Below are 130,456 nucleotides of genomic sequence, written 5' to 3' on the forward strand. Positions count from 1 at the left end.
GCAGATCTAACTAAATTAAAGGAGTGTTACGACACCATCTTTAGTTTTTTTTTTTTTTGCTGCAAGCGAAATTTGAATTCCCACCTATAGTCCAAAGAGCGACTTAAGTCCCTTCCTGGGTGGCGAATGAGCTTTCAATAAATGTATACTCTCTCGTAGTCATACATGTGTCTCTGCAATTTTTGCTCCCAACTCTCAATTCCTCAATCCCTTGAATCTATCCGAATTGTACAAATGCCTTATCATCAGGCCGTGATCCCATTTTCTCACACAATTAATGGCATCATTTTCTCCTTTGCATGCAATAGGAATCTAAAGGCTTCACCTAACTGAATAAAGGTTGACAGGTAATGGCGGAATGCAAACACAGTTTCTCTGTCTCTCTGTACTGTAACACTCATTTCCTTGTGACACATGCACTGTCATGAATACAATCTTTCTCGTGTGGATGAATGGTCATGGTAAAAAGGGGCATTGCTCTTTCCAAGCACATGGCTTGTAATGTTACTAGTAATTTTTTTGAGTCAAAGAGGGCCCCGCACCAACTCCCTCGATAGTACCTTTCAGTTTCAGCAGCTTTTTGCTTTGCATGCCATAGCTTTGGCCTTCTCCACAAAAAATATTCGGTGGTCAGTTGGTCGCCATTATAGCTTACAATTTTGGCAGAAGCTTAACATAATCAGTAGAGCAATCACATAATATTTTATTGCAATTCCACATTGTTGATGTTAATTAATTAGGAACAATCATGGTCCGGAATATTGGAGAAATAATATAGTACTCCAGCATCTATTATGAAGTGGAATAATGATTAAGGAGGAGGAATTTCGACTCCATTCTCTTAATTTTTTTTAAATATTAATTGCCTATTGTCAAATGGCAGTTTTCTCCACTCTGCCGTAAAAAAAAACAGAAAAAGTCTTTCCGCTTCAAAGGTTCTAGGTTCAAATTCTCTTCTTCTCTCCCGATTTCTTAAGTTTCGTTGTTTTTCTTTTCTGGAACGGTATATCCGTCAAATAGAAAATTCAGTGATAATGCTGACGGAAGATCTTGTTAAGAAATTCTTTGCCAAGTTTACCTGCCACCACTTAATTTTCATTGATGTAATCATCGAGTACAACACTATTTTAAGTACAGGGGCTGTGCATTTTTTTTTTTATCTACTCGGGGGTATTCGGATTTCGGATATGCCGGACCCGACTAATCCTCCTGATACCCGAGAGGAGAGACCCCATCCCCTTCGAATCGGTAACTACTGGGACTCGATCCCTAATAGAGGAGAATGGACAACGATTCCTAAGGAGGCTCCCGTGATTAAGCGAGCTGCCCAGGAGGGCCCTGTGCATTCATTCGTTCCTTTCTCCGGTTGAAAGTTCAAAGACGTCATGTGCAGTGGACCAATATACGTACTCTAAATTTTGACATTTGGTGCCAACTTGAAGTTTATAAATTACAAGAGAGCTTAACTTAAGAAAGAAAAAAGAAAAAGGGTAATACCTCTTTTTTGTGTTATTTAATGATTCTTTGTGCATGGTGTGAGAACAATTTTCGAAGGAAAAAAATAGCAGCGAAAATCTGTGTGTGTGTGTGTGAAATAAACAGCATGACCTTGAAGTTTGGATTGCATTTTCTGTCATTTTTCATAGAAAAATTACTGTAGCGATTTGATGTATGTGACGAAAAAAGATAATAGGAAAATGTGATCACAGAAAACGACGTAATTTTTCAGTGGAAAACCGCAGTCCAAACAAGGCCGCTTTTGTGGAATTTTTGATTTGAGAAATTGATGCTTCGAAAGGCAACCCCAGTGCTATCATGTTTTCCTTTTCTTTAAACGACACAATACAAAAGCGTTTCATCTGTAATCAATAAATAAATATCAGAGTTTAAATTATCAAATAGTAAGCGAAGTCTTGCTATTATATTATGAAATAAAAGGGAAACCACAGCAAAGTGATAATTTGACTCAATTAAGGTGCAAGTGAATAAATTAGGATTCTCCGATCCATATAAAGTAAATATGACTACAAGGGCATCAAACGATTAGGAAAAGTTTATGCTACAAGTCATAGCCAGAAGTGCAAGCTATATGTAACTCACCAAGATTGGATCGCATACATTTTTGATCTAGAAGAATATACTACTAAAATTTACAGGCTCACACTTTTGGTCAAGAGGAAAATCACATTATAAGACTAGACTATCCACCTATATACTACGTGCCATTTCACCCAATTATTGCAACCCTTCATTGCCAATTAATCAATCAGTAACCATAATTATGTGCAATAATGAGAGGAAAAGATAAAAGCACGAATGACAAAATAACCAATTTCGTTTGGGTATAACTATCAACTGGTGACAAAAATGACATGCACTGGAGTCGAGCCTCTCCTATCTTTCGTGAATTTGTTTAACCATTTGTTGGATCTGGTTGTTAGATTGCAAATGGCTCTGACAAAAATGTTAAGCCTGTAGAAAACTATGGTGCCTGCTGATGCCTCATGCTCATCAACCGGACACTGAAAAAAAAAAAAAAAAAAAAAACGACCCAACACCTTCCCTCCACCTTTTCATTCCTCCAAATACTAAATAATCCTACAATTTTGATTCACAGCTCTCTGTTTTTTCTGTCTCTCTCCTTATGCTACATTACCGCAAAAGGAGCAGAAGAAACAGAGAGTTTATGAACAGGAGATGGTGAAATACTAGAATACAAAAATCCTGGAAAACCATCACTATCATTTCTCCAACATTCTTGAAAATGACCCTGAATCTGAAATTTCTCTCTATTTCCAAGGTCAAGATTGGATTTTTATAGCAATTAAAAAAACCCCCAGGTAAGAGTTCTTCAATAGTAAGCATTTGTTTACATTACATTCTCAATCACAGCTAATAATGCATTTTACTAACCCAACGGAATAAGACATTCAAGAGAATCATCAAGCTTCGTTTTGACAGTCTGTAAACGGGGACCATTTGGCAAATATATAAATCATAGGAAAGAAAGAACATATAGAACCATGTTCAATGCATAAGACAAGACACTGGCATTAACATATGATTGGATTTCCATTGACTTATCATTAGTTTTTCTTGGTTTCCAGATATCTATCTATCTATCAATCATCATTATATGGTCGATTGCTGCCTTTTTTTGCCGGCCCTTTTGCTTGTTATGAAGAAAGAAATAGAGGCTGTAGAGATCAATCCATACACTTCTTGACAGGCAAATGTGTCGGTTCAAAGCATAGCCTTTTTTTGGTTCCATTTTTTTTTTCTGGGGTAGGTTGTTGTTTGCCGTGAGGATGGGCATAATGGAGGGAGGTGAGGAGGTGACGAGAGGTGGTCATGAGGAGTGTATATTTGTGTCAGTCAGACTGAGGCCTTTGAATGAGAAGGAGATTTTGAAGAATGACGTTTCAGATTGGGAATGCATCAATGACACTACAATTATCTACAAGAATGCTAATCTTTCTGCCTCTGAGCGGTCAATGTACCCTACAGCTTATACATTTGGTAAGGAGATGAATGTAAGACTTCAATTTCAGTCAGTTATTTTGATTGTTATGGTCTTTTATGTTTCTGATAATTCTTTAGATTTCAATTTTGTTGCATCTTGATGAAAAGGGAGGAAAATTTGAGTTGGAACTATCTTAAGGGGAAATTAAAGGTCACAGGCCTTTGTTAGAAACTTTTCCTTTTGGTATTTGTCGCTTGACTATGATCTTTTCCATCCTTTTTTTTTTCCAGTTTGGTCCTGAGGTGGCAAATGAGACTATTGAACATTTCTATGTGATCAATCTGCTTTAGCATTCTTATTTTTATCCTAATATAGAGTTAGTATGATTAATTTTCTACGTGAATTTTTTTTGTTTCTGTTATTCATGCTTAATTTGTCTATGCTGTTTCAGAACTGCTGCTCTGTTATGCTAGCAAGTGGTGCTGCTATAGCAGTATCGATTATGCCAGTGTTCATGACTTGGACACTCTTTCTGATTTTCCTTTGTTTCTGTTGTTTTGCTTCTAGACAGAGCTTTTAGGAGTGATTGCACCACAAGGCAGGTATATGAAGAAGGAGCTAAGGAAGTTGCTCTTTCAGTAGTTGGCGGAATCAATGGTAAGCACATATCTGAACTTCTTCTCTTTTTTGCCTCATTAGACTGAACTTTACAAGTTTCTTGGTGTTCTCAAGCTCAATGTATTAGTACTTACCAAAGATGATGTTCTTGTTAGCAACTCTTTTTGCGTACGGACAAACAAGCAGTGGAAAAACGTTTACCATGACTGGAATTACCGAATACACCATAGGAGATATATATGATTACATACAGAAGGTAATCTAAATCCCACTTATCATGAACTTCTCAGTATTTTGAGTTCTTTCTTTCCTGGGGTTATAATCTGTCTTCCACATCATGGCTTTGGTTTTCAGCATAGGGAAAGAGAATTCATTCTAAAGTTCTCGGCATTGGAGATCTACAATGAATGTGTTAGAGACCTCCTTAGCACAGATACCACTCCCCTTCGACTTCTAGATGATCCGGAGGTAAATGTCTTCCTATGGTGTGTGTTAGTATTCGTTTGGCAATTACCTTATTCTTGTCTACTTTAACAGCGAGGGACCATTGTTGAGAAACTCACAGAGGAAGTTGTAAGGGACTGGGACCATGTGATTGAACTCCTTTCTGTCTGCGAAGGTAAGAATAACCTGAGAAGTTCTTAGGGTCAGTCAGAAGCTCAATAGTTATAATGTTGTTTTTTTTTACTGTTTCAGCTCAAAGACAGATAGGAGAGACCGTGCTCAATGAGACAAGCTCCAGATCTCACCAAATCATCAGATTGGTACGCCTATTGGTTAAAAGTCCTTTGTTGTTTCCATTCATGAGCCCAAAACTTCAGAACTCAAACCACGCTTTCCTTTTGTTGACAGATGGTTGAAAGCTCTGCCCGTGAATTTTTAGGCAGGGAAAATTACAGCACTCTTGCAGCTACTGTGGTATGAACTTTCTGTTAGGTTGATTCTCTAAATTGGAAATGAGATATTGTTAACTGTTGATGAAGGCTGTGGTAATTTTTTTTGTGCTGTTTTAATTTAGAATTTTGTAGATCTGGCTGGAAGTGAGCGTGCATCTCAATCATTATCGGCAGGAACAAGATTAAAAGAAGGCTGCCACATTAATCGCAGTTTGCTAACCCTGGGAACTGTGATTCGCAAGCTAAGGTAAGTCTTTTATGCAGTTGCCAATGTGGCAAAAGAATTAATCTCAAGTCCCTGCTGCGTAATATATAACTAATGTCACCTGAACAGATCCAGAAATTTTGCTTGTTAGCTTGACACTGTTATGGCACTTTACCACTGATGTGCTGCATCTGACATTGACTAAATTGACTCTCCCTGCATAATGCCAATGACTCAACAAAGTTAGTGTTTTTTTTTTTTCTCTAAATTGTTCTAATTTTTAGCTTTCTATAATCCAGAGCACCTTTTGGACAGTCAAATTACTAATTTGGCTTCATGGCATCATTTCATTTTAATGCATCACAGAAGTATTACTCAAATTGTTCTGTGTTTGTAACTTCCTAGATAAAGAGGTAAATGTTTTCAGTGAGATAAAACAGTGAGAAGCTAATTCCAGGATGGTTGGAAAGAGTTTCTTTAGTTATTTAAGTTCCATATTTCAATTTTCTGTCCATTTTACAGGAAAATTAAAGATTAACTACTTTCAGGCATGTCGAAATTCTTCTAGCAACACCTTGACTGATGTACTGTTTCATTTATCCCGATTTATTTTTGCCTTCTCATAAATGATGCAGCAAGGGAAAAAATGGACACGTTCCCTTCAGAGACTCTAAGCTAACCCGCATACTGCAGTCATCCTTAGGAGGTAATGCCAGAACAGCCATCATTTGCACTATGAGCCCTGCACGAAGTCACATTGAGCAATCAAGAAATACACTTCTTTTTGCCAGTTGTGCCAAAGAAGTAACCACCAATGCACAAGTTAATGTTGTCATGTCCGAAAAGGCATTGGTAAAGCATTTGCAGAGGGAATTGGCCAGACTAGAGAGTGAATTGAGAAGTCCTGGAACTACTGTTGTAACATCAGATTATGCAGCACTACTTCGAGGCAAAGATCATCAAATTGAAGAGGTAATGATTCTAACAATCTGCTACACATCTTCGGAAACATATTGTGCTAGAAATATGGATGGTTTGCTGTAGATTTGGTACATTAGTGCCCAACTTATTATCTCTTTTATTTCACCAGCTGTCAGCTTAATTTGTCATAGCAATTTATTGGAGAATACCACTGCTCTTCTTTGTAGAGAACTTATAATTAGAAGAAAAGTATGTTAGTGGAAATCAATAGGACGTCACAAATTATTCTTGGGGACAAACTAGCTCACGATCAATCTTTGACAATTCTGTAGCTTGAGAAGGAGGTAAAAAATTTGATTCTACAGCGTGATATTGCTCAATCTCAACTCAAAGACTTGCTACAGCTTCTTGGACAAGATAGAAATTCTCTTAGGGGGGTAAGTTGTATAAAAAGCCATTAAATATGTTTTACTTGACACGCATTTTCCATATTTATTAGTTACCATCTGTCAACAGATTGGTTTGAGGAATTACCCTCACCTGCGGATCCATGAGTCACCAGATTCTGAACACCCAGTACCTGATACATCCAGTCTGTTAGATTCTCCAACGTTTTCTTGTGGAAACAGCAGGAGTAGTTCTGAGGATAACTTTATCCGGGTACCAGACTTTGTAAACAACTTTCAGGATAACAATACTTCTCCAAGGATGTTAGTACTCTCTTCTAATTTTAGCGAAAGTGAATCATGTCAAGGATGGGAGGAAATGGACAAAAGAAGCAGTGGAACATCAGAAGACTTATGCAAGGAAGTTCGTTGCATTGAAGTGGAAGACTTTAGTTATCCATGTCCTTTAGAACACCAATCCAATGCTTTATCAATAACTGGTGGAGACAAGGAAATTCCTGAACTACAATCATCTCCATTGGAGGATGAGAGAAGATCACCATCACCTTCACTCAAGGAAGAAAAACAACTGGCACCAATTGCAGTAAAGGAAGATAAAGAACTTGTATCACTGCCATTAATGGAAGATGAGCAATTGGTGTTGCCACAATCGAAGGATGAGAAAGAGTTACATTGTATTGATTCTTCTTATGTTCCTACTGCAAATTCATCTCCTCTTCAGGATCTTCTAGCGGACTCAGTTGGTTCAAATGGCTTGTCATTGACTAAAAGCAGAAGCTGCAATGCAAGCATTACTATGACAAACAATACTCCACCGGATGGGTCAGAGAGAGAATTTATTGCCAGAAAAGAGGGTATTAAGAGGAAACTGCTGAAATTTGATTTTGATGTGGAAAGGTTATCAAGGGAAGGTTCTCACCCTTCTGCAGAGAATGTGGTTGATAATAAGTTTGAAGCGTCAAATGAGATATCTTCTAACACTGATAATGTTATCAGGGTTGATACATGCCCAAGGACAACGGAGCTTCATCCTGAAACTGAAGTTCCTGACAATCCTGTAAGTTTTGCATTTTGACTCTCTCTCTCTATCTGGGCAAAAATAACGTTTCTGCTTTCAACCTTGTGTCACCTACTACATATACAAATTGGCTTTTAAAATTATCCTCTTCAATAAGATTATTTCTAGCTTCAAAGGTTTTTATTGAATATGAACATGAAAGGAAGAGAATAATGTGAAAGTTGCATTACAAGTGCAATTCACATTGACAGAGAAGCATGCCCAAGTTAAAAGTGTCTCCAATGTTGTGATGCATGTAAGACGTTCATGCATAATAGTTGTGTTTAATTGATTCCTAAGTCTTTTTCTTATAAACCATGTTTTATGATAGTGACTACTCTAAGTGTTTTTGCTGGTAATCCTGTTCCTTTACCACATGATGTCTATCCTCATTGCTTTTTCTGAGCGAACTGAGGTTTATTCTCTTAGCAAAACTAGAAACTGTTGTCAACTCGTAATTCTGGTTTGTTCAATGAATCCTAGCCGAGGATAAGTAAGGAGTTAAAACAGATTTTCTTGTAAATTTTGATCGTGCAAGAAACCAAATAGATTTGAGCTCTATTTAAAGGCCTGTAGTCAAGACTTCCATATATTTAGTGGTATAATGTAGAGTACATGAAGTTTTGCGGCTTTGAATTATCTATCAATTGGTTGTGGTACTTACAGATAAAAGAATCAGAAGAAAAATCCAGCCAAGCTATGAAGATTGTTAAAGATGTTGGCTTAGATCCAATAGAAGACGAGCACGTCGGTCTTAGGAATTGGCCAACTGAATTCAAGAGGCTTCAAAAAGAAATTATTGAACTCTGGGCAGCTTGTAGTGTTTCACTAGCGCATAGAACCTATTTCTACCTTCTATTCCAAGGTGATCCTACAGATGCCATATATATGGAGGTAGAGACGAGGAGGATGATCTTTCTCAAGGATACATTTTCTCGAGGAGAGAAAACTATGTTAAATGGTCAGACAGTATCTCTCGCTTCAAGGTAAAGTGCTTATTCTAAGCTGAAAGTTCACTAGAAAAGAAAACTAAATTTTTTATTAGCTAGATGTATGTAAATGTGCCTCTCACAATAAACGAGCCTCTTCTTTTCTTTATTCATCTCTCGCACTTGTAGCAGCATTAAAAGTGCTTCATGATAAACCATTTAAGTGAATGCATATGCAGCTTCTACTAAAAATTCAGTTATAGAGAAACTCGTTCCATGTGTTGATAGATTGCATGTAGAGTCGGATAACCAAGCCAAAGGAGAAGCTATCTCTGCTTGTGTTGAATTTTTTTTTTTTTTTTTTTTTGGAATTTCAAAATGCAGTATGAAGGCTCTTCGTCGTGAAAGGCGGACGCTAAGCAAGCAAATGCTGAAGAAGTTCTCAGAAGAAGAAAGGCAAAGCCTCTTCCTTAAGTGGGGTATTGGGCTTGACACAAAACTCAGGAGGTTACAGTTGGCTCAGCGCTTGTGGACCAACACAGAAGACATGAACCACATTGCTGACAGTGCCTATATTGTTGCCAAGGTGGTCGGGCTTATTGAACCAGGGCAACATGCTCCAAAAGAGATGTTTGGACTCAACTTTACACCTCGAAGCTCATCAAAAACCTATAGTTTCAAACGGAGTTTGATATCTCTTTTGTAAATGATGAATATGAATGGAGTTCGTGAGAGGAAGATTTCACACAATTGTTCAGAACCTTTGCAGGCTCAAATTTTTTAATTGGGTGGGTTTCGCCTTTGGTTTGTCCATATTCTTAAATTTGCTTGCTGATTGCAGATTGATTGTAGGGAGCATCGTATATTCCCCAATGATGTTACAATTTGTACTCTCTTACTCCTCCTGTTATATACTTGCATTGAGTAGGATTGGCCAAAACTTATGCTCAGCCTAATTAAAGCACATAATAAAGATTTGTTTGATGCATGAGCAATTTGGTTGCGGATTTATTCTAATAGCTGCTGAATGGCCAAAACTTATGGTTTTGGTTCAAGTCTCATTATATTTGCATTTTTTGTTTGTGTTAGTGTTCATCTCACCAATTGTGAATTAATTTGTACTATCCAAATTCTTGACCGCCCAGAAAGGAAAACGGAAAAAAGAATTGGATAACCATTATTTTTTCAATTATTATTTTGTTTGCATCATAATTACAATTTTTAATCTACTTTTTTGTCTTACATACATCATACCACATGCTGAAGAGCGAAAATAAGGTTTGGGTGTAATTACACTGAAAGAGTTGAAAGGAATGCCAGTAGAGAGAGGCAAGTTTCCCGGTTTTTGTATTGTGCCGGTTAGGGGTGCTGTCGAGTTGAGTCGAGCTCGAGTAGTGCACTACTCGAGGGAAAATAACTGAGCTCGAGCTTGTCAAGCTTTTAAAATTCGAGCTCGAGCTCGAGCTCGAGTTTAATTAAATGTAATTAATTCAAATCAAGTTCAATTTAGCTTATTCGAGCTCAATCAAGCCTAATCAAGCTCAAGTAATAAAAATTAATATTTTATATATAATTTTAAATAAAGGATATTATTGACATTTTATAATAATAAAAATTAAAATATATATTATAAAAAGCTCGATAGAGCTCATCGAGCTCTCGAGTATCATATCATATTTCCAAGATCGAGCTCGACTCGATAGCTCTAACGAGCAGCTCGAGCTCGAGCTCGAGCTGCTGACCAAGTAGCTCGCGAGTTCGAGCCAAGCTACTTGGTTCAGCTCCAGCCCTAGTGCCAGTATCCTGCTGTTGGTCTTACGGCTTTAGGGCTTCAGGCTCGCAAGTCATCGTCTACTGCTAAAGAGAAGGATAAGCTTGAAAAAAGGAAGAATAAGCAAAGCTGGCTTTTGCAGTGAATCTTTGTCAAGTAATCATGCACTGTGATAGGAACTCCCAATTCTCTAGCAAATATAGAGTTCACAGTAATTATTTCAAATAATTTTTTTGCCAAACACACACTATTTCTAAACATGTTCGACTTCAAAAATTTGATTCAAAGTTTGTTTTTCTCGATTTTCTTATGATTCTTGAAAGAAAAAAGTTAAGGACGCGGATGACGCAATTTGATAACTGAATCAAAACATAAATCCTCCCCTCCTCTCTCTCTCTCTCTCTATATATACATTAATCCCCAAATTTTCACACAACCATAACATTGAATCCTTTCGTCCTCTCGTTACATAATATTGCCTTGTGAAACATCCCAATAAGCGTGTTAAACAGGCAATTGATTTTTTGGCCAGTTATAATACCGGTCACTAAGTGTCAATACGGAGACTGCAGAAAAGATGGATCAGAAGCGAAAGATGGAGACTAGAGAAAAGGTGGATGATAATCAAAAGATGGAGAGTAGATTAACGGTGGATTATCACTCACCATTCTATCATCCGCTTAAAGTTATATGGAGATGCTTAGTAGCTGTATTGGCCTGCTTATTTACGTACTGGTTAATGAAGTTCATGATAAGGCGGTTTGATCACTCTGGACAGCGTCCCAAGTTAGTCATATCGAGCTGCATCGTTTATACACTTATTGTCGTACCCATTGGTGGTTGCCTAATCTGGTCTATCCTGCTTGAATGTCGTGATTCCTATGTAGCACTTAGGAATTGCTGGATGATCCAGGAAACTCATCCAATGATGATGACGACAAGTTCAGTTGCACAAAAGGGGCCGCCAGTAGCAGACATGGTTTAAACTGCATAGATATGAATTCTTGTTCTTGGCTCTTGGGACAAGTAAAAGGTTTTTTGAAAAAAAAACCACGAAGTTACACCTTTTAATTAGCAAATATCAACTAAACGAATCAGTAAAAGTCTCGAGCTTGTTTTTGAGATGAAAATCCAAGTTCTTTAACGAGGAAGATTCGTAGGATTGGTGAATGTGAAACAAAAAAGAGTGCATGCTTTTGTTTAAAGCAATTACTAGCAAGAATGCACGCAATCGTGAGTCTATTTGGATGGACAATCTAAAAGAAAAAGGTCTTGCCCACATATAACTTTCTTTTGTGGTTTTTAAGCTCTTCTAATGGAAGTCTTCAGTACTTTTTTTTTGGGGGGTTTATTTTGCTAATGCACTGCTATATGGGATCGAAAATTTCAAGAAAGATGAACATATCTTGATGAATTTTAAGTTCTTTTAATGGAGTCTTTCAATGCTTCTTCAGTTATTTATTTAATTTGCTACTATAAATTAGGCATGGCATGAGAAATTTTCGGAAAGACGACAATAGAAGAAATGGGGATATTTGTTTATGTAATTTTCGTCTTGACGGACACAAAGATAAAAATGTTTATGAACTGAGGTCTATGATCAATGTCATTGTGTTTGACATAGATTTGTTAATCGCGTGCACTCCATATCATTTGCCGGCAAAGAAAGTGTAGTATCTTCTTCCATGAACTGACTTCTTTTCCTTTTTCTTATAAATTTTCTATTTTCTCGATCAACCTAGTACTTTTAACCTTTCCTAAGAGTAAACTATCACGATTGAATGGATGACACGTGAGTAAATTTTGGATTTTAAATTCAAATTTTACGCATATGTCATATATCTAATGGTGATAGTATATACACTAATAGTGTATATAAGATTCATCATTTTCATAATCGCTTAGGCTGGCTTCCTTTTACATCATTTAACAGCCATATTTTGGCTGTCAAAAACAAAAAGGATCCAACAATTTCCATCCAGTAGCATTGTCAATAAAATTGAGCAGTGTGGGCTTCCTTTTTTTTCTCTTTTTTCGGAAAAAAAAGGAAGCAATATTGCATGAGAAAAGAGCACGACAAACTGACAAAACAAAATAGAAAAGCAAGATTATGAGATTCAATTGGCAATGCTTTCCAACTTTTAGTAGTGCTTTAGTTAAACAGAGGACGTAGTTCAATTCAGTATTCTGTTTCGCCCAACAAATTATTGATTTTTTGTTGGGACCTCTGGTGTCACCTGATATGCTCTTTTTCTTATTGCTTTACATCCACATTTTCACACCCAATTTTTTCCTTTTTCGTCTTCTCCCGAAAATTGGTAGATATGATGTCATCAAAAACAGACTTAATCACTCTTTCTTCTTGCCATTCTTCAATTCAAATAAGAATTTTTTTTTTTTTGGTCAAGATTATAAGAATACAATTTCACTTGTTACAATGCAGACTTATGATTCTTGATGATTTTGTTACACCTTTTCCAGTTTTGTCTGTAGAAGAATGGGCCGATTGAGTTGGGTCAGCAAACAAGTAGGTCATATGAGGTACAGCGTACTCAGCGAAGCTAAAGTGCAGCCCAATGGAGCTAACCTTTTTCTCGGGCTTTCTGTCTTTTCTTTTTTGGTCTTGCTTATTCCATGTCTCTTGCCATTTACTGCTATCTATGTTCTCGTTTCGTGCCTTAGGGGTAAAAAAAAAAAAGTCTCGGTTCCTTAATCTAGAAATCAACAGTCGAATTATTGGATGCGCATATAATGTCAACAAATCATATCTCCCTTGCAATGAAAAAATTATTCCTCATATAATTTTCCTAATAACTTCACCTCTTTCATAGGTGTTAGCACAAGTTTTGATCAAATTCAACTATTCAACTTTAATGAGTATTTCTCCAATTGTTGCGTCTATTATTCTTGGGTTTTTATATTGACTTAAGTGACACGGAGTATGGAGGATATATGGAATCATTAACCTTTAAAGAAAACTAATCTCTCGCCCCCTCTCCATTTCTTAAATCTCATCTTTTTCCTGCTAAACAAAATTACAAAAAAAAAAAAAAAAAAAACCTTTAAAGAAAAGACCACTTGGAGCAATTAGTTGTTGACACATTAATATAGAGAAATTTCTAAAAGTACTGCTTGGGTTCGTCTATGGCGTGGAGACTACAAGACCACTCAAAAGCTACTGGGCTTGGCTGTGGGCTTCATGCTCCAAAATCTGTCTGTTTACATTATAAATATAGCTTTTCTTTGGGCCTCCTACAAAATTCCTTGTTTAGATTATGATTTTTCGCAGAAAACGTAAATATATTCTTTAATCATTTTTTTACTTTATAAATATCAAATATTATACTACTCTTTTTTTTTTTTACAAAATCTTCTAAAAATAAAAATCCAAACAATCAATAACTCTCATTGGGGCGTGGGGTGGGGGGTTTTGGGGGGAAGATTGTGGGCAGGAAAAGAGAAGTCAACTACTACAACTAATTAGTCTGTCATTACTGCTCCAAATCCAGTAGTATTTTTTTAGTACCACATCTGACAATGGAAGCTGAGAACCAATTAGTTATTACGCATGATACGGGGCATCCATATTGGGTCCATTATGCACTAATTAATTCAGACTACAACAATTCTAAACCAAACACTAATCGGTTTGACCGGCGTTCATTAGTGTTATTGCTGTACCCGAGGAGGAAAAAATTAATCCCAGTCTACTTTGTTTGAATTTGGAATAATACATCATTCTCCGAGAATCACCTCTCCCCCATAAAATCCATTTGGTAGTTTTTTTTTTCTTTTAATATGGTTTACTACGCCCAAAAAATAAAAAGGAAAAAATAGAATGGAAAAAGAGGAGAAATGGTAATCAATAATGGCATGCAGTGCATGCTATATTTTTGGTCTGGTAATCGGAGCAAGCCTTGTAGTATCATATGAACAAACTTTTTGTTTGATGGGACATAGTGACAAAAGGGGGAGAAAAAAAATTATGATCATAGCCATGACTCTATTTTTTTTTCCCTTTAAATTTGTTTCTTTTTCCAGTAATGCAATTATTTCTGCTGTTTTGTGTAGTTATAGTGGGCTTCACCATATTTAAGAGTCTAAAAGCTAAGCATCATCTCTTCTGAGTTATGACATAGCTTAATTTGTTGGCAATTTTAGGTTTGAGTCTTCAATGGATCTTCTCTTTTGTTGGTAAACTTTTCACTGTGTTAACGTCGACAGAACACCATCACTTTATGATATGAGGTATAGGTGGTTGGTTTTAGATTAATTGCCAAAAAACTGGGTTTTTTATGAACTGGGTTTTTGGAGCGAATGACGGGTTGAATCACTCCTATCTGGCTGCTCAATATGGGATTCCTATTCATATCAAGTATCAACGTGTCTTGGATCGGTCACTATTTTTTTAAAAAATTTATTTACTAGCATCATGAATGTTTTCAATCATTTTTTTAATCTCACAAGTATCACATCATCAAAAGTATTATCGTGATTATTTTAAAAAAATTTAATCCGAACAAGTATTTGGCAACTTTAAGTGTTTGAGAGGAAAATGATAAAGATGAGAAAATCGACAGCTAATGTCCTAGCATACACATAAATACACAGCCAATTGGGGTCATTATGTTGTAATTTTGTTACCTTATTTAATTTGGAAGTTTTTAGATTTAAAGATCCAGAATTCAAATTCTCCTTTTTCTTTCGCAGAAAAAAATTTAAAGAATGAGACTCGGAAATTTGACGTATGTGACCGAAACCCAAAACTTATATGCTAATATTACAAGAAGAGAAGAAAAAATAGAATGGGCTAAAATGATCCAATTTGAAAAGAAATTGGGAGGAAGCACAAACAAAGCAGTCCCGCCAAAAGAAAACGAAAAAAATTCCCCAGCATCCACAGTTTCTCCAGTTGTTTTTAAAGTATAGAATGGTTACTGCCGTCATCCATCTGGCACGAGGCTTGTGAGCTCTAGATTTTTGATGCCCCACATGTTTGAATTTCTACTATATATACTATCAATAATAATAATAGTTCTACCATAGGTCCCATGCGACTGGCATCGTGAAACATCTTCATATGTCAAAATATTACACGTTTTTGGACTTTCACTCAAGAATTCAAGCAAAATAGGCACAGTATAGCTGTTCTTATGCTTTTTGTTTGAGTCGAAACTACAAAATTTTTCTTTTGTTTTTATTTTATCATCGTCACTTTATTTATAATTATATATTATCTTATTTTAATCTAATCTAAGAAAAAGTTTAACTGAACCTAAAAGGAATCGACGGAAATTGAATCATCATCAAATCAAACAAATATACTATACACTTGTATGAATTCACATCCGTAACATTGGATGAAAAACAAAATTTAAATTATTAACCTTACACCCCGTCAAATCTTAAAGTCATGGAGTGACGAACATCTAGAGGCTGTTGGTTGAAACTACAAAAAAAATGTGTTAAACTGGAAAAAAAAAAACCTCTGAGGAGGTGTGGTGTAAGTGGGAACAGCATTCATTCATTGGCCTGCTGCTGTGCTTTGGATGGAATGGAATTGGAACCACATCTGATTTGACCACAACAACAACAGCAGCAAATAAAAAGGTAAGAGCCCCTGCACAAAGCAGGCTCCAACTCAGCAAATTAAGGGAAAAAGCTCAAAAAGGGCAAGTCAATATCCCCAAAGAGAGAAAGAAAAAATGGAGGGATCTAAATCCCGGCAAAAAGAGGACGTGATTTGAGACGTCCTTTCCTCCCTGGCATCACATCACTTAATCAAATCAACCAAACTTTATGAATTAGTACCACTGGACTGTTTAATCAGCCCCAGATATATGCTGCAGTATTAAATTATTATTCTTAATTCTGGGTTATAATTACAAATGGATCTCTTAACCCCCAGTTTATCATCATCATAAAACGTCCCTGTGATTTCTCTGCCCCATTTCCAAAAGCCAGCTTCAATTAGTCAATCAACTCCTTCTTCTAAACATTTTTAATTTCGTCTTCCTTTAATTACACCACATCCATGCTTCATTCATTACATATTTTGTAGGAGTGTTTGGTTTAACTGCTCGCTTAATGTTGGTTACCAAAGAAAGAAAGGGTAATTAGAGAGTCGGTAAATTAGGTCTATTGTAAAGCAGACCAATTTCATAAGCGAGTTAAAAGGTCTTTGAGTTCGTAGTACTTACAAGCGAAAGATTTGCAGAAAAATTATTGAAAAAAGAGAGAGATTTGAAGACAAGAATTAAGAAGAGCGATAGGACGGTAAGAAAGATTGGGGGTTCAATGATTCAACCCATTAGAGGTTAAAAGTAGCCAACCCACTCCCATCTGATATGACTTTCCCCGGTCACCTTTGAAAAGTGTTCCTTCACCTGGTTTTGTTTTTGTAAACACACACACACACACACACTGCCACTGCAACCCTCACAGTTCACTTGCAATTGTCAGACTTAATAATAAGACGCCAGAGAGAGAGAGAGAGAGTAAAAGCAGGCAGTGCAGAGTGTACAGTGAAGTGAAGTTAATTTTGTGTAATAAAACTAAAAGTAGTAGTGTGTGTGTGTGTTTGTGTTGTAAGCTGTAGCCTGCGCCATAGTGGCGCAACCATATGGCCGCCACCGCCACCACCACCAATCTGTCTTCCTCCTCTTATCCCTGTTCTCTGCTGCTAAAATACGCTCCCGCTGCGCACTTTCATCAACTCCTGCTGCACCCGTATTCTTCCCCACAACAGCACATCTGAAACGCAGAAAGACGCGTACAAGTGAAGAACCAACCATGGCCACAATCACCATCCTTGTCTCACTCTTATTTATCTGCACCCCTTTGTTATCCTTGGCTGCTTCTGCCGATACTGAAGCCGAGATTCGGGCGCTCACGGTTTTCAAAGCCAGCCTTCATGACCCGCTGGGGGCGCTCAGCGGCTGGGACCCGTCGACCCCCTCGGCGCCTTGCGACTGGCGGGGTGTGTTTTGCTACAACGGACGAGTTAACGAGCTGCGCCTCCCGCGCCTCCGGCTCACCGGTGCACTCGCCCCACAAATCTCTGACTTGCGCATGCTGCGCAAGTTAAGTCTCCGCTCCAATTTTTTCAACGGTTCCATCCCGTCATCTCTTGCCAAATGTGTCCTCTTGCATTCTGTTTTCCTACAGTACAACTCATTTTCCGGCGCCCTGCCGCCTGAAATTTCGAACCTCACCAACCTCCAAATACTCAACCTCGCCGGGAACCAACTATCTGGGGAAATCCCCGGCGACCTCCCCACAAACCTCCGGTACTTCGACGTCTCTTCAAACTCATTCTCCGGCGGAATACCCGGAAGCATCTCGAATGTTTCACAGATCCAGCTCATCAACTTATCCTACAATCACTTCTCCGGTGAGATTCCGGCGAGCATCGGGCAGCTTCAGGGGTTAGAGTACCTCTGGCTGGACTACAACAACTTGCAAGGTACATTGCCTTCTGCAATCGCTAACTGCTCGTCTCTCTTGCATTTGAGCTCCGAAGGCAACGCCATTGGCGGCGTAATGCCGGCGGCGATTGGAGCTCTTCCGAAGCTTGCTGTCATTTCTCTGTCGCATAACAATCTCTCGGGTGTATTACCCGTTTCGATGTTTTGCAACGTTTCGATTTATCCGCCTTCTATTCGGAACGTTCAGCTGGGGTTTAATGAGTTCACAGGCATTGATTCGGCTGAGTCAGCAGGGCCCTGTTTCAGCGTTTTGGAGGTTCTAGAGCTCCAGCACAATCGAGTACGCGGTAGTTTTCCTTGGTTTTTACTGAATGTTACTACATTGACAGCCCTGGATGTTTCTGAGAATGATTTTTCGGGTTCAATACCTGTGGAGATTGGGAACTTGCGGAGATTGGGCGAGTTGAGGATGGCGAACAATTCATTTAGGGGTGACATTCCTGTTGGGATCACGAATTGTGGGAATTTGAAAGCTTTGGATCTTGAGGGAAATCTGTTGGCCGGGAAAACTTCCTGATTTTTTGGCTGAGCTCAAGGCATTGAAGGTTTTATCGCTGGGTGGAAATCGGTTTTCGGGTTCGATTCCCTCTGGCTTCGGTAACCTTACTCAGCTGGAGTCACTTAACTTGAGAGATAATAGTTTGAATGGAAGCCTGCCTGAGGAATTGCTCAGCCTGGGCAATTTGAACATGTTGAATTTGGCTGGAAACAAATTCTTTGGGAGTTTGCCCACGAATTTTAGGAATTTAAGGCAACTGTCTGTACTGAATTTGAGTGGCAGTGGTTTTTCTGGTGCTGTTCCTGCTAGCATTGGAAATCTGTATAAGCTGACTGCTATTGATTTAAGCAAACAGAATTTCTCGGGGGAGTTGCCGGCTGATCTCGCGGGTTTGCCTGACTTGCAAGTGATTGCATTGCAGGAGAATGGTTTATCTGGGGATGTTCCTGAAGGTTTCAGCAGCTTAATGGGATTGCGGTACTTAAATCTTTCTTCCAATTTATTTTCTGGTAATATTCCCTCTACATTTGGATTCCTGAAATCCTTAGTAGTTCTGTCGTTGTCTAAGAATCACATTTCTGGTTTGGTTCCTTCTGAGCTGGGGAACTGTTCAGCTCTTGAAAATTTGGATTTGCACTCGAATTCTTTGAGCGGCCGAATTCCAGCTGATCTCTCACGTTTGTCACGCTTGAAAGCGCTTGATTTGCGTAGGAACAATCTCACAGGTGAAATACCGGAAGAGATTTCTAATTGCTCATCGCTAAATTCTCTTAAATTAGGAGAAAATGATCTTTCTGGTAATATACCAGATTCATTATCAAAGTTGTCGAACTTAACCACCCTCGATATCTCCTCAAACAATTTGACCGGCGATATTCCGGCAAATCTCGCACTCATCTCAAGCTTGGCCAACCTCAATGTTTCAAATAATAAATTGGAAGGTGAGATTCCTGTTGCTGTGGGTTCCAGGTTCAACAACTCTTCAGTTTTCATGGGTAATCAGGCCTTGTGTGGGAAGCCACTGGACAAAAAATGCGAGGAAGCTGATAACGGTGATAAGAGGAATAGGCTAATCTTGTTTATTGCTGTGGCTGCAAGTGGGACTTTGTTGACATTATCCTGCTGTTGCTTCTACGTTTACAGTCTTTTGAAGTGGCGCCAGAGGCTCAAACAAGGGGCTACTGGGGAAAAGAAGCCTAGTCCAGCAAGAGCAAGTACTAGAACAAGTGGCGGTCGTGGCAGTGGGGACAATGGAGGTCCCAAACTTGTCATGTTCAACAACAAGATCACATTGGCTGAAACCATAGAAGCAACAAGGCAGTTTGACGAGGAGAATGTGTTGAGCAGAACGCGATATGGGGTATTGTTCAAGGCATGTTACAATGATGGAATGGTGCTCTCTATTCGCAGGCTCCCTGATGGGTCACTGGACGAGAACATGTTCAGAAAAGAAGCTGAATCACTAGGCAAAGTGAAGCACCGGAACCTAACGGTTCTTCGTGGATATTATGCCGGCCCTCCTGATGTCAGGCTTCTAGTCTATGATTACATGCCCAACGGAAATCTAGCCACATTGCTTCAAGAAGCGTCGCACCAGGATGGCCATGTCCTGAATTGGCCAATGCGGCACCTAATTGCACTGGGCATCGCGCGGGGGCTTGCCTTTCTCCACACCGCTGCAATGGTCCATGGAGATATCAAGCCACAAGACGTTCTCTTTGATGCAGATTTTGAAGCTCATCTTTCTGATTTTGGCCTAAACAAGCTGACCGTAGCAACCCCAGCAGAGCCCTCAACATCAACATCAGTGGGAACGCTAGGCTACATATCGCCAGAGGCAGCAGTAACGGGCGAAACTACGAAGGAATCAGATGTTTACAGCTTCGGCATCGTGTTGTTAGAGCTACTAACGGGGAAGCGGCCAGTGATGTTCACTCAAGACGAAGACATAGTGAAATGGGTGAAGAGGCAACTGCAGAGAGGGCAAATATCAGAACTGTTGGAACCAGGACTGCTGGAGCTAGACCCCGAATCATCAGAATGGGAAGAATTCCTGTTAGGCATAAAAGTGGCCTTACTTTGCACTGCACCAGACCCTCTAGACCGACCCACCATGGCCGATATCGTATACATGCTCGAAGGCTGCCGGGTTGGCCCCGATATGCCATCTTCCGCCGACCCCACCTCCCAAGCCTCACCTGCATGAAAGGTCACACAATGCAACAGCAAGCGGCCCAAAAATCCAATTCCTTCCACAAATTTTTTTCTTTTTTTCTTTTTTTTGCCCTTTTAGTGGGGTATCTGTTAGTGGAGTAAATTTTTGGGGGGGAACATTAAAAAAAAAAATGTAACGATAGTTAGATTTGAATTTCAGGATCTTATTTCATTTGTCAACAATCTTGATTCTGCAAGATTTTTGCCAGCATTTAATTGTTTTTGTTTTAGAGCATGAAGACCCGTGACGGCCGGGATTTTGTGAGTAGCAGTGGTTGGTTGTTTTCTGGACCACCAGGGAAGAAGGGTGATGACTGATGAATCAATAAAAGATTATCCATTTTTTTTTCAAAAAAAAAAAAAAAAAAAGACGGGGCTGGTGGTGATAGTGGCGGTGGGGGGGGTGGGGTGTTGCTGTTTTGGGTCAATGATTTGGACTGGTCCGGAGTTGAGGCGGAGGAATCAGAAAAGACTAAAGAGTGAGATGGGATGGGTCCCTCCCCGCCAAAGGGCTTTCCCGCCAAGTACGAGCGGAAAGTACCTGAATTTGCTGCAGTTGCCGTCACGTGTCACGTGGATTGTATCTGCCAACATCTGACAAATAATGGTCCTCTCGGGCCGCTGAAAATGTAGCCGTTAACGTTTAGGAAGAGTCTCCATGGACCATGCTCCCTCTCTCTCTCTCTCTATGGTATGCCAGGGTTACTAGTGAAGAAGATGCGACGCAGCAGGCAAAATCAATTTTTACTGGGAATTGTTGTTAATTGTTTCCCTTCTCCAAAGGTGCATTAGGGTGTGTGAAAAAGTCAAAATAGTCTACGAGACCCGTGCCATGTTCAAAGCTAGATCAAGAGAGGGCTTTCTAGCTACTATAGCCGGAGCCAGAAGCCATCTACAATCCCTTGTGTTTAATGAATAATCATGCATCAGATTCAAAGACGGCTAAGCTAAGCTGTTCAATTGTTAATGCGTAGTTAAGAATTACTACTGTTTCAAAATATTTATTTTAACTCCCGGTGTATAATTTGTCTAGCAAGTTCGAAGCTCTTATCCGACAATTATTTACTAGCAATATAAATTGTGGAGGCTCTTGTCCGTTTTAAGTTTGGCCCTGTCTTTTATCTCTGTTTAAAGGCAAAATGCCATGGAGAGGGACCAGAGAGTCCGGGGATGAGGAGAGCTGACAAGAAGAGTTTTTTTTTAACTTTTATAGGAGGTGGAGGTGGAAGGTGGAAGGTGGGGAGAGCCCAGGAGATCATAGATAGGGACTGATGAGAGACGACAGCGAAGATGATTCATCTTGGGGCCTTCAGGTGAACTCATTTCGAACTTTTGTGTTTCCCTTCCCCCGAGTTTTTTTGAATTTTTTTTTTCCTCTTTCTCTCGAGTTAGGACTTAGGGTACGGTTACAAAGCAAAAATAAACGGGTCAGTTTGGGGGGGGGTTGAAGATTTGTTTTGAAAATAATACTACTATTATAGCATTTTTTTATATGTAATAAACTTGAGATTAAAAAAAAAAAAAAGAGGTTAAAAAAGTAAAAATATGATTGAAAAACTTGTTTATAATGCAACACTACTTTTTATGATTATATTTATATGTCATTGAACTCAAAATTTAATTATAAATAAAAAAAACTTTAATGTCTCATGTAACGGTCCACATCACTAAAATAGTGTAGTACGATGTGTAATTGATAGCTGGGGCAAGAGTTTATGGATGGAGGCAGCCTAGCGGAAGGCTGGAAGCAGACGAGGCCAAGCAGTAATGTTTTGGATAGACTCTTGTCTCTGATACATGCGCAAGATAGATTTTAAACCATAAGGTGGCCGTTGTATTGCAGACAGTTTAGTCGAATTATTGGCAAAGAGTGAATAATTTGTTCATTTGGTACACGTGATCAAGCTGCTGCCACCAATATGTAGCTCATCGCTCCAGTGTAAAGCCGATTCGATGCTTCTTAAACACAAATCGCGACGGATTAAAAGTGCAATTCGGAAGAAGATCAGTGGTTCATAAGTCCAGCGGCCTTCAGGAGAGCCTGGAGTGATGCAATGATGCGCAAACGGTCAAACATATCATATTCACGAGCTTTGTTTTGATAGATTTTTTTTTTAGAATATCCTTGAAATGTACATTTCTACCATCATTTTTATTTCGTGTACATAAAATTCCCAAAAAAGTGCTACTACTATATTTGTTTTTTTTTCTAAAATCACTTAACAAAATTATGACACATGAAGCACATGAATAAGAAATTTAGCAATTTCATCCTTTCACAAGTGTCCACTCTGAGAACACAAAATACAAAAACTGTATAAATCCTCGACAAAGTTTCAGCAAACTCCAAAGACCAAACACATCGCAGCAGTCTGTCCATCTAATTCCAGGTCAAGAAGAATCAGACATCGGAGAGACGCACTGGTCAACTTTACATTACGACAAATTTATTTTAAACTAAGTACAGTATCAGTTTGACATACGCAAATTTAACTTAAACAGAAAATTATATGTTAGATTCTGCAAAACCCAATGTAGCATAGAACCAACCATTCCTCTAATGACAACATCCATTCTAGAGTACCACACACCATTAGGAGTTAAGGTTGACACTGCATTTGAGTATTATAATTCTGGATTAACAACAATAAGAAGAATCCTACTACAGTGGCACTAGTTCCACAATATAGTTTCCTTTAGCTCCCTGTAAAGTACAGCACAGCAATAATGGGACAATCCCTTACAAATCTTTATTCTAGGGAGGGAGGTGCTCTCCAGATTTACAAGCAGCATAAAACTACTAAATGAGATGATGAATAAGAAACACAAGTAAATATAAGAGAAAAAGAATCCACTCCATGACTAGCATATCTCCCCACACGTGGACAAGCAAAAATATTCCAGCTTATAAGTTAAACCGGAATACAAATTCTTAATCAGCTCTGGATTGGCCTGCTCGGGAAGAAAGGATAATCCCAACAATCAGTCCATACAGTGCCAATGCCTCAGCAAAAATGAGGATAAGAATCATCCCAACAAAAAGCTTTGGCTGTTGTGCATTTGCTCTGCAGTAGTAACATAAAAATTCTGAAGCACACTTGATAGTGGACATAAAATAAGTAACATTAGATGCAGAAAATCACTGGTGCTGCATAACAGGATGATAACTGCTGAGCCCAGGAGATTCATCATAAATCATAAATGAACAGAAATCATACTCAAAGCTTTTCTGTTCTAAGTTTAAAGGCTATGCTAAGAGTGGGAAACCATTTTACTAATTACAACACAAAGGTGACTGACAGGTTGTAATAAGTAGAGCAAGAAGTTTATCAGTTGAAATAAGCAATAGAAGGACACGATCACTAAAGAGTAGTCCTTCAAAGTAACCTCACAACACTTCCTTTCTTTTTTGCATGTTTACCTGCCATAAGTATTTTAAGATAAGGAATATATTAAGTTATGTAAAGCATCAGAGATTCAAGTCTCTCTTTCTTCTTCTTCTTCTTTTTTATTTTTCAACTCAACTGCATTGAAAAGTAGGTTGATGAAACAAATACTAAAATACAAACAGACTGGAAAGTATTAGGTACCTTAATAAAAGGAACAGTTGTAAGATTCAATTTTTTTTCTTTTCTTTTTTTTTTTTAATAACTCAGCTACATTCAAAAGAAGGTTCATAAAACATAATACAATAATAACATTGATTAAAAAGACTACATGGTTACCAAGTAATTCAGATTGCAAGGTATCAGACACTTTTGCGGCTGGTAAGAAGTCAATTATGACTATGAAAATTAATTAAAAGGACTTGAACAAAATACTCATCGCAACACACTAACCTTATTAATCAGCATTTTTGAAATTTCAAGAAGCCAAAATATAATCATAGAAGGAAACACCTCCTATGAGACATGGTTATCAAGTAATTCAGATAGAAAAGGTAATTAGGTGCAAGATACTTTTGGTGCCAGCGGTAAGTCAACTATGACTATCAACATTGGTTAATAAAACTAGGAGACAATACTCATCTCAACATGCTAATCTTCTTAATTAGCATTGCTAAAACTTCCAGAAGCCTAACTATAACCATAAAAGGTTGTCATGTATTTCACTATCTGAAAGTTTTCCAAAGAGGTATTACAGAAAGTACATAAATCATAGCGAAATTCCTCATTTAACTCCATTTTCATTCTTCTTACTCCACTGTCCTGGTATTGCATCTAACAGTCAACAACATATCAATCCAACTTTTCAGTTCATTGACATTGAGTTTGCCAATTGGGTAGCAGAATCTGAGCATTGAGGATGTCAGGCCTACCCAAGACCCCTGGATCCTCTAACTGAATGCATGCCCTTTACAATGGCATTTGAGACAGTTTCTCGTAATTATAGTTTCATAATTTTACCTACTACATTCATCTTTGCAACAAAATCAAGTTTCTTCACATCAGCTTACGATCTCTACATGTTTGTCTACTAATGATACAGAGTTACTATGTTTAGAAAGTCAACACAACCGCTAGTTTGTCATCTACTGAAGTTCATCAATAATCATCTATCTAATGCAGATTGAAATGCAAAAAGGCAACTATCATACTTCACTTTATGATCTTTAGGTTTCTAGTGAAATTCAAGAGGCAACAATAAATAGCAGGCTGACTTATTACAAAACCAGAAATTCGACATGATAAGGAACATGAATAGTAATACAATATGGAAATGTGCATTAACCCTGAAGTAAGGTTACAATCAAGCACGGAGACCAGAAATGCACAACACATTCATAACGTTTTCTAAGAAGACGAGCCTCTAATTAGAGTCGAACAATCTCAAATGCAGTAGGCTTATCCCATACCAACATGTACCTTATAACATCTGTTAAAAATAGCATGTGTTCTCATAAGCTCTGCTAATCTACAAGGGATATTATCCGGAAATCCCAGCAAAATGAGCAGAAACAAGCTCCAAACAATGAGACCGCTATATAGTTCAAACAAAAAAGGCCTAAACTAAATGTCAGTAAGTTAGTTAGACACAGATATCCAACCCGTAGAAGCACAATTTACTAACATCAGCAAAAGAATAGCTGCAAGAACCAACACAAATAAACAATACATCTCAGTAATCAGGACAAAAACAAGTTAAACTACCTGACACCAGCATCACCGACAATTCCAATGGCCATTCCGGCGGAAAGGCCAGCGAGACCGCAAGCCAAGCCAGAAGAAAGATGTGCATAGCCATCAAAGAGGTAATAAGCTTTGGTCTTAGGATTAATTCCAGTACTGATGATGACAGCAATAATCAAACCGTAGATACCCAGCACACCAGCCATAACGACCGGGACGATCGACTTCATCACAAGCTCCGGCCGCATCACCCCCATTGATGCCACTCCCACCCCACTCTTGGCTGTCCCATAAGCAGCTCCCATGCCTAAATCCCCATAATAAACAGGAAAAATGAAAAACATAAATCGAAATGAAATTTCACAAAAAAATGTAAAAAGTAGTCATCTATGTTAGGGTTAGGGATCGTACAGGAGAAGACGAGGGCGGCAGCCGCGCCGAGGAAGCCGAAAAAAGGAGCAGTTTCATCGCCGCTGAAAGTTGATGACATTTTTCTTCAGATTAAGATCGCTTTTAGGTTAGAAACTAGAAATTTGATCGGAAATTCGATCGAAGGAGCTTTCCGGAATTGGGGGTTGTCTCTCTCTCTCTCTCTCTCTTTCTCTCTGTCTCTCTCTATTGCAGCGATCCGATTGGTAATTTTGGGTGTTATGACGCTGCTGCGCTGTTTCGCTCCAGATCACACGTTTTCTTCCCTCCGTCAGCTAAATCGATTTATGCTCGTGAATTTTCGTAGTGCAGTTTATGGGCGGGCTCCTTTGGACGGAAAGGATCCATATGGTAACAGATGAGGTTTTCTGACATGGGTCACGACTAACTGGGCTTGCAGTGAGTCCTTTAGACTGATAAGGATCAAAATATGGAAGTCCAGCATGGAGAGACATGATAACCCCCCACAAGAGACATATATATGCAACGTCCAAATTTTCAGTTGAAACACTGTTGAGCCAAAATTCATGCTTGCTAAATTTGGCAAACAGCCTCTCTTTTATTAAAATTTTCAACACCGTCCTCAAATGATTCTCATGCTCCTCATTGATTTTAGAATAAATCAAAATATTATCAATGAAAACAATCACAAACTGATTCAAATAAGACTGTATCAAATCCATAAAAGCTGTAGGTGTACTTGTCAGTCCGAAAGGCATGATTAAAAACTTATAATGATCATATCTCGTTCTAAATGCAGTCTTTGCTTTGATCATATTTTTCAACTTTTTTATTTTGCGAGTCTATAAGTTTTATCCTCAATAATTCCTTCCTTGTAAAAGCCACTTAATCACAATTTATATGAACATGTTAATCTTTATGGGAGCGTAAATGCATTCTACTTATTGTATATCCTTTCTAAAAAACTTTTAATCTTCGTAATTTTTGGTGTAAATAAAATAAACAATGATAAGCTCTCTATGGTAGAAATTTTTTTTTTTTTAAAATTTTGTAGCAACATTAGTGTAAATATATTGTCTCGAAGGAAGTAAGAAGAGAAAGCATCCACTCTGCCTACCTCTTTGGCTCGGTTCAACTTGGGTCATTGATCTGGCTCTAGGCAATTACTATGCGGGGCGGGGGAGGAAATCTAGGATGATGACTTCAATATTCAATGATTGTAAAATGTACTCCCTCCGTCCTATTTTGATAGTCCTGTTTTCATTTTTCGTTTGTCCTAAATTGTAGTCCACTTTCCAATTGAAGAATGTAGTTGTATTTTAATTTTTCTAAAATACCCTTATTCAATATAAGTTGTTGTTACTATAAACCTACCCCATTTAATGAGAGTTGATTCTTTTTTTACCATCAATTCAAGTTCCCATAAAGTTGTACTCTAATTAATGTGAGGGTATTTTAGGAAAATAACTAACTAAATTGATTGTTCCAACAAAGTTAACTAATTTTTATTAAATTGTGTGAAAAAAGAACCAGAACTATCAAAGTGGGACGGAGGAAGTAATAGTTTGGAATTACTTTTTCCCCACTTTTGAACTAAACTTTGTCTTATACTGCACAGGCCAGCCTAGCCCCTACTTAAAAAAGTAGTCAAAGACATGGAAAAATGAAATACTTCCAGTCCTAAGCTGTCAAGCAAGGGTTCGCAAAAACACCAATAATGCTCGAGGAATTAACTCCCAGGAAGTGCATGGCATCTCTCTCTCTCTGGTTGTTTTCAGTAATCCGTGTGGCTGGTGAGCTAAAGTAGATGAACCCCATGAGACGAGACCACTTCTTGTCATCCTTGCATTTAGGCAAGTTTCGTTCAGGACCAACATTCTTTAGGAGATTCTGAGGAGGTGATTTAATTATCCTTCTCCATATATGTTGTTTTCGCACTTACTTAAAACGAATTGCCCCCACAGAGATGAGAGAACACCAGGGTGGTCTACCATCCTTGCATTTTTGTTCAGTTGTTCTCACTCTCAGTAGTGTAACTGTGTCGGCTTATTTACTGTCTTCTCAATTTGTAACATTTGTTTTAGTCAAGTAGTTGGTGGACTGCACCGGGCAATGAGATTCCTGATTTAGAATCCAAATGAGACTGTATTATCATCTTATTTGAAGGATAGATGAGATTATACATACAATTCATACTGTATACTGGTTCGAAACCAGAAGAATGTAAGGTAACCATACAGTTTAGTGGGTTTAGTTTTTGTTTTTCTTATGAGCAAATAGAAATACTTAGCTGTTGATATGTTATCCTCATCTCATAGTTCGCAGTATGTAAGGTTAAGTTGCAACTGTTTATAACTTTGGCTTTTAAGTTTGTATGGCCAAGTTTTCTTGAAAAAGTTTATCCCAAGAAGCCATCACTAGGATGAGGGTGAGTTTTATGAAGCCAACTTCTTATAATATCAGGTTCATTTAGACAAATGCTGGGATGGTACCATAAAGTCATTGAGAGTTTAAGAGGCAGAAGGAACAATCAACTCCAATACTGTATCCAATTAATTTCAGGGGGAAGATCAAGAACCCTTGCCTTGCTGATATGCTTTCTAGTCATTTTTTTACATTTCCGGTTCCTATTTTCCATGCGATTTTCCCTCAATTGCCAACTGACTCGAGAGTTAATATTATTGTGCCTCAAATACAAAAGAATTCCCTGATCAGGGGATGCTAAACTGGGCAAATAAAACTTTGCTTAAACATCAAATCATTCTAATCAATATTATGTGAAGCTGATGAAATATCGCCACCCCCTAATCGCCTAAAGATTCCTAAATGGACCCGTAACCTAGTCTAGTCATTCCTTAATGTTGGGAAAATTAGGATCAGAAATCGCGTGCAACACTTTCCGACGGGCCACCAGAATGTTCTATATGCAATTTTCAGTATCATTTCAGTAGTCCACTTGTCTCTCTCTCTCTCTTTTTTTAGGCTGACGATCAAGAAAAAAAAAAAGAGTCTTTTTTAGCTCATGTAACCATTGAGATTTGCTAACGATCGTTTTTTCTTTGAAATTACAATGGGAATCATGATCACACGGTTTTGAAATTTTCCCCTTAGTTCCTAAACGGGGCAATCATCTTTCAATTTTCCTAAACTTTTCGAGGCGAGAGCTGAATGAGAACTTAGCAGATAAGCATGTAAATTATTGCTCATAATAGAGAGATGTCTAATCAGCTCGTGTACGTGACAAGTTTAATCGAAATCTTCCACATAAACTCAGCAACCAGCAAAATTGAAATGATAGAGAAGGTAGATCAGAAAAAATATGCTTTTTAACAGAGAATCATATTAACTTTTGACAAACTCGTCCAGCAAGAACAAAGATTGCTCATCAAGGCAAACAAAAGAGAAAAAATGTGTCTAGAACCAAATCACAGGCATGTATGTCTGTGCAACAGAATACGCAGCAGAAAGATCAAATTAGTCAATTCCCAACGCGTTATAATTGATGATGTGAATTTGATCGGACCCCCCACTGAAACCTTAGAAAGCTCGTCCATTTACACGGGGCAGTGTCCAGTTTAAGCCAATTGTGAATACTCCATTGATCACCATGCCAAAGGGAAGAAAAAAAAAAAAGGCCCTTCCTAGCAGCTCAGCTGTGACCATCATTCTAGCTATCTCAATCGAATGGACCAGCTTGAAACCACTAAAATTTTGCTTGGCTAGAGAGTTCCTCTCTAGATTAAAATATCAAATGACTTCTTTGAATCCAGCAATATCGAGGGATTTTCCCAACAAGAAGAATACTGCAGGAAAAGAATAAGGAGCGCTGCAACTATTTAACAAGAAATTGGTACGAATTTGCTTAATTGGTAAAAGCAGAATGTGCCACTCGAGTTTGTTTTATTTGAAAGTGACTAGAACAACAAACATTTTCCTTCTTCTTGTTTGTTCTTGACACACGTTTGCTTCATTCCCTACAAGTTTTTTCTAGGTTGTAAAAAGTTCGATCCATTAAACCAAAAAAAAAAAGAGATATATACTACTATATCGCTGATCATCTGTCTGTCTGTCTGCCACATTTCTTCGTTTCTTTACTCATTTCATATCTTTCTCCTGCGCATTTAGATGTGCTTGACTTGTACTCCTCATGTAACCAAGTCCCTACACACACACACACACACACACACAAAACCATGAATTTTGCTTTTGCCGTAATGATTTTAGTATTACAAGTCACGGCCCTCTCTCGCAGCTTAGCTCTACTACATATATACCCATATGGAGAAATGGCTTGTACCCTTTTCAATCAGTCAATTAGCTTTTCTTTTATATTCGATGGTCCATTAATTAGCCACAGGATATCCCACTCTAATTCACATGATGGTCAATCATCATCTCTCACAATGACAAGCTACTTTGAAAAGAATTACTACTCATCTTTAACAAAAATCGGGAATATTTGGCGTCAAACAAATTGCTGGCTAATTATTATTTAAGCCTAAAAGCGCTGAATTCAATCATGGGTTTATGGTTGAGAGGTTGGAGTCTTGAAAGTAAAACAGGCAGCAATAAATTCTTTTAGTAGCAAGAGGAGATGTTTGAATTACTACCTGTAAGAGGTGCAATGATAGTGTGTATGGCCCTTGATACTTGGACAGGAGAAGCTTGTTTTTCACACCTCCAATATTATGCTAAAGAGAGAAATTGATCAAAGCAACTGTTGCGGTCTCAACTCCAGAAGAATTAACCTATCCACTCCGGCTCACATAATATACAGTTTTCTGAACTAAAACCTGTTTTGAGATTTTTATTTTCATTTACGTACGTGTGCTATATCTAATTCTTGGAAAGGAATTAACAATAATAAACCTTCGAAAAGCGCTCATGCTTTTATAGAATAAACTGTTAAGAAAATTTTGGAGACTATTTGATAACCAAAAAAAAAAAATTTTTTTTTTTTGAAAGGAATAAAGCAAACTAGCACATCCAAAAGTGAAGGGGGGGTAGAAAACTAGAGGAATGGATGTAAGACATCGTTATTGTGATTTCTCATTATCAACCACCAGCAACCATAAATCAATGTCATTAACCAACACTACATTTTAAAGATGATTTAAGGTGTAATGTTATAGAAGAATGATAAAAGAATTGAGGAGGGCTGGCCGGGGTTTTCACTTTTCATTTTCATTTCTTGTGGTTTGGAGGAATGTCAATTGTGGCCGAGGTCAAGATCTAAAACGGACCCCCCAAAGGGATCTTCTTTTGCTGGTTACGCTAACGGGTATCACTCTTGCTGGTTACTTTTTGTTTACTTTTTTTTTTTTTTTTGGGGAGGTACTCTGTAGAAGAGTACACATGGACAACTACTTATTATTACCTTTTTTTTTTCCGGTAGAAGCTACTTATCCTTTTTTTTTTTTGTCTAACAGTAACAATTTACACTACTCGATACGAAACAAGCGTGTTACTGCGTTTTCTGAATTTTTTTGAACAAAGGAAGCACAATGGGTCTAATTTGGTTACCATAATTTATAAATAAAATTTATAAATATTATTTAACCTGTATCATAAATATAATTTTTTATTATATTTTTGCCTCGTATACTTCCTATCACAAAAAAAAAAAACTTACAATAAAATATTCTTTCAAATACAACCATTTCTTCCTTGTAATGCACGGGAGAACTCTAAGATGCTATCCCTGACATTGGATCAAAACTCAATGGTTAGGTACTTATCATTGTTGTTGGGTTCACAGGACCTAGAAGTCAGCAAGTAGCAACCTGCCAGGACAGCATTCACGACATCACGCGCAATGCTATTGGTTGGGAACAATGATTAAATACGCAGGGCGCCAATAATAATACTATATTATACGCACATGGGTATGAGACATTAGTAGTTCTGCCGTCTTTTTTATTTTTACTATTTGTTTTCCTCCTCCGAGAAAAAGGAAAATTTTCTGGGTTTAAATTAAAGAAACAGTGAAGGGAACCGACCCAGCTAGGAATAGGAGGGGAGGTTATGGTGGGGGACCATAAAAGTGGGGGTCCCAATTGAGTTCAATGATGCGGTCCGCCGCATGATTGGGGAGCACGGCCGACCGCACCGTCCTACGTGGACAGCCGCGTCCACATCACACTTCGCACTACGCTTGCCGCCCCGCCCAACCAGCTTCAGCTTCTCTCCATTTTTGCTAGTTTACTAGCTTCCTACAAATTTTCTTCTTTTTCTTTTTTTATTAGGTCTGTCTCAAAATTCCAAAACGTTCTTTTGTTAATTGTTCATTTACATACACACTACCCTATGCAATCACAGATCACAGTGGTAATTGCAGGGAACAATTCATGATGATAACATTGGATGGTGGAATTGAATTTGTGAGCACAACATTCATAATTGGAGATTGTAGAGATCTAGAGAGAATGAAGTATAAAACAACTAAGAAGCAAGAACCTCAATGGAGCTGATCCGGAATCTGATACATGCATTCGTAACAATTTATATCAAGCGTTAAAAGAAAAAAATGTACAGATAAAATGAATTTAAAACAATCTAAATTCAGGAGTCTAGAAAAAGAAACATTCTTCACGGTGGTAAATATATCAGACGGATGACCGATCAAAGATGAAGAAGTGGATTCAGGGAATATTTTCTTTCCTCTTACTTTCTTTTTTTTTTGACAAGGAACCTACAGCTACTATCCAAGAATACGCACTGAGTAAATTCGCTTCATGCAATAGCCCGCCAACAATACGAAGGGATAAAACGCACTAGATAAGCCCTGTACGAAAGAACAGATATCTCAAGAGAAGTTTGAACCCGAGTTGGTAGGAATGCATAACACCAACTCTACCATCCTGACCAACCCGACCCGCGTTTCTTCTTTTCTGTATGATAGGTCTCTTCTTGCTTCTTAATTCCGTTTCTGGTACAAAAATGAAACTGTTGCAAAGCTGGTCGAAATAATTAGGTTCAAGGACCTGGACACCTTTCTTCTCCATCACCTTGTCAGCATGCTTTCGTTTTAAATGTGCAATTCATTTGCATATGATACTGCAGTTGTCAGCCTCATCCGAAGAAGAAAAGCAATAACTTTTGGTTCGTAAAAATAAACAATCACGTTTCGATCGAAGACGGTTAATGGGCTTGCAGTTGTCTTCTCCAGCAAGATGCATGAAGAAAAGATTATTAATTATCATCATACAATACAAAAATGGCTGTGACACTACTACTACTTCAGCTATATATATATATCTTGCAAAGGGATTGAGGACGGCCATGGATTTCAGTGTCACAATTATGTGGTACTAGTAGTCTATTGTAAGTGGTGGCGGATATGGTTTTCAAGACACATATTTAATTCTTCAAAAGGGCACTTACATCTCTGATGATTTGTTGAGTGCATCTACTAGATTAGTACTGCATCCCCTGCAAATTAATTTCTTCATGAGCAGGCATACCTTAGTGTATAAGCTAGTAATCCCTTCCAAAAATGTTAGGGGATGCTTCAAGATAACTAAAAAAAAAGAGAGAGAGAGAGAGAGAGAGAAAAGAATAATGTTAACTTTTGCACCACTTTAAACTATCTTACTATCTATGCCTTGCTCTGGAATTAATCACATAGCACTAATAATATGTTTTTGTGGTTCCAAAATGATGTCCTTTCAGTAATAATGAAAAGAGAAAAGCCTAACCCAAAAACTATCCATGCCATCTCCATCCTCAACCCTTCTCTTCTAAACTATACCAATCATTCGGCCAACCCTCTTCATTGATGCGATCAATTCTTTCCTGTTGCTATCTTCCCTCCACACGCAGACTCCACCAAACAGAACTGACAATGAAGTGTAATCTCTTGCTTCATGTACGAAGGCATGATAAATTACGGCAAAAAGAAACCAAAAAAAAAAAAAAATGGCGAAATCATTTTTACCAAGCTTATTCAGAATCATTTTTGCATGTAATGTTCCCCAATTATGTTATCGTAGTTGGAATCAAATTCCAAAGTTTAAACAGAATTTGGAGCTTTGTTTGGAATGGTGTCTGCGACCCACAATTTCTCGTTGTAATTCAGGTCATGTTTATGCATTGAAGTTTTGGGTTGTTACTTGAAGGAATCTGTCCCGGGGAACTTATCCCTTTAATTATGTGATTGATTCTTTCTTCTTCTTCTTTTTTTATCTGAACAGTTTTCAATCTCAATTCTCGACAACAATGTGAAGAGTTTCTCATTTGCTAATCAGAAAAGGAAATGTTCAGAATACATCCCAACAACACATTATTAAAGAAAGAGACAATTATGTTGATGGCTGTGGGAGAGATAACTAATCAAACCTTTCAGAACAAAACATGAGGGAATCCTTTAAAGCAGAAAGGTTGGGTTGGAGATGGCGATCGAGAATTTTCTGGCTGCTTTTAGTTGGTCAATCTTTATCAAGTGAGAGGACGTTGTTTTACAAATCACGATTAATTTCATTGAGAGTGATAAATGTAGATCAAGAGTAACAATGAATTTGTTTGGTTTGCACCTTATTTACATTAGAAATCATTTTTTCACCACTTTTTTATCTCATATACATCATATCAAAAATATTATAGTATTTTTTATAAAAAAATATATTTCAAACAATCTCCTATCCAAACACACTAAAGGTCTTAGCAAAAAAATAAATAAATAAATAAATATGAACTTGGGTTGAAGAATTATGAATTTAAGCCCTCCCAAGCAAAAATACAACAAACAGCAAAAGAAACAAATGGAAGCTACATTATATATATATATAATTTTTTTTTCCATTTAGGATATTTCAACTTTTCGATCGAACTAATTCCTTAAAAATGCGTAGAGACTTGCTCCGAAGTAGCACACGGAGGTCAAAACTACATTATATAAGTATACAAATTGTAACATGTCAATTTTGTTTCTTGGGTTGCTGGGAAATTTCTGTAGTAGGCTCCTGATGAGTCCCTGACAATCGAAACCAAACTAAGAAGCCCTGGAGATATTTTGGGATGTTTTTCAAATTGGGTCCATAATTGTCTAAGTGGGGTCCTTTTTTTCTTCCCACCCTACCAGTTTTTCCTTCTAAGTGAAGCGGTGTACAATCACTTCCAACCAACGACTGCCTGCCACGATGACTCTGCTGCCCGTACAGTACTGTTTCTCCAATCCCTACGTTTTCTATGCTTCCTTGTCTCTAATACTTGTCGACCGAAATCATTCCAGTTTTCCAGTTAAAAAACTACCAAGAATACCAATTTTTAATTACAACGCGAACACTAGAGGGTATTAATTCTTCACTATAATTTATATTATTGACAAATAATATTATTAGCACTCCATAAAGAGTCTAAGGTTGTTTTTTATGTCAACTAAACTGACAAATATGCGCCTCAACACTTACAAATCTACTCTTTCAAAACTACTCTTTAAACCTTCTTTATACCAAAAGCCTTATTCTAATTGCATGCTCTTTAAATTTTTACATTTTTCGTCTTAATCCCATATTTCATTCTAAATTTTGCTGGCAATAAGTCACAGCTAACCCAACCTCCGCGCCTCATCCAAATCACTAATTCACATCTTTCAAGTAAAGTAGGGGTGCAAACGAATTGAGCAGCTCGATTCAAAATCGACTCGAGCTCGAGCTGGTCGAGTTATAGTTGAGTTCGAACTCGAGTTCAAAATATTAAGTTCGTTAACTCGTGAGTCGGCTAGCGATCTCGAGTATATAGATTTATTTTTTTATTTTAATAGTAAAATTACATAAATATCCTTAATTATTTAATATTATTTTATTTTATTTTTTACAAAATAAAATAATTATTTTTATTTTTTCGAGCTCGAGCTCGAGTTTCAAAATTGTCAGCTCGTTAAGTTTGAGTTCGAGTTCGAGTTTAATAAAATTAAGTCAAAACTCGACTCAATCAGGCCAAAACTCCACTCTACTCGACTCGTTTGCAACCCTAAAGTAAGGGAGAACCGTGGTTTGGAGTTTTGGGTTGTCGGGTTATTTAAAATTTTAGTATTGATTTGCATTTGATTAAGGGCAGTGCACGGTGGTTAGTGGCTACAGAAGCAATAAGAAACTAGAGATAGAGATTGTAAGGGGGAGTCTTATAATATTAATAACGATTTAGGAGCAATAATCATTAATTCAATCAATATAAAAAACAAACTAACTTCCTCTAGATAAGTTTTTTCCTCTTTCGAGAAACGAAATTTGACTAATTAAACCTAATCCCAGAAGTCAACCCAAAAGCCGGCAACTCTTGGATTGCTCCCAGGGACTTGACTAATAACGATTTAAGTTTTTTCCTCTAGATAAGTTGGCCACCACATAAATTGTGAAGTGGGAGGTCAAACCACCAATGTGCTACTATATATGTGATTTCTTCTAAATTCATACGGATACGTGGTGTATCCGTATGATTTAATGGTGGTTCATTTTTCGTCAATTATTTCGGCTCAGTTGGACCAACCACTCTAGAGTATGTTAGATTAGGTTAGATGTGCCGTTACGTAAAAAAAAAAAAAAAAGTTCAAACAAGTGGAGTGTTTGAAGCTTTTCTTCTTTTTTTTTTTTTTGAGTATCAATATAAAGCCCTAGTCCTATTGCCCCGTTCAGGGAGTACCAATATCATTAACTTTTACAAATAGTATACGGTACAGGGTAACAGGAAAAAGAGGAAAAGAAAGCCGAGCCATCAAAGAGGGGAGCCATTAAAAACGTGAGCCGCCAATCCAATCTGGCGTCCCCCACGAGAGGAATGGGGGACTAGTGTTAGGCGTCTGGCGAATGACACGTGGATTTCAGGGTTGATTTGGTCGTAGACTTTCCGTCACAGGTTACAAGTCACCTCATGGGCGAACGTAGGAAATTACATCCGATTTTGGAGCTGAAATTTGAGTGCATCTTATCATTATTTTGACCGAGCTCCCAAAACTTAAAACATAGAGGATTACCACTGGACCTCTAATTTCTTGACGGAATTTCCGAGGGCACATTCAGCATTGTGAGGGGAATAAAAATGATTGTCGATATAACTGTTCGTGAATGGTGTAATAATCTATAAACATATTATAAATGATAAATTTGACGGAATTATTTTTCACGTTGTTGTGTCAAAATTACGTAACATTCTCCCAACTTTAAGATTGGAATTTTGGCCAATTTGAAGCCATACATCATTTGGGAAAGTTGTTTTCCCAGCCCCTTACCCTTCAGTATTCATTAAAGTCAGAGCTCAAGTGTACTATACCCTGCTGAAAAGCACCTATATTCTAGTAGTATTTTTCCTGAGAAAATATTGAATGAAATGTATATGATTTGTTGAAAATAGACAACAAGATTTTCCAGTGGAAAAAACCCTAGTAAAATGAGATCAAAAATTAGCATAGAAAAAAAAAAATTTATCATTCGGTAAATGGTTATGTTCTCCCAAGTTTAGAAATTTCAAGTCATAGACTGCACGCTCACATGAGCTCCAAGGTTCTAACCACTATATATTTTATTGTGTTCTGTTTTCATTATTTTCAGTCAATAAACAAATTTAGTTTAAGAAGAGTCAGTTACTAATTTGCAAAACACCGACTCAAGTAATACTTGCAAGTTCTAGCATTTCTAAAAATGAGAAAATGGAATCTATTTAGGATCACTCTTTTTTTTTTTTCCTTTTTTAATGATTGGGATTTGTGAAATTTACAAATAATCATCATGCTAAACAAACATAGATCATGGATAAATGTACAGTCAATTTAACGACCTTATTTTTAAGTTTAGTAATCGATATGGTACCGTTTTCATCTAAGAATTTCAAATTATCATTTCAAAGCAAGAAAAAATGTCATTATCTTAAAATGCTTGCCACTAGTATATAGGCCACAGTAATATCACATGAGATTCTCGGTATCGCCTTTCCAGTGACAACTCAGTGTCACTTTTATATTTATACAAAGTGATCTGATTATTTAACTTGTTATATGATATTTATTTAAGTTTTTTTTTTTACCTTTAAGTGATAAGTGAGAATGATATTAAATTTGACACCGGATAGCGACATAGAGGATCCCACCTGCAATAACACGACAACTAATGAAAATAAATGCAAATGCATTTGGCGGTTGATCTTAAAGAAAGACATTCACGTATTAAAGAGCGATCCTCAAACAATAGTACCTAAGTCAATTTCTTTCCCATATGCTATTATGTGATATGTGAATTGAAGTTTTAAACTTCTAAATCACATAAAGTGTTTCTTTTTCAAATTTCCTTTTGCAAATACTAGTACCATTTCTTTCTGCTTATCAGTGCTTTTTGTTTCTTCCTTTATACTTTTTGCCAAATGTTTTGAAACTGGAAATATTGTTGAAAAAATAATTTCACAAAAAAACAAGGAAACACTCTCCACTAAGAACAAATAGCATACACTACAGTAAAAGAAGAATTGAATTCCTCTCACGGTTCCAACAAAAATCAAATGTCAATTACTACTAGTACTGGTTGACATGCAAAACTAGGCCCTGCATTTTGTTTTTTGCTTATTCTGTTTCTTTATAGAGGATTAACCGTAATTCTCCACCGACCCTTGACGATTTGAACCCGTAAGTTCCCAAAATTAACTAATCTATGTTTGATGACTTGCTGCATTTTATCCACTAATCTACATTTCGTTGTTTAGGTCTTGTAATTTCAAAACCAGTACGTGTGCACAACACAAATGCTAAAAAGTTTCTACACACTCAGATAATATAATGGAACAAAGAGCAATAGATTTTAAAAAAATAAAACAGAAAGAAAAGAAAAAATGGAGGGTGGAAGGTGTTCTGTAGGAACCAGGCAAATGACGCCAGCAATGGGGACAACCATCAAGCCATGCGCAATTGAGCGGTCCAAACTAGTCCTTTCCTTTCCCCCTTCTCTTCTCTTCCTTTGCCCTCTCCTTTTTATATTCACTACTTCTCACACTCCCTTCGGACTGAGTTCTCTTTCACTCTCTCTCAAACTTTGCTTTTTTGCAGTATCAGCAGTGTCTTCTACCTTTGTCTTCTTCTCCTTTAAATTCATTGTCCTTGAGCAAATAACTAGAGTAACGGAGCCGATACTGCACTACCAGCACCTGTCTGGCTATCTCCTCCAGGTAAGCTTTTGCATTAATTTCCCATGCAAATGCACGCAAACTGAATACAATTTTCATTGTATCTGCAGATTTCATGCATCACTCCCATAATTTTTTTTTCAGTTTCCATTTTGGTTGATGGCTGATGAGATCGGTCTTCTCAGCCATGTTGTTTCATCCAATTTCTTCAGTTCACCACATATTTACTGCTCTTTTTTTTTTAAAAAAAAAAAGGTTTAATTAATCAGATTCTCATTTTCTCTTCATCCCATTTTAGTGGTTTGGTTCCTAAATTATGCACTATCTTCCTTCGACATTCTTTGCTGAAGGCAACTGTGGAATGGTTTCCTGTTCTTGCAAAAAAGATACCCTTTACAAGATTATGAATACAGACATAGGTGATGATACCGTACGAAATGAGATTTAGCTTTCGACTTCCAAATCCCCCAGAGGCTCTAGCCCTATAACCTCTAAGCCTGGCCTGAGTACAAAGATTTCAGATAGACCAAACACCTACAGTACAATCAGTCTTTCTCCAAGATTTGCCAAGGTTGGCAGTTGCAGCATCTCTATCTCTCCTCTCCTGTGGTTGAGCAGTTGCCCAGTTTGTGATACTGGTTGGAGTATCCTCTGAAGTCCAATCATTACCACAGCACTGTGTCTTCTAACCTCTCATACACTGAGAATAGAGATGAAATGGTCTCTCTTCCACAACTTCTTAACAAGTTGGACTAAGGACCAGTGAGTCAGGGAGTCAGACTCAGGTGTTGCCAAGTTTATTGCAGACAAGAAGACAAAGGTCTCAGACTCCATCACTGAAATAATACATCGATTCTCGAAACACCCATGACAGAATTCTCTCTTTTCCTTTTCGTGCATTCCCTTTCTGGCAGGCTTGATCCAAACTAGCCGAACCGCGCACTGCCTTTTAACTCCCCTTACCTTTTCGCATTCCCTTGCAAATAGCGCGTGCCAAATAAATACAAGTAGTTGATAACGTCATCCCCTCTGAACTTTTGCCACTCAAACTTCTATTACTAATCTTTTATTGATCGATCTCAATGGACTACTAATTTATCTTGGTTCTTGACTTTTTTTAATTTGTGAGAACAATGTGTTTGAATTTGATTGATAATAATTTTATAATATCGTGATCAAGTCCCTGTTCTTTATTCATCATTTCACCATTCTCCACCACAAGACAACATCATTGGTACAAACCTTTAGTTGTCCGTTTCTACAGAGCCACACAATTAATATAGATGCCACCCTCCCCCCACCGCCGTCCCCAAAAAAGAAAAACCAAAAAAAAAAGGAATTAAGCTGTAAAAACTGAAGTCCTTATGTTTTGATGAAGGGTTAGCAAAGACCCATTATTGTTTTTTGTTTTCTTGAAAGTTTTGTCCCCTTATCTCAACCTCTATAAAAATGTCAATTTTCAAAGAAAAAGAAAAAGTTTTGCCAATGACAAGTGCTTCCAACCTTCCAGAGCTAAAGTTTGAACATTGTTTACCACCAAATGTGTGGCTTGATGATTATTTCCTATCCCTTGTGTAACACTTGTCATGGATTAGTCTGAAAGCTTCATAGTCTTCCCTGTCCCTCTTCACTTTTGTGCTTCTTATGGCATGTTTGGCTATGTACACACACATTACACTACAACAAGAGTTATGATCTAAGCATCATCTTCATTGATGCTGATTTTGATGTAGAACAGCCATCATGATGGACACAGCCGAATCATGTGTTCCTCCAGGATTTCGGTTTCATCCAACCGATGAAGAGCTCGTTGGTTACTACCTCAGGAAGAAGGTTGCATCACAGAAGATAGATCTTGATGTTATAAGAGATATTGATCTATATAGGATTGAACCATGGGATCTACAAGGTACATACACGTTTCTTTCCATCTTGTCTACTTACATTTGTCATACGTCGTAGCAAGTATTTAGGGTTTCAATTAAAACTACCTGAAAAGTATGTTACTTGACAGATAAATGCCGGATCGGATATGAAGAACAGAATGAGTGGTATTTTTTCAGTCACAAAGATAAGAAATATCCGACGGGGACAAGGACTAACAGGGCCACCATTGCCGGGTTCTGGAAAGCAACAGGGAGGGATAAATCCGTTTATGATAAATCAAAACTCATTGGCATGAGGAAAACCCTTGTCTTCTACAAAGGGAGGGCACCAAATGGGCAAAAATCCGATTGGATCATGCATGAATATCGGCTGGAATCTGAAGAGAATGGTCCTCCTCAGGCAAGTACTCAATCCCCCCCCCCCCCTTTCCCTTCTTCAAATCGTACAGGAAGCATAATTAGCTTTTTCAGTCTTCTTCCTTCACTCTGAAAAGAATACTTAAAAGCTAAACTATTCCCGAAATGGTTTTGAGCTTCTTCCCACCTTCGTGCATGGTTTTTGTTCCTACACTTTCAATACTATTGTCTTTCTCAAACAAGATGGAGAGGGCCAAAAATTCTTGGGAATTCGCATAAAATAATTGTTTCAGATTTCATATACTTCAAAAGGGCCCATATTTCCAACTTGTGAGGTACGGAATCATCGATCAAAGCCTTCCGTGCATGTTTCATTAATTGTTGATCCAAACCCCACATGCATATATCTCAGCTAAAGATGCATATCCCCCCTGCAAGTCGTTTCAGTAATTGTTGATCCAAAACCCCACATGCATATATCTCAGCTAAAGATGAATGTCCCCCTTGAAAGTCAAAAAGTTTATTAGTCACTACCAAATTAACACGGTTTCTCCAACTTGATGTGCCCTTTTTAGTGTAAACCATCCCGAATTCAACTTCTCTAAAGAAAAGTTGAATCTTTTCTAGTTGTACCTCTACAGTTGCACCATTGACTATCTTCTCTACTTCTATGCAAGTAAGGGACCGACAAGGGCAAATGATTTCAGCAACCTTTTTTATTTTAATTTTTTTTTCTTTTCCATCCAAAGAATAGTCGTGGACTAAATGTAGGGATATTTTATTACAGGAAGAAGGATGGGTGGTATGCCGAGCATTCAAGAAGAGAACCACCAGTGGGCAGACAAAAAGCATTGAAGCGTGGGACTCAAGTTATTTCTACGATGAACCAAGTGGAGTTAGCTCCGTTGTGGATCCTCTTGATTATATTACAAGGCAGCCAGCAAATAATTATCTTTCCCAAAATTTCATCTGCAAGCAAGAGATAGAAGCAGAAAACTTGAATAATTTCTTGAACACCACTGACCCCTTTGTACAGCTTCCTCAGCTGGAGAGCCCATCCATGCCACAACTAAAAAAGCCAAGCTCAATATCGTTAGTATCAGAGAACACTGAAGATGACGAACAACCTTTAAGGGGTTGCAGCAGCAGCAAGAAAGTGACGGATTGGAGAGCCCTGGACAAGTTTGTAGCCTCTCAGCTGAGCCATGATCAGGAGAGGTACGAGGGGGATATAGTGTCCGCAGGATTTGAAGGCCATGAGAGTTCAGATTTGGGATTGCTGCTACTGCAGAGTGGTAGGGAAGAAGGGTCTTCTAAGTTAAATGGATTTTTTAGCTCCAGCTCAGATTGTGATATTGGAATCTGCGTTTTCGATAAATGAAGAATTTATCTAATTAATTAGTGGTCTTTTTTTTTTTTTTTGTTAGTATTACGTCATGATTTCCAAATATTCTAAAATATTATCCTGTAAACATAATGGTTTTGATTTTTTTTTTAATATGAGTGACTGAAACTCAGAGCTAGTCCTCCTTCTAGATCTCTTTATCCAATAAAGATGACTGCATGTAGGAATTTTAACTTGGGATTTGAGGGTGACCAAAGACTTTGATAAGTAGGGTGGTGCAAAAATGAGGACTGATGAAGTTGTAATTCTCATACTCAATTTACAGCTCAAAATCATGGCACCTTATATATATATATATATATATATACTTCTATTTATTACTGTGTTCGTTGAATGCACATTAGTTACTTATCAATGTAAAGATTGTACTTATCCATGTATATATATATATATATACACACACGCAAAATTTAAAAGATTAATTAAAAAAATGCTTGTATAAAGATTTTACACACAACAGCCCATGGTGGTGGTATGTAAAAAAAATGCTTGTAAAAGATTTTACCTTTCTCATTTACTTCATACAAGGCTTACAAATTGATTTGTTTTCCCGGTAATTACCCCAGACAAGCTTATAACCTACAAATTACTTCGATGTATAAGCAGTCAAGCATGGTTGTACGTTGATTCACATTTCCACAAAAGCGAAGAACAAGAAACGTTGAAAAGGATTCACTTTGATGGGATCGTCCAAAACGTCTCCTATTCTTGTCTTGCATTCTTCTTCTTTATTGCCATTTTAGTCTCCCTCACGGAACCACCCCTTTCTATGCATCAATGGCAGGAATGAGATGTCGCATTAGCGAAGAGAGAGGGTATTGAATATAGTGATAGTTGGAGTTATCGTGATGAATTTATGGCTGTACTACGCTGCGTTATTGGTCGGCCGGCCTGCTAGCTGCTTTCCGTCATTGCATGCCATTTTGACCAAAGGGGAAAATTACATGATTCTTCTACATCACTACAATATGCTTACAACATGAGTCCAAAAAGAACACTTCTTTTTATTAGTAAAAGGTACTTCCTTTGTCTCACTTTAATATTAAAATATTAAGCAGTGTGGTTTTTTTATTTTTTTTTACTCGGGATTTAAGAAAAATTAATTAACTTTATTAGAAGAGTAAATTTAACGTACTGTTTTTCTTTCTAAAATATCCTTGTACAATAACAATACTATAAAAAATTGTACCATTGAAGTTATGAATTCAAGCAATTAATGAATAAGAGAGTACGTACACATGTCAAGTCAATTATTATACCCTTTATTGGAAAGCGGACTATAATTTATGACGGATAAAAAAGAAAAACAAAACTATGTACGAATTTGGAGGGAGTAGTGTATATATATATATATAGCTTCCATATATGAATTTGGAGTCGCGACCTCTAATAATGATAGTTCAGTCACGATCCAAAAACTAATCGATCAATCAAAATGTAACTGAAGAATGCTACGTGTCACAGAAGATAAACATATAATTTCTCCGGGATCTCCCACCTTCAGGCTCCGTTCACTACTTAAAAGAATTGTACACCGAAAGCTAAAGATTTTATAGCTTATAAACAAGAGAAGACAGAATGAATACGAAAGAGATTGATAGATTTCAGGCGTGCTGCTTGTTTTAATTTGGTTGACTGAAAATTAATACAGACCTCGTTTTCCAGCACTATGTGTGTATGTGCGGGTGTTTATTAGATTCAGAAAAGGTGCTGCTTTATATAAACAGACTGAATGGAAATGATTGCTGGAGAATTAGGAAGCGTCCTACTACGAACTAGTAGTAAATTCTAATGCTAGGCTAAAAGCCTGAAACAGATGCATGGTTCTGTAACAAGATTTTAATTCGCTTATACTCCAGAGTTTGAAGGAGGATTTCTTTCTACAAGAAACATGGACTGGAGCAAAATGTAACTACACTCAACAAAATTGGAAGTATCCATCATCCGCCAAATTAAGAACCTTCAAAAAAAAAAAGAGAGAGAGAGAGAAAAATAGTACTGCAAGTAAATTAATATGGGCGAGAAAGCGCTAGCTGCTTGTTTCGCATTCTTACATATCCAATTCTTTCCTGAATCATTTGAATAATAGTAGGCACATCTGGTCTGTTCATGGATAAACCATGGGAGTAGGAATACCTTACCGATGTTGTTAGGGTCTTATTCTGGGGACTGTGGGGCCATGACTTGTCTAGCATGCGCTGTGCAAGAAGGCTACCACTTTCCATGCTTGTCTCTCAAACTCTCTCAAGCCCAAAGGCCATTTGTCCTCCTCCTGCCTCGCAACATTGGAAACTAAGGTGATCACTATTAAGTATTAACCACCCTACTTCTTTTGGAAATTGAATATACACGAGAAAGAAAGAAAGAAAAACTTTGATATGTCCAGCCCCGGCAGCCAAATTGAGCTCTTGGTGCTTAGTGCATAATACTCCTAAAATTTGTTCCCAGAGCAGCTTTTGGAACTATCAGCATTTCCTGACCAAGTAATTAAGTAACCCCGTCTGCTGCAGAATGCACGGTTCGTCCCACCGTGTGGATTCTATGGGACCTTTGTGCAAACTCCTTTGAAAATCATGGCAACTCTCGTAAAGGAAAGCAAATTGGTCCAAAAAGAACGACATGAACTCTACCTAAATCTCTTCTCTTGCATTTCAGGGATTAAATTTGGTCTAATCACCCATGGCTTTTAGAAACTAGAAGCTCTGCACCCTGTGTATGCTCTTTTTTTTTTATTCGTTTCAAGAACGTGCTCAACGATATCTAGAAGAATTTGTTTAGAGCTGTCCGTCCATCCAAGTACTGCAAAACTACAAATGGGACCGACCTTTTTCTTGCATTTTATCTTATTTTATTTATTTTGGTTAGAACTTAGAAGCCAAACATTAGCTTGCCTACCAATTGTCCTGATTAAGAGAACAAAAAGTTCAAGCCCGCCCCCGGTTATCATCCTCTCCCCCACCCCAAGTATATAAAATTACGAAAGAGTGCAATTAGCCGGTACCACCACGTAGCCCACTCCGAAGTGTTTCGAATCTTTTAATTGCTTGCGTCAACCATATTATCACCTCTAACGTTTGGTTAAAAAAAAAAAAAGAAAGAAAGAAGGTTATGTTGACTTCGTTAAAACTTAAACAAAGATTGGAAATCCTTAATGTACGTTAAACTATTTGTAAGTTGCATCAAATTCAACTAGGTAGAAAGTGATAACTTATGCTGCAGCTCCTTGCAGCAAGCAAATCGTTACTTACCCTCATCTCCTCCTTTCTATAAACATGTATAGTACGTTTCAAGCAATTGCTAGTTAGTTTCATTGGAATGCAAGGGTGTTCTCGTCTGATTTTGACTTGTGATTTAAAGCAGACCCCAAAAAAAAATCAGTTTTTTTTTTTAATCTTATCCTTTGCTTTGGCTCCTGAATTTTATGTTTTTCAATTGATAAAAATGCTGAATTAGCTTTGATAATAGCCCCAAGTAGTCAACTTATAATATTGCCTCGTAAAATTAACTAGTTAATTCATTAGCCATGTATCAGGAAGAAAAGACAAATTAAATCAAACATTCATCACTAAAGAAAAATTAACAAAAACCAAATAATCATCATGTTTACAAAAGACATACTTTGACTAAGACAGTGCCAAAATGGACTTTGGCCTGCTCTTCTTCAGTTTAAGCACACCACAAAGTAAAACCAAGAATGAAAAATGAAACAGTATCTTTTTGATGGGCATGCTTCTAAAGGCAGGGGCAGGTTAATTAAACATACAGGCCAACCAGTCTCCAACCTCATGCTTTCTTTTCTTTTTTTTTTTTTTAAATAACCCAATATCTTCGCGTCTCCAATCACATGCTTCTTTTATCCCAAGCGTGAAATACATCACAAGAGAATGGTAAATATGGATGTAATAAGTAAGGAAGTTGACCAAAATAAGCTTCTTTTAAGCGAACAATGATTCCTATAATGGCACGCAACTCCATCAACCTGACTTTGATGACCTTTTCATGCAAGAATAAGATTAGGACACGGCGAAAAGGTCGAAACCATGTGGCCTCGCTCCCAGGCCATTAACCCTACCCTATCCCTCCGGAATTTAGCATCAAATCAACTACAAAAGATAAGGATTCACTTACTGTGGATTCTCAGAACACGTCTGTTGAGAAAAGAAAATTAGCTTAAAGTACTTTCTGATTGGTGGAACCTTAAAAGATGAGGACACGTTACCTCAAGAAGAACTTCACGCACCAAATGAATAAACGATACATCTAGAAAGCTGAGATTCAACACCATTACCCCAGGGAACACATTGTGAGGGAAAACCGAAAAAGCAGCCCACATCCTTGCCCAACAAATCTTGTGTATTACCTTGTGTTGTTTCTCAAGTTTCAGAGCCCATGGACCAGAGAGAAGTCGTCCAACAGAAGACAATGATGATGCATTTTAACCACAAGAGCATTCACCATAGACAAAAGCATTGATAAATCCCCTTTTCTGTGCACTTGTCAAAAAGTCCAAGTCGCAGCAAGATTATCCTTTCACTCCTAATTCCAAAAAGTGAAGGATATCCAGCAAAAGTTCTAGACTCTTTCAATCAACTTGATCGATCAATGAGCATGTGACAGCAGCCCCCATTTCGAGCAACCAACAGTCTGAACAATTGGAGGAAAAAGGAGAATCTGAATAATTGAAATTACTTGATGTTCAACAATGAGACTTGATTTACAATCAACCCAATCCATGAATTGAAATGTGCCCTGCATCTGCCTCATCCCAATGCTATACAACATGAATCATCAACCCCCCCCCCCCCCTCCTTCCCTCCCTAAACAAAATAGGAGAGCAGGGAAGAAAGAGATTATGGAGGAGATATATAAAGTCATGCTGATAGAATGAACAGAGTATAAACAGGGATGATTAATAAGACATTATTGTGGAAGTGAAAATATACACTGTTCAAATGACACTAACCAAAGAAAAGGTCATCGCCATCTAAAATGCCTTGACAGTACGTTATGGCTAGATTAGTGTTATACCATCAATTCTGGTTTGACATCCTTGAATAGGCTTGACGAGTAAGAAGGAAGACAAAATATAACAGTTCAGGAAAGAGACTATGAGATGACAACATCAGAGGGCTGACCGATGAAATTAAACTAATACAAACAACAAGAAGTTTGGACTTAGCAGAATCATCTTAAGTCAGCAGGATCGTGTAGTAAAAGAGTGAAAGAAAAAAGAATTTAAGGCTGTGGAACACAAAATGGAAAACCAGGAGGCTTCCGTCCAATAAAGGCCTGAAAAGTATCAAGAAAATTATTTATTTAAGAATCATGACACAATCAAATGTTTCTTCTCGTATCAGGCATAGAGGATGGGGCTACAAGTACATAGCCCAACGGCCAACATGCAGCTAAAACCTAAAACTTAAACTAAAAAAGTCAATAAATCAAATATGAAAAAAAAAAAAGAAGCAAATCACGTTGAACAGATCACACGTATCTTTAACAGTTATTAACCAACCAAATTGAAAATTAAAGTGTTACATGAACCAATTCTTACAAGACACTGAAATTGACATATGGAGTGCAAGAACCACCACCTAACCAAACAAGTAATAATGAACATTCATGCCCTTTCACCACGAATACGCCTCGCAAGTTGGATGTCCTTGGGCATGATAGTTACCCTCTTAGCATGGATTGCACAAAGATTTGTGTCTTCAAACAGACCAACAAGATAGGCCTCAGCAGCTTCTTGAAGAGCAAGGACAGCATGACTTTGGAACCTCAAATCCGTCTGAAGATGAAAACAAATTTATGGCACAATTAGATGCAACAAAATGTAATACTCAAACAAGGTAATGAGAATATTAAGTAACTATATGAACAAAACCAATTGAGATATCAAAGACATCTAAATCATTACACCTTGAAGTCTTGAGCAATTTCACGAACAAGCCTTTGGAAGGGTAGTTTGCGGATCAAAAGCTCAGTACTCTTCTGATATTTCCTAATTTCACTGTGGACATGGCATGAAGCAGCAAAATCTTAAACAACAGTCTAACCTAAAAATATACAAGCAAAAGAGTTCATCAAATAGTTCAACAACTATGGATTTTAAATAATGAATACAGACCGCAGTGCAACAGTTCCAGGTCGGTAGCGGTGAGGCTTCTTCACACCTCCAGTCGTGGGTGCCGACTTCCTGGCAGCCTACAACTCAAAAAATTGAAGAAAATTGGTTGTTATCAAGCATTACGAGATTGATCACATTCGCAAACCAAATAGTGGTGCCTGCAGTACTTTTTGATGATCAAAGGCAAAAAAAAGGTATACAAAGATACAACATGATTCTGGCCATCAGATATACATAAGTAACAGTAGTAGTTGTTCAGAGTAACAAGCGCAGCACAACTATAGTTCATTAAGTTATAAGGCATCGGGAACAATTGACCATCTCATTTCAGGAATGACGATAAAAAAGAGTGTCCAATTAATCCATTTCAGTGCTATCTTAATTTCTCTTTCCAACTACAACCTACTCTGTTGATATCCTCTCAGAGGTGAATCCTGTTAACAATTCTAGCATTACCTAGAAATGAATATGTTAGTAGCTAAACTGCACATCAGCACACCAATCATGCTGCAGGTCACTGTTGAAAAATTTATGAGCAAAATCCGTTGTGTTTATCTAAGAATAAAAGATCATAGCTATGTGTGTGTGTGTGTGTATATATTTATGGTATATATATAAAGACCAAATTCAGTCAGTACTGCACACGTAACTCCAAGAAGGACCAAATAATCCAGAGAAACCAGTCCTCCATTATTTCGTACACATAATTATTACAATTTGCATAAAAAATTCTAACAAATAGTGAAAATAAATCTCAACATACAGGGAGGAGCTCTGTAAGTTTACAAACGACTATAAACAAGAATACGAGCTAAATCTTCAAAAAAGTGACATCAAAATTCACAAATTAGTGTACTCAAATAAATATCAATTCATTCCGAGGAAGAAAGCATATATACCTTGGTGGCAAGCTGTTTCCTTGGAGCCTTTCCTCCGGTGGACTTGCGAGCTGTTTGCTTCGTACGAGCCATTTTGATTTTGAAGAACTGCAAAAAGTCTCAAAAATTAAATAAGAGAGGGCCAAATAAGATGAAATTAAACTGCTAAGTTCAAAAAATCAGAAAATAAGGAAGTAATCGGAATGCCCTAGGGTTTCGATGTTTTTCAAACCTGAATGAACTCTGACCGACTATTTGATTTCTTCGGTTTGCTCTTAATCTGGCCGCTAAAGAAGCTCTTGTAGATGGTTGAATTAGAATTTGAACGGGTTAATTGGACATAGACCCCTGAGGTTGGCGCATATAGCCAATAAATCCCTATACTTGAAATTTTATATCAAACCCCCTCTACTCTATTTAGAGGTGGCAAAATGGGTGGGATGTTTGTTTCGCTTCGAAATAGAACCGAATTATATGGGTTTGGATCTAACCTTACCCATATGTGCGTTGGAACTAATTTGGGCGGGATCACTTTGGGATGAGTTTAGATTGATCATGTCCAATACCCAAATCTATTTTCTATATTTTTTTTCCTTTAATTCTTTTTATTTTTTATATAACTTTAATATTTTTATTTATTAAGTTTCTTTTGATCTTATTGTGAATTTATATTTTTCTGAATTCATTTACACTCTAGAACGATCAACAGTTACTTTAAAAAGACATAACATTTTGATAAGAATGCACATATCTTCTTCCTGGATTAAACCAAAAATTGGATTAACAAATAAAGGAAAAAATAGATATACAACCATATTCCAACAGATATCAAAATAGCCAGGGTACTGAGGTTGTTGAACATTTATCCTCATCACTATCCAAGGATATGAGTAAGGTTAGTCATTGTCTCTACCTAAATATGACATAATGTTGTCTGACACAAGGACTGGAAATAAGATTTTTTAACACCAAATTCATTCTTACTGACATTCTTAAAATTTTCAAAAATTAATACAAAAGAAATTTACATTAAATGCTGAATAAGACTAGCACAGAAACGAAGAAACTAATTAAAAATTGATAACAGGATTGTATATAGAAATCTATGTAGATAGTTCAACAATTAGCATAAAATCAACATAAAGGGGTGCCAAGTCAAATTGAGATATCATCCACTATATTGGTCAAAAATGACACTACTTTGTCCAAGTCCCTACTCTTTCTTTGGAATAAAAAAAGGAGGGGACCATTTTTTTTTAAGAAAAGAAAATTTGAATTTAAAACCCATAATTCTATGAGTTTCAACTTTAACTATTAAACGGGAGTTTCATTAATTGTCCAAATTCTGACTCTTCTAATCTAAGCATGCTTGAATTCTTGATAAAAAACATGAATACTAGAAAAATGTGTCCACTTATACTAAGTTGATTGATAAAACAAGGTGAAACTTCATTCAAAATGATAGGGCTTGTGAGTTTAAATAGAAATGCAAACTTACTAAATAAAAGATAGAAGTAGGTGAATTCCACCATAACAAAAAAGATGAGGAGGTTAAATTGCAATTATTCTTCTATATTTTAGTTTTGCAAGTTCTTGTAACGTCTGTGCTTATCATACCTTATAGCCTTGTAATTACGAGGCTATGAACCGACCTAATTAATTCTTTTTGATGTCAACATTTGCAATTGAAATTTATCACTTAAACTCATCAATGTGGCTGAAGGTTTTTTTTTTTTTTTTGTTAGGGTCAATCGGCAACATAACTTTCATTAATATGAAGAAATTAGAATTATAGAGTTAGAGCAACTGCTCCTTAAACATATGCTTGAGCAAACTCAAGCATCCAAACTAAGAAGCTAACCTTTCATTGAGTGACATTTTTCAAATTTAAAGCAAACTTTACTAATTTGTGATTAACAATGTTGTTTACTCTCCTAGTCAACAAGAGATAACAATCATTAAAACTTAACTTTAAATACCCGTTTGGATTAATATTTTTTTAAAATTTTTGTTAAAAGAATATACTATAATGATTTAATACATGTGAAATAAACAGATATTTGAAAAATGTGTTCACGAGAAACGTAAGATTATTTTGGAGGAAAATGACTTTCCAAATACCTTTAATACAGTACTAAATAAGACATCCTCAGTTGCATCATTGATCTTATCTGTAAGGGTTCACAATTTGATTCAGTCTCTATCTTCAACCAGCCTTGCTCTTTAGCTCTGATTGTGGCAGCTCAAACTGCAAAGGCTTCTTTTGATCTTGCTTCTAGTCTTGCCATAGCAGATCAATGTGGTTGAATTTAAGTTAAAAAAAAAAGTCATGTATACTGTCATTCACACTTAAAAGTTTCAACTCAAAGTCTTCAACGTTTCTTAATTTGTTTGTCCTGATGCACAAGCAACATAATCAACAGAACTAAACTAGGGGGAGCGCCCGCACATCGCGCGGGTGTTTGGTACTTGTGGGGAAGGAGATTTTTTTGTTGAACAAACAATAGTACATTGTGAGAAAAAATAAAACGTAGTATGAAAAGCTAAACGATATAATCAATCAATTCACACAGCGTTACAATAAAACTGTGTCAAATTGAACGTTGTTGATAATGCAGAAAGGCAGAGCAACACAGAAAGCTAAACTTATTCCAGAATCCCCACCGAGAGCTTTTACTTGCTGTTGCTCCAGACCTATAAGATTATAACCAACCCAAACTAATTGGGGCTAGACAACCCGATAAGAGTCTCTAATTGTAGGTACTACGAACACACCGACAAATTTGGGAGGGGGTGAAATCTAACCTCACGCTGAATCACTAGGAGTAGTTGGGACTGAAAAGTATTCTGAGCTGATTAGTGTGAAATCAGGTAGAATTATCCCAATTCTAGAATGCAAACAGGGAGAAACTAATAATCAACCGTTTAGACATTAACGTACCAACGGTTTGGCAATTGAATTGGGTATAATTAGTGACGAAATAATAGGTAATTTCAGAGTTGAGTTCGGATGGAAGAGAAAACGATGAGGCAAATCATTGTAGACAAAGACAAAAAGAGAAAACTTAACTCCTGAAGTTGAAAGGAGATAAATTGACCAACGTTTGTGACTCATAAATACAGATTATAAATGATAGAGAATTGGGTTCCTACCATTGATAGAGAAATCGTTGGCTCATTTCCTAAATCCGATTGCCATTCAAACGTTTCAGACAAAGTAACATCTCAAATGGTTATCTGCGGCTGAAAAGGAAAATTATTGGTAGCTAAGAGATATTCCGGTAATTACACCAACACACAGGCATATATGGATTATACAAAAATGCAAAAACTGTTGCACACTAATCACACATTCCATCAATACCCAGATGACTCATCAATGACAACTTTAAATGTATTAAAATGGGGTCATTTCAGTAAATATATCCAAATACATGCTTCCTTAATTTGTACCTAAAATTTTTAAACTAATACACAATATTTCACATTTTCAAAAAACTCTCACCTATGCAGTTGAAATTCATCCTATTTTTTGACCAAAACTCAATCTTAGTAAAAGAACTAGGAGGAGAATGCCCGCACATCGCGCGAGTGTTTGGTGCCTGTGATTAAAGAAAATTTTACGGTAGTTCAAGCGAATATCAAAAAACTCACGCACATTGAGTAACAATATGAAGTAACAAAATATCTAATGTATACTGGGAGATGAAGAAGGAAATTATGCATGCTATCTTGCTTGGTTCATATATTTTGAAACAAACACTTGTATATGAGTTTTTCATTAACAAGACTAAATGAACTTTAAACAGATACTCAAACGATTCAGATAATGGCATAACAAAGTGATTATCCACTTAAAGATGCATCTACACAACATTCTTGTTGATGAGTAGCCAACTTTTTTAGCAACGACAAAGCCTAGTCTCGAAAGGTTTGGTTCCATTAGAGGACTCAACAATAGATCATCAACCCCCGTAGATTTTGGGTGAACATAATGCCAAATGCCCTTAGCATAGGTCTTCGCCTGTAATTTCGTTAACTCAATACTGATTAGATCTTTCTCCCAAAAATAAGGACAATTGAGAAAAATCACATCAAGATCGAAGTAGTCTAATATCTCCAGCCAAATCCTTGATGCCATGTTATGTGCTAAATTGCCATCAACACTATCCCCACCAAAAACACGCAATCAAAGCCAGCATAATCCCTAAACCATACCTCAGGACCGTCGCCATTTGAATGAAGGGCAACCCATTTGACTGCAATCTAAGAATCTTCATAAGCAATAGGCAAAGGATACTCAGGGGTGAGCCGATAGTTAATTGAAACTGCTACAACACCAGCTTCTGCAACTACTACATTAAGGTGTGTGTGATATATAGGAGAGAAAGCAGATTTGATAAAAAAGCCTCCACCATGTAAGTAGACCAGAGAGGAAGTTTTGTATCTCCAAATCTATTCCAACAAAACCACATCATTTAAATTGTATAGAACAACCAACTTTGTGGGGAAACAATAATATCAATATTAAATTGCACTAACAGAGTATCCAATTTTGGAATGAAAGCATTTAGCTAACAATAGAAATTACGATTTTACAAAGCAAATCATACCATTAAAAAAAAGAATGAAACCTCACCTCAAGTTGAACCACCAAGAATAGCTTCACCAGAGAACCATATTGAAATCCAGAGTACAATGACAATACAAATAAGTATTTACCGGAAGACGAAAGGAACATAACGGAAGAATGTGAAGGGGCAGACATTTGAAGAATTGAAGTTGAAACTAATGCTCAATCATAAATTCCTTAATAAACCATATTGCCCTTGCTTTAATTGAGATGAAAATGACGTTTTGAAGTTCTTCAAGTTATAATAGCAAAGTAACAGTAATAATTGATACAAACCAAAATAAATGTCTCTGCAAGGACATTTAAGTAATTACACCAATAAAGAAGCTATTATGGATTGTATCTATTGTAGAAAAGATGATCAAATAATCTCACATTTCCAAATTACCCAAACCTTTGAACAAATCATCACTGCATCTTTTAGAATACAAGGACATTTCAGTAAACACAATAATACCCATGCTATCTAAAGTAGTACCCAATATTATAACTACATTCAAAATAACCTCACAATTCCCAAATACCCCTACTCTTGCCGTTGAAGTTTAAAGCCATTATTTGACCCAAACTCATTCTTATATAGTATAAGGAAATCGAATCTGTCATTCGAATTGTACATTCTGTTAATATGCTCAAAACAGCACACCAACCTCACAGCCGGGGAAGGATTCATTGTCCATTTTAGAGAATAGCTAAAAATCCAATATGTCGAAGAAATTGTTGCTAAATATTACGATGGGTTATGGTAATTTGAAACTCAAAAAGTTTTCTTCCAAATTCCACGACAATTACTTTCGCTTTTCCCGGTTTGTGAAGAAACAGGGAAAAGTTTTTCAAATAAATCAAAATCCTTCTCTGGCGGAGAAGTAATTCCCTAATTCTCGTTTTTGGGGAAGAGTTTTTCAAATAATCAAACATTGTAGCTCTTGTTTGAGAAGTTATGCATGTAACTATTATATATCTATTATTGTTTTAATGGACAAATGTGATAATTCATTAGCTTTAAATGGACCACTCACCATTATCACTTTCCTTCCATGAAAAACCTTTGGATCAATCCAAATTAGACACTTTCCCTTTTCGTCTCCCCCTCCCATATTCCAATACACCAGCTGTTTGCTTTACCAGGCGAGTCGAGGCCACAATGAATGTTTTCCAGGTGGAGACATTCCTCCAATACAATACCATGTTCATTTGCTATTTGCAGCCTATATCTAGAATCATCGACAAAAATCGACGAGACTAATCCCGAGACCAACTACCAAAAAATATCTCCCGTCTGCTGTGTAATGAATGGCCGACAAACAATTCCATCCAAAAAAAAAAAAAAAAGGACCACACAAATCACAGCTGCAATCCAAAGAATATTTGCAAGTTGAGCCCCAAAGTTTGATGATTCTATTCCATTAAACCCCAAAATTCTAACCACATAAAAACATCTCAAGCATTATACACCAAAACAACCACGGATACCGCCATGATCATCATCTACCGAACCGCATCATTTCCCATATTCACAATCCACTACTCTTTCCCTAACAAACAGAAAACATCATTTATTTATTTTCCCTACTCCGAAGTCCGTACTACCTCTATACCTATACAGATACTTGGAAACTACTGTAAGACTCCTCGCTTTAAGCAGCAGCAGCTTTCCTAGCCCTCTTAGCAGCAGGAGACTTAATTGACTTTGGCTGCTTTGCCTTCGCTGGAGCCGCCGCCTTCTTCGTTTTCTTAGCCTGAGTCACTTTCTTCTCTGGCTTTGCCTTCACAGCTTCCGTCTTCTTCTTCGCCGCAGCAGTTGCTCTAGTGGTTTTCGCATTCGATTGAGCAGCCGGCTTACCAGCCCTCTTCGTCTCCGCATTGGCTTTGGCTGGCTTTTTCACGGCGGGGACTTTTTTGCCTGCCTCGGATAACTTGTACGAGGCCTTGATTTTGATCAGCTTTCCCCTCGCCGCAGAGTTCTTCAACTGAAGCCCTAGGATCTTCCTAAAATTCGCAGGCAGTTCCGACTTGTGCTTCTCTTCCACGAACTTTGCGATTGCGTACGGACTTGATCCGCTCTTTTCGTTCAGTGCAACGAGGGCCTCCTTAATCATCTGCAAGATAAACCAAACAAAAAAAAAATCACCAAAAAAATTCACCATCGATAACAAAAATCATTTCCCAAGAAAAGAAGATTGAAATTGAGAGATATAAAGAGCATAACAGTAATACTACCTCAAAGTAAGGAGGATGAGCAGCAGTTTTGGGCGCTTTAGGCTTCTTTTCTTTAGGAGCTTTAGGCTTTTTCTCCTTAGCAGGCTTCTCGGCTGGCTGCTCCGCAGGGGGAGCATCAGCCGGAGGCTGCTCAACGGCAGTTTTCTCAGCATCTCCGGTGGCCGACATCGCGAAGTGTCACAAGAAACAACAACAGAGTGAACGATACGGTAATAACCTTTCTGACTTTGCGTGAATAATTTTCCACGTAGCTGTCAGCATTTATAGGAGGGAGCGATCTGCGTGAAATGGGGTTTCTGGATTCTGATTGGTCAGCTAAGAGTGACGCGGATCGAGGAGTTTTAGAATCAGTGTTTTGAATCGTACACGTGGGCGATTATGGGTTGTTGATCGAACACTGAATAGGATTTTTGGGGTGCCAGTCTTGTCTGGAATGGATACTTCAATACTAAGGCCGCTGGTATTTTTTCACGCATAGCTTGTGAGAGGGGTGTGTTTTCTTGGTGCATTTGGGGATAATTTACAGAAGCATTTTTTATGATTTGGACTTGGAACTTTTATGAGGATGAAATTTAGAAAATTCTGGTTGTAATGTGGGTGGTTTGAGGTAAATTGGTTGGAATTTGGGTGGGTTTTGAAGGCGTCAAATACAAACAGTTTGAAGTTGCTTCTTCAGGCTTAGTACTGCCTTTCTGGAACTCCATTACTCCGTATCATTTATCTTCGTAGTTAACAAACCAGCTAGATGGAGGATTTACCCCACACTCTTTTAGATTCGTTTTTGTAAAAGGTCAAAAGAAATGTAGATGAAACATCCCAAGTAAAAACCAGCAGATCCAAGTTGTACATCTACTTTTGATGTATTGTGGTGACAAGGCTCTTTTATTTTAGGATAATAAAAGAATCAAGAATCATTTTTTATTTTTTAATTTTAGAATCTTCTATTTATAATCTCTCCTATCTTACCATATAAACCAACTCTAGAAGTATGCTAATTTTACATCTACATAAGTTATCAACAAAATGATGAGTTTATGTAGATGTAAAATTTGACCTAGTTTGACTCGTCATGAATTAAATAGATTGTCTGTGTCGCTTCTCACGTGACAAGTATAACAAAAATCTTAGGACTTATTCTTGATTATTTAGATATTACAAAATTTGATTATAGAAATTAATCATACAGAACAATCACAATCAGCAACAACTACTCATTTGGTGATTATAGATTTTAGTTTTTTTAATCATTAAAAAACCAAAAATCATAATACAAAAGGAATCGAAAAACATCACAAAAACTAATTATTCAAAACAATTTACAATCAGGTAAAATAGCTACTTTTTAGGTGATTATAGATTTTAGTTTTTTTTATCATTAAAAAATCTATAATCAGAATAAAAAAAAAATAGAAAACATCACAAAAACTGATTATTCAAAATAATTTACAATCACTTAAAATAATCAATCTAAAACAAGCCCTTAATTCTGAATCATCTATTGCTATTCCTTGGTTTGTTACTGGAAACCGACAATTGATTCAATCAGCTTCATTAAATTTTCTCTTACCGAACTAATGTAGTAAGTAGATACTGACCAAAGAAAGATTACCGGCAGTTCTGATTAGGATCATGGGAGCGATTAAGCAGAAGCGTCAACCCAAATTGAAAAGAGACCTACACCTCCTCTTTGTTATCCGGTTCAAAGTTCAAATTACGACGTCAGAGAAACGCTGACCCGTTAAATAAGCGACCATTGTAAGATCTCATACTCAAAACGGCCGCTGTTCGGTCTTCGAACCACCCAAAAACGCCATAGTTTCCCCTCTTAAAACCCGCTACGCTCACCGTTTATACTACTACAACTTACAGCTACAAAAATCGAACGCTCCAAAAAAAAAAAAAAACTAGTAGTAAAAGACTGAGGGAGGAGGAGGATTCGGCCGTCGAATCTCAACCTCTTTCTCCCTCTCGAGCAGAGCTGCGAAGAATCTGGCTGCATTCCGTCATCTCTCTCAGCTCTGTCTCTCGTGTAAGTCTTGACGAATCAAATCAAGTTTTTTTTTTTTTTTTTGCTTCGCATTTAGACATTCCGATCTGCTTAGTTGCTTATTCATTTCCTCATTTTAGGCGTTTTCCGGCGCATACTCTTAACCTAGCTTTCCGATCTTCTGCATTTCAGATTTCATACAAGTCTTCTCGGATTTTTCTTTTTTATTTTTTGAAATCTTAGCTGTGTGAAAAAAGAGCTTAGATGAAGCTGCATTACTTATTTTTTATCATAAGAACGTCGTGCGTTTATTTCTGAATTATGCAAATAGTTGAGTAAGTCAGAGTACGGGAAATTGGTCAATGATTTAGTTCATTACTCTTTGGATTACCTTTTGGTTTTCATGTTGGTGATATTACGTTTTTAGAGGTTTAAATTAGCTGTTGCAGATGTACTTTTTCATAATGATCTGGAAATTACTTTTAGTCTGGTGCTTGTTTGTACTTAATACAGTATGTGTTTATGTAGCTTTTAGAACTAAAGTTGCTTTTATTTCCTGAAATTACTTTATGCCGTTTAAGTTTGCTGTAAAATTGGCTTCTGAACTTTCCAACTCCAAATTTGTCAGTAAGTGCCTTCACAGTATAGGAGTATTATTTAGTCTTTGACTCATGAGTCCAACTGTAAGAGATACCGTTCTGTGCTGTATTTGTGCTTGGCTACTTGATTAGGAGAACTGGGAAAGCAAAAATATAGCTGGTGGTTCAATGAGGAGTTGGGGGGGGGGGGGCACGGCTATGTTGGGAAGAAAGAATTATGAGTTTTGAGGTAATTTAGGGTGAATATTTGAGTCTCATTGGGAACGTCCAAGAACACTGTATGAATTTGAAGGTGTAACTTGTTATATGTTTTGCTAGATGTTGAATTTTTTAGTTATTTTTATCGCATGCATCCAATCCTACTAAAAGTTCAGCGAACTTATTACATGTGCTCAACAAAGTGTAGCTCAAGCTCTGGGTGACTGCAAAGTACTTTCCAAAGTTAAGATTCTGTAGTATTAGTCTGGACAAATGAAATGTTTAGTATTTAATCAACAATATCTAGTCCAGAAATGACTCATCAACTGAACATTTTCGAGCTTCTGATAGCTTTATTGTTTTACGATCTGCATTTTTGGAATATTTTCTTTAGTTTTCAGATTGTCTAAGAAGTGATATTTTTCCTTCTGCAGATATTTCCTTTTCAGAAATGGATTATTAGTTTCACCAGCTTGGCTAGTGATGGTATGAGATTGTACTTTTCACCGTCCAGTTCTCACATTTCTGTTTCTTAACATTCTTTCACTTGACATGCTTTAACTAATGATGGTTGATGTGCTATTAAGAAGGGATTGACTCCTTGCATGGTTACTACCCTGTCTTGATTTACATCTTGTTGCAATTGATACATGGAATCAAAGATGACTACATGATAATATTAACTTCAGATACAAATTTATTAATCCTGTACCTTAATAAATTAATAATTGACTGGCTAGCTTAATATCTCTTGCATAATGCTTTTTCTCATTTCTCTTTTCGCCTTTGAAGTCTTCGTTGTCAAACTGTCACAATGATACCTGATTGTGCTTGATATCTTGTGCTTTAATCCAAGGACCACAATCACTTATCGATAAAGACATATATGGCCATCACGGCTGAGCGAGATGCGGCCATCCGGGAAAGGAACATGGCACTGGAGGAGAGAAAGAGGGCCTTCTCTGAGAGAGACATGGCAATGCTTCAGCGGGATGCAGCTATTGCTGAACGTAATTCTGCCATACAAGAACGAGATGAGGCCATTGCTGCTCTGCAAATAAGGGACTGCTCTGTAAATAATATGCTTTCTGACTCCGCTGAGGATGGGGTTGCAGATGGAACCGAAGACATGCATTACCAGCATATGCATCACGCTATGGTTAATGCTGCATTTAGTCCTAGAGATATTCTAACTAGTGAGACCTTTAATAGTACACAAGTTGCTTCTGAAACTGCGAAAGCCACGAAAGTGAGGCAGCCAAAGGAAGGTAAGATGACAAAATCAGTCAAGTCTCCAAGGTCGCCTAAAAGACGGGCTGAAGGCATGATTAAGCCACTAACTCCTGCTTCATCAAATGGTTGGAATGCTGGCCATGATTTGAAACGCGAGGAAGAATTAGAAGGGCATCTTGGTACGTGGAAGGATAATATAGGCTTGAATCAAATAAACTTTGACGAAACTTCCATGCCAGTGCCAGTTTGCTCCTGCACTGGAACACCCCAGCCTTGTTATAAGTGGGGGAATGGTGGATGGCAGTCGGCTTGCTGTACAACGACCATGTCTGTGTATCCGTTACCTCAGGTATCTAATAAGCGGTATACCAGAGTCGGTGGCAGAAAGATGAGTGGAAGTGCCTTCAATAAATTGCTAAATCGACTTGTTGCCGAGGGTCATGACCTGTACTCTGCTCCACTTGATCTGAAGGACCATTGGGCAAAGCATGGCACGAATCGGTATAGCACCTTGAAGTGACTCCAGAATGACCTGCTGTCAGTGTTGCACACATGTTGGACGGTTTATGTATGGTGCAATCTTATACCGCCCATTAGCGGAGATATTGGAGGGGCTCAACTCTGAATTCTGCTGGTGCTCATCAAATCCCAGATTATAAACAATGGAAAGGAAAATATACAGAGCTCAAAATTTGTTTTCCATGTTCTGTTGTATTTTGTTTGGTGTTGCTATGGATTAGGACAAAAATTTGTTGTTGGGCATACATGATACGGGGAGAAAGATTATGTATATGAAATCTGAATACTCAAACAGCTATATACCAATTGAACCTGAAGCTGCAAAATCTTACCACCGGAGCGAATGCTGTAATTTGGCACCTTCAATACCAGTTGTTTTTCTTTCTTTTCTTTTTTTTCAGTCCAAGACGTTTTATTTTCACCTTCAAGTAATTGGAAGCAGTTTCTTGAAAAATTACGAATTCAGTAATTGTCCACGCTTGCACAAAACGCATTCGCGTTCCAGCCGTAAGCCCCGACTCCAGATTGGTTTTCTGATTTGGCTAATAGACGGGCAACTTTTCCTTTGCATTTGACTTGAATTGATATAAATTTATTCTTGTTTCAGAAAATTGAAAATCCGCGAAGGACTCTTCAACGCTAGGTGGCACATTTTTTAGGGCAAATTTTCGTGACCGTGGATTTGATCCTCAAGGCAAGAAGCCATCAGCCATTCAGACTCGGAAAATGTTTCAAAGTCCCAATTTTCCATATTCTCATTTGGATTGCCACGCTGTGGAGAATAATTAGCTTCAATTTGTCCTTTTTTTTTTTTTTTGAAAAATTTAATTCCCTAGCATCTTCAAATTCTACACCTTCTGAGCCTGGGAAAAAATGTTTGCACTCTCTTGAGAAAAGAGAGAAATTGACTTATTAAATCTCAGCCACCAAATTGAATACTTATATTAGATCCGATAAAGTTAAACGTGCCGTGACGCGCAGTGATCAAGCCAACGCTAGACTTGATCACAGACTCGACAATCCGGGAAAGCAAATAAATTCAGATTCCACACTCATGCGACTTATTTAAACATTAAAAAAAAAAAAAACCCAAGGTCTACTCCATAACAGAGGCACTTCCAGGGTTTTAAAACCCTCCTCGCGAAGCTAAAAACATTCAACCAACCAACCAACCTTTTAGAGACAGACTTGCATAATCAATGCCTAATATTATAAAATCAAATGCCAATCTATATCAAGGTTGTTAATTCACATTAATTACAAGGCCAGAAAAGGACAACTTCTATGCTGTGAATCCCAGACTGGACAACGAGTACACAACCAGAATGGCTAGACAATCAACAGTAATTAAACCAAACATGCCAGACCAGCCAATGCAGACTAATACAACTCCAAGCAAGCCTCTTGTGGTTCCAATTCCTATATATCATTTACCATGCAACCACAATTCCTATATATCATTTACCATGCAAAACTCAACAATACTTCATTTGGCCAAATTTGTCCTCAGACACCAGCAGTACCACCTTCCTTCCTTCAGGAGTATTTTGCAAAAAGATAAAATAAACTAGGAAAATAAAAATGAAAGATGAAATGAATGTCTAAAAAACCACAATGAAACATCAAAAGGCCCAGAAAACTAGAAACAGGATCTTTCTCCAGTTTTAATCTTCGATAAAAACTACGGTTCCTACAGGTAATCCGTCTGGATAACAAATTTTTCTTCTTCAAAGTAGCTATTAATGTCGACTACAGGACATTGTCGACTTATGCAACATCAATCAAGTATCTATTTCCAACCACTCATGTTTGTTTTGACATTGAACTTCATAATTTAACAATTACCACAATCTGATAAAAAAATAAAAAAAAACCTATGTTCGCAAGATAACAAAGCATTCCCTTCAGACAGCACCAAATGCTCATCCACGTAGAACAGGGAAAAAAAAGGAAAAAAAAAAGAAAAGCAAAGAGCATCCTCAATCATTTACAATATAACCATTTAACCTCAATATGAGTTGCATGTGAGACTACGCATTTCAATCTTCTATAAAACTCTTGGATGATAGGTTTTTACATCGAAGTAACTATTTCTGTCTCTATGAGACTTTGTGCATTCATGAATGACTAATCATACATCCATCCAGTATCTGACTCCTACAATTCATGTTTGTTTTGCTATCAAACTTCAGAGTCTAATAGTTTTCCCAATCTCATATTAAACCCTACATCAAAGCATTCCCTTTGTACACTAACGGTAGCACCAAATGCCCATCCATCAGGGGGAAACTTAAAAGCCAAAAAACCTCAATCATTTATCATATGATTACTTAACCTCAAAATGAGTTGAATGTGGGATACTGGGCACTGATACCTGCTAAACTTACTAGTTTACGTAAGCATCAAAACTACTTAGTAGCAGGAATTTGATATGATAATCACTAATAAAGCTTTAGCTACAAAGAGGCAGTAACCGCATCTTAAGTTTAGACCTTCATGCCTTTTAACCAAGAAAATGTAGTGCACTCAAGCCTAGCAAAATTCTATTACATATATAACCATAGCATATCGTAACCAGCAAATCACAAAGTCCAACTCATATCCTTTTCAAAGCTACAGAATAAACTGGATCTGATTAAAAGAATACTGCATGGTTATTCAGAGTCATAAATCATGCTCTTATAAATAGGCTTGACTTATGTAATCTTTTAACCTCTGATACAATTGGTAAGGTAATATAAAATCATCACATATCATGTATCTCCAAAGAGGTAGAAAACTCCACAATGATCGACTAAGAGAGTGTCAATGCCTACATAATTGTTGCTTCAATCCACTGACACTTTTAAGAACGTCTATACATGATAAATCCGTCATTGCGGTATAAGTTTTATCACCAATAGAAAACAACTCCTGTCAAAGGCATAGTTTACCTGAATATAGACGTTCATAATCAAACTCAGCAGCACCTCACATTTGCCCAAAAAAACCACAAAATGCCAGAGAAAATATATTCCTTCTCCATAATATAGTAATAAAGTGTTTAAGCTCAAATTACAGCTTAGAAAAGATCTATACTTGAGTTACAGAAACATAAAATCAAAACCTACAAGTTGAACTAAAATATGCCATCAAGGTGATCTCCACCAAGTTGTCAACTTAACATCATCATTGCAGCATTATGCAACAACCATAAACAAAATAACTTGAGCTGAATCTTTATCACCTCAAAGGACAATAGCATGCCCAACTTATTTCCCTTGAAACAGAATCAAAACATGTACTTTTTGTCCATAAAAGGGTTATTACTAACAAGGAAAGCAAGTGTCTTCCTCATCTGGACTGCTAACTCCCCAAACTGCTTCCACCTAGAAAAAAAGGAGCTCATACCTATTTAAGTCTCCAACTTAGAAACTGAGTACCAGTATCTACAAACGTCCATCCAAGAGAAATGGCTGACAATCTAAGACCAAATATTATATGACAACCAGGATTGGTAAGAGGTAGAGAGACAAGAGACCAGATCATACAGCAAAAACGGGGAGGGAGAGAGAGAGAGAGAGAGAGAGAGAGAGAGGAAAAAGTAGAAAACAGAATCACATCCCAGCAGCAGCCGTACGAACTAGACCTGAAGAAAAATGCAAAAACCATAAAACTTAAGTGTGAACAACCCAACAAGAACACCTATACGCAGTTGTGCAAGTGTATTACCTAAAGTTCATCATGTCTAATAGTAATATCCACGTCCATATGGACGATCACCTCCATAAAATGATGGATATGCTCCTGCACCATGCTGCAAAATAGCAAGAGAAGAGTCCAAATCATAAAGCTGTTAAGACGTAGAATGCATTGTGGAAGGAATATGACCATCATACGCACATCAGAGCCATAGTAATCTTGTCGATAAGGCCCACGATCAGCTTCAAACCCACCTAACATCAAATAGGAAACAAGCATAGTGTTATGAGAAGTGATTACAAATCAAGAAGCAAAATTTAAGAACATAATAGGAATTTCTGAACCTCGGTAACGACTTCCATGAAAAGAAGCTGAAGCGTCAGGATACTCAAACCGAGGGCGACGAGTGCTTGGCTCCACATAATCTGGATCCTGATCCTAGGAACAAAAAGAAACATTGTTAACTTGGAAAAAAAAAATTGAAGAATCTGATTTCCTCACATATCTTATCCCAAGGTTTCTGTTCTAGCTTACTGTCATAAAATACGGTCGTTTAATTCCATGGGCAGGGTCATCATAATAATAGGGGTCATCAAAGTGTCTTCGAAAATATGGCTCATTGAATCCTTCCTCTGGAGGGAAAGGCTGCCTCCTCAGTGGATCATGAACACCATGGCCACCATGTCTACTTCTATCCATGTCAGGCCGACGTGGCAGCGGACCTCCACTATATCCTTGTTGAGGCCTGAAACCCCACCTTCCTCCTGTTTATGCAACAGAGTCCATCATAAACTTGCTCCAGCAGGGAAATAGGAAAAAATTGGTTCTTGATCTTGTATAAATAAGCTAACAACTATCATAAAAATTCTCCTCCTCCATGCAAAGGGTGTGAAATTGTATATCTAACCATGCGCAAAGCTTTGCCTTCCATGCAAGGGATATTCATTATCAAGTTCACGATCATTTAGAGAACCAATTCTACCACCACGTCCAGGTCCACGTGGATAAAAACCCCTGCCATGCTGGAAGCTTGGTCGATCGAAGGCATGACCACCTCGACCAAAACCCCTTCCTGAAAGCACAAGACCACGTCATACTGCAATTGAGTATTTGAATATAAAAGAAGTCGACAAAATTTCCATACCAAATCTGGGGAAAGTCCCGCCACTGCTTCGAGCTATTCTAAAACCTCCAGACATACTGCCTTTTACTGCCTGAGTTTTAGGCAACGGATTTGAAAGTCTTGCTCTTACTTTTGCCTAATTACAGAGAAGAAAATGTCATAAGCTGAAGAGGTTGCATCTAGTAGAAATTACGTAAGAAACAGGACAAAATTATCATGACTCATCCTCTGGGTCATCTCAAGAAATGCGTGTCAAAGTTCTGAAAGCATGATATTAACATAGGTCACTGAAATAGTTCTAAGATGCGATTTGGATGGATGGAGATTAGAAATGGACATATTTATGGGGTTGTGCAGTACTATGTTAATATATGCTGGTAGAACTACTCACATACAATCAAACAAAACCATCACTGTTAATTGCAAGACTCACTAGCTGCAGATGCCCTTTAAGATCGCAAAAAATTGAAGCATACCTTTGAGTTTCCATCACCCAGTTCCATGTTGTTTACTTCCTCAACGCATGAAACAGCAGCTTCATGTGTAGTGAAATCAACAAACCCGAAATCCTTCCTCTTGGCTGTAGACATATTACGAGCTAGCATTACACGTGCAATCTCCCCAAAACGTCTAAATGTCTCTCTAACTCGATCTTCATCCCAATAAGGAGGAAGCCCATCAACAAATACTGATTTAACCTGGGCCATCACTGCTGGGTCTGGCTCACGCAGAGGTTCAGCAAAAGCCACCTTAGCAGTTCTCTCAGCATGGCCAAAAATAGCATCAGGCTTTTGAAGTCTCTTGTATGCCAGCATAGCTTCTGCATGACAAGAAAACTCAAGAAATGCAAAACCGCGACTCAGCCCTTCGTGTTTGGGATCTGCCACAAGAGTGATGCTTTCAACACTTTCTATGCCATACTCCTTCAGCTTGTCTTTTATCTGCCATCGGTTATGATAGAATTAGAAAAAAAAATTTCTAAAAGTGCACCATCCAAAGATAAATATTAATCTTACAGCTTCTTTTGTCCATGTATTGCAAATATTGCCAACAAACAACGTATCATTGTCCTCACTTGGAGCAGTCCCACATCGCTTCCCACGTATCTGCATTACAAACCAATAATTGAGTATTTATACAATTTTCAGGTATATGAAAGTGCATAAGTCTGCAACAGAGAATGAATTTTTCAGTGTGTGAGTCAAAGCACACCATCTAAAGATGCATCTTACAACAGGGTTTTTCATTTCCGACAAAGCCCGGTTTGCTTCTTCCTTAGTTGAAAACCTGACAAATGCATAACCCTTATTCTTGTTGGTGGAGGGATCCTTGTGTAGGCGGACATCAACCACCTCTCCAGCATATTTAAACACCCTCTTAAGATCTTCTTCGGTAACATCACGATCCAACCCACCAACAAAAATCTCAAGCTCTTTCCTCAACTTACGCTCCTTTGCAGCAGCATTTAGTTCCGCACGCTCCTCTTCCAAAGCTTCTTCACCTTGCCCTATCATGTCATCTTCAGCAAACTCTTCTTGGCCAAGTTCATCATGAATCTCTTGATCAGCCTCTGATCTGTCATCATCTGCTTCTGCTAAAAGACCATCAAAGTCAGTCATCTCTTCTTTGGGGTCTTCCTCCATTTTATCTTCCTCAGTCATGTTCTCCACTTTATCCTCAATAAGTTTCTCCTGCTCCTCTTGTTGGTCTATCATATTCTCTTTCTCATTTGGTTTAGTAGGTACATCGTCCTCAAAATGTTCAGAATCTACAGAAGTCGATCCCTGTTCTTTCTGATCAAATGGTGCACTTTCCGTGACTGATTCTTCTGCCTTGTTCTTCAATGACTCTTCAACATGCAAAAAAATTTTCTCCTCATCAACTCCCTCAACTTTGTCAACGTTTGGTCCTTCGCTTATTACTGGTCTGTCAATATTTCCAAGGCTAATTCCATCATTTTTAGCAGTCTCAGCACCCTTTGCCACTGGTCCTCTATTTGCAGCATCTAAGACATCATTCTCCTTCTTGGATTCATCAGCTATTGCATTTTCAGCTTCCCCAGACCTTTTCTTCAGTCGAGAAGCTGGTCTAGCAACAGTTCTTCTTATGATCCTCTTTACAACTCTTTTAGTAGTTTTCGTCCCCGAAGCAGGTTTACTTTCCCCTGTCACCTGAACAGCACCATCATTCGTTGCTTTTGCTCCTTCAACTGCACAATAAATAAATAAGTTAGAAACTCACACTTAATTGCAGTGAATGTGCAAACAAATATATATATATATATATGTCCGAATATTAGAAGCTAAAATGAATTTACTGGCAACAAAAAGTCCCTAATTCCCGAAATTTGTAACTCAAAATAATCAGAGAAACAACTAGATGTCAAGGAAATCTTTATGCGCAATGCAAAATTGCTTTTCTTGACAATCACAAGAGCCTATATACCTACTTGAAGCAGACAACCTCAAAACTTACAATTCATCTAAGTAGATAAACCTAAATTTTATTAAGAAATAAGTTAAACTTATTATCAATATGGATGAAACTGTATCAGAATCAGAATAATCCAAATATCACCTGCTGATGCTGGTTCCTGCGTAGGCAGGGCGGTGGTTACGGGAGCGCTTATGGTCTCGACGGGCTTAGTTTGCTGTCCTTTGAGGGCGGGGCTAGGTCTCGCTTCGGAGGACTTGGGTGGTAAGGTCGACGTCGCCGGAGCTTCAGCCAATGCTGCGGACTCGGCGGAGCTGGGCGTGGATTGTGATTTTAAGGATGTTTTCTTCGCCGGCGGCGTCTTCTTCGGTGTTGCGCCTGTATTTCGAGTTCTCATAATTTGATTGAATTGTAACAGTTACAATCGGTTTATACCGGGGGAGGATTGTCAAAAACCCTATACAGTTAAGAGAGACTTGGAGAGCGGGGAAGGCAGCTTCGATAATCTAATCGTATCGCTTTGGTCATTTATACTGGTAACCGACAGAAGCTGAAGTCGGACACGATACGACGTTGCTCTGTATTCCATAAACACCGTAAAGGTTTTCATTTTTTTTATTCCTTTTTTGGGAAAATTTTCAGAAAGGAAATGGTAAAGTGGTAACAACCGAAATGCATAATTAAGGTGTAATTTTTGATAAATCTGTGGAGGGGATATGGGTTATTATTCATAAATAATAGTAAAAGTATTCATCTTGCAAATAAATTTATGAAATTAAAAAGTTCACATTTTTATTTATTAAGATGCACACTATAATTAACCGAAATGCATATTATTGCGAGGGTAGTTTTATTCATCCAACGATAAATTTATTTTCTTTTTTGTAATCCATAATAGTAACCCATATCCTAGTCACAAATATCCCAAAATTACATTATGAATTTCAATTCTTCTTATTTCCTTTTTCCAAAATTTTTTTCCTAAAGAAGATTGTAAAAACAAAATAGGTTAAAATATTGAATTGGCTTTCCAAAATGAAGTTGCTTCACACACACACATATATATATATATATATATATTTGGCAAAAACGATAATAGTAAATAACTTTTTTTACGAGTGGGGTTGTGAACTCAAAACCTCTTATTTATATTTTCTCTTGTTTTATCATCCAATCCAAATCTATCTTCCATTCAAAATAATTAGGGATAATTTACCTCCCTTGATGATAGACAATAACTATAATAACCTTTATAATTTTTCAAAAGACAAGTCATTGATAAAAAAGGGAAAAGATAACAGAAAAATGGAAAAACCATTCTTCTTGACCAGGCCATATATTGTGGCCAAACAATTTCAGTTATAATCATAAAAATTGTAACATTCTATCACTTAAATATGCTAATCAAGGTAGTTGTCTCCTTCCTTCTATCACTCAAATACGCTATTGCTATTGATCATGATGGAAGCAATCATCACTGTCAACAACCCAATTGTTCATATTATTGAATATAAAAAAGTTATTGGATTACAGGAAAGTATAATTTGATAGATTGTACTAAAATTATTATCCCAAACTTGCACTTTTGTTGATGTTTTGCCTTTTAAAATTTTTTTATGATTATTCATACTAAGGAACTTTAAATGAGGGCAATTTTGGGCATTTATATACTTTTTTAATTTTACATCATCAAGGTGAAACCCAAACCTATGTTCTAGGGGAGGTATGTGTAATTTTCAAAATGTGAGGAGAGTTGTCTAAAATTACTAGAAACCCCAAGGGAGGTTTCTGAAATTATAATAACCTTGAAACAGAAGTGATTATGATATGATATTGCACTATATTATATAAATAGTATAAAATTTTTTCATTTTTGTTGGGAAAATTTAAGAAAGGAAATTATAATAATAATTGAAATCCATAATTAAGGGGTAGTTTTTGAGATATTTATAGAGGGGATATGGGTTATTATTCATAAAGAATAAAAGAATCCATCATGCAAATAAAATTTATGAAATTATTGCTAATCTAAAGTTCACATTTTTATTTATGATGTACACTACAATTAATTGAAATACAGATTGTTACAAGGGTAATAGATATATTTACTTTTTTTAATTCATAAATAATAATTCACATCTTTTGTTTAAGTGTAAGTGATCTGGTTCAAAATTAAAATTTCTTATGTATATTATCTTCTTCAAATCACCCACAACCTATCCCTCCCCGAAGTGACAAGTATCCCAAAATTACACTACGAATTTCAATTCTTCTTATTTCCCTTTTTTCCAAATTTTTTTCCTAAAAAAGAATGTGACAAGTAAATATGTTAAAATATTGAATTTGGCTTCCAAAACGACGTCGTTTTCGATATCTGCAAAAAACCTTGTAGCAGGACCTTTCGAACCGAGAAACGAGGACCATGAAGCAGAACAACATACGAGCCCAGAAAAGGAAGTACTCCACAATAAAGCACCTCCTCTCTGAAGAGTAAATAGAGATGGGCGCGTCAGAGTCAAGTCTCTCCAGCTCCCAAGTAATCCCCTCAATTTCAATTAACCTGAAATAAGCTCTACCTTTTCCGATAGCATTTTATTATTGCTATTTTATTTATTTAATTTGTATATTTTTCATGGGTGAAGAGACCTGGAGATGAGATTACCACAGTATCGGAGCGGTCAGAAATTGTGGATCCTGTCATAGAGCAGCTCAAATCCCTTAAAACTGTGAGCTGCTACTCCAATTTTTGAGCTTTTTTGCTTTAATGGATTATCGATTTTTGTCACCGTATTACTTTAATATCACATCAGTCGGTTTTAATTACGTGTAATTTGTAAATGTTTATGAATAGGCAACTCCAATATTAACGTCAACGCCGGCAGAGACTAGCTTGACGGATATTCTAGTGAGGAAAGCTTCATCGTCTTCAAATTCAAGTAATTAAGGGGAGCTTTCCTGTTTGGTTTGAGTTCTCATTGTATTGTATCATTTGGTCCCTAAGTTCTGAACTTGAAAAGCTTTACTCATGTTACGTTGGATTCTTGAAACTTGTATATGCTGGAACAAGCAACGACTTGGTATTGATTGGGTGCTTTTGCATAAAACTGCTGTTGATTTCATGCCACAAAATGATAGTTGTAATGATCAATTTTCCCAAATGTTCTCCATTTAGTATTCTGAAGTCTGAAACGAGAAAAGCTTCTGCCAATTTTGAAAAAAAAGGCTTTCTGACATTCTGTGATAATGCTTAGCCTTGAGTATTTTGAAAATTTATTACAATACTCAAAGAGTGATTGATGTCCTAATTTATTATTTTAACCATAGAACTGCATCAGAACTAAATTTAGAGTGGATTTGGGGAATATATATATATATATAATGTAAAAATTGGACCATCTGATCCGATGGAAGAACTGATGCAGAGAACAAATGAGCTAAATCCACCTACTTAAAATATGTCTCAGATATTTTATGCTGGAAGATGCTTAATGGATGAAAAATAATATTGCAGTGCCTGAATGTGGTATTTTAAGGAATTAAGTCGAGATAATCCTGTAGAACAACTTCTAAATAACAAAACCTTTGGAAGCAAATCTTGTTCCCTTGTTGAAAAGGAGTCTCTGGAGAAAACCTGTTATCCTTTGATTGAATTCTTTGGTTACCAAACATATAGTTTGCTGTCGAAGAGTATGCACTCTAGCTATGTATTGGACTGCAATTCATTATGGGAATTCCTGTTAGTTGACAGCCTTCATCAATGTTGGCATATTGAAAGTCCTTGGATGTGTGATGGAACAAAATTTTAATTTCCTGAGTTTCTAATTGTGCTTTTGGCTGCAGTTTATGATAGACACCCCTCCTAACAGCTAAATGGTTATTTTTATGTTTTTTGCATGATTCTTCAATTTCACTGCTTTATTATCCATGTATTGCCCCTGAAAGGTTGAAAACTGAAATAGGTACGGTCAACCCAAATGTGTTGCTTGAGCTCTTTTCCATGTATCGTGACTGGCAAGAGCGAAAAGCACAGACAATTAGTAAAAGACAGGTAAATGGGATCACTCGTTTGTTCATTTTTCTTTCTCCTTCTTGTTGGATTTTGTTATTTAAGAGGGTTGTTTTGGTTGAAGTAATAAGATTTCCTGTGACAACCCGACGGAGGTAAGAAGTTGAAGCGTACTACTTATAGGAAACAAGTTCTCAATTTCTCTTGATTTTAAATTTAAGAATCCAATGGCCCGATTTATGTATTTTAATGTCCGCTTAAGGTCCAATTAAGAGTTTGATGTACTAGGACTCTGAAGACTCTTGTAATTTATATTAACATGTTGAACCAGGTGTAGTTTGGTACTTGTTTGATATGTCATTGGGTTCAAATAGTTAGTAGCCACTAGGCAGAAAGGGAGGGGCAAAGACATGCCGATAGTAATTGACAGAGACTGGATATACTTGATTTCTGAGCTGCTTGCTTGGTAATTCGTGCAGGAAGAGATAGAAAATAAAATAGAAGTTGCTGATGCATTGGCAGTTAAGCTTCTTCAACGTTTCAATTATTCTGTCTCTGCGATGAAGACAACTTCACACCATCTCTCAGAAGGTAATTAGAATTTGAGTAAAACAATGAAGGTGGTTACCAGATTGGTGGTTGCATATTAGCGAGCTAGCGGAGTTAACTGAACATGCAAGAATTCTTACTTAAAAGCTTTAGCGCCTATGTAAGTTAAAAGAGTCTAGTTGGGGTTGGCAGGAGCTCTAAATGACCCTCCCCTTATTCAGATCTCGTGGGTTGTTGGAAAATCTGGTAATCTATGAACTGCTATGTGAGTTGCATATGGTTGGAAGTGCATCTTCGGTTAGGCATGTCCTCCGTCCGCATAAGCACAGTGGATCAGAATAGACTTCATTGTGTTAGCTTCACCTAATTGACTTCTTGTTTGAAAATCCATGCAGTTCATGCGTTACAGGTGGAACTCGGAGAATTGAAGGGAAGATTGACTGAGGTTATCAGCAACTGTGATGCATTGTGTCAAAGAATTACTACAGAGGGACCAGAATCACTTCGATCATCTATCAAGCCATTTACAGCATCGCCTATGGACATGGGTACTGCTGATGTGCTGAATTCTAATAATAACTGATATGGATGAGCCACAATTATAGCAAGTAGATGCTAGGCTATTCTTCTGTTTTATATGGTACATTATCTTACCGGAAAATAGAAATTCACTCGCATGCTGCAGTTTGGGCTTTCGTTGACACAATTCTAACAAAGTTGGTTTAGGTTGTCTAGCTCGGCCAGGAATTGATTTTAATGTGTATGTCCTGCAGATAGGACATCAAGCGAGTCCCGTTACTTTTTAGGGTGTTTATTCTGTAGAAACTTTTGCAAGACGCGTAATTTTGTTTTTCCAGTGGCTACGCTAATTTTAAGGCATTCATCTAATGTCTGTATGCATGAATTGTGAAAGAACTGGATTAGAGGATTCGTTTAACAGGAGTTGACAGGGACTAAATTTTTTTTTTTCCTTTTAACTCTTAAATCCAAGAGAGGACAAATCGGAAAGAGCACATCAGCTACTCGCTACTCGGTATTGCAAACTTTCAAGTTGCCGAAGGTTCAAATTCTCGATTGATGCATAACTTGTTCGTTTGAAATGTGAAGCTCATCAACGGAAGGCCAAATAAATCATCATGATTTTCAGCGGTAATCCAAATACACAAATAAACGGTAAACTCCTCCAAAGAACAAAATTAAAAATCTATATGGATTAGCTTCACTACACTCTAACCCAACATCAGAAGTAACTGTACTGCAATTGAATCACATTCTTTAATGATGGATTGTATAAAATAAACAAAGCTGCATTTCTGGTGAGGTGCACGTAATCTGAAGCAGTCAAGGCTGTTGTTGAGCATCCATGTAACCCGCATCAACGAGAACCTTCTCCCTCTTAGCCAACTCAATATCTTCATCTACCATCATCTTCACCAGCTGCTCAAATCCAACTTTTGGCTTCCATCCCAGCACCTTTCTCGCCTTACTAGAATCTCCCTTCAGATTATCCACTTCTGCAGGCCTAAAATACCTCTTATCAATCACCACATGATCCCTCCAGTCCAACCCAACATACCCAAATGCCGCCCGCAAAAACTCCTCAACCGTGTGAGATTCCTCCGTCGCCACCACATAATCGTCCGGTTTCTCCTCCTGCAGCATCATCCACATTGCCTCCACGTAATCCCCTGCGAAACCCCAATCCCTTGAAGCCTGCAAATTACCCAGAAACAGCTTGCTCTGCAGTCCAATCTTGATTCTCCCCACGGCCCGGGTAATCTTCCTCGTCACGAAGTTCTCCCCACGGCGGGGAGATTCGTGATTGAATAAAATCCCATTGCAGGCGAAAATGCCGTATGCCTCCCGGTAATTGACCGTGTACCAATGGGCGGCGCATTTAGAGGCGGCGTAGGGGGACCTGGGGTGGAACGGGGACGTTTCAGATTGGGGAGGAGGGGTAGATCCGAACATCTCCGATGATCCGGCTTGGTAGTACTTAATGTGGGACCGGCCGGTAGCTGAGATGTGGGAACGGACGGCTTCGAGGAGGCGGAGAGCTCCGGTGGCGACGACGTCAGCTGTATAATCAGGAATCTCAAAGGAAACAGCGACGTGTGATTGGGCGGCGAGGTTGTAAACCTCGTCGGGGTTGATTGTATCGAGCCAGCGGCGGAGAGAGGAGGCGTCAGTGAGGTCAGCGTAATGGAGCTTCATCTTGGCTTTTTGGGCATTGTGGGGATCGATGTAAATATGGTTGATGCGTTGGGTATTGAAGTTAGAGGATCGGCGGATGAGGCCATGGACTTCGTAGCCTTTGATGAGGAGGAATTCAGTTAAGTAGGAGCCGTCTTGACCAGTTATGCCTGTGATCAGGGCTACTTTCCGGCTCGTGGGAGGTTGAAGAGCTGGGGAAGGAGAAGCGGTTTCATCGCCGTTGGCCGTGCTGGTAAATCCGGATCTGGAGGTGGTTTGGTTGTCGGTGGCCATTTATGGCAGACCAATGACTGAAGTGTTTGGAGGGTTTGACGGAAAATGGAGGGAGATGGGGAGGTTTAGGTCGGGGAGAAAAGGAAGATTTGTAGAGGGAGCAGAGCAGGATGCCAGGAATACTAAGGTGGTGTGACAGCTCGCGTTTGACAACTAGGACCAGGAGTTTCTGCGCTCTTAAGGCTAGTTTGGAGAGTCGTTAGAGAAGAAGATTAATTACTTGCGGGACCAGAAGTAATTGTCCTAAGGCCTAGTTTGGGAGTTTAGGTGAGGAAATTCTATAGTTATGACTTATAAGCCGTCTCATTTGCGAGCTTGAAAAATTGATGCTTTTCCGTTTAATGCAATGGATTTTATTCTTTTATTCTTTTTTTATTTTGTGAAGTGAATTGATTATTTTTTCGGGTATAAAAATTTTTGGATAAATTTGATTCCAATCACTATTATCACGAACCATAGCATACTCCTCGAAACCATAAGTAAAGAAGCGGTTCGTCTTTACTAGACTCTTTTTTTTTTTTAACATCATTCTTATCAAATGGAGCCAACTTCAATTTTCAATTTTAGAGAGAGTATTGATTTGCGATGTCTTTTAAAAATTTTAACTTTCAAACCAATAATAAAAACTATACCTTTTCTGGTTCTCCTTTTTTCCGTTGATCTCCTTAAAAACTAATTTACATGCAGAAGTATTGTCATTGTTAAAGAATTAAAAAAAAAAAAGAAATATTCCAACTTACTCTTCTTTTTGTTTTTAAAACTAAATACTTTAACTTGCTCTCTAGTGTCATCGTATCTCTTCTTGTCTCTTTATTTAGTAATCACAATCAAGAGAAGGTTTTCATTCATACTTCGTTGCTTTTCTTTTTTGGCATATCTAAATCTATCCATTCAAATGAAAGTGTCATTATGAAAAGGTGGCAATTGATATTCTTGTTACAGTTCAAAGAATGATAAACGAAAAAAGCAATGTAAGTTGCAAAAAAAGAATAAAAAGGAAAATAGGACCAAAAGATGAAATATCTTAAGGGAGAGAGTGTAAGCAAGAGGTCTCGGGTTCAAATCCTCGTACTTACACTAAAAAAAAAATCTTAAACATATGGAGAGGGAAGAGGAATTTATGACATAGAACACCCTGCACCCTTTTTCTTATCTTTATTAATTAGTCTGATACACTGAGGAGATTTAGGTAGGTGGATAAAAGATTTCTAATCCAGCACAGGCAAGACCTTAAAAAAGGAGTATACACTCTACGATATAATTCACATTCAGGTTGCCAAACATAGGTTGAATTTGGAGTTAGATGTTACTACTTTGTTAAAAGATTTATGATCTAGCCCAAGCATATACCTAGACAATAAGAATGGTTTGCAATATCATTTACACGTACATTGCCAGTTATAGCTTGAATTTAGAGTTAGATGTTACTCTGTTAAAAGATTTCTGATCTAACCCAAGTACGAACCTAGACAATGAGAATATTTTACGATATACTTCATGCTTGCATTGCCAACTTTAGTTTGAGTTTGGAGTTAAAGTGTCATTTTATTACCAGATTTACAAGATGTCTTAGGCTATAATTAGCCTTAGATCTTATGGTGCTACTTTGTTCCAGGGATGGCAATTGAGGGAGGGGATGGAGTGGGATGGGGGTTGTAGTGGGGCCCATATGCACGTTAGCTCGGGCAGAAAGAACTGACTGACCTGGCAAGGTAGCTCGAACAGTCAGGGGACAGTTCGTGCGGTGGCCGCCTCTCGATTGGATGGGCCTGATGGGCCGCGACGCCCGAACTTGTCGGGGCTAACAAGCGGAGCCCTAGGAGGAGTTCCCCTCCGCTGAGGACTCATTGTCCTATAAGGAAACTATCACCAAGGACTCTATAAATACAACGCATTGGGAGGACACAAGGTACACCACTCATAGTTCATTATACTGTCACTTCGACCTAACATCTCTACTGACTTGACCGTCGGAATTGCTCCGGGGAACTAGCCTCGCCGTTTGTCAATTTGCAGGTCGGTTCGCCCACCTCGCCAGCTCGCTCCCTCTCAGCTCGCTCAACCCGTCACAGCTCAGCTCGGATCTTGTTTTTGGCAGTCGTCTCAATTGGCGCTGTCTGTGGGAATCAATTACTTTCTCTTGCGAAAACATGTCAAGAACTAGATCCCAGAGGAACGTGGACGGATCTAAGGGGAACGAGCAGAGTGATCCACAACACCCCCGTCAAGATCCAATCCTGGAGAACGAGAGGTTTGAGCTCTTGCGGATCCTGCCAGAGCAGCTGGTGCAATCGGTGGCAGTGAATCTGCCTACCTTTGAAGCCGTTGTGAACTACCTGAAGGGACAATTTGGAGATCATCCCGGCCATGCGCACAAGGCACGGAAGACGAACGGAACTGGGCCATCGAAATCTAGAACAGGAAGCCCTAACCCTCGACCGAAGAGGGCACGGAAGGAGTTCATGCGTGAACAGATCGAGGTTCTAGAACCCTCCCACAAGAACTCCCGAACTGATCACCCGGAGCCCATCTCAGGGCTCCCGCGGAGGGAGTTCCCTCCCAGGAAAGAGGAATACCAGATGCAGGATGAACTGGATATGTTGTTAGATCCGGAGGTGGACAGGTGCACCGCCTCTCCCTTCGTACCTGACGTTGAAGATTATCCGCAGCCCGCAAAGTTCAAGATACCCTCCATGAAGTCCTATGATGCGACCACAGACCTAGAAGATCACCTATTTGCATTCCAGATGCAGATGCGCCTGCAAACGGCTGCTGATGCCGTTAGGTGTAAGACCTTTTCGATGTTCCTGGAGGGAAAGACCCGTCAATGGTTCCAGAGATTGCCTCCCAGGTCAATTTGGTCTTTCAGCCAGCTCGCACGGCTGTTCGCAGCTCAGTTCGTGTCCTCACGAGTCTTTTCCAAAAGCACGGCTCACTTGATGACAGTTCACCAAGGGCCTGAGGAGTCGCTGCGCGAGTATATGGTGCGCTTCAACAACGAGTCCCTCCAGGTTCGGGATTGGGATGATAAGGTGGTCATGGCTGCCTTCGTCAATGGATTATGCAAGCAGAAGCTGTATACAGAGTTCGTGGAGAGACCTCCCAAGTTCGTTCGGGAGATGCTAGACCGAGATCATGAGAAGGCTAATACCGAAGAGGCCAACCGCTTGAAAGGCGCACAGGAAAGGCTGAAGGACGACAGGCGCAGGAAAAGCGCCGAACTGGGGGGGGGCGCGACCTGATCAGGGACGGAAGAACGCCTTCGACCGCCTGTCCCGAAGCCGACCATTTGAGAAAGAAAAGGCCTGGACCTCGCTCACAGTGTTCAGGGCCCGGGTCCTCGTCGTGATGGAGCAAGAAGGTCTCTCTCGACCTCCTCAACCACCAGCCGGAGATAAGAGCCAGCGTGATCAGGGCTTGTATTGCGCTTACCATCGTGACGTAGGGCATGATACCGAGGACTGCCGTCATCTCAAGAAAGACATCGAAAAATTGATCAGAAGAGGACATCTCGGGCAGTTCATACGTGACGGACGGACCGACCAGAGACAAAGGGGTACAAACGGGAACGTACGAATTGCTCACGTGACCGACCTCGGGGCCCCCGAGACCGAACTTCCGAACAAGAGGTACAGAACCTAGCCGGGGTGATCAACACCATTGCGGGAGGGCCTGTCGGGGGAGATAGCCATACGGCTCGACGGAACAACCGACCTCCTCCCAGTGGAAAGAGCTCGAACAAACGCTTGAAGATGTATGAGGAGATAATCTATTGGCTTGAGGTTGCGGTACCCCTTGCCTCTAATAATCATGAGGCCATCGTGATAGAGTCATAACGTGCAATTACAAAGTAAAAAAGGTGTACATAGATAATGGGAGTGCCATCGATGTACTGTACTACAAGACCTTCAAAGAGCTGCAGCTGGAGGATAAACAGCTCATCCCAATCCGCACTCCCCTGATAGGCTTCGCAGGTCCGCCTGTATGACCCGAGGGAATGATAACTCTCATGGTCACGGTAAGAGAGTCCCCGAAATGTCGAACTGTCCCGGTGAATTTTGTAGTGGTGAACGAGCCGTCCTCATACAACATGATACTGGAACGATCGACCCTAAACGCACTACGAGCCGTCTGCTCAACTTTACACCTTAGCATGAAATTTTTCACACCTGCGAGGGTAGCTGAGGTGTTAGGGGATCCAAAAGTAATTAGGACTTGCTACATTGCGACTCTCAAGGGTAAGGAGAAACTGGTAGCTCAAACAGCCTATCTAGAGCCCTGGGAGCCTACGGAGAAGGAGGAGAGGCTGGAGATAGATCTGCCCGGAGCGACCCGACCGCATGGTTAGGACCGGCTCCTGCCTGTGCGAGCTAACGCGGAGGGCATTAGAATCACTCCTAGAGGAATACGCAGAGATTTTCGCGTGGAGTACTGACTACATGTCCGAAATTTTCCCCGAGCTGGCAGTTCATAAGTTACATGTAGACCCAAACGTCTGACCGGTAAAACAAAAGAAAAGGAACTTCGCACCCGAACGAAATGAGGTCGTCAAAAAAGAGATAGGCAAGCTATTGGAGACCAAAATCGTGAAAGAGATCTACTACCCGACCTGGTTGGCCAACCCTGTGCTGGTCAAAAAAGACGACAGGGCATGGAGGATGTGCGTGGATTTCACCGACCTGAATAAAGTTTGCCCGAAGGATTGTTACCTGCTCCCACGAATAGACCAGCTGGTGGACTCGACTACGGGGTGCGAGATCTTTTACTTTTTGGATGCCTTCAAGGGGTACCATCAGATAGCCCTGGATAAGGAGGATCAAGAGAAAACCTCATTTATCACCGAATACGGCACATATTATTATACCACCATGCCGTTTGGGCTGAAGAACGCTGGCGCGACCTATCAGAGGCTGGTCAACAAGCTGTTCAAAAATCAGATCGGCCGCAACATGGATGTCTACGTGGATGACATGCTGGTGAAAAGTCGAACTCAGGAGCAGTTCATCGACGATCTTAGAGAGATCTTCAGCGTCCTTCAGAGCTCACGGATGCTGTTGAACCCCAAGAAGTGCACATTCGGAGTTAGATCGGGCAAGTTCCTTGGGTACATGATATTCAAATACGGAGTGAGAGTTAATCCCGACAAAGTGAAGGTATCATGGATATGGCTCCCCTCGGAACATAAAGGAGGTCCAGCGATTAGCTGGCAGGATAACAGCTCTGAACAGGTTCCTGTCGAAGTCCGTAGTTGCTCAATTGCCCATATTGCTCAGTTGCCAGCCTTAACCTCCCACGCACAGGGAGAGACCCTATTCATATACCTAGCGGTGGGAAAAGAGGCGATCAGTGCAGTGCTGGTTCGGGAGAAGGATCGAGTCCAGAAACCCGTGTACTATGTCAGCTGAGTTCTGCAAGGAGCAGTGTCAAGGTATACTGCAGTTGAACGGTATGTTCTAACGCTAGTTTACGCGACCCGAAAGCTCAGGTCGTACTTTCAAACTCACCTCGTAATAGTGGTGACCGACCAGCCCCTGAAACAAATCCTCTCCAAACCCGACGTATCGGGAAAGATGGTGAAGTGGGCTGTGGAGCTATCTGAATATGACCTCGGCTATCAGTCCCGTACGGCTATCAAGGCCCAAGCGTTGACGGATTTTATAGCAGAGGACGTTTCTTTCGGACTGTAGGAAGCCGAGGCCGAGTTGACCAGAGACACAGCAGAGGCCGAACAAGCCGGAGAAACTGTCGAGGTCACACAGGCCACAAAAGCAGCCCAGGCCGAGCTGACCAGAGACACAACTGAGTCCGAACAGGCTGGAGAAGTTACCGAGATCACACAGGCCATAAGGGCAGCCGAAATTGAGCAGACCAGAGAAGCAGCCGAGGCCGAACAGGCCGGAGAAGCTGCTGAGGTCGGACAAGCCGGAGAGGCTGCAAGGCGGACCACTCCGACCTGGACATTGTTTGTGGATGGCGTATCGAGTAAGGAAGGGTGCGGAGTTGGACTCCTCCTAACCAGTCCCACGGGGGAGGAACTGGCCTACGCCTTAAGATTTGACTTCAAGGCCTCCAATAACGAATCCGAATATGAAGCCCTGATCGCGGGGATGGTGATGGCTCAGAAATTGGGGGCTGAATCGATTAGGATCTACAGCGACTCGCAGCTGATAGTGAACCAAGTGTTGGGAAACTACGAAGTCAAAAAAGAACCACTGAAAGAGTACGTCGCCAAAGTGCATGAACTGAGAATTCAGTTCAAACTGTTCGTAGTCGAACAGGTCCCGCGAAGCCGAAATAAGAGAGCTGATGCTCTGTCCAAGCTGGCCTCCACCTCGTTGGGCACGCTAAACAAGGAAGTGCTAGTTGTGATCTTCAGAGGTCGGACATATGATCAGTTGGACGCGACAGTTATTTAAGTGATGGGCTCATGGATGGATCCCATTGTGCGGTATCTAGCCAATGGGGAACTCCCCTCAAGTAAGATAGAAGCTCGCAAGATTCTCCTCATGTCGCGGGGATATGTGCTCACGAATGGAGTGCTCTACAGGAAATCCTACCTACGTCCATGGCTGAGGTGTGTGACGCCGGAGGAAGGGGACTACATCCTGCGTGAGCTGCATGAGGGTCTCTGCGGAAACCACGTCGGCCCAAGGGTTTTGGCCAAAAAGGGAATGCTGTCTGGGTATTACTGGCCTACCATCTTCCTGGACTCGACCGGACTGGTAGCACGGTGCAGATTGTGCCAACTGTACGCACCAGTTCGTCACGCCCCAACTCAGGAGATGGTCCCACTTCAGAGCTCTTGGCCGTTTTTTCAATGGGGAGTCGACCTGCTTGGCCCGTTCCCCCTAGATCCGGAGGTTATGAGCACTTGGTGGTAGCCGTTGACTACTTTACTAAATGGGTAGAGGCCGAACCACTTAACATCATCAGTAGCAGGTCGGTCCAGAAATTTCTCTGGAGGAACATTGTTTGTCTGTTTGGCATACCCCGAGTCCTGGTCTCGGACAACGGTCGATAGTTCGCCGACAGTTCTCTCCAAGGTTGGTGTTCAGAGCTCGGAATCAGACAGCACTTCACTTCGGTAGGCCACTCCAAGCCAATGGTGAGGTAGAAAATGTCAATAGAACTATCCTGCACGGCTTGAAAACTCGGATAGAGTCCGCTCGGACTAGGTGGATTGACGAACTGCCTACCATACTATGGGCTTACCGAACTATTCCTCGAACTGCCACCCAGGAGACTCCCTTTGCCCTAACCTACGGGACAGATGCCGTGATTCCCGCGGAGATTGGTGTTCCCTCGGGCAGGGTACAGAACTTCATAGCCCAGGACAACGAGGACGAACTACGGCTCAACTTGGATCTGCTCGAACAAAGGAGAGAAGAAGCGGTTATACGTATGGCTAAGTATAAGGGACAGGTCGCGCGACACTACAATGCTAGGGTGAGACGCCTCTCCTTCAAACCGGGGGACCTTGTCTTGCGAAAGAATACCGTAAGTCGGATTCGGGGTACAGGCAAATTGGATCCAAACTGGGAGGGCCCTTATATGGTGAAGGAGGCAGACCGAACTGGATACTGCAAGTTAGTTAGCACATCTCAGCGGAGAAGAAATCCCATGTACTTGGCATAATTCCAACTTGAGGATCTTTCATTAGAGCTCAGCTCATGCATGGCCTGTGCTCCGACAGGATGGAGGCCAGCTCATGCACGTCAGGTCGTTCGTATATCTAGATTTTTATTAATGCCAATGTATTCGATTAAGGTTGAATTATCTCGCATAGGTTAAAAGCCAGCTCGTGCTTATCGAGATCAATACCAGTTCGCGCAAGTGTATTTTGATGTTATGACAAGAAAGTTATGAATGAAAAATAAGGCTAAGTGTCAAGCAAAAGAAAGGCTTCATTCCATAGAAAAGAAATGTACAAGGGAGAGCAGAACTCATACAAAAAATGAACTGGGACTAGACAGTTCGGGTCTCTATCCTAGAATCCTACTCTAGTTCTCTCCCTCCTCCTCTTCCTGTTCGGACTCAGGAGTGGTCATTGGCAGCAAAGGATCAGCAACCAGATCTGTCAACTTCCGCCCGCGTGAGTAGCTTTCCACCAGGCGATCGACCTGCTCCACAGTGCTGGGGTTATAGTTCGGGAATTTCTCCAGGTCAAATCCCAGCAGACCCAGCTCTTGTACTTCCTTCAGCGCCTGGGTGTATCCATGTTATAGCACTGGGGTGTTCAGGATGGCCAGGTCACCCATGAAGTCATCCAACCTCAAGAATGCCCGAACACCTTCTTGGCGTCCTTCAGTCCTGGCCGCTGCCGTCTGAGCTGCCAGCTCGACGCCTCTTTGCTTCTCCTCCTTCAGCTGGGAGGTCAGCTCAGCATTCTTCTTCAGCTCCAGCTCGAAGTTCGAGTGGACCTGCGCGAGTTGCCTTTTCAGGCCCTCGGCCTCCGCTGTGGCAGCTTCGTACTGGCTTAGCAGCTTTTCATTAGCTGCTCTCATCTCGCTCATTAGCGAGAGCACGTTCATCTGGTAAATCGATTTTGGAGGACAGGTCAGTCTTAAGAAAAGATAATTTTTACCAACAAGGGCGAGCAGGGTGTGAGGAGAAGACCAACCTGAGCTGCTCCCGTGTAATAGTAGTCGAGAAGGTCGGAAGGATTCATGGTTTTGACCAGGTTATAGTCCCGCGGAAGGATGGCCCCATGCATGAGCTTCCGAGATACCTCCGGGAACTGAGCTCGATCGTTAATAGACAGCTTCCATTGGGGGCAGAAGTATCTGGGGTCGAAGAACGAGGTGCTTTGGTGCTGCCACAGGCCAGGAGGAGTCTCAGCTCGGGCCTGCTCCTTGGCGGTGTTGACACCATAGTGCCCGGTTTGAACAGGGTCAGGCATCGACCCCTCTTCCCGAACACGGAACGAGGTCGTCTCCACCCTGGCTCTCTTGGCCGTGGTTTTCTTTTTCTTTTTCTTCCTTGTCTCAGCTGCTTGGGAGGACTGAACAGGGATTGGTTGAACAGGCGGGGTAGGTGCCGAGTTGGCTGGGATAGTCGAGGGAGCTTGAGTTGGGGTGTTCGAACTGCCTGTGCCCCCAAGAGTCAGGAGCTGCGAAAACCTCTTCACTGCATAAAAACGAAGTCCAAGCAATTAGTAACCGCACGAGCTAAAAACTCAGCCCCAACAAACAAAAGACAAGGACAAGAAGATTACAGGTGGCCAGCTCATCCGGAGAGAGAGCTATACTTTCTGGGGACGGATCCGAGGAGTTAGTTCGGATCAGGCCAGCCGCCCAGAGTTGGGCATTGCTGAAATCCTTCACATTCAGCCTCATGTTCATGCTGAGTAGATGATTGAGCTCGAACACTGGGAGCGGGGAAGGAATGGGATCAGAAACTTGAGTCACCGCTCTCCAAGTCGGGGGAGGAAGACCCAAGTTTTTCACATATAAGAACTGGGGCTTCCAGTTCTTGATAGAGGAGGGCGCCCCCGCGAACAGCTCGCAGGTAGGGGTTTTCGCTCCGCTCTTACGAGCAAAGTAGAACCACCCGGGCACTTTGCCACTGATCTTCATTTGGAAGATAGCCCGGAACAAATCAAGTGAAAAGGGGATTTCGAGCACGCGACAGAGAATGAAAAAACCTATAATGGAGCGAACAGCATTTGGGATGAGCTGGGTTATGCGGATGCCCCAGAAAGTGAGGATCTCAAAAAGAAAATTGGGGATAGGGAGGCGAAGGCCAGCTATCAGCTGGTCCCTGTAGATTGCCACGAACCCGGGAGGAGGTTGTCTAGCAACTTCCCCAGGCCGGGCGGCCCTGGGTTCGAACTGGGCAGGGATTTCATACTTCTCTGTCAGTTCGTCGACATCTTTTTGCTCCAGGGCAGGGGGAATAGTATCGACCTCGCCGAAGTCGCCGCTAAATCCCCCCGAGGTCCCACTACTGCTTGGTCTGGAGCTGCTTGTGCAGCAGCTCTGACAGGAGGCTTGATGGGTTGTTCGGACCAATTCATTGTTCTAGCAGGAGACAGAACGGGGGAGGGTACAAACTTTGACCCAGACGAACTAGAAGAAGAAGGGGAACTAGAAGAGGTAGAAGAACTGATATCTACAAGTATGGGACGAGCTATCCTACGCCTAAGGGCTGAACTGGTAACGTCAGAGCGTTCAGAGGAAGAAGAAGACATAAAAAGGGAAAGGAAACTTACTGGTGAAATGAGGAGGTCGGATGAAAGACTGATCTAAAGGATGCGCGAACTGACCCTGTGTGAGAACCCAAAAAAAAAAAAATCAATCACACTTTCTCAGCATTATTTTATTTCTTTGCCTACATTTTATACTTTCCTTGGACATATTAAAATTTCTATGCATTTTTACAAGCAAGTACAGTTTTAAATTCATTTTTCTAGTATGATTTAGTGTACGTTAAATTTGGAATGCATTGTCGATGTGGGACCCGCTAGTGCGATAAATGTGGTGATTAAGAGTGAGTTTTGGATTGTTATTTCGTTTGATCTTGTGGTTTTATTTCGGATTTGATTGAGGTTTGACTGAGTTCCGGCGAGAGTTGGGCAGGCGGTCCGTCGAACCCTTTGGTTCACCTTAGGGTGAGGTGGGACTGTCACACCCTTGGCTCTTAAAGTAAGACGAGCGGGCGGACTCTCGAAAGGAGGAAAGAAAAATGAAGGAGCGAACTGATGAAGCGAAAGAAGGGGAGTGAAAGTGATGCCTGGAGGGCTTATTTATAGGCAACCATCAGGGCGGGAAAACGAAGGGGCGCGCATTTATTTTCGAATTTATGTTGGGAACCGTCATTATGAGGCGAGGTGACGGTTGAGGTGACGGATATGTGAACCGACACGACGGTTACTCGGGCGAATGCCAGACGAGGGGGCCCCACGCCGAACTGACATAACGCCTCGAAATTCGGTCCAGATTCACGCGACTACTCGATGACTCTAGACTAAAAGGGGGGCTAGTGTAGTGGGGCCCATATGCACGTCAGCTTGGGCAAGAAGAACTGGCTGACCTGGCAAGGCAGCTCGGACAGTCAGGGGACAGTTCGTGCGGTGGTCGCCTCTCGATTGGATGGGCCTGATGGGCCGCGGCGCCCAAACTTGTCGGGGCTAACAAGCGGAGCCCTAGGAGGAGTTCTCCTCCGCTGAGGACTCATTGTCCTATAAGGAAACTATCACCAAGGAGTCTATAAATACAACGCATTTGGAGGACACAAGGTACACCACTCATAGTTCATTATACTGTCACGTCGACCTAAAATCTCTACTGACTTGACCGTCGGAGTTGCTCCGGGGAACTAGTCCCGCCGTTTGTCCATTTATAGGTCGGTTCGCCCAGCTCGCCAGCTCGCTCCCTCTCTACTCGCTCAGCCCGTCACAGCTCAGCTCGGATCTTGTTTTTGGCAGTCGCATTAGGGGTCATTTTCTTTCCCATTAAAAAAGGGACAGGGGCGGAGGTATACCTAAAAAAAATATATATATATTATAATTATATATAACATATTTAATATTATTAGTTATAATAATTATATTTATTGAAGCCTACATTATTTATTGAAAAAATCATTTAAAACGTTCCTCATATTTTTTTAAATGAGATTTTTTATCATTCATTATTATAATGGTAATTTTATGTCTCTTGCAAAATTAAATCGATAAAATTTAATTTTAAAAAATCGGTAAAATTTGATCCCAACTTAAGTTTTCGATCTTTTTTTACCCTGACTCCATTATACAGTCCACACATAATTATTATTTTAGGACTAAAAGGTTAGATCCTATTTATAGTTTAACCTGATCCATATTTATTTTTATTCCTAAAAAAGTAGGATCAAATTCAAGCCATAATCAATTTTCTCAATAAAAAGGGATCTCATCTAATTATATTCATTTTTGTCACTAAAAAATGGGATTTAATCTTTTTATACATAAAAAATGACTGTATATGAATCATGTTAGTGATTTCAAATTAAAACATGGTAAAAAACTTAGGTTTCGACTAAATTTTGTTAACTTGATTTTATAAAGGGAGTAAAATTAGTATTTTAAAAGGGAAGGAAAAAAAATCATTTGGTAAGATGTAAGAGATATTTTGAACGATTTTTTGTTATTTAAACGGGAGATCTTGAACTCTGTATCTCTATTTTATACTCTCCTTCCCTATATCACCCAATCCATCGTTCCCTCTTCCCTGACCCACATGATGCTTGATTTTGAAAATCATCCCATTGTGTTGATCTCTCAAATGAAGCAACATAAAATCATGAAGTTTTATCTATATAATTATCATTTAATGTAAACATTGTCTCGCTTACAATATGTTCTCTAAATGATTAGCTCTACATAATAGTCATTCAATCCAACGTTGTATGATTTCAAGATTTCAACAACTTTCATAAACTTTTTTCGTCAATGATATCTAGCACGTACAATGTGCTATATATAGCTAATTGTCAATGAGATATTTATGCACGTACGGAAGTTAACACATATAAATCACACTAAATTTATTATGTAAACACATATACTAACAATTATTATCTTTCATTGCATTTATACACTTTACGTAATTATTTTTATGTTTTAAAAAAAATTAACATCTCAACTATTTCTTCTTCTCGAGTAGTGCGTGCAGTAGACACTCATTAAATATTTCCAATATGATCACATATTATGTTACATGTATAAGAACCTACTTAAGTAAGAAAATCTCTATTGTTTATTAAAATTAATCCTCAATGATTATGCTACCCCAAAAAATGTTGCTAGTTCCTAATTTGAAGTCACTAATATTTCATTCGGTGGATAGACAAATAATCTCGTCATATATCTTGCCTTCCATCCAAACATCTCCACAATAAATTTGCAACCAAATCACGGATTACATAAGATTAACTTACCTTATGAGATTAGTGACAAAAGGAAAAAAGTGATTGGAATTAAGAATAGACATTGATGATAGCGGGAAAGTGAGTCGGACTCAAATAAGTGCCCCCGAAGCTGATGGCTCAAAAAAAGAAAAGAAGCCCATGTCAGTAGCGGTGGCAGAAGCAGATGCAGATGAATATCCCCGCACTTTTTCGGGTAAAAGTACACTAATCATTTACTCTCCAAATCGGACGACGCGGATCAATGCGTATGCAGCAACCCTGGTCTCGTCAGCGCCTCTTCAACCCAAGAGACGCGTCTGTTAAAACGCTTGAGCTCGAGCAAAATGGCCGAAACTCAAACAAGACGAAGCAGAAAATAATCGCTTGTTATAACCTCAAAATTTTCCTCTAGGGCTTTTGCATTCTAATATCTAGAACATTCCTAGTCTTGGAACACTGCCCAAAAAAAAAGTTTTCTCTTCTGCTGCTGCTTAACGAACTTGAACTTGATTCAACCATTACTACATTAATTAGTGGTTCCGGTTCCTAAATGCGGAGTAAATCGTGTTGATTTTCTTTATTTAAAACAAGATAAAAAAATGAAGCGAGTGAAGAAATCCAGCAGAGTTTGTTGGGCAACTGAAGCTAATCTTTGTCAGGTATACTCACACTAATGCTGTTGATGACCATCATTGTATCCGTACTAAATTCGTGTATTGAATCAGCTTTTCAGTGTTTTTTTTTTTGAAAACTTTTCATGTGTTAATTTTTTTTTTGGAAAAAATTACTTGGCTTTTTAAGACTTCAAAAATGAGATTTCCTGCTAATTTGTGAGTGCACATTAGTTTACAAATTTGCAAACAAATAATTTGCGTGCATTCATTTATCTATTGTATTTGGGAACAGTACTTTATTGATTTTTGTTGGTAACCTAATTGATCCCGTCGATTGTAGTAGGATTTGCTTTAAGAAGCCACAACTATATTGTTTTTGGAGAGACCAGGTATTAAAAACTCTGTTGTTTTCTAAAATGCAGTTCTTAAAAATACAAACAAAATTGAAATTTTTTAAAAAGAGCATCATGGACATAATTTAGATATACAGTCAGTAAATTTTTAGACATATGGAAGTACACATTATAAGAGATAAAACGAGATAAAAAGGTCAATAATCATTCAATTTAAGTTTAAACTTTAAAGGAAGCTTTGAACTATTTGAGGTGTTAATCTGTTACATGGGGAAATCAAATTCTGTTCTACATTAATGAACGCAACTCATACTTTAGGGAAGCAAATTTCTCCTTCCTGGATGCATGGATGCATCTAGTTCGGTGGAGAGAAAGAACTCAACCCAATAAACAAGCTTCTGAGAATCCTTCATTCTCATTTCACGGAAGAAGTACTCATTGAGCTCCAATACGTTGCTAATACACTGATAAGCTGGATGTGTTTTGTGTTTACAAGGATTCTGGGTGCATAGCTTTTAAGTTATATCTTACTAAAAGAAATGCAAACTAAGATGCTTTCGACCAAGCAGGTGCATGCAGTCAAAAGAAGTAAAAGGAGAGTAGAAAAAGAAGTTCAGGTAAATGAAGCCTTGAATAATAAATTTGTTCTTTGTAGGCATGAACAGTTTGCTTCATTTTTGAGGCAAAGAGAATGTCTAAAACATAAGGGATTCTGAGAGTTCTCCAAGCAGGAAGGAGATGAAGTTCCGCTTATACTTTGTATCAGCTGTTCTGATTAAGCATGTGATCTGACCATAAGCTATTGAAGATCATTTTAATTTTAACTAAATGATCTACAGATTTCAAGCTTTCGAAACTTGACTAACAGAATTATTATCTGTCACTTAGATGTATTCTTTTGATATGATCTTGGTGATGTTTTGCTTTTCAGAAGTCATTGATAAGACAACACATTTTGGAAGATGTGAAGAATGGTATCAAGAAACTGTCTGGAAAATACTTTAATTTCAAAAGTTTTCAAGGTGGATAAAATGTCCTGTTTAAGTCTTTTGACTTAAAGGTTCCCAACATCGAATGAGCTACTCTTAAGACACTTCGTAGATTCCATTGAATTGACGATAATCCTGATGCTAAATGATATGCTAACATGTGCACTTATCAAGCTGGCATTCAATGAGTGTGCCAATGCTTAGTTAGAGCATGTTAGTCATTATGGGCACCATTTATGGGAATAACCGTGCTATAATATCAGACCTATTGTTCACTGTATGTGAAACTATTATCAGCTAATGTTGTCGAAAAATGGTAAACAACTCCAAAAGATAACTTGAACATGTTGAGTTAAAAGAAACATAATCATCTAAACTTTAAATTACGCTTTCCATTTTTAGGTCTACTTAGAGCATTAACTTTAGGGTAAGCATATTGTGATTGGCTTGCAATGGTTCGCGTGGGAGCTGTTACACAATCTGAAGCAGCCATGATGTCTATCGAAGTACAGAAAGAGCTGTTACAATATATGCATCAGTCATGTTATGAGTTCAAGGAAAGGACAGAGTCAGCTGATAGATCAATGGAATATATACTTTGTAAGGAAAGGAAAAGCTGCTCTCCTTTGCCAATGTTAAGTCTGATTTGTTAGAATTTGTCCACTGGAATAGCTTAGGAAACACGGTTATTGTAAAGTGCGAAATAATGAGTTCAAGTGGATGAAAAATAACCGACAAGGATAGCCTCTACCTATTAGGTTGTAGTTGCAATTATGTTAGTAAATCATCTTGAGCATAATTCTCAGCTTCTGAGCAACACAAACCTAGAGTCTAGCAGGGTATTCAAAGTCCCTAGAGCAGTCCACAGTTTCTGCCTTTTGCTTAGATAAAGGGGTAGAAGTAATGGCACGTTGGAAGTTCTTGTATGCGCACGCAATGAACGGTCTTTGGGGAGATTGTTGATTCTTGTCTTTAAATGAAACATGTACCATGCAGTGTGATGTGTTCCCAAGAGGGCATCATCACTTGCATGCGTGATGCTACAGTAGAAGAATGCTCCAATATAAACGAGATCGCCTGCTTTAGTTGTGAACGACCAATAGGTACGTGGTTCTTCTTCTTATCCTCAGGCTTTTAATATGGTAAACTACAAATTTGTGTTAATGCGGTTTACTCTGAAGATGAGGTGACTTGCCATGCTTCTCCTATGTGCTTGTTGCAGAAACATTGAAGTTATCATAGGGTTTTCATATAGGATTTCATAATCATTGGTAGTTCTATACTTTTATTTATTAAGGAAAATTGATTCTCAAGATAGTGGATGCTTGGTTAAATGTGTAGAACTTTTGCTGCTTTCACTGATAAACATAAAGTTGGTACATTTTGGTTTTTGAAATATGGTCGTGCAAGAAATCAACTAATTTCATCATGTTTTACCATCTTGAAATGTATGCCTTGTCTATGTGAAGTATATATTGCATTTGGTTGGGATGAGAAGGCAGGTTCTTGAATGTGAAGGTAATGAAACTTCTGCAGCGGAGTTACTGCTGCCTCCTCTATGCTGTTCCTTTCACTTCCAATTCGGGCTTCTGGGCTTGTTTTGGGATTGGGGTGGTGGGGAGGAATGGGGAATTGATTGAATAGGCTGCCATGTGGTGCGTCAAACAATGTAGCCCTGCTGGTTCTTTCTCAGCCTTGTCATCTCTCTACATGCATTATGTATATTACCGTGTTATTTACATATTTATCCGATCCAATACATTCAAGTCCTCGTTTGTTATTAGTGCAGGCAAAATTTGTCCAATCAGAAGATTGCCTATCTGAAGTAGGTAGGGAACCTCCTGGCAATCCTCACGAAAAGGTATCAAACGAAAATATTGCGATTGCTGATGGTTTTCCTGGTTCGTCAGTCGGAAGCTATCCCAACCAACTGAGCCATAAAGGTGTCTCACACATTCCTCAGATTCCCTGGAGAACTCCTCCTCGAGTAAGCTTATTAGAAGTGATAAGACTGCATAATTTTCACATTTTGCTTCTCAATTTGGGGTAACCTATTATGTATTTATCAAGCAGTTTGATTTGAAGTTTGAATGTCACGTGGCTGCTGGGGAAGAAAGTGAAGAGGTAGAGGTTCAAAAGCACAGGGAAATGAGAGTGCATGAGGCAGTTTATCCTCACTTTTCTGCAGTTCCTCACTGGTAAAGTAAACTCTTTTAGTTTAATTCAATTAATTGCTTTCTTCTCTTGACCACATCATTGGCATTTTCCAAATAGCCCCTCGATCTCATCGGATATGGAAGCCGAACATTTTGATGATTGGCATACTCCGGTTATTCCTGTCACCGCAATTGAAGAAGCAGCAGAAACGGACTGCCTCGCCAAGCCAGAACCCGCAAAATTACCCCAAAGCCCATCAACTTCTGAAATTTTTAACATCCCTCAGAGCAAGTCTCTTCTTTCTCGAGACCTATCTAAAGGTAAAAAATCTGATCATGCACCACTGCAAGATGTAGATGGCCCAATGGTTGCAGCAGCAGCTGCCACAACTGCAATCATGAAAAGTAAAGAGCCTCAAAGTTTAATAGATCCAGAGTTGTTGATAAAGCTTCTTAGCAACCCAGAATTGGTACAGAAGCTGATTGATGAACGCAGACTAGCTTCAGATACTACAACTGGAACATCTGGATCAAAGATGGTTGAGTCTTCAGTTCACCGTCCCAGCGCTAAAGGCAGCTTTCTGTTTGAGGAATCTACCATCGAAAGCTACAAACCTGACAATCCCAGAACAGAGTTCATCCACCGGCCATCAAAAGTGAAATGCTCGCCAGCTGCCCCAAGTAGAATTAGGGCTCAGTTGGTCAGTACTGAAACTGGACCAACATTTGCATGGGATGAAGTAGAACAGTTACTTCATTTTCAGAGCTCAACTATTGTTTCATTGGTCCAAAAGTCCACTACCGAAAATACGCATCCAGGCAATGCAGGAATTGAGGCTCTACTAAGGCCAGGGAATCAACCATTAGCTGTTAAGGCAGAAACTGGAACAGGTCTTGGGCCAAAGCAAGTGACCACATCAATTTCATTACTGAGATCAAAGTCCGATTTGCCAAGTCAGAACTCCAATTATGAAGTCTTTCAAAGAGCTGATGTTGGAAATATGTCTCTGCTGAAAGCATCACGTGCCTTATCAAGCTCAACTCCTGATGTTTTAAGTAAGAAATCCACTGGTAGATATATTCAACTGGCCGATGATGGACATATGGCTGTACCAAGGCTAGTGAAACGACCACAAGCCAACAATATTGAAGTTGGAGCAGGCTCTAGATCAAAGACAGTGGCACCATTAGTTCCCTTACTGAGCTCAAACCCTGATTTTCCAGGTAAGAATTTCATGAAAGGACATAGTCAACTGGGTAATTTCAGAGATCTCTCAGTACCCAGGTTTGTGAAACCAAACCTAGCTGGCTCTTCTATATCAGGAACAGCTTTTGAGCCAAAGAAAGTGACGCCATCCGTTCCTTTGTCAAGCGTATTGCCTGATTTCAGCAAGAAGTCTTCTGGAGAACATGGTCCACTTTTATACACTAGCTTCCCTGAGCCTGCTGTAGAGAGGCATTCCCATACCTTTCCCCGAATGCAACCTGAATCCTTGGTTGATCGGTTGGATACTGCATATATAGCACCACGTCTTGGAACTTCACCTGTCCCTGGATCACTAGCTGAGGTATATCGCCTTAAGAAGTTGATTGAAGAACATGGGTCGCATGATCGTGCAGGAAATGATTATGTTGGTGAAATTCCTGCTCCATCTTCTGTGCCTGGCGCAGAGCATCCATCTTTTCCTTTGGAGCCCTTGAGGGTTAAATTCCCGTCCACAGATCTTTTTGACAATTAGTTGTTGTGCATTTTCTTGTTCTCTGACAACCACATCTCTTTGTTTACAGAAAGATATCAGTTACTTCCAGTCCTTAATCAGGCAACATGGAGAAGAAAAAGGAAGTCAGGATGATGAGCTGTCTCTATATGGAATATCTCACAATCACCTGCAGTCCAAGGAATCAGATCGAAAGTATAAGAGAACTTGTAAGTTGTATAATAGTTCAATGGGATGCCGAAATGGTTCCAGCTGCCGTTACGAGCATGATGTACCTGGACAGTGGAGGTCTGATGTTGTGTTAGAGGCGCCTGGTGCAAAGAGGTTGAAGCTTGGTGGAAGTTTTACAGGGAGAACATGAAGTAAAATGTTGTGAGAGATTGGCAACTAAATTGTTATTTCCGCATAGTTGTTATAGTTTGTACAGCTCAAGGACCATTCTGTTTAAGTTGGCAGTTAATGTCAACAATGGAGGTCTGAAGGAACATTTGTCATAATTTAGAATTTCAGGACTTCCCTTCTTGTTTTCTCTCCTAACGTGAGTCTTTGTTTGAGACTCGACCTATAGTAGCTTGAATGGGCCACTTCTAAGGAGTCGATCAATTATCAGATGAGTGATGTTGAGCATGCGAGATTGCTGGACTCTCAAGAATACATCTAGGTCATACGGGGAGAAATTTTCTTGCAATTTTCATTTCATTGCAATGCATGCAAAAAGGGATCCAGAGTTCTGCAAGTCTAAATGGTTTTCAACTACCGTGAAGTAACCGGCTCTTTTCTGCTAGTGGTTCTCCTTACTGGACTTTTTTCAAGTGGTTCATCCTTACTAGGCATTTTTTTTTTGGGGGGGACAGACGTCCTTACCAAACTAATAGAGCCAACTTCAATTTTCAATTTTAGAGAGAGTAAAATTGGTAATTTGGTTTGAGATGTCTTTTAAAAGTTTCAATTTCCAACTAATAGTTAAAACTATACCTTCTATGGTTCTTTTATTTTTTCGTTGATCTCCTTAAAAACTAATTTACATCTAGGACAATTGTCATTGTTGAAGTACTAAAAACAAAAGAAGAAGAAGAAGAAGAAATATTTCAACTTACCCCTTTTTTTGAAGCTAAATATTTCAACTTACTCTTTGGTGTCATCATATCTCTTCTTTTCTCTTTATTTAATAATCACAATCAAGAGATGGCTTTTATTCAAACTTCGTCTGCTTATCTCTTCTTGCATCTCCAAATCTTTCCATCCAAATGAAAGTGTCATTATGTAATCATAAATGAGAAGGGGGCATTTGATATTCTTGTTACAGTTCAAAGAATGGTAAAGACAAAAAGCAATATAAGTTACAGAAAAGAATAACACGGAAAATAGGACCAATTAATGAAAATATCCAAACATATGGAGGGAGAAGAGGAGTTTATGAAATAGAACGCCCTGCACCCTTTTTCTTATCTTTAGTAATTAGTCTGACACATCCAGGAAATTTAGGTATGTAGATAAAAGATTTCTACTCCAGCCCAGGCACGACCTTAGACAATGAGCACACTCTACGATATAATTCACACTTAGATAGCCAAACAAAGGTTGAATTTTGGAGTTAAATGTTACTTTGTTAATAGATTTCTGATCCATTCCAAGCACGGACCTAGACAATTAGAATGGTTTGTGATATAATTTGCACTCACATTACCAACTATAGTTTGAATTTAGAGTTGGGTTTTTTTTTTAATGGAGACGGTAGAATTGTATTACTTGACACAAAAGTATTTATAAAACGAGCAAAGGCTCGATACTTACAATGTGCCATTAGCACAGCAAATTAGAATTAACCCTACGTCTTGATAATTGCTCAAAGCTTGAACGCTAAACTGAACACTTGGATAATTTCTATTCACCATTTCTAAGCAAAAGTAGCATTGTAAAACAAGGTACTCAGCCCTTGGACGTCCTGTATCAATAATGTTGTTACCCACCCATGCATCCATTAATTTTTTTCGTTGGATTTTCTGTAGAAGATTTTTGTCAGGAACTCCAATGTTGACAAGTCTCCATTCCTGTTCTGCTGCCTTGATTAGAGCAAGCTTGACACCCTTCAGCAAGTTGTTGAATTTGATTCTCACTTGCTCTTTCTCTCATTGCCCATCCCATTAGGTCCTACTCTCTTCCTTCATTTCCCACAATACCATAACCAACAGCTCTTTCTCTCTTGTTCCATTGCACAGTTATCCTCAGATGCATTCCTATTGATGTAGTCTCAGCATTCTGCACTGCATCTTGGCCACTGTGTTGCTGCACGTACTGTTGTTTTACCTATGTTACACCTCCTAGCTCTCCCTACTGCATGGTCGAATTGCCAACTATGGCTTGAGTTTGGAATTAGGAGTTATTTCATTACCATATTCATTGGATATGGTTAGGCTGTGTTTAGCTTTAGATCTTGTAGTGCTTCTTTGTTCTCACCTTAGATTAGTTTCTTTGTAATTAAAGGATAGCCTGCTTCCAACCATATTTAAAAAAAAAATTATATCTGCGGTTTTTGCACTCTTTGGCTTAAAAACAGTGAACTTCTTAATTTATCTCAGAACTTACAAACAATATGAATCTATGTAATTGTTTAAAACACTCGTGTTGAAATGATTATAGCTTCTTTCTATTGTTATGTATTAATTTGATTTTGCAAAAACAACTGTGGAATGGCAAAATGTCTATGGTTGCTTCGGTGGCGTTACACTTAGAAAAGATAAGGAAAACTCTAGACCTTTTGTAAGACTGTTTCTATTGGTCAAAGTATTAAATTTCCTTAGGCTGGTTTGGATGAATTTTGGACCGTCACTGGGAGAAGAACCAAATAAAAAAAAAATTAAGAGAATACAAGAGAACGGAAATGATTGAATAGTTAATATGGTTCGCATTCCAAAAGTGGCAAAACAATGAGGAAAATTTATTGAAGCCTACATTTTTTATTGGACAAATAGTTCAAAACGTCCCCATATTTCGTTAAATGAATGATAATTTTATATCATTTATAAAATTAAATTGGCAAAATTTGATCTCAACCTAAGTTTTTGACCATTTTTTAACCTGAATCCACATATGATTACTGCTTTAAGGTAAGGACAAAAATGTTAGATCCTATTTGTAGTTGAACAAATTATCCTATCCATATTTATTTTTACCTCTAAAAAAGTATGATCTAACTCAAACCATATTCAAAATTTTTCCAAAAAAAAAAAAAGAGATTTGACCCAATTTATATTCATTTTGTATCACTAAAAAAAGTGGGATTTGACCTTTTTGTACGTAAAAAATGACTACATATGATCACATGAGTTAAAAAAGTGATTGGAAACTTAGGTTAGGACTAAGAATTTATAAGAAACGTAAAATTAATATTTTAAAAATGAAGGACAAAATAATTCATTTAGTGAGATGTGAGCAATGTTTTGAACAATTTTTCCTTATTTATTTTCAAAGTTCTAATTCTGCCCACAAGATGTTAAAGAATTAACATAGCGGTGCTTGATTATGAAAAAAATCATCCATTTTTGTTAATCTCTCAAATGAAGCAAGGGAAAATCATGAAGTTTTATCTTCATATTTATCATTTATAAACACTAGCATTCTAACCCCTGCTATGCATGGATTTATATTTCAACTTTCAAATTGAAAATTAAAATTTGAAGCAAAAGAAAAAATTCTCATAACTTTCAGTTTAGTTTTATGCTTTTAAAATAACTTATATTTGTATCTTCGAAATAAAAGCACCAGACTTAATAACTTGGTATATAAATTTGGATTGAATAGCGTCAATTTTTCTTTTGAAAAAGTTCATAATTGACTCCATATTCATTCTCCCAATTGAAAGGAAAAATTTGAAGGAAAAAAACCATAACATGCAATTTAGTTTACTAATATTTTTAGAATATATTTAATTTTATCTCCTATAATATGATAACTATAATAAACCAAGAATTGACCACAGTGGTTGTAAATATTGGCATCTAAACATGTAAGTAAAAAAATGATAATATCTTATACTATCCCTTACAACTATAAAAATAATAAAAAATTTAGATTATAAAAATGGCAGAGTAGTGTTACATATTTATATATGAAGAAAACAATAAAAAGTACATAAAATAGTCAATAATATCCAAAGTTCTTTTTAGTAGTTGGATTTCACACTCTTATTCAAACCCAATTAGTGTCGAATTTAGATCAAATATATATAAATTGGGTTGATATAGTTTACTGTCAAATGTTCTATATCTTTCTATTAAACTATATTGTTACCTATTTCTCTATTATTGGTAAGATTTGTGTTATTTTTATTTTTATTTTTATCAAAAACAAAATTTTAAATAAAAATTTCCACTTTGACGGACTAGTAGGATTTTTTTTTAATTTAGTGATTTTTTAATTTAGGTTTCAAGAATAGTACGTTATTAATTTTTTAAATCCATGGCTAATAAATATTATTTCTTTTTTTTTGTTTTGTGCTTTTAGTTAGAGTTAGTAAGTTGAAAGGTAAAATATTATTTTTTACTTTTTTAGTCTTAATAGAACTTATGATGTTTCATCTTTATTTACCCTTTCATGATAAACTTCAAACCAAATTCTTATATTAATGGAGCCACTTCTTACATTTTAAATTCAAAAGGCATGAAGAAATATTTAATAATTAAAAATTTTAAAATTCTATAAAAAAAAAAAGAATATGGAGTTGGAAGCATTATAATTTGACCATTCTAAAAACCCTTTCTTCAATTTATATAAACTAGTCTAAACACCTGTGCTACGCATAGTAGATCATGTTTTTGAAAGAAATTATAATCGATGGAGAAATTTAAAAAGAGTAAGAAATGTACGTAATTGTTCGTATAATTTAGGGCACAGGAAAGTATAGTTAAAAAATGAGATTTTGTAGCAATAGTTCAATAGATGATAAAAGCATCCCCATTATTTATAAACTACCACATTGATGGAAGTTAAATTCTGAAAAAAAAAGTAGAAATCTATATCATAAATTGAGCGACATAAGGGTTCAATTAAATGTAACTGAATATTTAATTTGATAAGTAAATGAACTACTTACAAATATTTTGCCTTCGATTTGATAATCTTTTATGAAAGTGGGAACATTTTTCACACCAATCAACTCTGAGTACAAATACCAGTATTGGGGGTTTAATTAATTCTGTTGAATTTTGTGGAGTTTGTACTATAAATAAGAATGCACAATTTTCGCATGAATTAATGTGTTGGTCAAATAATATACTACCATTTACCTAACAATTAAGAGTATACAAAATTTAGAATTATCATTTGTTTTAGAAAGTTTGTAAATAATATTGTATAAAAATATATACGTATAAATAATTTATACCTTCCCTTTTAAATCTCTACGATAAGAAGCAACACAACAAAGTATGAATCATGCATGCCTGTCTTGAAGAGCGAGATATAGGTTACTACTGGAATTTCTAACTTGTATATTAACATTGTATATATTAAGTTGAAATTGTGATATACAATAAAAAATGTAAGTAAAATTAAATATATGGGAAAATAATTACCTAATAACAGTGTCAACTATGTCATTACAATGGATACACACCATTTTTGAATAATGAGATTGACATGGTTGTCCACAATTTTTGCATAACTTATGGAACATATTGTCTATGTTAATGCTTTGAATGCAAGCAAGTATCCGAAAATATTTAACTTAAAACCATTCAAAAAATGTATAGATTACAACTATTAATTCAAAATAATATGTAGATCATTGTTCAATAATTAATTAATTGAAAGAATTTTTACCTTAGGTGTGACTGCAAATGTTTCCTCCTTTAGAATCTAACGAGTTTGAAATTTAGGCGTTGGTGAAAGAGATGGTAAATTGCGATTTTTGGTAAAATTATGTTGTTATCTCTTGTTATTGGATTGGAAGAGTTTTAATCGAAGTGGAATTGCTAATTGGAGGAGTATTAATTGAAGTGGGAAAAGTGTGTGAAGGGAAGAGTGTTAGTTGGAGTGGAATTCTTATTTGATGAAAACGTAAGTGTGTGTTTCAAATGTAGACATGATGTATTTTATGAAATAAATTAAATGTAAAATGCTAGAAAAACGAAATTGGGAGTGGGAAAGTGTGTGAAGGTTTGTTACTAAAAATCCCTTCTCAAATTTATACAGATATAGATATAGAATATCTCGCTTACAATATGCTCCCTAAATGATTAGCTCTATATAATAGTCGTTCATCCGAATGTTGTATGATTACAAGATTTCAACAACTTCCATAAACTTTTTTTTTTTTTTTATCAATGATATCTATGTTTAACTCTAAATAATCCGCTATAGCTAATTGTCAGTCAGATACTTATTAATTGCACTAACTACATCACGTTAGCTCATAAAAATACACTAGTCCGCTAGAATAGTCCATCATATTACATGAACGTGTTTGAAATTTAATTGGTCTAAAATATAATTGCATTATTCTAACAAATGCACATTAACACATATAAATCACACTAAATTTATTATGTAATGATCTTTCATTGCTTTTATACACTTTCCCTAACTACTTTTTTTTTTTTTTTTAAATAAACATCTTCTTCTTTTGTGGAGTGCTTAGCATGGGCTCGTTAAATAACTCCAATATAATTGTATATTATGTTACGTGTACAAGAGCACAAGTGCTAGTTCCTAATTTGAAGTTATAGACTTTCGTTGATTAATCGTGGGTTGAAAAAGAATCTCATCTTCCACAACTCATACATCTTGCCTTCCATGTTCCATCTAAATATCTCCATAATAAATTTGCAACCAAATCCCGGATTACATAAGATTAACTTACCTTATGAGATTGGTGACAAAAGGAAAAAAAGTATTGAAATTAATAAGAGACCCTTGATGATAGCGGGAAAGTGAGTCGGACTCAAATAAGTGCCCACGAAGCTGACGGCTCAAAAACCAAAAGAAGCCCACGTCAGTAGCGGTGGCAGAAGCAGATGCAGATGAATATCCCCGCACTTTTTCAGGTAAAAGTACGGTGGCCTATGACGCTAATTACACTAATCATTTTCTCTCCAATTCGGGCAACGCGGATCAATGCGTATGCAGCAACCCTGGTCTCGTCGGCACCTCTTCAACCCAAGAGACGTGTTTGTTAAAACGCTTGAGCTCAAGCAAAACGGCCGAAACTCAAACAAGACGAAGCAGAAAATAATCGCTTGTTATAACCTCAAAATTTTCCTCTAGGGCTTTTGCATTCTAATATCTAGAACATTCCTAGTCTTGGAACACTGCCCAAAAAAAAAAAAAGTTTTCTCGCTGCTGCTGCTTAAAGAACTTGAACTTGATTCAACTATTACTGCATTAGTGCTTCCGGTTCCTAAATGTGGTGTAAATCGTGTTGAATTTCTTTATGTCAAACAAGAAAAAAAAAATGAAGCGAGAGAAGAAATCCAGCAGAGTTTGTTGGGCAACTGAAGCTAATCTTTGTCAGGTATACTCACACTAATGCTGTTGATGATCATCATTGTATCCGTACTAAATTCGTGTATTGAATCAGCTTTTCAGTGTTTTTTTTTCTGAAAAATTTTGATGTGTCATTTTTTTTTGGGAAAATATTATTACTTGGTTTTTACGACTTCAAAAATGAGATTTCATGCTAATTTGTGAGTGCACATTAGTTTACAAATTTGCAAACAAATACTTTGTGTGCATTCATTTATCTATTGTATTTGGGAACAGTACTTTATTGATTTTTATTGGTAACCTAATTGATTCTGTCCATTGTAGTAGGATTTGCTTTAAGAAGCCACAACTATTGTTTTTGGAGAGACCAGGTATTAAAAACTCTGTTGTCTTAAAAAATGCAGTTCTTAAAAATACAAACAAAATTGAAATTTTGAAAAGAGCATCATGGACATAATTTAGATATACAGTCAGTAAATTTTTAGACATATGGAAGTACACATTATAAGAGATAAAACGAGATAAAAAGGTCAATAATCATTCAATTTAAGTTTAAACTTTAAAGGAAGCTTTGAACTATTTGAGGTGTTAATCTGTTACATGGGGAAATCAAATTCTGTTCTACATTAATGAACGCAACTCATACTTTAGGGAAGCAAATTTCTCCTTCCTGGATGCATGGATGCATCTAGTTCTGTGGAGGAAAGAATTCAACCATTTAAACAAGCTTTTGAGAATCCTTCATTCTCATTTCACGGAAGAAGTACTCACTGAGCTCCAATACGTTGCTAATACACTTATAGGCTGGATGTGTTTTGTGTTTACAAGGATTCTACGTGCATAGCTTTTAATTTATATCTTACTAAAAGAAATGCAAACTAAGATGTTTTCGACCAAGCAGCGTGCATGCAGTCAAAAGAAGGAGAGTAAACAAAGAAGTTCAGGTACATGAAGCCTTAAATAAATAAATTTGTGCTTTGTAGGCAGGAACAGTTTGCATCATTTTTGAGGCAAAGAGAATGTCTAAAACATAAGGGATTCTGAGAGTTCTTCAAGCAGGAAGGAGATGAAGTTCTGCTTATACTTTGTATAAGCTGTTCTGCCTAAGCATGTGATCTGACCATAAGCTATTGAAGATCATTAATTTTAACTAAATGATCTACAGATTTCAAGCCTTCGAAACTTGACTAACAGAAGTATTATCTGTCACTTAGATGCATTCTTTTGATATGATGTTGGTGATGTTTTGCTTTTCAGAAGTCATTGATAAGACAAAACATTTTGGAAGATGTGAAGAATGGTAACAAAAAACTGTCTGGAAAATACTTTAATTTCAAAAGTTTTCAAGGTGGATAAAATGTCCTGTTTAAGTCTTTGACTTAAAGGTTCCCAAGATTGAATGAGCTACTCTTAAGACACTTCTTAGATGCCATTGAATTGACGATAATCCTGATGCTAAATGATATGCTAGCATGTGCACTTATCAAGCTGGCATTCAATGGGTGTGCCAATGCTTAGTTAGAGCATGTTAGTCATTATGGGCACCATTAATGGGAATAAGTGTGCTATAATATCAGACCTATTGTTCACTGTATGTGAAACTATTATCAGCTAATGTTGTCGAAAAATGGTAAACAACTCCAAAAGATAACTTGAACATGTTGGGAGTCAAAAGAAACATAATCATCTAAACTTTAAATTACGCTTTGCATTTTTAGGTCTACTTAGAGCATTAACTTTAGGGTAAGCTTATTGTGATTGGTTTGTAACGGTCCACGAGGGAGCTATTTCACAATCTGAAGCAGCTATGATGTTTATCGAAGTACAGAAAGAGCTGTTACAATATATGCGTCAGTCATGTTATGAGTTCAAGGAAAGGACAGAGTCAGCTGATAGATCAATGGAATATATACTTTGTAAGGAGAGGAAAAGTTGCTCTCTTTTGCCAATGTTAAGTCTGATTTGTTAGAATTAGGCCATTGGAGTAGCTTAGGAAACACAGTTGGTTATTGTAAAGTGTGAAATAATGAGTTCAAGTGGATGAAAACTAACCAACAGGGATAGCCTCTACCTATTAGGTTGTAGTTGCAATTATGTTAAATCATCTTGAGCATAATTCTCAGCTTCTGAGCAGCACAAACCTAGAGTCTAGCAGGGTATTCAAAGTCCCTAGAGCAGTCCACAGTTTCTGCCTTTTGCTTAGATAAAGGGGTAGAAATAATGGCACATTGGAAGTTCTTGTATGCGCACGCAATGAACGGTCTCTGGGGAGGTTGTTGATTCTTGTTTTTAAATGAAACATGTACCATGCAGTGTGATGTGTCCCCAAGAAGGCATCATCACTTGCATGTGTGACTCATCAGTAGGAGAATGCTCCAATATGAACGAGATCACTTGCTTTAGTTGTGAACAAACAGTAGGTACATGGTTCTTCTTCTTATCCACACGCTTTTAATTTGGTAAACTATAAATTTGTGTTAATGTGCTTTACTCTGAGGATTAGTTGACTTGCCATGCTTTTCTGTGTGCTTGTTGCAGAAACATTGAAGTTATCGAAGGGTTTTCGTATATGATTTCATAATCATAGGCAGTTCTATGCCAAAATTAAAGGAAAATTGATTCTCAACAAAGTGGATGCTTGGTTAAATGTACATAGAACTTTTGCTTCTTTCACTGATAAAAATAAAGTTGGTACGTTTTGGTTTTTGGCATGGACCTCAGCTTTAATGTTGTCTCTTAATTACATGCTTGATGTGGAATGTTGGTAAACTGTCACATTTGGCATGGAGCTCAGTGATCATTATATTCTTTGTAGATGTATGTGGATGTTTAAAGTGCATTGATATGAGAAAGGAAGAGGACAAATTTTTTTAAATGGATGACCTTGGTTAGTTGGAGCTAAAAAAATGATGATTAAGTGAGTACTTCCCTTCAGAAATCCTTGGCTTCATAATCATGTCACCGCGTGGTATCTTCTAGTTTCTAACGGGGAGTCTTCTTTCATTTCATAGATGCTTGGGATGTTTCAATTATTTTGGTTATCAATTTCAGCATATGATATCATCACTTACTATGTCAAATATGACAATGCTCACTTCTACTTAGGTTGAACCAGTATAACTTTAAGAGTATAGTGGAACAGTATTCACTTGACACAATGTATAACCGTTACTTGCATTTGAAGTCATAACTTTGCTCATCTTGAGTTAAGAATGCTTACGCCCTGTCAGCTCCACCATAGTTGCACCATAAGTGGATAGTGTGAATTGCTGAAGTCATTGTTTTGATGCTTCTAGCTCCATTGTTTTCTGTTGAGTCATTGCTTATTGCTGCTAAAAGGAGCATCTTTCGCTATCTCAAATAATGCATCCCAATACAGAATAATAAAGTTCTTCGCCCTTCTGTTAAATATTTAATACGCTACTTTATAGGCTGTTACCTTTGCTTTTCGATATGTGGTTTAAATTCTCTTGATTTACATACATATTGGTCTCGCTGAAGTTGTCGAACCACTTTTTGAGTTAAATTCAGCAAGACTTTATATGAAGCACCTCTGTTGCAGTTCTCTAGTTGTCTTTTGTCTGCAAGGAGTAATGTTTTGAAATATGGTTGTGCACACAAACAAATAATTTCGTCATGTTTTACTATCTTGAAGTGTATGCATTGTCTAGGTAAAGTATATATTGCATTTAGTTGGGATGAGAAGGCAGGTTCTTGAATGTGAAGGCAATGAAACTTCTGCAGCAGGATGGGTGAAATGAAGTTATTGCTGTCTCCTATATACTGTTCCTTTCACTTCCAATTCTGGGCTTCTGGGCTTGTTTTGGGGTTCAGGGTTGGGGGGAATGGGGGATGATTGAATTGGCTGCTATGTGGTGCGTCAAACAATGTAGTCCTGGTGGTTCTTTGTCAGCTTTGTCGTCTCTCTACATGCTTTATGTATATTACCACGTTCTTTACATATTTATCCGATCCAATACATTCCAGGTCCCTCGTTTGTTATTTGTGCAGGTAAAATTTTTCCAATCAGAAGATTGCCCATCTGCGGTAGGTAGGGAACCTCCTGGAAATCCTCACGAAAGGGTATCAAATGCAAATATTGCGACTGCTGATGGTTGTCCTGGATCGTCAGTCGGAAGCTACCCCAACCTACTGAGCCATAAAGGTGTCTCACACATTCCTCAGATTCCGTGGAGAACTCCTCCTCGAGTAAGCTTATGAGAAGTGATAAGACTGCATAATTTTCACATTTTGCTTCTCAAGTTTGGGTAACCTATTATGTATTTATCAAGCAGTTTGATTTGAAGTTTAAATGTCACGTGGCTGCTGGGGAAGAAAGTGAAGAAGTAGAGGTTCAAAAGCATAGGGAAATGAGAGTGCGTGAGGTAGTTTATCCTCACTTTTCTGCTGTTCCTCCCAGGTAAAGTAAACTCTTTAGTTTAATACAATTAATTGCTTTCTTCTCTTGACCACATCATTGGCATTTTGCAAATAGCCCCTCGATCTCATCGGATGTGGAAGCCGAACATTTTGATGATTGGCATACTCCGGTTATTCCTGTCATTGCAATTGAAGAAGCAGCAGAAACGGACTGCCTGTATAATGAAACAGCAGCGCTCAACATTTCCGCCAAGTCAGAACCAGCAAATATGTCCCAAAGCCCATCAACTTCTGAAATTTTTGACATCCCTCAGAGCAAGTCTCTTCTTTCTCGAGAGCTATCTAAAGGTAAAAAATCTGATCATGCACCACTGCAAGATCTAGATGGCCCAATGGTTGCAGCAGCAGCTGCCACAACTGCAATCATGAAAAGTAAAGAGCATGGAAGTTTAATAGGCCCAGAGTTGATGATAAAGCTTCTTAGCAACCCAAAATTGGTACAGAAACTGATTGATGAACGAGGACTAGCTTCAGATACTACAACTGGAACATCTGGATCAAGGAAGGCCGAGTCTTCAGTTCACCGTCCAAGCTCTCAAGGCAGCTTTCTGTTTGAGGAAGCTACCATCGAAAGCTGCAAATCTGACAGTCCCAGAACAGAGTTCATCCACAGGTCGTCAAAGATGAAAGGCTCACCAGCTGCCCCAAGTAGAATTAGGGCTTACGTGGCCAGTACTAAAACTGGACCATCATCTGCATGGGATGAAGTAGAACAGTCACTTCATTTTCAGAGCTCAACTCTTGTTTCATTGGTCCAGAAGTCCACTACCAAAAATACACGGCCAGGCAATGCAGGAATTGAGGCTCTACTAAGGCCAGGGAATCAATCATTAGCTGCTAAGGCACAAATTGGAACAGGTCTTGGACCAAAGCAAGTGACCACATCAATTTCATTACTGAGATCAAAGTCCGATTTGCCAAGTCAGAACTCCAATTGTGAAGTCTTTCAAAGAGCTGATGTTGGAAATATGTCTCTGCTGAAAGCATCAGATGCCTTATCAAGCTCAACTCCTGATGTTTTGAGTAAGAAATCCACTGGTAGATATATTCAACTGGCCGATAATGGACATATGGCTGTACCAAGGCTATTGAAACGAGCACCATCCACCAATATTGAGATTGGAGCAGGCTCTTGCTCAAAGACAGTGGCACCACCAGTTCCCTTGCTGATCTCAAATCCTGATTTTCCAGGTAAGAATTTCATGAAAGAACATAGTCAACTGGCTAATTTCAGAGATCTTTTCGTACCCAGGTTTGTGAAACCAACTGTAACTGGCTCTTCTATATCAGGAACAGCTTTTGAGCCAAAGAAAGTGACACCATCTGTTCCTTTGTCAAGCGCATTGCCTGATTTCAGCAAGAAATCTTCTAGAGAACATGGTCCACTTTTATACACTAGCTTCCCTGAGCCTGCTGTAGAGAGGCATTCCCATACCTTTCCCCGAATGCAAGCTGAATCCTTGGTTGATCGGTTGGATACTGCATATATAGCAGCACATCTTGGAACTTCACCTCTCTCTGGATCACTTGTGGAGGTATATCGCCTTAAGAAGTTGATTGAAGAACATGGGTCGCATGATTGTGCTGGAAATGATTATGTTGGTAGAATTCCTGCTCCATCTTCTGTGCCTGGCGCAGAGCATCCATCTTTTCCTTTGGAGCCCTTGAGGGTAAAATTCCCATGCACATAGCTTTTGACAATTACTTCTTGTGCATATCCCTGCTCTCTGACAACCACATCTCTTTCTTTACAGAAAGATATCAGTTACTTCCAGTCCTTAATCAAGCAATACGGGGAAGAAAGAGGAAATCAGGATGATGAGCTGTCTCTGTATGGAATATCTTACAATCACGTGCAATCAAAGGAAGCAGATCGAAAGTCTAAGAGAGCATGTAAGTTCTATAACAGTTCAAAGGGATGCCGAAATGGTTCCAGCTGCCCTTTCGAGCATGATGTACCTGGACGGTGGAGGACTGATGTTGTGTTGGAGGCGCCTGGTGCAAAGAGGGTGAAGCTTGGTGGGATTTTTACAGGGAGAACATGAAGTACAATGTTATTTCTGCATGGTGGTTATCGTTTGTACAGCTCAAGGACCATTCTGTTTAATCTGGCAGTTAATGTCAACCATGGAGGTCCGAAATAAAATTTGTCATAGTTTAGAATTTTAGAAGAAACATATTTTGAAATGTCCTCTGCATCAGTGACGGAGCCAGGATTTTTTTTTTTGAGGGGTCAAAATTGAAATTCCATTCAAAGATGACTAATTCATATATATATATATATATATATATATCAACTCTCATAATATAAACTAAAATTGAAAAAATTTAGGGGGGACCAATTTTATTTTACACACATATTTACATATTATGAATTAAAATTCTCAAAACTTAGGGGCCCCCTTGGCTCCGTCATTGCTCTGCATTGTTTAGTACAGACTACAGAACTTCCCTTCCTGTTTTCCCTCTTCACCTGAGTCTTTGATTCAGACTCGATCTATGGTAGCTTGAATGGGCCACCGGCCACACCTAGGGAGTTGATCATTTTTCAGATGAGTGATGTTGAGCATGCTGGATTCCTGGACTCTCAACAATACATCTCGGTCATATGGGGAGAAATTTTCTTGCAATTTGCATTTATTGCGATGCATGCAAAATGAGAGCCAGTGTTCTGCAAGTCTAAACGGGTTTCACCTACCGTGAAGTAATCGGCTCTTTTCTGCAAGTCTGGTGGTATTTTTGGTGTTCTGGGCCGCTTGTAGAAGGCATGGTAGATTGCGAGCTGCCCAAGTTGGGAAAGCAAAACCTTGTTCGGTACTTGATATGGGGCTTAATCTTTTTCTGCTTATTCTTTAGTCCGAGTCAAATCTGGCCATCTTTGCTTCCTAGCTTATTCTTCCCAACCGCCCCACTCTTCAGGATGATAAAGTCCGTTGTTCTAGCTTATTCTTCCTAGTTTTGCTTGCTTCTTTACGGCTATACTTCAGATCAACAAGCACATCCTCCTAATTTCTTTCAATATCACGAAACGGCCACAATTTTTGAAGTTGCTCCCATCCGCCAGACAGTCTCCTGTCCCAGAGAACTTTCCCAGAAGGCTGAATAGTAAATCACTTTTCAATCTTTGATGCGCCTCAACAGCTCCAAGTTCAATGGTGTATTGGCTCTACTTGGGCACACCATAAGAACCCCAATTTGATCCATAAAAAATTTGTATTGCCCCTAACAACGTGGTAATCTTCTAAAAGTTTCACTACTCCAAAAGGGAAAGAACCGCGGTCAATCTACAGTTAGATCTGAAGCATGTCGTGTCAGGTAGCCTTGGCGCCAATCGTTTCCGGAAGTTGGAAAGAAATAAGCGAGGATAAGAGACTAATATATGAATTCATAAGCATCGGTGAAGGTTGCGAGCGGCCCAATGCTATTACTTACCTCCGGAACTTATATTGTGTGTTTTGTAATAATAGGATTGAGTTTCAGAATTGCACCGCCAAGAAAGAAACTACAATTTTGGTTTTCAGAACGAAGCATATCTAGTCAGGAAGATGCTCGCTACCCTTGTGAGCTGCATGTAATTCGTTGTATGTCACAGTATGCTGCGGCTGTCGGTTTTGGGCATACAAAATTACAAATAAGCAACAACCCATAATTGAATCAAAAGATACAAATACTTGAGAAAAAGTAGCTCTTTTTCTTTCCTTGCTTTCTAAAATCATGTTTCTTTGAGATTGAAGCAATCGTGTTGTCCAAGGCACACAGGCCGAAAAATGTTTTGCAATAACCAGTGATGTTCCACAGAGCTGTAACAGTTCAAATAGAGGGGAATATCAAAATCTCAAAGTAGATTGCTAAATCTTCGCATTCGTGGTATGTCAAAATAGTTCTTCACCATGCCGTAATAATCTGTGACAATCAACCGGTTCTCAAGATGATGTGAACCCCACTGTCAGTATCAACAATGTCACTTATCTCGCCAACCTTTAGAGCATATGTTGCTTGCTCAAAAGGCTTCTGCATCCGTCCCCTTCCAAATGAGCCTGAATTGAAGTCATAAGCTGAAGGGGTAAGGAAGAAAGATGAAAAAATTCTGACCAAGAATTCTTGAAAAATCCATTTCGTTACATAGAAAACACGCACACACACACAATCAAAAACAATATTAGGGTCCAATAGTTTGAAGGTCTATACAAATGAAGCAGCAGATTAATTTGCAAGACGACTGCCGCATATAATGCCCTAGGTAAAACCTAGAACCATTTCATTAAAACAAGATAGAAATTTATGCTCAAGAACTTGCAAACTATTCTCCACTTGCACAGAGAACTTCAAATCTTGGACTAAAACAAAAATTTAGTAAGCAATATATTGAAAACTATAAAGCAAGGAGGTGCATGAGACCCGGCCTAGAGCAAATCGCGAATTTTTTTACAATCTGCAAGTAATAACATGCAAACTAGACCAAGAAATTCTCAGAGATCTCCAGAAAAGCATTACTATTGCTATAACATGCAATCTACAACAACAAATTCCCCACCCAAAGGCAAATACGGCATTCATACCAGTGATTGGTTCTAGTGATCATTACCAATTCTCGGGGTCATAACACCAGGGATCTCCAACGACACCCCATATTAGTATTATAACATACAATCTAGACCAACAGATTCCCAGACCCAAGAGCAATATGTTTTTCATACTAGTGATCATAAAATGTCGCTGATGAGGTTGAGTAGCATGACGTTGGGCATGGTGAATAGTGATATTCATCATGTAAAATGAATTCTCAGCATATATACTCTATCTTACGCTCTAACCAACTGAAAATCCAGAAAACTTTAATTTGATCCAAAAGTCATTAAGTGACACAGCTAATTATTGGTTGGCATTCTGCACTTGGGATGGTCATAATCATCTTTACTTGTGCAATGATACAAGCCTCATGCTGTCACCAAGATTGCATAGAACAAACTGAAGAGGACACCCTGTTTAAGTATGACATGGAATTATCCAATTAAAACCATTTCAAATAATTCTATCAGTTTAAAATGACTATGCCAATTAGTTTCCACATGCTCTAGTACATTTAGTTTATGTATTTGCTTAAGCAGTACAAATCAACAAAAGTTAGTCTAATTGAAGAGGCAATACCCACAACTAAAGAGCTCAAGAAAAGCATACACATTATCATGGAATTATCGAGTAATACCATTCCAAAAAAATAACGAGAAAAGACAATCGCTAAGAATGTAAGTTCAGTCAAAGTAGTACTTTTTCATGGATGAAGATTATATTGGTATTACTATCATACTAACTCTGGTAATCTTTTTGAAACACAATGGCAGTAGAGGTACTTTTCCAATATTTTCTTGCTCCTAATCCATATGAAAATCAATAAATTCTAATACATATTCCGGTGAGCTCAATGTCCTCAATAAGAATCCAAAATACTCGATCCTTAAAATGCAGAAACAAATAAGTAATTGCTGTACAGTTCCTTATATCTGTTTGACAAACAAAATTTTGGGGGGGGGGGGGGGGAAGCAGAGACTTATCACAAAAAAGAACCAAAATTACCAGCCTCCACTAACACATAAGCATCTTTATAACAAATTTAAGAGCTAGAGTCACACGCAAAATTAATGAAAAACACCTTAAAATAAAAATTAAAAAAAATTGAACGGTTAAATTACATAAGCACAGCACTTAAAAAAAAAGAAGAAAGTAAATTAAAAAGAAAAACTAAATCAAAATTAAAACAAAAGGGGATAAATACCGAGGTCTCCTCCGCGCTTAGCAGAGCTGCAATCGGAGTAACGAGCGGCAACGTCCTCGAACTTAGCCTTGCCGGAGACGATGTCTTGGCGGAGAGCTATGAGCTGAGAAACGGCAGCGTCGCGAGTGGTGTTACTGATGATTTGGCCTTCTGGATCTTTCCAGGAAGCTTTGCGCCGGGATCCTTCGTGCTTTATCAATATGTGGGAAGCCCTAACGCTATCTGGGGAAGATGAGGACGAGGACATTTTCGTCTTCTTCTTGTGCTTTTCCGACCGATCCGTCGATGGATTCGGAGCCGAATTCTTCTTCCTCTTCCGATCTGACTCTATTTTTGCTGCTTTTATTGGTTAAATTTTTATTCTGCGAAGAGCACCGGAATGGAGAGAATGGAGAAAATGGGAATTAACAATTAAGCTCGAGTTTGACCGACCTCGAGTGATGTTTTGCGCTTCACCAGTGGCGGCTCCAACTCGAAGTTCAGGCTCAAATACTCCTACAACTCAAATCAAATAATATTAAACCAAATTGGTCACTCGCGGCCCTTGGGCTACATGTGTGCCTGCGCCGTCTGGTCTACATGGGCTTTTCAGCTAGCCTGTTCCACAGCCCAATTGCTTTTTTTTTTATTCCTTTTTTTTTTTTGGTTTGGAAGAGTTGGAAAACAAAAAATGTTGAAGAGCAACAAGTAAAAACTGATTTTTTGTCGTTAAATTTGTCCTACTAATTACTACAATTAGAATTTCAGCAACAGCACCTTCTATTTTTCTTTTACTTTTCAGCTTTCTAGAATTAAGTATTTCCTTCATTACTGTTGTTTTCTGAATAATCTTCAATACAAGTGAAAATGCATTAATCTGACTATGAGATATTAAAAAAAAAAATAGATAATTGATGGTACCCAAAAGAAAAGGATAAAATTTTATTATTTTTGCACGTCCACGTTATTGATGGCCTGGTGCCAGTAGCCAGTAGGGTACCCGTAACAGTGCGTATCCACGACAGAAAAATTATAATATCCTTGAACGAATTAACTAATTAGACTATAATATCCTTTACAAAGCAGATAAAATATTGTACAAAAAATAAAAATAAAAATCAGTCACTCCAATGTTGAGGAAAAATGTCATGAAATTCAAATTTGTCATAATGCTCAAACTCTCTCAACGAATCGTTAGATCTTCCAAGGAATGAGGGGTATAATTTAACAAAAAAAAATGTCGCGGCCAGCTGAACGAAATTGAATAAATTTCCCTCCGAAAATATATGCCTCCCAGGATCTCTAAGTTCACCACCAAAAAATATTTCTTCCTAAACTTCTCTGAGGATGGGCCAACCTTTTCTTAGGATGTCATTGATCTTTGCATGAATACGTTTTTGCAATCTTGGCGGACAAAGCTCTGCTGCGTAGCCATTTAATTTGGCTGCCAGACTTGATTTTTCCAGCTCTTCTTCAGGCAAGTTTCCCATTAGTTGAAGAAGAAACGGATTCCGTTTCAGCTCAAATTTCTGAAGATCACAAGTCAAAATTTTCATTAATGTTCCTTTCATTCTTGTAAGTGCATAATGTGCCCAGTAAGAATATCGCAGAAGCCAGGAATAAGATATAGGTTTTAACTTCTAAAGAAAACTAAGCAAAGGCCATCCTGCACTCATAAATTCTGCTGGACAACCTATTTCAAAATCTACAAGTTACTACACAGACTCCTTCCTATCCGTTCCGAATAGGAGCAAAACAAAGGAGAACCTGTACTTGTAACACCAAGTTTGCTTTTGTGATTTATACAAGTTGATGAAAGATACTAACCTGATGATCAGGCTCTGCAGGATAGAATGTTCCCAATTGCTGAATTTGAGTGGTTACAATGCCACTCTTTGACCTTGTCTGCTCTCTTTCTTTACTTACAGAAGCCAATCTTGACTCTTCAGTTCCATTTGTGAAAACGATGGATCTGCTTGGAAAGTTTCAACTAAGAAAGCCAGCATTATGACATAGAAAATACAACTTCAATCCAGGTTACCAACAGTACCTGTATTGGTTACCCACATCAGGACCTTGCCCAAACACCTGCCTAGAATCGTGGCTGGTCCAGAAGACCTCCAAAAGTTGTTTAAAAGTAATTACCTTAGGATCATATTCAATCTGCACAGAATCGATTTCAATATATAAAACAAGTGTAGAAATAATTGAATGTCTATTAAAGAGCATGTTTTGGTAGTTGGTAATTGCAACAGTATCTGACTTGGGAGTAAAATTCCATTTTCTCTGTAGCGAGACTAGCATGTTATCTCAAAGTGTTCATAAACTTTCATATTGCTATACTTTTAATTTGGATGTCTTTTATGCTATTGAGGCTATCATAGATTAGATCAGGCAAATGGTTTTCCACCTTTCAGCTAATTCAGGTCACAAGCAAAACTCTTGGCAGGATAAACATTACATTAGCTCCACAGTAGACTATAATAATGATCTGTTTCAAGGGCTTGAAACAGCTAACTATGTCAAGAACCCAAATCAAACAAGTGCCGACTTCATAACAAATTAAACTGCAACAATAGGTTTGTTACAAGCATTTAGTTCACAAAATGAAGTACCACTCTTCCACTCTCACTCAGTGCTGGTGGACAACTGAGAAATCCAGCTGAAAGGTAACAAGTGCAAACAAAGTTGATGGGATGACTGAAACCTATTGTTGCAAGTCCATTAGCAATAACCTCATGCACGGTCATGTTACAGAATCTCCAAGGCCTTCTCTAAGCAAACAGAACGATGACGGTCAAAAACTAAGTTGCATAGACTGGCTAAAAACAATTCAAGATCTTTACACTTGTATCCCCCAAAACATAGGAAATACTTCCCAGTTTTTCTTGATTAAGACTCATTAGTAATAAAAGAAGTTGACTAATTCTCCATGATCTGCCTAGAATAACGACAGTTCATAGGAACAATCAATATTTACCATTTTCCTCTCCTAACTAATTTTGTTAATCATAAAAAAAAAAAAACACATCCCCAGTACTTATCTCCAATCACTCAACATTAGAGCCTTCTCAGGCTCAACAACCGAGTATGAGAATTAGCAATAAACAACTAAAAACAAAATGTTGATAAGTCCTCAAATTTCAAATTAGATCTAATTGTCCAACCTTTTACCAATTAGCAAAACCAAAAGACTTAAACCGGTAATAAAATGCAAATCAATAGGCTGAAGAAAGAAGGAACGTAGGAGGTGACCTGAACAGATTCAGCGTGATCACCTAAGCTCCGATACTCGGGATTGGTTTTGGATCCACCGGAATAGCCGACAGTCGTACGCACTACCCCATCCAAGCAGCCAAACACCGCTTCCGATCTCCAGAAGCTTCCTAGAGCAAAATCCGTTGTTTGCAGCTGTTGTTGATTGGCTGTGTCTGTAATTGAACCCTCCGATAACTGGGCGGAGAATCTGATGCCCACACATAAATCTGCTGCCAATACAATGATTATGGGTAAATAGCATGTAAGGCGCGTGGCCTCCTTCATTGGGCTCGGAGTTGAATCGTCGACGGCTAGAATAATCCGGTCGGGTCGCTGGAATTCTTTATAATGTTCGACGAAGCCGAGTCCGGTTTCTCCAAAATTCGGCTGGCTGTGATCGGGTCAATCCGATTCGAATCCACAAGTCCATTATAAATATACTAGGCATTGTGCCCGCGAGTTTCGCGGGGTGCCCATTATTGATTGTTTCAGGATAATGTATGATTTATTTAATAATTCATGTTTAAAGTGTTTTATATGATAGTAGAGTTGGAATAATAAATAGAGGAACAATATATTGGATTAATATATTTATAAATAGATATACTAATATTGTTGTGATTTGTATTTAATTTTTTAAGAGTAACAGGATGTAAATATTATTTAAATTAATGGAATGTAAATCATTTTTTAATAGTTGAGATAAATTAATAATTCGAAATAATTTCGATATGTTTATTTTTATATTGTTAAATATAAGTGGAAGTAGAATAAAGAAAATTTAGGGAATAGATAATTGCTATGTGCAAGAAGTTATAGTGGACACGTTTAATTATGATTGTTGGATAAAGTCTCTGCTGAAGAGCTGCAGATGATAATTGTTTTCATTGAGTAGAGTGAACAGGATGACACTTCCTTCATGTAAGAAGTGTTTTTGTGCGAATATTGGCCAACCTTCTGTTATTTCTATTCCTTCTAGCTGAAAGATCCATCGAGTTTTAGTATGATAGTAATTGATAACTCCTATGTTGTTTGTTTGTATATGCGAGGGTATATCACCAATGAGTACCTGAGATAGAAAATAGGGAAAAAACGTAGTTGTATTATGAAATGAGAGTAGCAATGTAGTGCATGAATTATATTGATTGGAATGTAATTTGTATGAAACTCACCAAAGATTCAAGATCGTGTGTTAGATAGTGGAAGAGTTTAGTATTGAAAAACTAAAAGAAAAGAAATATAGTGAAGAATATAAATTCATAAATATAATATATACAAATTAATGATTTTTAACAATTTGAAATTATAAATTTAGAATCATATATTTGTATTTATTGATCGAATAATTGTTTTTTGAATCAATAAATATTGGATTGATTTAATTTTAAGTTTATATATATTAGATACATGTCAAGTACATATGATTTTCATTCATTTGTATTAATATGAAATAGTATAATCAATTTATATATATTGACTGCATACACATAGAATTTGTATTCATTTGCATATATTAGATGCACGTAGGATTTTTAGCGATTTGCATATTTTTTCATATTTAATATTTTTGCTAATATATACATTTTGGAGAAAATTAATTAAATTTATATATATTAGATACATGTTAAGTACATATGATTTTCATTGATTTGTATTAATACGAAACAGCATAATTAATTTATATATACTGATTGGATACACATAGAATTTTTATTCATCTGCATATATTAGATGTACGTAGGATTTTTAGGAATTTGCATATTTTTTCATATTTAATAGTTTTTCTAATATATATATTTTGGAGAAAATTAATAAATAAGTGAATAAATATAAAAAGAAGGCTATTTTATGTATTAGATGTGCATAGCATTTTTAGTGATTTGCGTATTTTTTTAATTGTTAATATTTTTGTCAATATACACACTTTCGACAAAATTAATAAATAAGCGTGTTAATAAATAAGCGGATAAATACAAAGAAGGAAGGAAAATTGTAAATATACAAATAGTCTCAAAATTATAATTATTTGATATAAATAACACTTATTATACATTAATACAAGGTACTATTATTAATTTATATATATTAGATATGCGTTAAACACATATAATTTTCATTGATATGCATTAATACAAAACAGCATAATCGATTTATATATATTGATTAGATACATATAGAATTTTTATTCGTTAGTATGTATTAGATATAAATAGGATTTTTAGTGACCTGCGTAATTTTTTGATAGTTAATATTTTTTTCAATACACACACTTTTGACAAAGTTAATAAATAAGTGAGTTAATAAATAAGCGGGTAAATATAAAGAAGGATGGAAAATTATAAACATATAAATAGTGTCAAAATTATAATTATTTCACATAATAACACTTATTATATGTTAATACAAAGTATTATTATTAATTTATATATATTAGATGCATGCTAAACATATATGATTTTCATTGATCTGCATTAATACAAAACACCATAATCGATTTATATATATTGATATATATTGATTAATATGTTTGTGTATATAGCAACCTGCATGTTTTTTTGATATTTAATATGTTTGTTAATATACACATTTTAGAGATGCACATAGGATTTTTAGCGATTTGCATATTTTTTTCATATTTAATATTTTTGCTAATATATACATTTTGGAGAAAATTAATAAAATTTATATACATTAGATACATATTAAGTACATACAATTTTCATTGATTTGTATTAATACGAAATAGTATAATTGATTTATATATACTGATTGGATACACCTAGAATTTTTATTCATTTGCATATATTAGGTGTACGTAGGAATTTTAGGAATTTGCATTTTTTTCATATTTAATATTTTTGCTAATATATATATTTTGGGGAAAATTAATAAATAAGCGAATAAACATAAAATGAAGGCTATTTTATGTATTAGACATGTATACCATTTTTAGTGATTTGCATATTTTTTTAATAGTTAATATTTTTGTCAATATACACACTTTCGACAAAATTAATAAATAAGCGGATAAATATAAAGAAGGAGAGAATATTATAAATATAGAAATAGTGTCGAAATTATAATTATTTCACATAAATAACACTTATTTTATGTTAATACAAAGTAGTATTATTAATTTATATATATTAGACGCATGCTAAACATATATGATTTTCATTGATCTGCATTAATACAAAACACCATAATCGATTTATATATATTGATATATATTGATTAATATGTTTGTGTATATAGCAACGTGCATGTTTTTTGATATTTAATATGTTTGTTAATATAGACATTTTAGAGATGCACGTAGGATTTTTAGCGATTTGCATATTTTTTTCATATTTAATATTTTTGCTAATATATACATTTTGGAGAAAATTAATTAAATTTATATACATTAGATACATATTAAGTACATACGATTTTCATTGGTTTGTATTAATACGAAACAGTATAATTGATTTATATATACTGATTGGATATACCTAGAATTTTTATTCATTTGCATATATTAGATGTACGTAGGATTTTTAGGAATTTACATTTTTTTTCATATTTAATATTTTTGCTAATATATATATTTTGGGGAAAATTAATAAATAAGCGAATAAGCATAAAAAGAAGGCTATTTTATGTATTAGACGTGCATAGCATTTTTAGTGATTTACGTATTTTTTTAATAGTTAATATTTTTGTCAATACACACACTTTCGACAAAATTAATAAATAAGCGGATAAATATAAAGAAGGAGAGAAAATTATAAATATACAAATAGTCTCAAAATTATAATTATTTGATATAAATAACACTTATTATATGTTAATACAAGGTAGTATTATTAATATATATATTAGATATAGGTTAAGCACATATAATTTTCATTGATCTGCATTAATACAAAACAACATAATCGATTTATATATATTAATTAGATACATATAGAATTTTTATTCGTTAGTATGTATTAGATATACATAGGATTTTTAGTAACCTGCATAATTTTTTGATATTTAATATTTTTTTTCAATACACACACTTTTGACAAAGTTAATAAATAAGTAAGTTAATAAATAAGCGGATAAATATAAAGAAGGATGGAAAATTATAAACATAGAAATAGTGTCGAAATTATAATTATTTCACATAAATAACACTTATTATATGTTAATACAAAGTAGTATTATTAATTTATATATATTAGATGCATGCTAAACATATATGATTTTCATTGATCTGCATTAATACAAAACACCATAATCGATTTATATATATGGATATATATTCAATGAGTATTAGATCGATTGATTTGTAAGTAAATGTTCTTGGAAAAGATAATACTTGCATTAATCTTTTGGCAATTAATAAGATTATAAAATTTAAAGATAACACAATTTTGGAGAGCCGGTTTTGTCATTGATATCAAGAATTAATAATGTTTCATTGAATAGCATATATGAATAAATACTTATTTGATGATGAAGTAATTTATTTATCGATTAATCAATATCTTAGTAAAAGCCAACAAATAAATAATGTAATACATAAAAGTTATACTGTTGTGTATATATTAGGTGGATATAGAATTTTTATTGATTTGCATAATTTTTTGAAAATTAATATCTTTCTTAGTATATAAAAGAGCAAAAGAAATTATATTTTGAAAAAGGAAAGATTAATACAAAGTTAAAGAAAGAAATTATATATGTTGAAGGAAGTTAATTAATAAAATTCATAAATTAGTATCTGTAATTTTTGTGAATAGAGCCCGACAAAGATTGGAGCAACGAACGATGCACAGGAAACAAAACGATCAGATAACAGTTGGAGCGGCAAATTTTTGTCAATAGTGCCAGATAACAATTGCAGGAACGAAAGATGAACAGCAAACAAAAGCCTCGGATAACAATTGAACCAACAAAGGATGGGCAGCAAACAAAAGGACAAAATTGAACACAAAATTACAAAGAAACCAAGAGAAGGGCAGAATTGGAAGAAGAAAATAAAAGCAGAAATGAGCAAAAAGGCAGCAGCAGGCAAAACGGCTGTAGGGGAGCTGCGAAAGGACCAAAAAGGACAAAATGAGCCGCGAAACCACAGCAAAACCGGCACAATCAACTATTCATCAGGCTTCGCGGCTTTAAGTAGTTTAGATTATCTCATTTTTCAATTAGTTGTGATTTCTCCGGTTAATGCACGAATTAATAATTCATGGTTTTCCAGTGGTATTTTTTTTTCCTTTCTCTTTTTTTTTTTTTTTTTTTTTTTTTTTTTTGTCAGCTACGCTACATTTGTATAACCTACTCTATTCTAATCTAGGGGGAGGGGAGCCTAAAGAGGCTGTTGGGGAGAATGATATCTTCTTTCTATCAAAAAGGATTTCTTAGGCTCCAGTTACGAATTACGACAAAGCTTGTTTAGACACCCATGGCGCTTTTTTTTTTTATATATATAAATTTTGATTGATGTAAAGTAAATGTAGAACCTTCCTTGTGTTGAATTTCATTTGTCCACAAATTTCAAAAAATATTTTTTGAATAATATTGGGAATTGTTGGGAACAATAATATTTTTTCAAAAAATATTATAATATTTTTTTGATGTAAAAAATATGTTTATAATGCAATCAAAGAAATTTTACAAATAAACCACTGTTCAAACACATTTGAATAAGCTTTTGTTTTTGAACAAAAATTCGTCTAGACTGTTAACATATTATTGTCTTGAATTTGCTAAGCGCCCTCCAGAGCACCTAGACTGAACCACATCACAAACAAGAAACAAATAGAAAAGATCACATACATATATTGGAATCACAGTTGTTCTCAATAATGTTGATACTCACTTTACTTATTCAAACAAAACCCAGAAAATTTAGATGCCTACAATCAAAGTAATCAAGCCACATTTAGTTTTGGCCTACAAAAAAAAGTACAGTAAATGTTAACTGTTGGTATAAAAAAAAACAGGAACTAAATCGAAAAGACCAATTTGGTGTTGCTTCCTCATCAGTTTCCTTGAGTTGGTTATGCGAATCATCATTGGCTTTAAACTATCCAAAAATGGTTGATTTCTAGGAACCATGAAGTTACTAAACTAAGCACACTTGTTCTCGTCCTTGTTAAGTTGTGAGGAGAAGGTATATAAGACCTTTCAAATATTCAACTATTTCAGATCCTCCAAGCTTTGAGCTCCCATACACTCTATCGACAAAAGTAATTGGAACCTGTGAAGACAAAAAATCGATTTCAAATATCTCCATTAACACAATAAAACACAAGGAGGAGATGCAAACCAACGAAAGAGCCAAAACTAAGAAGAAATAGTTCATCAGAGATCTTAAAACCAAATCACTAAATCTCATGTGTAGTTAGAAGCTATAGATATTTGCCAAGAAGAAGATGATAATCAACCCATTAAAACTAACAGACCAAATGATAAGCAACAAGAGATCAAGTACCTCAGCAATGTTGTAACCTTTTCGTGTAGCACGAACAATCATCTCCATCTGAAAAACATATCCTTTACTCACGCATGAGCCTATAACATCTTCAAGCACGGATTTCCTATAAAGCCTTTAGGCAAAATAACAGTTGTTAGCTAAGGAAGTGGAAGCTTAGGCAGAAGCAACTACAGCATTTGGTATATTGGTTTACCGGAAAGATCCAGTTAGGTCTGATACACCAGGCCAAAGGAGTGTCTGCGCAAGGACATTTGCTCCCCTGCTTGTCAATTTGCGCATAAGATTCCAACCATGCACGCCACCTCCTTTGACATATCGTGTTCCAGTAACTATATCTGCACCCGTCTCCATCTGCTTCCTAAACATCAAAACATATTCAGCTACTATACTTCTAAAACTTGGTAAAATTAAATAAAATTCTAATACTTGAGTTGAAAGGTTCTTACTTGATGAAGTTTGGAAGATATTTTGGCTGTAAAGCAAGAAAAAGAGATGCATTAGATAACAAGTGAAGCAACATATAAGCTAAATGAACACCAATAATAGTTCCACTGATATATAGGCTAAATGAACATCAATAATAGTTCGAGCGGAAGCGAAAAAACAAATAAAACACATGCCTGCAGAAAACCTCAAACACTCACACATTTAATCCAAAAGCGATGCAATACAAAAACTAAAAATTGACCCATGTAGTCTCACTGTGCTCAAAGGCCCTAATTCAACAAAATAACTTTCTGTTAAAACTCAGTTTTCCAGTTTGTTAAACACTGCCGCATATTATCTTCTCAACTTACCAAACTTACACCCAAGGTAAAAGACCAGTATCAAAGCAGCTAAAACTATTATGATTACTAAATGCACTGTAAAAGAGACAGCTCACCAAAAGTCTATTAGAAATGGAAATACACTTCAGATCTCCCAATCATTTCGTAATCTTCCACCAACCTCAAGCTCAACCCCAGAATAAGCTGCTTTCCCCCCCTTGTTCACACCAAATCCTAAGAAAGCGAGGAAAAAATGTGTTTCTTTTTTTTCCCCTCCCTTCCTCTTTTTCTTTTTGGAGGCACAAAAATTGGGGTGAGGACTATCTTTTTTTTTTTTTTTTTGGTGGCGGCCTTTTTGGTTTTTTTTTTTTTTGTGGGTTTGTGGTTGGTGTTGGGGGGGGGGGGTTTGATAGAGCGTCCTCTTCATCATTCTAGTGAGTAGGAGTGCACTTACATGGTGTGATAAATCAGCATCCATAATGACCACAAAATTCCCTGAGGCATGCTTCAGGCCATGGATGTAAGCCGTACCTGAAACTTAACTAAATTAATGATCCCTTTTGCTAGTTCAAAAACTTAAACCAAGGCCAGCCAAAGACATACCTAAACCAAGCTTCTTAGGTCTAGCCCTCAACAGCTGGATTAGTAGATAGCCTTACATAAGTAGACCTTTCAAAGAGATAAGCATAGGCAAAGCATCAACAACATTGCGAATTAATACTAAAGAGGACTTACAATGCGATCCTCTCCATAGACAGATTGCAGTTGTTTAACAATATCCTGAGTCCCATCTGGACTTCCATCATCCACAACAATAATCTCAAAATTGACATTCCTAGCCAGGTAAGGACCAATTGTCAGATACAAGTATAGATCATGAAGAGAATGTTGTTTGTCATTGTTTTAGTGTTAGTGTTTTTCACATCTTTAAGTAATATCTATCATCTAATGTCAAACCAAAACCTATGAAGCACAATCTCAAATAGTTAATTTCGTACAACAATTTGGTCCATGTTATTCACATATTCAGTTGCAAGTCCAAAGCTTCACCTTCTTACACCTAATGGTTCCCACACCCACTCATAACTATAGAGCTGAATATGCTCACGGCTAATCATCTAGAAGTTTGAGTGGACAAACAAGCAAACTTTTTCACAGCAAATCAGTTTTAATCAGCTTATCCTGGGCATATGTATAAGAAAAACTACACTTTGTTACCAATTACCAGTCATGATTGAGAGAAAAAAGTATCCATACAAAATATGTGCTACTGTGTGCATTGCTTATCAATTTTCAAACAATTCTGAAGCTAAGATTTTGATACTTCGCATGATATCTAAATCAAATACCCAGAAACACTTCTTTCCAAATTGTAAGTCAATCACACACACAAAAGCGCGAATAATAATAATAATATAATGCTATAATAATAGAAAGACTAATAATAATAATAAAAGCGAAGAAGTGTTCCTGTGTAACATGGAGATAATTATTTCAGCAGTTCATAGATGATTCTGATGACCAAGTAATAAGCTGTAAGATCAACAAAAACACTTCGTTCAAATAAACATAAATAAACCTTTTGATGCATGCAACAAAAAGATTTAGAACGTGAAATGAAAAATTCACAGAAGATAAGTGTAAAAGCCAAAAGTGCAATGAAAGAAGCCACTAGACAAACAAAGCAGAGGCAATGGAACATGCATCATCTGTTTTATACATATATTCACAGAAAAGGAAAAGGAGAACATGCATCATCATGGATAACTTGGTAACAAGAGAGAGAGAGAGAGACAGAGAGAGAGAGGGTACGGGAGATGCTTGAAGATGAGATAAACAAGGAGAGCAATGTTGAGGCGCTCATTGTAGGTGGGGATGATTATACTATACTTATTGCTATTCTCCTTTTGCTCATTGCCCATATTCTTTCTGCATCAAAATCCCTCCAACCCCTAGAAAGCGCAAATTTTTATTGAACTGGGTTAGAGAGAGAGACGGAAGGCAAAAACAAAAACACTTACAGCTAATGCAAGTTGTAGGTAACAACTGTTAGTATTTCAATTCAAACTAAAGTTCCATCCTATTAGTTTTGGTTGTTTGTGATAATTCAACCCTCTAATACGTTAAAGAGCTATACCCAACAATCCACTTGTCTCAGACTGAGCTGGAAAAGATGGAGCTCATGTGTTCTTCTCAGCAGCTTACTCCGCTTAGGTACTTGATCCCATCAACCAAATTGGATAGCAAAACAATTTTGGTACAGCTTTAAAATGCATATTTTTCTACCGCATAAGATTTTCATTTAGCTCATTCTTCTACTTGTCAAATTATGCCTCTTCAATTCCCTTTTGTGTCAGCCGAATTTCCAAAAGCAGTATAACTATCCTAATTCCTTATCAGTGAGCAATAGCTCTAACAAATTCTTAAAATTTGACGGAATAACACGACCGATCTGATTAAAAAAAATCTTCTTTTAGTACAATATGAAGGAAGCCCATCTTTTCAAGTTCAATTTCAATTAGTTCAAGTAAATTACATATTTCATGCTGAGTAAGAGCAGTAAAATATCACTGATGTCCAAGAATATATCCAAAACTTTTCGATACGGGTTGGTAGCTGCTGTAACTACGTGAGACTGTTCGAAGGAATAGCTCTAACATAAGGTACCCAAAATGTATAAAACAGTCAATAACGATTACACAAAGATTCCCATACAAATTCAGCTCTCCATCTAAACTAACTGAAGAAGCGTAATGAAAAGCTAGGAAATTCAATCAGTTTAACAACTTGAACTGAAAATCAGAAACGATCTAATCTTAAAGACGGCAACTTTATATGGTTTGGAAGCTTGAATTATGCGCAAATGGCCGAGACTTTGAGAAGACAATTATTGGGTTTAGGGCTTCGAATTGGGAGTTTGATAATATTAACGAGAGAAGTTCTCTCTTCTTTCGTCTCTTTCAAAAAACCGAGAAAGCAACTATTGATGAACGAGTGATAGCCTCGTGGGAATATAAAAGTCAATCCTTTGTTACCCGTGTTAATTAATGAACTGGGCGGGTTATTTGGGCCTGGTTTTTATCCATTTGGATATGAGTTTGACCCTTGAGGCTAACCTAGTGGTCATTGACAATCTGCGTTAGAAGCTTGCTATGCTTGTATGTAAGTAGTATAGTCCAATGCGGATTCTCCATCTCCTCCCATCATCCCTTGTAAAGTTTTAGATTAACGTTTAATGTACATATATTTTTATATGATCTAACTTAAATTTACACCACATTATCTGTATTCACATTTGAAATCTTTTATATGTATCATAGATGTAGACCTCCTTGTATATGAAACGGTAATCCAAAAACTGTTTACTTCATTTATGTGCTAGTATTTCATAACATATTCATTTCTTGAAGGTAATTGCTCTAGTGTTTTTCGAATAATCAACAATGACAACAATAAAGAAGCAGACTACTCACAAAGAGTGACAGAGATCAAAACATCGATGATGATCAATTCATCCAAATAATTTCAAAGAAGTTCAAAACTAAAATTACACTATGCTGTTAAGCTTTAGCTACACTGGCAACACCAGGATCGCCACAGCACTAAAGTGAGAAAAATTTGAACCCCAGTTACTGAAATATGGTCCACAGATCAATCTTCACCAAATCTTCTTAGAACATAAAAAGCTAATCAATTTCTATAGCTCAATGGTTAAATTAACACAACCCTGACAGAAAAATCCCAACTTTAGCAGAGAAATACAACGGCATTACAAGAAATGAATCCTCAATAATCTAAGACTTACAAAATGGTCAATCCTCTCTTAATTAACCCCTAATGCCTCAGGTGGCCCAAATCTTTTGTGGCATTACGCGAATCACAACTATTACAGGAAACAAGAAAAGGAAATTAAAAAAATAAAACCCAATTTACCAAAAGATTAAAAGGGCCAGTATCACTGGCATACGACAATTATAAATTAATTAAAAAAAACTCAGAGAGAGATCAAATAAAAAGCCAGAGGAGTATAGCACCTTCGATTTAGAGGGAAATGGGAGAGGTCGGAAAATGTTTAGAGAGAGGAGAGATGAGGAGGGTGGTGGTGGACGATGATGACGTTGGTCCAACACGCGTTGTCTGAAGAAAGGTTTTAAGGTGACAAGGAATTAAGGGAGAGGCCCAACGAACGCAGGGTTTGTTGGCGGTATTACTTCTCCACTTTACTCTTTAGTCTTTTCTGTGTTTCGGAAAATTTTTACGCTACTATAATTGCTTTGATTAAAATAATGGTACAAGGCTATTTCTTTTTGACCCCTAGAAGTTTGCTAATTTCTAAAAACAGTATACTATTTCACTGTAATAATTTATTAAGCACGTACAAATTATTGTGCTTGTGATACTTAACACGTTGAACTCCAATTCATAAGTTTTCCTCTCTCCACATCTAATTGATAGACCGTATTGTAAACTAACTCTCTTGATTTTGGTGAAATTTTGCATGATCGAGTGATTACATCAACTAATACTACTGAATCTAGCATCTTATTTCTATTAATCAAGTGTAGGTTGTAGCATTCCTGTACAACATTTGAGTGATACAAAATGGGTCAAATGAACTTGATATTGGAGAAATTTTTGGTTTTTCATCCATGACGATGGGCTAATTAAAATTGTAATAGCCTCGTGGGAATATAAAAGTCAATCCTTTGTTACCCGTGTTAATTAATGAACTGGGCGGGTTATTTGGGCCTGGTTTTTATCCATTTGGATATGAGTTTGACCCTTGAGGCTAACCTAGTGGTCATTGACAATCTGCGTTAGAAGCTTGCTATGCTTGTATGTAAGTAGTATAGTCCAATGCGGATTCTTCATCTCCTCCCATCATCCCTTGTAAAGTTTTAGATTAACGTTTAATGTACATATATTTTTATATGATCTAACTTAAATTTACACCACATTATCTGTATTCACATTTGAAATCTTTTATATGTATCATAAATGTAGACCTCCTTGTATATGAAACGGTAATCCAAAATTTGTTTACTTCATTTATGTGCTAGTATTACATAACATATTCATTTCTTGAAGGTAATTGCTCAAGTGTTTTTCGAATAATCAACGATGACAACAATAAAGAAGCAGACTACTCACAAAGAGTGATAGAGATCAATACATCGATGATGATCAATTCATCCAAATAATTTCAAAGAAGTTCAAAACTAGCAGTAAAACAATACAAATGCAACAAAATTTAAAGTAAAAAACTCTAACACCTTCAGAATACTATGAATGTGGAGTATGTCGAAACCATTTAAAAGTTTGTAAAATTTTCAATCAGTTAAATTTGAGAAGTGTATATCCTCTTTATCATGTACTCTTTGGAATTTTTTAATAAATAGGTCAGAGTTTATGTCCAACCTTACACCGTTTCTAGGTAATTTTTTATTAAAAAAAAGAAAACTATTTACTTTCACAAATTCTCATAAACTAAAAGTAGTTTTAATATCTTGTTATCTTTTCTTCATGCGGGCCTATTTGCCATAACACGTGGACTTGCAAAATTTACTTTGTCCTGCTTTTTATTTTTTTAAAACCCTTGTTAAATTTTGCATAACCTCTTATTTTCAAGCCAAAACCATTGCCATTACCCTTTAGTTTTTTTTTCTCCAACTCGAAAAGCCTTTTCCTTTTTGTGTTATTCCTACTAAAGTAAAAATATAGAGAAGCTAATACCTAGTTAGTAGTAACTACTAACTAGTAACTAGTAATGGTCTCTAACCAAGTAAAAGTCCAAGGCCCAAGGCCCCAGGCAATAAAAAGTTAGGAAAAGATTAGGAAGCATGGGCGGGTCAAATAGCAGATCTCACTTGTACGCGGCCACAGTATTAACTTTCCCTATCCTCGCCGCTAGGTGAAGACACAGTTCTCCTAGCTGAACCACAACGCAGCATCTTCCGGCGGCAGCCAACGGCGAGGATATACTTCTCTACCTCTTTATTCGGTAACGTTACTTTATTTTATCTCTCTCTTCTCGCCTTTTATTTATTTACTTACTTTTAATCTCACAAATTTCAATCTCTTGTATGCATCTTTGTTTTTTTTTTTTTTGCTATAATTCTTAGAATTGATTGTACACTTCTATTTTTACGTTTGTCTACGATTTTTTAAACTTTTTTTTTCGAAGCTTTGTGCTGGATTTATTGGTATATAGTTTCTGCTAATTAATTTTTGGTAGTTTTCTTGCTGGACTTTGGGTTTAGGGTTTTGCGTAGGGAGCATAGCAGGAAATAGCAATAGCAATGAGTCGTAGCTTAGGTATACCGGTGAAGCTTCTACACGAAGCCACAGGACACATCGTGACCGTAGAGCTGAAGAGCGGAGAGCTCTATAGAGGCAGCATGGTTGAATGCGAAGACAATTGGAATTGCCAGCTCAAGAACATCACTTTCACGGCTAAGGTACTCTCGTTCCAATGTTATTCTGCCCTTCATTAAGAATTGTGAAAGTGCTTTTCTGTTTCCGGTGTCTTTATGCTGCTTTTGAGCTTCGTAATGCCTTTTTCTTTCACTTTGATTCCAATGCATGATGGGCGGAAGCCTACGATGATTTTCTGTGGCAGGAAAATTGAAACTATGGGATGTTAGTAAATTGGAATTGAAATCTATTCATTCTTTAAGGAGGTAACATGGGTTGGGTGGTGAATGCTATTCAGAACACGAGGACAATCAGTTGTATTTGTGCTCATAAATGATTTATACAGGTTTTCGTAGTAAGAATTTCATGTTTGTGGCAAAAGTATTTTAAAACTATTATTGGCAATATGTTCTCATATAACAGAATTCTATCCAACTAAATTCCAGGTCGTGTATTTTCTTTTTTTAAATTCTTTGATCTTACATGCAAAACCGTTCTTTAATATGTGTTTTTTTTTGTTGTGGGTTAGGTCTTTAATATGTGTTTTTATTGTAGATTTAAGCATCTTATTTTATGATGTGTCCTTTAGGTGTCAGATGCACGTCTCAGATTTTACAACAAATTAAGTGTCTTCTGCACACATGCTTTAGAGTTCACAGAGTGTCGGACTACTTGGGGTTGGGGTTGTAAGGAACTTTTTGACCTGTGGATGCTCATTTATCATACTTATTTTAACTGACAGCTGGTTTTAAGAGTATTCCTCCCTTGATAATTTCATTGAAATTGGACCTGTCATTTTTGACATTCATAAGCAATTATTTCCAGTGCCATATAATTTCTTCTACATCAATGGCTACAGAATGTAAGATCTCTTTTTGAATTGTTGATAGCTTCTGAACAGTCTCTTATCCTTTCATGGATCTTTGAAGCACTGATATAATTTACATCTTCAGCCGCCTCAATCCTGATATCTTCTTTTTTGAACCTCTGAACTGAAGCAAATTAGCTTCAAGACTTCAGTTGTTTTTGATTACCTATTCCAGATATGGAGTTGGGTAAAATTTCATGCGATTCAGTAAACAGAATATAAATTCCATCGTTGCTAGATCATCTATATAATTCGGCGAAGAATGAACTAATAGTGGGATTTTTTGATAAAATGTTTTCTGATTCTCTCAACTGCTTTCTGAGTTCTGATTGCGGGTAAAACAAATTTTTATCAGGTTTATGGTGATTCCAGATATGCTTAAGAATGCTTTAATGTTCAAACGTTTAGAAGCTAGAATCAAGGTGCTTTCCCAGTTTGCCCATGTGTATTAGAGTGTATTTGTGACCATCACAGCTCTGCTTACACTTTTTATATTATCTTTTGAAGGACAAGGGTTCAGCACTTGGCGTTGGATGGGGACGTGCTGTTGCCATGAGAGCCAGGGTAAGATCTATTTCGTGACTTTTGCATCTTATACTCCAAGATCATTTATTTAAATCCAAAAGTTAGGAATGACACTCCATATCTTTATTGTAAGTTCTGAAATGCATTATGATCTATTGTCAAGAAAAGGCAATGCTGGATGGCCTCTCTAGAACTGGGATTTAATAAATACTGTAAAACAAAGAAAATTTAGTTGTACGGAGTATGTAAAATGATTAGCTTGGAGAAATATATGGGGTTACAAATTAAGTTTTGTGGGGTGAAGTTTGCCTGACTGTGCCATCCGTGTATGTAGGCTCAGGCTGCTGGTCGT

At 37.5% G+C, this 130,456-nt stretch overlaps 14 protein-coding genes across 18 annotated transcripts; 6 read left to right on the top strand and 8 right to left on the bottom strand.

Moving 5' to 3' along the window:
- Positions 1–3,038: 3,038 nt before the first annotated feature.
- LOC113777607 (kinesin-like protein KIN-7F) lies at positions 3,039–9,491 on the top strand. The gene is made up of 13 exons (XM_027322756.1): positions 3,039–3,519; positions 4,031–4,120; positions 4,237–4,337; positions 4,436–4,549; positions 4,619–4,700; positions 4,778–4,845; positions 4,934–4,999; positions 5,100–5,224; positions 5,818–6,154; positions 6,436–6,540; positions 6,620–7,567; positions 8,234–8,553; positions 8,881–9,491. The coding sequence occupies exons 1-13, from the start codon at positions 3,309–3,311 to the stop codon at positions 9,200–9,202; spliced, it is 2,889 nt and encodes a 962-aa protein (XP_027178557.1). The 5' UTR covers positions 3,039–3,308; the 3' UTR covers positions 9,203–9,491.
- Positions 9,492–16,914: 7,423 nt separating this feature from the next.
- Positions 16,915–20,621, top strand: LOC113778425 (probable LRR receptor-like serine/threonine-protein kinase At4g36180). The gene is given in 2 exon segments (XM_027323833.1): positions 16,915–18,256; positions 18,258–20,621. Coding segments are annotated over 2 exon segments (3,399 nt in total). The 5' UTR covers positions 16,915–17,059; the 3' UTR covers positions 20,460–20,621.
- Positions 20,622–23,002: 2,381 nt separating this feature from the next.
- On the bottom strand, positions 23,003–26,274 carry LOC113777664 (V-type proton ATPase 16 kDa proteolipid subunit). Its single transcript, XM_027322822.1, has 3 exons — positions 26,008–26,274; positions 25,618–25,903; positions 23,003–23,532 (listed from the first exon to the last, which is right to left on the bottom strand). Exons 1-3 carry the CDS (start codon positions 26,084–26,086, stop codon positions 23,400–23,402), a joined length of 498 nt encoding a protein of 165 aa, XP_027178623.1. The 5' UTR covers positions 26,087–26,274; the 3' UTR covers positions 23,003–23,399.
- Positions 26,275–38,980: 12,706 nt separating this feature from the next.
- On the top strand, positions 38,981–42,964 carry LOC113778338 (NAC domain-containing protein 37-like). Its single transcript, XM_027323711.1, has 4 exons — positions 38,981–39,129; positions 40,826–40,996; positions 41,102–41,373; positions 42,118–42,964. Exons 2-4 carry the CDS (start codon positions 40,831–40,833, stop codon positions 42,709–42,711), a joined length of 1,032 nt encoding a protein of 343 aa, XP_027179512.1. The 5' UTR covers positions 38,981–39,129; positions 40,826–40,830; the 3' UTR covers positions 42,712–42,964.
- A 5,219-nt stretch (positions 42,965–48,183) lies between these two features.
- Positions 48,184–50,061, bottom strand: LOC113777656 (histone H3.3). 2 transcript variants are annotated; one of them, XM_027322810.1, is made up of 5 exons: positions 49,976–50,061; positions 49,765–49,851; positions 48,866–48,942; positions 48,658–48,748; positions 48,184–48,526 (listed from the first exon to the last, which is right to left on the bottom strand). In XM_027322810.1, exons 2-5 carry the CDS (start codon positions 49,834–49,836, stop codon positions 48,356–48,358), a joined length of 411 nt encoding a protein of 136 aa, XP_027178611.1. In that variant the 5' UTR covers positions 49,837–49,851; positions 49,976–50,061; the 3' UTR covers positions 48,184–48,355. The 2 variants fall into 2 exon arrangements, with proteins under 2 accessions (XP_027178611.1, XP_027178612.1); XM_027322811.1 differs by having other exon boundaries at positions 49,943–49,991.
- A 5,680-nt stretch (positions 50,062–55,741) lies between these two features.
- Positions 55,742–56,835, bottom strand: LOC113777436 (histone H1). Its single transcript, XM_027322519.1, has 2 exons — positions 56,597–56,835; positions 55,742–56,475 (listed from the first exon to the last, which is right to left on the bottom strand). Exons 1-2 carry the CDS (start codon positions 56,762–56,764, stop codon positions 56,014–56,016), a joined length of 630 nt encoding a protein of 209 aa, XP_027178320.1. The 5' UTR covers positions 56,765–56,835; the 3' UTR covers positions 55,742–56,013.
- A 1,491-nt stretch (positions 56,836–58,326) lies between these two features.
- Positions 58,327–61,498, top strand: LOC113777753 (protein BASIC PENTACYSTEINE6-like). Its single transcript, XM_027322942.1, has 3 exons — positions 58,327–58,625; positions 59,815–59,866; positions 60,237–61,498. The coding sequence occupies exons 2-3, from the start codon at positions 59,864–59,866 to the stop codon at positions 61,131–61,133; spliced, it is 900 nt and encodes a 299-aa protein (XP_027178743.1). The 5' UTR covers positions 58,327–58,625; positions 59,815–59,863; the 3' UTR covers positions 61,134–61,498.
- A 2,631-nt stretch (positions 61,499–64,129) lies between these two features.
- Positions 64,130–68,879, bottom strand: LOC113777688 (nucleolin-like). The gene is made up of 11 exons (XM_027322851.1): positions 68,514–68,879; positions 67,169–68,145; positions 66,953–67,042; positions 66,413–66,877; positions 65,958–66,072; positions 65,721–65,885; positions 65,348–65,577; positions 65,158–65,251; positions 65,015–65,067; positions 64,844–64,928; positions 64,130–64,760 (listed from the first exon to the last, which is right to left on the bottom strand). The coding sequence occupies exons 1-10, from the start codon at positions 68,764–68,766 to the stop codon at positions 64,860–64,862; spliced, it is 2,511 nt and encodes an 836-aa protein (XP_027178652.1). The 5' UTR covers positions 68,767–68,879; the 3' UTR covers positions 64,130–64,760; positions 64,844–64,859.
- A 1,922-nt stretch (positions 68,880–70,801) lies between these two features.
- LOC113778858 lies at positions 70,802–73,804 on the top strand. The gene is made up of 6 exons (XM_027324375.1): positions 70,802–70,905; positions 71,012–71,095; positions 71,221–71,305; positions 72,329–72,417; positions 72,855–72,966; positions 73,320–73,804. The coding sequence occupies exons 1-6, from the start codon at positions 70,870–70,872 to the stop codon at positions 73,505–73,507; spliced, it is 594 nt and encodes a 197-aa protein (XP_027180176.1). The 5' UTR covers positions 70,802–70,869; the 3' UTR covers positions 73,508–73,804.
- Positions 73,805–74,041: 237 nt separating this feature from the next.
- Positions 74,042–75,575, bottom strand: LOC113777799 (GDP-mannose 4,6 dehydratase 1). The gene has a single exon (XM_027323000.1). It carries the CDS (start codon positions 75,409–75,411, stop codon positions 74,266–74,268), a length of 1,146 nt encoding a protein of 381 aa, XP_027178801.1. The 5' UTR covers positions 75,412–75,575; the 3' UTR covers positions 74,042–74,265.
- A 34,101-nt stretch (positions 75,576–109,676) lies between these two features.
- LOC113777761 (peptidyl-prolyl cis-trans isomerase Pin1) lies at positions 109,677–112,295 on the bottom strand. The gene is made up of 2 exons (XM_027322953.1): positions 111,825–112,295; positions 109,677–110,088 (listed from the first exon to the last, which is right to left on the bottom strand). Exons 1-2 carry the CDS (start codon positions 112,069–112,071, stop codon positions 109,964–109,966), a joined length of 372 nt encoding a protein of 123 aa, XP_027178754.1. The 5' UTR covers positions 112,072–112,295; the 3' UTR covers positions 109,677–109,963.
- Positions 112,296–112,839: 544 nt separating this feature from the next.
- Positions 112,840–115,451, bottom strand: LOC113778114 (peptide methionine sulfoxide reductase A5). Its single transcript, XM_027323392.1, has 4 exons — positions 115,059–115,451; positions 113,854–113,966; positions 113,631–113,775; positions 112,840–113,332 (listed from the first exon to the last, which is right to left on the bottom strand). Exons 1-4 carry the CDS (start codon positions 115,344–115,346, stop codon positions 113,135–113,137), a joined length of 744 nt encoding a protein of 247 aa, XP_027179193.1. The 5' UTR covers positions 115,347–115,451; the 3' UTR covers positions 112,840–113,134.
- Positions 115,452–120,886: 5,435 nt separating this feature from the next.
- LOC113778814 (dolichol-phosphate mannosyltransferase subunit 1) lies at positions 120,887–126,497 on the bottom strand. Of its 4 annotated transcripts, XM_027324312.1 has the most exons (10): positions 126,332–126,497; positions 126,103–126,180; positions 124,110–124,249; positions 123,033–123,132; positions 122,901–122,934; positions 122,752–122,828; positions 121,977–122,002; positions 121,724–121,888; positions 121,528–121,642; positions 120,887–121,293 (listed from the first exon to the last, which is right to left on the bottom strand). In XM_027324312.1, the coding sequence occupies exons 3-10, from the start codon at positions 124,217–124,219 to the stop codon at positions 121,189–121,191; spliced, it is 732 nt and encodes a 243-aa protein (XP_027180113.1). In that variant the 5' UTR covers positions 124,220–124,249; positions 126,103–126,180; positions 126,332–126,497; the 3' UTR covers positions 120,887–121,188. The 4 variants fall into 4 exon arrangements, with proteins under 4 accessions (XP_027180113.1, XP_027180112.1, XP_027180114.1 ...); XM_027324311.1 differs by lacking the exon at positions 126,103–126,180; XM_027324313.1 differs by lacking the exons at positions 126,103–126,180; positions 126,332–126,497 and having other exon boundaries at positions 124,127–124,243.
- A 2,099-nt stretch (positions 126,498–128,596) lies between these two features.
- On the top strand, positions 128,597–130,161 carry LOC113777973 (small nuclear ribonucleoprotein SmD3b-like). The gene is made up of 4 exons (XM_027323208.1): positions 128,597–128,755; positions 129,301–129,416; positions 129,935–130,001; positions 130,087–130,161. The coding sequence occupies exons 1-4, from the start codon at positions 128,597–128,599 to the stop codon at positions 130,159–130,161; spliced, it is 417 nt and encodes a 138-aa protein (XP_027179009.1).
- Positions 130,162–130,456: the final 295 nt, after the last annotated feature.

This window comes from Coffea eugenioides, chromosome 7 (genome assembly GCF_003713205.1).
Source record: "Coffea eugenioides isolate CCC68of chromosome 7, Ceug_1.0, whole genome shotgun sequence".
NCBI lineage: Eukaryota > Viridiplantae > Streptophyta > Magnoliopsida > Gentianales > Rubiaceae > Coffea > Coffea eugenioides.

Bases quoted from the DNA above. Each gene is read 5' to 3' on its own strand.
- LOC113777799 (XM_027323000.1), bottom strand. From the start codon at position 75,411: ATGGCCACCGACAACCAAACCACCTCCAGATCCGGATTTACCAGCACG.
- LOC113777688 (XM_027322851.1), bottom strand. From the start codon at position 68,766: ATGAGAACTCGAAATACAGGCGCAACACCGAAGAAGACGCCGCCGGCG. The intron at 67,043-67,168 runs GTAAGATGCATC...TTTGTAATGCAG, and splicing joins CGGAAATGAAAAACCCTGTT to ATACGTGGGAAGCGATGTGG. The intron at 66,073-66,412 runs GTATGCTTCAAT...CTCTGTAATTAG, and splicing joins TGGGTGATGGAAACTCAAAG to GCAAAAGTAAGAGCAAGACT.
- LOC113777664 (XM_027322822.1), bottom strand. From the start codon at position 26,086: ATGTCATCAACTTTCAGCGGCGATGAAACTGCTCCTTTTTTCGGCTTC. The intron at 25,904-26,007 runs GTACGATCCCTA...ATGGGGATTTAG, and splicing joins TGCCGCCCTCGTCTTCTCCT to GCATGGGAGCTGCTTATGGG. The intron at 23,533-25,617 runs GTAGTTTAACTT...TTACTACTGCAG, and splicing joins GTCGGTGATGCTGGTGTCAG to AGCAAATGCACAACAGCCAA.
- LOC113778114 (XM_027323392.1), bottom strand. From the start codon at position 115,346: ATGAAGGAGGCCACGCGCCTTACATGCTATTTACCCATAATCATTGTA. The intron at 113,967-115,058 runs GTCACCTCCTAC...GATTCTGTGCAG, and splicing joins ATCACGCTGAATCTGTTCAG to ATTGAATATGATCCTAAGGT. The intron at 113,333-113,630 runs GTTAGTATCTTT...TGTGATCTTCAG, and splicing joins CTGCAGAGCCTGATCATCAG to AAATTTGAGCTGAAACGGAA.
- LOC113778814 (XM_027324311.1), bottom strand. From the start codon at position 124,219: ATGGGCAATGAGCAAAAGGAGAATAGCAATAAGTATAGTATAATCATC. The intron at 121,643-121,723 runs GTAAACCAATAT...TTTTGCCTAAAG, and splicing joins GACCTAACTGGATCTTTCCG to GCTTTATAGGAAATCCGTGC. The intron at 121,294-121,527 runs GTACTTGATCTC...TTGTCTTCACAG, and splicing joins AAGGTTACAACATTGCTGAG to GTTCCAATTACTTTTGTCGA.
- LOC113778858 (XM_027324375.1), top strand. From the start codon at position 70,870: ATGGGCGCGTCAGAGTCAAGTCTCTCCAGCTCCCAA. The intron at 70,906-71,011 runs GTAATCCCCTCA...TCATGGGTGAAG, and splicing joins CAAGTCTCTCCAGCTCCCAA to AGACCTGGAGATGAGATTAC. The intron at 72,418-72,854 runs GTAAATGGGATC...TAATTCGTGCAG, and splicing joins AGACAATTAGTAAAAGACAG to GAAGAGATAGAAAATAAAAT.
- LOC113777761 (XM_027322953.1), bottom strand. From the start codon at position 112,071: ATGTCCTCGTCCTCATCTTCCCCAGATAGCGTTAGGGCTTCCCACATA. The intron at 110,089-111,824 runs GTATTTATCCCC...ACTTCAATTCAG, and splicing joins TAAGCGCGGAGGAGACCTCG to GCTCATTTGGAAGGGGACGG.
- LOC113777656 (XM_027322810.1), bottom strand. From the start codon at position 49,836: ATGGCTCGTACGAAGCAAACAGCTCGCAAGTCCACCGGAGGAAAGGCT. The intron at 48,943-49,764 runs GTATATATGCTT...TTTGAGTTGTAG, and splicing joins GGAAACAGCTTGCCACCAAG to GCTGCCAGGAAGTCGGCACC. The intron at 48,749-48,865 runs GTCTGTATTCAT...CCATGTCCACAG, and splicing joins CCTGGAACTGTTGCACTGCG to TGAAATTAGGAAATATCAGA.
- LOC113777973 (XM_027323208.1), top strand. From the start codon at position 128,597: ATGAGTCGTAGCTTAGGTATACCGGTGAAGCTTCTACACGAAGCCACA. The intron at 129,417-129,934 runs GTGGATGCTCAT...AATTTTTATCAG, and splicing joins TGTAAGGAACTTTTTGACCT to GTTTATGGTGATTCCAGATA. The intron at 130,002-130,086 runs GTGCTTTCCCAG...TATCTTTTGAAG, and splicing joins GTTTAGAAGCTAGAATCAAG to GACAAGGGTTCAGCACTTGG.
- LOC113777607 (XM_027322756.1), top strand. From the start codon at position 3,309: ATGGGCATAATGGAGGGAGGTGAGGAGGTGACGAGAGGTGGTCATGAG. The intron at 4,338-4,435 runs GTAATCTAAATC...TTTGGTTTTCAG, and splicing joins TATATGATTACATACAGAAG to CATAGGGAAAGAGAATTCAT. The intron at 7,568-8,233 runs GTAAGTTTTGCA...TGGTACTTACAG, and splicing joins CTGAAGTTCCTGACAATCCT to ATAAAAGAATCAGAAGAAAA.
- LOC113777436 (XM_027322519.1), bottom strand. From the start codon at position 56,764: ATGTCGGCCACCGGAGATGCTGAGAAAACTGCCGTTGAGCAGCCTCCG. The intron at 56,476-56,596 runs GTAGTATTACTG...TTTATCTTGCAG, and splicing joins CTCATCCTCCTTACTTTGAG to ATGATTAAGGAGGCCCTCGT.
- LOC113778338 (XM_027323711.1), top strand. From the start codon at position 40,831: ATGATGGACACAGCCGAATCATGTGTTCCTCCAGGATTTCGGTTTCAT. The intron at 40,997-41,101 runs GTACATACACGT...GTTACTTGACAG, and splicing joins TGAACCATGGGATCTACAAG to ATAAATGCCGGATCGGATAT. The intron at 41,374-42,117 runs GCAAGTACTCAA...ATTTTATTACAG, and splicing joins AAGAGAATGGTCCTCCTCAG to GAAGAAGGATGGGTGGTATG.